Source organism: Epinephelus moara, chromosome 9 (assembly GCF_006386435.1).
Source record: "Epinephelus moara isolate mb chromosome 9, YSFRI_EMoa_1.0, whole genome shotgun sequence".
NCBI lineage: Eukaryota > Metazoa > Chordata > Actinopteri > Perciformes > Serranidae > Epinephelus > Epinephelus moara.
Genome location: NC_065514.1, coordinates 27,203,445 through 27,309,299, shown reverse-complemented (window position 1 = coordinate 27,309,299; position 105,855 = coordinate 27,203,445). Strand labels below are relative to the sequence as shown.

Here is a 105,855-nt window from a genome sequence, read left to right as displayed (position 1 = left end):
ATGGAGAAGGAGAGTGAAGTTGTAAATAGAGAAACCTGTAGTCAGCGTTTCTTAAGAACCTGAAAGCTTCTATTTTTTGTTTGTATGGAAGTATCAGATAAAAGAAGAAAATAATCAAATGAGAAGACATCTGGTGTTTTAAACCATATCTTTACAGAACAGTTACTGTATCATGATATATACTGTTATCTTGATATAAAATGATATATACTGTGATTTTTGCCATATCCCCCACCCCTAATATAGCCATTACATCAGACAAAAAGTTGTCTGTGCTTGGGTGCAATTAGCGGAATAAGTTTGCCCATGTATTTAAAGTCAAGCCTTATATACTGTAGTATAGGTTAATGATTTTTATAGGCTCCAAAACAGACCTTATTAAGTGAATTGGGATTTTTCTTTTTGTAAAAATAACTAGGCTACTTCTTTAAGGTTAGAGGACCTGTGTTGTCATGGTTACAGTAACAGACATTTGGTTCAGGTTAGGGAATACTTGTGGTCATGGACTGTCAGATGAAGACAAGAAACAAACAGCAGTCTCCCATGTTAAAGTCCTTTGACCCTTTCACCTACCCCAACCTCCTCCCTATGCAGACTCTGTTGTCCTGTAACGTCACCTGACGTCCTCCATGTGCTCCCGTCATAAATACGACAGCTGCCACAGGGCTTTGTCACGTGAACATAAACAGATGTTGCTCTGGGGCACTTGCTGAGATGACTGATGCTGTCGATCTTCTTGTGAGAAAGGTCTCAGTTGAATGGGACGGTGTATCTGCCTCCATGTTAGGGTATGGTGAAAAGTTAACCAGTTAATGACTGATGACATGATAATCCTGTAAACTGTGTAGGACCATGTAATTAAAATATGCACGTGCCTTAAAAGAATGATGGTGTATGAACATTTCCATTTATAGTTACCTTAAATAAAAAAGATGCCAGTATGTTTTACGCACTGAGGTAGTGAACTGAGTTAAGTTGGTAGGTTTGTGGCGACAACACCCAGGTATTTTTTAAGGTGACGTAAGCACGTTTCGAACGGTGGTTGTGGTGACAACTAGGTACTTTAAGCCAACACATGATCTTTTTTGTCAAAATAACTGTTTTTTTTTTTTGTGCCTCAACCTAACCCCACGTCAACCACAGTGTTAGGTAGCGTTATTGGTATTTGGAGAGAAAAGGTTGAATTGGTGCAACCCCAATTTGTCTTTTTAAATAGTTACATTCTTCAGAGGAATGACATGTGCGAGTCAGTGACTGATCTAGCCTGATCTGAGCTCTTGATACCAAGTAGGATGTGACTATGTGGGGATGTCAGTGTACAAACAGACTGGGACCTCAGTTATGATAAACAGAAGATTTTTGAGCCAAATCGCATCCATATTCCCAAAAAACATGAGGTGCACAGTCAGACCTCTTCTGGAGGGATTTGTCTTGCAAAGGCTCACTGTACCTCTATTGCTACATGTTTTTATGAAAGATGATGAAACATGAGATCAGTGAAACCCCAGAGAAACACACGACCCTTAAAGAGAAATCAGGTCATGTACAAGTAAATGGTAAGGCTGTACAAAGCACGCCTGGCAGAGACCCATGGGCACAACATGGGGAAGGGTGACTGGCATGTGTGTCTTCAAAACAAAGGAAATTTTTATGGCAGTCAAGACGTAGAAGCCTCAAGGACGTGAAATCCACAGCCGAAAATACTCCTAACAGGAGGCAGTGGTACAGCTGGGAAAACAGTACAGAGATGACAGGGACAAATAGAGACATTTTTCACCAAACTCTGAGTCACATTCAGCAGACCAAAGACAAACTTATTCAGCCGCTATTCGCCCACGGCTCAGACACACACACACCAGCGTTGGCAGGTGCTGCAGTCTACCTTTTATAAGTCAATTTACGAGATCAGTGGTATGGCAGTGACAGTATGTACTTGTTTTTGTATCAGCAGTACTCTCCATCTCTTTATGTCAGTAAACATATTTGGGTTGTCTCACTGTATCTACCTGACCACTTATACTTATGAAACCCACTCACTCTCTTCAAAGAGATAAAACATAAATTGAAAAAGGATTTAGCTTCTCTTACACACATTGTTCAGCTCTTCAGAGGTGAAATAAAAAGCAGAGCTTTCTGTTGTTCAGAGTTTACTCTCATTCATTTTTTATATGTCTCCGGGTTCATCTCAAAGCAGCAAAGCACAGCGTTGCTCCATTTTAATTTAATTGGGTAGGTTGATCTGAATATTCATTTATTACCGTAATAAACCCTAATGATAAAATTATTCACAGTTTTGTCTGGAATAAAATCATCATTTGGCACTCCCAATCTCATCTGTCAAATTTAATCCTTGAAAAAAATGAACAGCATGGATTTTATCTTGATTAACAATGTATTAATGGAATATGCCTAATTTGGTAAATGTCAGCCAGGTTATTTTCTACGTGAAGCCTCTAAATACAACAATGTCAGTGGGTCCTGTTTGAAGTTGGAATCACAATGGACTTGTTTTCAGTATGATATCCCACTCACAAACATGCAATTGTCGCATGTCCATGTGTCCTAGAAGATTTTAATGTCCTGGAGAAATTGTGGTGAAATATTAACTGTGTTTATTGAGCTAAAAAATATTTGGTAGGTTATATAAATAATGACATCATCATAGATTTATATATTTTTCATTGAGAAGTGGGCTACTTTGGATTAACATTATATCCCAAATAAATAAGTCCCTTCTATAGAATTCTATCACCTACATTAGCCTACATTCACAGGGGAAACACATAAACACAAAGAATTTCCTTCAGCTTACTAGACCTAGGTGAATGCTACGCAAGTTATCATCAGTACCAAAATCAGTTACGTTGCATTATTTTCTATTTAAATGTCCTAACTGGCTGTGAGCAAAGCAGCACTACTGTTTTGAGCTGAACTTTTGTTGGTCGCCCTGTTCCTAGTTATTCCTGTTCTTAGTTATTCCTATTGCTCAATTTGAAAGTGCCACAATGGACGAGGAACTGCTGATTAATGAAGTGGAAATGAAGTGTTATCTCTGCGATAACTCCTCATTTCACTACAAAAGCCTAAATAAGGGGGCAGCTGGCTGGAGGGAGATCGCCAGGGAGCTGAAAGTCTCTGGTAAATGACCATTGCTAATAACACTACCTGCTGTTGGCTTTATTGTTTGTCATTTCTAGTAAATATCATGTGTTATCAGTTTAAAAAGTACAAACATAGAAAGACAGCAAGTAGGCTACTCACCCATCTTTCAAATTATAACGTCTCCAGTATGATCTCGGGCACACAGCTGATAGGCACAGTTTGTTTACGTGAGGTAACTGTGGTGCATATTTAATAGATTCAGTGTGGACAGTGAGCGACGCTCCCCTCCTGTTAGGACACGGTGTTAGGCCTACATATTCTTAGAGGGAATTATTTACACCAGACATTATGACCAGAGAGATTTGAATTTGTTGGACTTAAACTGACTGTACCGGTCCAAAAACCAGTAATTAGTCGACTGGATAATGAAAACCCTGCAAGCATCATTTACTGATATCCAGCCTTATTTAGAAGTTCTTGTAGGTGTATTTTTTTTTTTTAACTTTGGACAGAGCCAGGTGAGCCCAGCTCCCAGTCTTTTTGCTAAGCCAAGATAAACCACTGCTGGCTGTAGCTTGATATTTTCTGTACAGACATGAGAGTGGTATCAGTCCTCTTATCGAGTCTTTGGCAAGAAAGCCACACAACAAAGCAACACATGAGCCACTCCTCCCTCTACCTCTGCTCTCCACTGCCCCGCGCCCACCCCACTCGCCTCGTCTGTGCAGCCGAGCACTGCAGCATCTCCGCGGACTATTACATCCAGACGGTTACGGTGTTTCTTCCGCAGGCTCCGCTTCACTCAGCTTCACTCAGCTGCCCGATATACCTGCTGCTTCTTCTCACGTTAACCTGAATAACAAACCAGGGCTTGGTGCTCCGGTTGGATCCAAACGGAGAGCCGGGACTAGCTGGGAGGCTAGGGGAGGCTAACTGGTTGTGCTGGCAGCTGAGTGAAGTGGAGCCTGACGAGGGAGCACCGGTTGGCCCCGGTTTCACTACAGGCAGATTCACTCGCCACAGGGGCGAGGAAATAATAATTCACATGAACGTACATGAACGCGCAGCCGGACCGGCTTGTAAACAAGGGGCTGGAGATCAACACAGAGAGAGGGTGTGTGAGGTCATGCTATACTCCAGATGAAATTACACCTCTAGTTCTTCACATAGCGATTTTTTAATTCCTTCAATCTAGAAATGATGAATTTCGCTTATTGCCCCTTTAAGTATTTCTGTTACATGCAACTTTATACATCTCCTCTACTATATTCCTCAGGAAAATATTGTACTGTTTACTCCACAAAATTTATTAGATAACATTAGTTACCAGTTACTTTGCAGGTTCTGATTAGTAAAAAACAAAGATCCTCACTTTTACCAACTGCAACATTATTGTGATGCTTACATATTAATGTACTATGCAGGAATTGCCACTTACTGTTTGTTAACGGCATTAACAGCGAAGTGAAAGCCAGGATTCACTCCCGTATTGGAACAAGCTTTGTCCGCTTGGCATTTTGTCTTGTTATATTTTCATTTTTCTCAGCTCTGTGTCTGCAAACTTCATAACTTCCTCCTGGATACGTACTGCTTACAGTCCGGTTGCTACCTTTTTCTTAAGTCCTGACCTCACCTGTGCACTGTGTCCAGATAGGTCTCAAACACAGCAAAATAAGAAGAAAATACAGGCAGAGGGCAGAGTCTGTCAAAATTAATACACCGCCACACACTTCTAGTGGTTCTGTGCTAGGGATGATTGAGAGGGATTATTTTTGTACGAGGAAAATCCTGCATAGTATACCTCCAATGATATTAACCATCATAATAATCAATAATTACAATTATTTAATAGGCTGTTTATCTGAAATGGGCAATTCTGTATAATGAGTACTTTTACTTTAGGTACATTTTGATAAAGCAAATTTTTCAATGCATGACTTTTACTGGTAACAGAGTGTTAAATAAGTAAAAAAAAATATGAGTGCTTCTTCTACCATAGATCTTAAAATCTCCTGGTCATAGGTGTGAAGTTTTGTACTCTACAGTCAGTCATTAATGCCTACAGTAAACAGCATAATGTTTTCTCCTGGCATACGAGCTCTACCTGCTCTTTGTTCCACAATGAAATGTTTTCTTGTACATTATTTCTCAATGTTCTGCATTCACCAACTATTCCCTCCCAAGTCTCAGTTCTTGACACCATTCAGGCTCAGAGGGGATGAGCCTTACACACAAAATAGCTAATACAGCTACCACCGGCTCAGAAAATAGAGGAGTAATACCAGAATCCCTGTCTTGTCATTTCTCACAGGCTTAGTCTCGCTTTTATCTTTGATGTATCCTGGTGTAATGCAGCATTCACATCTCTTTATCCACTGTGTACCTGGGCTGACTCAGCAATTGAACAGTTCTCAGTAAAATGATGTTGTAGTTTTGCTAAGGAGAAAAAAACCTGAAGGACATTTTTTTTTTTCTAGACACAACACATCAGTGAAACAGCCTTGCAAATAGTGATCGGCGATCTCAAGGAGAGGCAAAGCTTAGAAAGTGTGGCCTCGGGGTCAGTCACTCTATCTCCCAGGACCGTCAGAAATCAGTATATCTCCACTGTTTGTACAATGGAATATATTTTTAATCAGCCCATCACTTTTTTTGTGTATCTGCAGACACATTTTCACATATTAAAGCTCTTTGCAACTTTTATCAGGATAAAAATAATTTATATTCTCTTGACAGGAAAGCAGTTTTTTTGTGATTGTCAGACAGACTGTTGGATTTCAGACTGAAATAATCTGTTTATAATGATGAGCATTCAACACCATGTCCAAAGTGAATGAAATAGATCAAATGGATGACTTGGAGTGATGTCTCGCTTGTCTCAACTTGCTCTATTTTCTTTTTTCACCTCACCGGAACAAAAAGATGTTAACAGCATGTAATCGTGGAAACTTGATTGATTGAATGAAAAAAAGTACAAGCAAGAAGGCAAATAACAGTCATATTTACTGCAAGGTTTACACTCAGTGTAATAAAATGCTCATTTGGAATAGTTGTAAATGTCATTTTTTATAATTTATTGTAACTCCAAACAAAAATAATTTCTACAAAAAATATTCAAATAATGTCATATAATATTGATACGTGGTCGATATCTTTTCTCTCTCTTTTAGACTTCTGTTAAATTCTGTTAAATTCTGCTTCCTGAATACTGTGTGAAGATTAAATCTCGCTAAGTGTGGCAACAATCACTCATTCCTATAACAACCATAATAGTGACTAAATTTTTTATAATTGGTAACCCCCTGGATATTATATAATATGTATAATCTCAGCGACTGTTAGTGGGCACATTAGATACAATGACTGAAGATATAATTCTTTAAAAAAATGCAGCAGAAATAGAATAAATGTAAAATCAAGTCTCATCTTTTTGAGAAGAAATGAAACCTGGTTAATATACTATGTAGGCCTCAGCAGCAGGATCAAACGCGCACCTCGCCTCCCGACCCGTCCGTCGTGTCGACATGTCTTGTACTCTTACCGAGTCTGACCACACGCACGTTGGCCGTCAGTCAAACGGAGGTGAGATCCTTAACTCAACCAAGAAAAAAACAAAAAAAGAAAAGGTCCTCATGGGTAAAACAGCCATTCCCTTTGAAGTGAAACAGTGGTGATTTAAGTGTTTTTTGTTTTTTTTTATGCTTTTTGGTTTGATGCACATTGCTCCAGCTCAGGAATAAAGGGAACAGTGGTTGGTATGATTTCCCCCCCCCCTTCGTCTGCATCTTTTTTTCTCTGAGGTCGCTCCCCTTTTTTCTCTTTGTCCTTCTCACACCTGAGCACACACTCCGTATCATAACAGTCCTGTGAAGTGTGTGTCTGTGTGTGTGTGTGTATATATGTGTGTTTGAAAGGAGACTGGGACGAGTTAGTGTCGTGTGAGTGTGTGCGCTTTTGCGAGTGCTGCAGTGCGTGTTCGTCGGGTCCACAACTGGACCCTACCCGCTTGGGGTCACTCCTCGCCTCGCGTGCACACACACATATACACACACTCCTTGGTCTGAGGGTTTTTTCTTTTTCTTGGCTCAGTGGGGAGTTAACGTGGCCAGCAGGTGGGCTAGCAGAGTGCAGAGCAGCAGGGTGGCCGTGGTAAGGTGCAGAGAAGAGGCGGCGTTGCAGTCCTTGCCCGCCTCGCAGCGGGAGTGTTGGCACAGTACCCCCTTAAATTCTGGAGGACAGATGCACTTCTGGCTCTGGTAGCATGTTCCTCCGTTCTGGCACAGGAGCATCTCCTCGTCGCAAACGTTAGCTGTGAGACGAATGGCAGACAGAAAGAGCAGCAGAGAAAAAGAGGGAGAGTGATGGAATTGCGGAGGTAAGGAGAATGAGAGAGAAAGAGAAGTTGGGAATAAAGAGAGTAAGGCAAAGTGACAGAGTGACAGGCGGTGAAAGGATAGTGGGGGAGTAAAGAGCACAAAGACGAAAGAAAGATGTATGGCAAAGAGAGACAGGTGAGGGAAGATAAGGCGGGGCAAAGTTGGAAAAAGCATGATGGGAAACAGATAAAGGGGGAGGAGAAGAATTCAGGGCAGAAAGAACAAAGCAGAAAGGAAAGCAGGAGGAAGGAAAGAGGCAAGATAAATTCTCCAGTCTTTGCCTCAGGGACGACAACAGGTAACACCTGCCTTTTTTGTGTTTTTGCAGTCCTTTTCTCTTTTTTTTCTTGAGGCTGCACTTTCTCAGGGTCAAGTAAAAATCATTGTTTCAAACCTAGGACAACACACTGCATCCGTGATAATTGTTAAGTAATGGTCAGAGGAACAAATAGCATCATTAAAATGCTATAAAAGGCATTAGGAAAAGCACAGAGGTAGTTGTACTGAACAAGATACTTGACCTAAAAATGTACTGAGAGAAAACAGAGAGGATCAGGCGTCCATGACAGGAAATAATTACATGTGCTAACGTGTTTTATTACACCAAAGATAATTGGCTCTGCTGCACTGAAGTATTTGGAGTAAGATGTCAAAACATACTGCCCTACTATTTACTGCAATATGTCTTATATTGTTGTAAATAAACCCACAGTCAAATGGCATCTATGCCTGTGGAGGTTTAATGTGTGTGTGTGTGTGTGTGTGTGTGTGTGTGTGCGTGTGTGTGTGTGTGTGTACAGTAGGTGGGGAGGGTCTATGTGAGACCTCACTAGATGGTAGATGGTAGAGGAAGGCGATTTCCTGTAATGGGGTTAAGGAGTGACAGGGTCATCAATTAAAGAGCCAGCTGATGCTGCTAATGAGCTACATGATCTATTCCCCCGGGAGTAAAGAAAACATTGGGAGATGCACAAGCTACAGTAAGTGGCACAGCGCACTGGCAAAGGAACATTTGTCCATGATATTTAGACACAAACCCCCCAAAAATCAGCCTCCGTATACTCACGGTAACAGCCTTGTTTCCAGTAGTATCCCGGCAGACAGTCGTCACACTTGGCTCCCGTGGCACCGTCTTTACACTGGCAGAACCCTGTGCCGTTACACCGGTCATGAACAGAACCCATCTGATTGCAGTTACACTCTGAAAGAAGAGAGTGGTGGAGAAACCAGAAATGAGAGTCATTTAGAAATTAGAACTAGAAATGGGATTGGACCGAGAGTTGAATTAAGTTCAGCCAAAAAATGTGCACATTTGTATTCTGACCACGGACTCGTCTTTGGTATTGATGCCTTTCAGGGCTGCGGTGCTGTGCATGTAAGGGGGAGTTTCTCCAAACTACAGAGATGTCCCAAGATGCTGCAGAGATTCAGACCTGAAATTTAGGCCCTTTTCAAACAGAATTATTTTTACACAATTTATTTTCACACCATATCACGCCTTGCTAAAAATTCAGATGCAAAGGCCCTGTCTAGTAATTTTCACATAAAACTAACAGATAAAGTGATACAATGCTCTCTGGACTAATAACTACTGTGTTTTAAAGCACATTACCTTTTGCATGTTATAACTGTTATATGATCCTACAGAGCCAAACTTTCCCAAGGTCTCCAAGGGCTCATTTATGCTCAACATTAGAATCGGAGGTGGACGGAGCCTTCTGTCTGTACTCTGTGTTCATTTTGTCTGTATTTGTGCACATTTTCTGAATGCTAACGGATGTGGATGAAAGGGAGCAGTACCATCAGAGACCGTGGAAGCAGTTTAACGTTGTTCAAGCTAGATACTAGGGTTGGGTCGGTATGAGAAAAAAAAAACGGTCCGGTTTTTGTAAAAAAAACGCATCAAGTCGGTAATACCGGATTTTTGCCACTTGGGGGCGCAATTGATGCATTTAAAATAAAAAATGACCTTAGGACAACAGAGTGACAGTAACAAGTTGTTTCTTTTATTCCTTACAAATAAATTTTGCAGCTTACTCAATCAGTGCAAACAAGGGTTGCCTCCTTCATCTGGCTCAAAGCGAAAGTGTTGCCATAGTGGCGCATTCCTTGATTTCGTCGAGACTAAATTGTCCGCCATTATCGACTCCCCGTCACTATTAAACAAACTCCAGGCTACAGTAGAGGCGCATGCGCACTCGCACCTCCTAGCTCAGTCCCCGCCCCACCCCCCTCTCTCTCCTACGTGTAAAAATGTCCGTGAAAAATCCCCGCGATGTGAAAAATACATGCCGAACAGTCTTTTGTGTGACACTGGTGCGCGGAGCGAAGTCCGCGCAGTCATGCTTTGCGCGCACAGGGCTTGCGGACGTCCACTTTTACCGGGCGGACCTCCGCGGCGTCCACTCCACGTACGTTCTGCCCGAGTATGCGGTCTGGTCGGTCTCAAAAAATACAACCCGGTCCAAGACGGAGTACCAGACCGAATTGGTATTACCGAGAACCGACCCAACCCTACTAGATACCACTGTAAGAAACAATAAAGAAATTGAAAAGATGGCAGAACACACTATTCGGAAATATATGTGAAAATGGTGAAAAGAATTCTCCATCCACAGGTTGGGATGTATATAATGGCCTCACAGACATGCACCATCTACAATGTTGCCTTCGTTTAAAGATACATTATTATGAAGTCCTACATCGTCACCTTGTTTGTTGTTGTGTGTAACTTTTGACTCTGCCCTTTAGTACCATTCATTTTCTTTACCTCTGCCATCATAAAGGACGCATGGAAGTATGAGAGCAGTGATGTTTGCAATATTTGAAATGGACATATCTATTTTGTATGTAAAGGTAGTATAAATGAGCCTTTAGAGGTTAACACTTGGCATTGGTTTCCTAAAAACAACATCTATCATACAGCCTGCAATGCTGGGAAAAGACTACAGCGACTCCTCTCCCTTCTAAAAAGAAGAATGAAATGACAGATGTCAGAAAGTACTCTATATATCACATGCTGTTTGGAAACTAATTCCATCTAAACAGAACTGCGAGTTCTTTTTATCACATGATATCTGCTTTCAAAAGCAGGTAGAAGAAGTGAAGGGAACATTGTGGTGTTTTGAACAGTCGAGGAGATGCAGAAGTCTATTTGTTGTGCTGCATAATTAAACAAACTAAAGTTCCGTCTGTTGAACTTCTTAGGATTCAAACGGCCCATAAAGCACCACAAACTCCCATTTACTATACTTCCTACCAATCACAATAACTTATTTTTGTTGTCTTGATATGCTAACTACTTACTGAGATGCATATCAAATCAGTCCGAGACAGTTTACCTCTTTAACACAGGATGACATTGAATTTGATGTTTTTTCTCCCCACATAAATTACTCTTATTGCTGCAAGTAATTATCATTACAAATGCATATATTTATAGAATGTGACTGATATACAGATCAGTGGTAGCAGATCAGAGATAAAAAAAAAAACTGCAGAGCTGCATATTTGCACTGTCGGTTATGTATATTTTTTATTCTTCCATCTGATTTGATGTAAGCCAATAGTTTGTCTTTCACTTAAACCCAAGATCAAATTAACTCATTTATAATAAAATGTACTGTAAAATATTCATAAACATGAAACAAATTGTACAACCACAGCAGTGTGGTTGGTATCTGTGTCTGTGTGGGTCATGTGCATTAATATGATGATTGTATGTGAGCCACTGAGAGTGAACACGTTCTGTGGAAAATGTGTGTGCAAATGCATTAGTGTTTGGGAGGGCATAGTGTCTTGCTCTAGAGACGCGTGGTGAACTGATTTCTGTTGCCACGCTTGGTGTGCCAGTGTGCTGGCAGATGAGCTAATGGGGCCTTATTTGTGCTGACTCCAAGGCCTGGCCCTGTGTGTGCCCCAACCGCCACAAGTTTACCCTCCAACCCCCTGCAGTCCACCTACAGATGGATCCAAATCAACCCCAGATTTCTCTCCACAGCGATGCAAACACAGTGACCTCTTATTAGGAGTTAGGACATACCCTTAAAAAGACTGAATTTAAAAGGAGTAAATACTCTGTATGCATACATATAGTGTGTATCACCGTTACTTGAGATGTATTTGTCTACAGCACAGTCAGAATATATGTTTTTCATTGTTTTGGCTCTTCAGCACATTGGACTTGAAATTAGATTCAAGTGTTGACTTTCAGCTTTAGGGATGCCTGAGGGTGTATCAGTATTAGTCGATCATTGTTTGACTTACATAGAGTAGTGCCTCTTAAAGACAACACGGCAGGGTAGTCAGCCTAATAACTCAAAATGTTTTTATGTACAAATATTGGAAAGTTCTTGTTAGACTGAAGCAGGTGAATCTGGTAGAGAATCTGCCAGGAGAATACCTGCTGATGTCTGTGGGCTGTAATCAATAGCTGATAGCAAAGGATTTGCAAGTAAATATAAAATTGCATGTCTTCATTTAAATCTGCATTTATGGATTTTCTTTGTTGTTTTTGTGTGTGTGTGTGTGTGTGTGTGTGTGTGTGTGTGGTGGTGGTGGTGGATGGGGCATTCGGCAGTGCAACAAGCTGTAAACACAAAATTGAAATATTGTCACCTTATAGTAGTATAGTATGTAAGTTGCCATGGTGAACATTTTAGCAAACAGTTGCCCATTCACACATTCAACAGTTATGGAACAACATTGCAAGTGATGTTTCTTGCCACCTGGCAGTATGAAGTCTAATATTCACCCTCATTTTAGCTCTAGTTTGGTCTCCACCAGCTGGACAGGTAGTGTACAGTCAACATTTTCTCACTCCCAACTCGTCCAATATTGACGCTTGTTCAGGGGCCCTACATGTCAGACTATGAGGTTCTAGGTACACCTCCAGTGTCAGTTTTGGATGAAGGGACAGCATGTCAATTAACACTCGTCACATACATAGTGTCTTTTCAAAATGAACTTATATTTTCACAGGAAATAAACAGTTTTTGCTTGTTTAATTCATACAGTCTCTTTTTAAAATAAACTTAGAACATAGCATAGCATGTGGTTAGGTATAGAGAAAAAAAACATGATGGTTTTGTTTAAAATATGTGTTTTTGTTACTAATGTAATGTAATGTCCCTTGACATACGTCACCACGGTAGTGTGCTACACATACTAGTACACAACAGTGTTCTTAAAATAACTTGACTGACTTTCACACGGAAACAAACAGCAGTCTCCTGGGGTGAAAGTCCAGAGTTTGTTTGACCCATCCACCTCAACTCCCGCCCACCCTATGCAGACTTTCTCATTCTTTATACTATGGCAGTTGCTTGGAGCTTCAAGAAATGCCCCACCCTGTGTGTGTCACGCCGCTGTTAAAGGTTGCCTTGGTGCATTGTTTATCTGATGCAGAAAGCCACTGACCAAGTGTCGTTATTGGACGAGTTAGGAGAAAGACAGGTTGGTACAGTGGGTTGTTTTTAGAGCTTTTTCGCTGAAAACAGCTTCCCACTGTTTCTGAAAACTATGCTGATGAGGGTGGTGAGAGTGAACCAAAACGATGGAAAAAAGTTGCGGACTTTAAAATCAAAACCATGTACAATTTCATGTCAGAAAAGCAGCTGTATAATTGAAAAGAATATCTTATAATATTTGATTTTTTTCACTACTAGACTTTGATGTGTCATCTTCACTTTAAAAAATATCTGAGTAATTGCTTTAATTTTAAAAGCAGTAACAATCATATCATCTCCTTGTCAGTCACACACAGCACACTCACACCGTCCCCCTCCACACACTCCCTCTGTCCCCCTGCAGACTGACCGATGCAGACGCTCTCATCATCCAGTTCGGCAGAGGCGTTGCGGAAGTATCCCAGTCTGCAGTGTTGGCAGTTCTGGCCCCTGGTGTTGTGCTTGCAGCTGACGCATGTGACAATGTTCAGGTAGTCGATGTAGCTGCAGCGGTTGGAGTGGCCGTAGCACTCACAGTCTGAAAGAAAAGCGACATCTTTAAGTTTCTTTTACTAGAGGATTGTTAAACATGTTCATGATGTTAAAGTCAATACTCAGGATAGAGTAGTATCTTTTTAAGCATTCTCCTGGGATTCCTCTGTGACAGTGGGAAATGATAAATTACTTGCACTAACAGATACGCCTGACGGTTTTAGTTTTAGACGTCAGTGAACAAATGAATGACTCTGAGTGTGTTTTATGACTTGCCTTTCTGACTCTATATTGGTTCAATAAAGACAGACCACTCCCTCTCCATTACTACACTCACAGGTTTGCTGAGTCTGCTTCACTGGGCTGCACTGATTACTGATGGGAATTCCACTATCCTGAGTGAGTGTGTTGGTGTGTGTGCGTGCATGCTTGTTTGTGTATTTGTGTTCAGGCATGTGAATACAGGCATGTTAATTGTGTCTGGGAATTTAATTGCATTACTGGATGAGTAGATTATAAGCTACAGAATCATAACCAAGGGAGTTTGAGGTGAGTGATACAGTAGCTGTTTTCAGACTGCACCTGACACCATGAAATCGGTCTGACACCACTTAACCTGATAGAAAACCTTCCCTGCCTCTCCTCTCTTTTCACTGTTTGTTCTTCATTTCCACAGTCTTAAATTCTCTTTCAAAAAGCGCTGCACAATCAGGGCTCTTAATTAAATTTTCTCTTTGTAATTCATGAATTATCTGAGAGGATTTGATTGCAGGTTTTACTCTACAGGCTCGTACGCTTGATAAATTAAGACTTCTTCCATATTTCACACCCTAAAACCAAAGCTTAAAAAAAGATGCTGTGGAGAATGGTGTAAGACCTTTTGTATAATTTTTCCACAGAGGGAGAAATGAAAGCCTGATATCATTTATGGTAGGATCTGCATTGTGCAGAGGGGTGCAGCAAGTGTTGCTCTACATTCTCGCTACGATTATCTTGGCTGAGGCTGGTACCTAATTAAGGTTTTATTAAGCTTTAGAAGTTGGCTGCAATAGTGTGCTGCAAGGCATCACTGTCCTCTAAAGAGGCGTTTACCAGGCATGTTTATGCAAATACACATTTAAATGCACATTAAAAAGTCGGAGTTTAGCTGTTTAATCAGCCGTCACATTATTATTTTATTATTGTTTGGTTGATGATGCCAGCTGAAATATTAATGAGCTGGTTTAAAAGGAAGCCAGCGAGAGCAGTGCCATAAAGTGCCTCTCTCAGCACTGAGGAAACCATGCTAGCGGTGGGGGAAGAACTGCCTAATTAAATATAAATGGCCAATTACTCCACAGACTACAGAGGCAATGGGACATTGTTCCACAAATTAACGTTACGAGTCAAGATGCTGCTTTATTGGTGTTTATCAATTTTGAATTGTAAACGGTGAAAGATAGTTACATTGAGAAAAGGAAGCATCAAAGAGTCTCTGAGGTTGAGGGAATAACGGTATATTTTGCTAACAAGCATCCTTTCTAAAATCAATAAATGGGAATGTCAGTGTCTGCAGCTGTTTGATGGTTTAATATGAGTCCAAACACTTACCTTGATCATGCACATAAAGCAAACACAACCAAGAGGGAGTTGCATAGGGAAAGAATGAGCAAAATGAAAAACATAAAACATACAATAAAAGGAATTTTTCCACAGGTTTTCTGTTTGGAAAAACAGCATGCACACTTATGTCAGGTGACAGAAAGAGTTTCTAATCCACTGATCTGAGCCAAAGAATCCAGAGGATTCAACCAAGCTCGAGTCTCCTGTCTGTATCTTCAGACCAGCTGTAGCTCATGTTGGTCTCTTACCTCTGAAATCATCGTATATGATCCCAAACAACTGTCTGGCCTGCGGCTCTCCTGAGATCAAGAGTTTCAGAAGCCCTTGAGGGATGAAGGAATCTTTGTTTAAGATTTGCCTCCACATTATTCACCATGCTACCGTCATCTACAGCCCTATACCTTCACACAGAATAAGCAGGTATAGATGAGCATCAGTACTACAGAGAGGTAGCGTGGATTAGGTGGATGGGATTCCCGCTGGATTCTACCTTTAAAGAAGGGGTTGCTTTGTTCTATAAAGCTGACATAATCTTTACCCAGTGCAGTGTTTCTTAACTGGTTGGACAGAACCCAAAACTCATCCTCAAGATTTTAAAAGAATCTATATGCAGGGAACAATTGTAGTGCTGCCCATGACAAGTTTTCAAGTCAAATCTGATTCATGCCACAGTGAGGAAACTTTCCCATTGGTTAATAAACTTGTGACAACACTGGTGTCACCGATTACACAGATTACAAATTCTAAAGTATTTTAAGAACCTAAATCAAAAACTGCTGTGGGAAACATTGGGCATGGTTTATCTCAAAGATACTCCAAGTGGATCAGACTTTTTAAAAGTTCTCATTTGTTCAACAAAGCATATAGAGAGATTAAATTATGCAGCCCAAGGTGAATAAGGGGAATAAAATATGTCAGTTTAAAGATTCAATCGGGAAAATAATGATCAACTGTGGGCTCAAATGACCGCCTGTAATGAAGCTATAAATGCAATACTGTGTCACCTATTAACCTCATCATAATACATTTTAGGTCCTAATGTGCAACCAGTTATGAATCACTGTGCTACTATTATAACACATGTTCAGATTCTACCTTTCCTTTTCTCTCTTTCTCTCTCTTCTCTGTCTTCATCCTCTCTCCCAGAAGTGTGTTTTGGGGTCACATGACTCCGTCTTTCCCACTCAGGTTTGTGGTGCACTACAAAGGAGCAACAACTTGCAAATCAATCTGCATTGATGCAGCACAGATTATCTCAGGCTGTATTACCAAACTAGAAAGAACAAGTATGGACAAGACAACAACATTCAATGATTCGTGAGAAACCTTTGCTAATATAGATCCTTTTCACATATAATGTTATTGACTTCAGAAATAAGGTAATATGCTTATGATTATTTAGAACATTAAATTGCAGTGTTTTTTTTTTTTTTAAAGTGTCATCCAATCTTATTACTGCCTATAATCAGTTGATCAGACAAGACATCAAGAATTAAACATATTATTCAGATCGCAGAAACATTTAATTTTTTAAGAACATTTTCAATGTCAAATTCATCTTCCTATTGTAGTCTACCGATTTGTTTCCTACTTCATCCTTCTGTCTGCTTTTTATTTCTTGCCCTGCAGTGTCGGTCTTATTCTCATATGAAAAATATGGCACTTCATTTGTTACCAAATTAAGATTTTTGCTTTATAGCGTATGTTGACTGACAGGCTATCATGTTGTTGGAGATAAATTTAGATACATTTGTTGTTTCCAATTTCCATTTTTTTCCCGAATGTGAGCTGCCAAGTTAATCTGGTGGTGAAAGTTTCTACTATTACTACTACTATATTTACTGCACCACAAATATAATAATCTGTACCGTATATAGCTACTATAAATCTACAAGGACGTTGCAACCACTACAGTTATCTACAGTTTGCCTCAATCACTGCAGTACATACCGTGGCCATGAGTCTCATGTACATGTCCTCCAAAATTATGGGAGACTGAAACGGCACAATTGTTATTGATATAACAAGCAAAAATTAGGTAAATCAAATTTTTATGAGAAGATTATCACCACTGCACATAAAAGAGATACCTTCTCTTTCCTCTCCATGCCCAGATGAAGTTGATGTTTTGTGGCCATGAGCTTCATGTCCGTGTCCCTCAAAATTATGGGAGACTGTCACACCACAGTCATCATTGACATAACAAGCAAAACCATTACAAGAAAAAAATGATGTGCTCTTTTTCTATGCAATTTAAATAATTAAACATTTTCTATTTCTGTGTTTTGCTTGGTTCTCCTGTCCTTTTCTTTTCTTGCTCTTATCTTGAAAAATATGTTGCTAATGTTGGTGCGAAATTTACTCCATGGGGTAAGTTTATGTTGTTGAACAGATACATGAATCTGTTTATATTTCTGCTTTTTATAATGTATCTAGCCCATGAGGAAAGTTTATCTGCTACATTTTTACTGCACTACAGGTAAACTACAGCATCTAAAAAAAATGCTAATACTACATACAAAAGAGATACCTGCCCCGTGCCCAGATGAAGTTGCTGTTTTATGGCCATGGGCCTCATTCACGTGTCCTTCAGACTTGTGGGAGACTGAAACACCACAATAGTCATTTAAATAACATCAAAAAACATAGAAAAACATCTGATTTTTAAGGGCCAAGTTGCCAAGTTTAACTTGTGGTGAAAGTTTATTGACTGCATATTTCCATCACTAAGGGTACACTACAGAATATAAAACTACAAGAACATTGCTACCACTACATATAAAAGAGATACCTTTTCCATGCCCAGATAAAGTTGCTTTGTGGCCATGAGTCTCTTGTACATGTCCATGAGTCGCATGTGCATGACCATGAGTCTCTTGAGCGTGGCCATGAGTCTCTTGTATGTGGCCATGATGAACGTGGCCATGAGTCTCTTGAACGTGGCCATGATGAGCTTGGCCATGAGTCTCTTGAATGTGGCCATGATGATCATGGCCATGAGTCTCTTGTACGTGACCATCAGTCTTTTGTACATGGCCATGATGATCGTGGCCATGGGTCTCTTGTATATGGCCATGAGTCTCTTGAATGTGGCCATGATGATCGTGGCCATGGGTCTCTTGTACGTGACCATCAGTCTTTTGTACGTGGCCATGATGATCGTGGCCATGGGTCTCTTGTGCATGGCCATGAGTCTCTTGAATGTGGCCATGATGGTCGTGGCCATGGGTCTCTTGTACACGGCTATGGGTCTCTTGAATGTGGCCTTGAGTCTCTCGAACATGGCTATGATGATCGTGGCCATGGGTCTCTTGAATGTGGCCATGAGTCTCTTGAATGTGGTCATGATGGTTGTGGCCATGGGTCTCTTGGATGTGCCCATGAGTCTCTTGAACATGGCTATGATGATCATGGCCATGAGTCTCTTGTACGTGGCCATGAGTCTCTTGAATGTGGCCATGATGATCATTGCCATGGGTCTCTTGTACGTGGCCATGATTGTCTTGTACATGGCCATGAGTCTTTTGAACATGGCCAAGATGTATGTGGCCATGAGTCTCTTGTACATGTCCATGAGTCTCTTGAATGTGGCCATGAGTCCCTTGTGCGTGGCCATGAGTCTCTTTTGCATGACCATGAGACTCATGTATGTGCCCTTCAGCCTTGTGGGAGACTGACACACAACATTCATCATTCACATAGCAAGCAAAAAGATTGATAAATTTATGCTGTCTAATTTTCTCATGATGAAAGTTTATATACTGCATATTAAAATCTCCACAGGTTAGTGTTCTCAAAAATATTGATTTATTAATCCATATTGATTATGAATATTTGAAATGGTTTCAGTACTCATTCTAAAGTATCAATACACCAGTACCAGCTGTGTTTTCCAGCTCTCACTTGTTGTCAATGCATACTATTGTCATTCTGCTGTTTTCTGCTACTGACCAAGAAAAGAACAGTTGCTCTTGTCATGTTATAGCCTTGTTATATTTATCTTTAACAAAAATTTAATTTTATGCCTACAATGTCAGTTTTATCTGTGTTATCAAAAATTGTATCAAATACCAGTGTTTTTCGAGGTTTTGTTTCAAAGTTAGGAATTCCAGTATTGAGACAACACTGCTACAGGTTAACTCCAGTTAGCCACTGCTACCACTACAGTATAAGTATATACCTGTATGCTGCTCCCTTTTCTGCACATGCTCAGATGAGGTGGCTGTTTTGTGGCCATGAGTCTCATGCCCGTGTCCCTCAGATGTGTGGGAGACTGAAACACCACAGTTGTCATTAGAATAACAAACAAAAATCTAGATATGTTCTTTGTTGTTTCTTTTTTTCAAGGACCCATAAAGTCGCCAAGTTAACTCATGATGCACATTTGTCTCCTGCATATTTCCATGAATACACATACACGAGTATATATGAGAACATTGCTACTAGGGGTGTAACGATCCATTAATCTGGATCGATGTATCGATCAAATGATCAACAATCCATATCATCTTTAAGATACACCTTTATTTTGAAATTCCAATGGCACATTTGGGTCACTGAAAACAGTGCTAGCACCAGGCAGATAATGGCAAATACCCAAGAAAAAGACGCTAAGGATAATTACTCTCCTTTTTGGAATAAGTCAACATTGTGGAAAGATTTTGGATTTTAGATAAAGATGAGTCCACAGACAAAACACATACCATAAACAAACAATGCTGGTACAAGATAAAATACTCAGGAAACACGTCAAACCTGGCTGGGCATCTCACTCTGCCAACTTGTTGCTCTTGCTACTGCTACTTGCTAAGCTACTCTGTTTTATCAATGTTAGGCTGAAAAATCAGGCATGCAGATTGAAATTCAACTGTGCTGTTCTGTCTGGAGATGCAGTGGCATAAACCAACAGTCAGTAAGAAAAAGTATCAATAATACATGCAATTTCTGAAGCTTTGAGTAGAGGAAAAGTCAGCTACCTGCTAGGATAATTTATGCAATATAAAAAGCAAAGTTTCATTACTACAGGCAACCTATAGGAGATTTACTACTGCTACATGCAAAAATACCTGTTGTTTCAGCTTTTCTTTCTTTATGCTCCTCCCTTTTCTCTCCGTGCACAGATGAAGTGGTTGTTTTGTGGCCATGAGTCTCTTGAACATGGCCATGAGTCTTAGGTGTGTGGCCATGGGTCTCTTGTACATGGCCATGGGTCTCACGTATGTGCCCATGAGTCTCTTGTACATGGCCATGGGTCTCATGTACATGGCCATGGGTCTCTTGTATGTGGCCATGAGTCTCTTGTATGTGGCCATGAGTCTCTTGTATGTGGCCATGGGTCTCTTGTACATGGCCATGAGTCTCTTGTATGTGGCCATGTGTCTCTTGTACATGGCCATGGGTCTCTTGAACGTGGCCATGATTCTTTTGAGTGTGGCCATGAGTCTCTTGTACATGGCCATGAGTCTCTTGAACGTGGCCATGATTCTTTTGAGTGTGGCCATGAGTCTCTTGTACGTGGCCATGAGTCTCTTGTACGTGGCCATGAGTCTCTTCTTGTACGTGGCCATGAGTCTCTTGTACGTGGCCATGAGTCTCTTGAACGTGGCCATGAGTCTCTTGAGTGTGGCCATGAGTCTCTTGTACGTGGCCATGAGTCTCTTGTACATGGCCATGAGTCTCTTGAATGTGGCCATGGGTCTCTTGTACATGGCCATGAGTCTCTTGAATGTGGCCATGGGTCTCTTGTACATGGCCATGAGGTGCTTGTACATGGCCATGAGTCTCTTTTACGTGGCCATGATGAACAAGGCCATGAGTCTCTTGTATGTGGCCATGAGTCTCTTGTATGTGGCCATGAGTCTCTTGTATGTGGCCATTAGTCTCTTGTATGTGGCCATGAGTCTCTTGTGTGTGGTCATGAGTAACTTGTACATGGCCATGAGTCTCTTGAATGTGGCCATGAGTCTCTTGAATGTGGCCATGAGTCTCTTGTGCATGGCCATGAGCCTTTTGTGAGTGGCCATGAGTCTCTTGAACGTGGCCATGAGCCTCCTGTGTGTCACCATGACCCTTCTGTGAGTGAGTATCAGGTGCATTGCCGTGACTCTCTTTTACGTGGCCGTGACTCTCTTGTACATGGCCGTGACTCTCTTGTACGTGGCCATGACTTTCTTGTACATGGCCGTGACTCTCTTGTACATGGCCGTGACTCTCTTGTACGTGGCCGTGACTCTCCTGTTTGTGGCCATGACTCTCTCTTAAGTGGCCGTGACCCTCTTGTACGTGGCCGTGACTCTCTTTTACGTGGCCGCGACTCTCTTGTATGTGGCCGTGACTCTCTTGTACGTGTCCCTCAGATGTGTGGGGAACTGAAACACCATAATTGGGATTGAAATAACAAGCAAAAAGATCTAAGGTTAATTTTATTCTTTGCAACCTAAACAACCAATAAACCATTCAGTTTTTAAAACCCATCTCTCCCATCTTTTTCTTTTCTTCCAGTCACTCTATACCAAATTTAGATCCAGCTGTATAACATGATTTCACTGATGTGTACATGTTACTGAAAAGACAAATTTAGATGCCTATCTGATGTTTTTAGTATCTAGTAAAAATGTTAACCACAGTAAAGGTTTAGCAAGTTAAGTTAGTAAGTATTTTATGCTCCTTTTCTCCATGTTTAGATGAGGTTGTTTTGTGACCAAGAGTCTCAGGTGCATGCCCCTCAGGCTTGTAGGACACAAAACATTTTTCATTACATAACAAGCATAAAGTTTAATAAATTTCTGCTGTTTTTAATTTTCAGGGCCCCATTTTTGCTGTGAGTCTCTAAGTATAACTCACGGTGGTGTGCTGCATATGTTAGCTACAACTACAGTACATATAAAAGAGATCATTGCTTTTCTTTCCACTTCCTGCCTTTCCTCTCTGTGCTCAGATGAGCTTGTTGTTTTGTGGCTGTGAGTCTCATGTCCATGTTCCTCAGACATGTGGGGAGCTGACACACCAGAGCCTACCTTAACATTAACAAGCGGAAATTTTGACATATTTCTGTTGTTTCCTGTTTTCAGGGGCCCATTTTACACAGTGAGTTCCCAAGTTAAGCTTGTGAGGAAAGTTTATCTACTGCATATTTACTGCACCACAATAAACTACAGTATGTAAATCTTGGAGAACATTGTCTCCACTACATATAAAAGAGATAGCTTTTCTTTCAGCTTCTATTTCTTTATGCACCTCACGCTTGCTTTCCTCTCCGTGCCCAGGTGAGGTTGTTGTTTTGTGGCCATGAGTCTCATGTAGGTGTCCCTCAGACTTGTGGGAGACTAAAACACCACAACAGTCATAAAAATAACAAACAAAAATCTACATATATTTTCTTTCCAAATTTTTAAGGGCCCATGTTTTGCTGTGAGTTGCCAAGTTTAATTTTAGTCTGCTGCACATCTGCACAATGGGTGAACTACAGTATATAAATCTCCATATGCTGCAGTAGATTTATATAATCTCCACCTCCTTTTCTCCCCATGCCCAGATGAGAGGGTGGTTTAGTGGCCATGAGTCTCATGCATGTGTCCCTCAGACTTGTGAGAGACTGAAACACCACAACCATAAGTAACAGAAAAAGACACATTTCTAGAGATGGACAGTTTTGCTATAAGTCGCCAAGTTTAACTTGTTGTCAAAGTATTTCCACGACAACAATTAACTACTGTAGCCACAACCACTACAGTACCTCCAAAAGAATGCCGTACCTTCTCCATGCCCAGATGAGTTGGTTGTTTTGTGGCCATGAGTCTCATGTACGTGTTCCTCAGGATTGTGGGAGACTGAAACACCACAAAATAACAAGCAAAAATCTAGATGTATTTCCTGTTTACAATTATTTAGGGAGCCATGTTTTCTGTGGGTTGCAAAGTTGAACTTGTAGTGAAAGTGTATCTGCTGCACTTCTACCACTACAACTACAAGAACATTGCTACAACTACATAAGAAAAGAGATACCTTTCCTTTCAGCTTTTCTCTCCTCCCCGTGCCCAGCTGAGGTTGTTGTTTTATGGCCATGAGCCTCATGTTCCTCAGGCTCGTGGGGGACTGACACACCACAGTTGTCATTGACATAACAAGCAAAAGCATGCAGTGGCATAAATTTTCTATGCACTTTTCCCAGCAACGCACACTGAACAATAAATAAATTCTTTATCCATTTCTACTTCATCCTGTCAGTCAGATAAAAATATAACACCACTATTGGTGCCAAAATTATGATTTAGCTCTAATGTTTATATGAGTGACAGACTATCATGTCAGTGAAGAGATGAATTTAGATATGTTCCTGCTGTTTTCAGTTTTTAGGGTCCCAGTTTTCACTGTGAGCTGTCAAGTTTAACTCATAAAAAAGTTTATCTACTGCATATTTACTGCGCCCAAAAGTAAACTACAGTATATAAATCTACAAGAACATTGCCACTACTACATATGAAATAATAATACCTGTCTTTTCAGTTATTCTTTCTTTCTCCTCCGCCTTCCCTTCCTCCCCGTGCTCAGATAAGGATGTTGTTTTGTGGCCATGAGTCTCATGTACGTGCCCCTCAGACTTGTGGGAGACTGACACACCACGATTGTTATTGACAAAACAAGAACAGACATTGTATAAAGTGTTTTACATGCTCTTTCTGAAGCAGTCCAAACAATAAGAACTCTATAATTAGGCTGATACTGCACTGGGTAAAGATTACTGATATCTTCTGCCTTTCTCTCCCTTCCCTTCTTCCTCCGAGACCTTGTTTTCCTTTTCTCTCTCTTTCTCTCTCTGTCAGATAGTGGATTGCCCCATCAGGGGCCTTAGCCCTGGGCTTGGGAAAAAGCTGTGAGAATCAGAGAGGCTTGAGAAACTCCTTCATCACTACACTTTCACTCTGGGTGTGAAAGAAATGACATGCACTTCCTTTTATCTGAATGTCATGAAATCTTCTGGCTGGTTCTTGTTCTAACTCTCCGTATGTGCTTGTTTCTTTGTTCAGAGCGAACTCTGTTCTTATTTCTGTTACTGTATTTACCCTAATTTGAATATTCAGAGGATGCAATATACTGTATTGTATTACAGTAACGTCTTCTCATGGGTGTACCACCATATGTTGAGATTTAATGTTCTCTGTGGTTCACTCACACAAAATATCTCAAATCAATACTAGAGACAACCTCGCACACACATCCCATTTTTACTGCATTTTTAATTGTCTCTTGCTCAAGTTTTCCCTTTTTCTCTGTGTGTTCCACTTTCCCAGAGGGCTTTATGCCATTCCCAGGATCCTTTGCTTCAAGTTTTTAGGGCTACAAATGAAAGAAGAGATGTGAAACTAGTTTAGTTTATGGATCAAGCCTCCCCTTCCTTTTACCTTTCCATTTACTGCAACACAGGCACAATTCAATAAATCAAAACACCACAGTCCTCACAGAGGTGATTAAGACTAAAAATACAAATAACCAATCACATGAAGCGACCACACCATGCACGTCATTGAGGGACTAATGATCACTAGACCACCAGGGAATACAATGCTTCATGCATCCATCTGTGTTTCCCCTTGAGGTGTTTTTGTACAGGCAATGTACGTCTTCAGTTCTTCTTCGGAGGGGGGCATCCTGCAAGCATCCTGCTCCCCTGCGGAGCGTCCCCCTTCAGGCTGTCTCCCGCCCACTCTCTCCCCTTCATCCCTCCCCCTCCCTGGGGCTCCAGTGAGACAGGATGCCAGCAGCTGTTCTCACAGCACCCTGGACCATTTCACACAACTGGCATCATGCCATCATTACATCTCATCAAAGTAACCCCTGCCTACCTCTACTCATGTCCGACTCTGGCCCCACTGGACCTACTCTCTAACGCATCTGTCACGGCTGCACACACACGTGCAAACAGTAAAAAAAAAAAATGCTCTTGTGGGAAGCATGATTCTAAATCACAGTTGTTTCAAAAGGCTGATGTAGCACAGCAGTGAGCATAAATGCATTTAATCTCAGTAACCCATGCTGCCTTGGGGGTAGCAGTGATTCGAACAGTTCTTGGCATTAATCTCAATCAGCTCAGCCTGAACTGTCTCACATCAGACACTGGCAGCCAGAGCATTTGGGGTTCCCGCTTCCTCTACGCTGAGTGACAGAAGGGACCTCAAAGACCACGTGGTTGTTTTATTTATATCTTGACACTTCATATATTAATGCCCCCACCCCATGACATAGTATTTTGTAATCTACCGCAGTAAGCTGAGGTTAAAGTTAAGGGGAATGTTTTGGGCTTAGTCCTGATTCTGTCTCGCCTGTTACCCTTTTCACATCTTTCCGTCACTCTGATCCAGTGGCTGATGCTCCACAATCCTCTGAATGATGCAAAGACAATGTCAACTGAACTCAGACTTTTTTGCAAACCTTCCACTGGCAGTGCTCATACTGCCTCTCACTCACTCACCCATGTTAACTAGATTTCACTGCCACTACCTAAATTGAATAACAATTGACATGCGATATGATGCTGGACAACACAGGATTATAAAAGCTTGTGTATACGAGCATGTTAGTGACTTTCACCTCCAGAAAATTGCCCATTTCAGAACGGTTCCACACCATAAAAATCACACCGACTGGAAATGAAAATGATCTCCTAATTTTAAATTAGATTATTCTATTTTCTGGCAGCCTCTACTCTACTCTACTCTACTCTATATCTACTGTCATCTAGAGCTATAGGTGTGCCTTACCTCTGTTCTCACTATGCCTTGGCTCTGAGTGTTTTCCCTCAGTTTCATGTAGGCTTGTATGATGATGAAGATGAGTGAGTACAGACTCTATTGTGATTGGATGGTGTTGATGACGATGATGATCAACGACCGTATGATGTGTGGACTCCTTTGGGACTGGGTGAGACAGATGTGAATGTTCAGGGATTGTCTCTGAAGGTGTGAACTCCTCTGGTGTCAGGGAAACTCGGTGCTCCTCTGATGGAGAGGATGCTGAAGGAGGGTGAACCTGTGCTGTAACAGGAAGTGTGTCAGATTCTCCCATGGGTACCATTGGAGGCTCAGACAAAGGCCTGGTGTGTAACACATTGTCTGTTAGTGGGGTTGAGCTGTCTGTAACTCGGGATTTTGCTGCTGGAACTCTCGTGTCTGTTGCATCAGTTGCATGAGGACGGAAAATGTAAATGCAGTGAGGAATGAGCAGGCTAAGACATTAGCATAAGAGATGCAGCCTCAGATTGTTTTTCCAAAGAAAGCCTAGCTTTCCTTTTTTCCTCTTCAAATGTGCACATATACACACACACAAACATCCACGTTCACACACAGAGAAGTGAGAACACACAATGATAGTGTGATTTCACACTGCTGAGATAGGCTAAACTCAAAAGCTGTTCCACAACCCTTTTAGTGCTGGAAAATTGTGTTGTTTCTGCAAAACACAGTGACTGTTAAAGGTGTGACTATTGTTAATATGGTTGTAAAATAAAATCACACAGTGTTTGTCAAAGTGTATTACTCTGTTTTACACTTACAATGTTGTGTATGGATGTGTGCATATGTGTTTGCACACACTCAGTTTTGTCATATCCAAATCTGAGAAATGAAAAATAATGGAAGTGTTCATCTTTCACCTTCACAACAGCAATGACTTAATTACTGATCTATAAATATAGCACTGTACATTGCTGCAATATATCAACTACATAATATGAATATGTAAAAGTACTGGTATAAGTATCCCTGTTTAAACTGCTCTGATGTCCTGGCTAATCATCACACTATTTTCCACTAATGTGAATCTAAAGTAGTTTGGTGGCCACATTTTTCTTCAGAAGTTAGTTAATGACAGAAAATAGCATAATTGTGCTGCTAGATATTCAGACTTCAGGCTGCAATACCGATTTTTCATGCACTGCACAAAACAGTCTGTTGCGCCAATAATACATGTATAATGTACAGAGAATTTTGACATTTCAATTCAAAAATGCATGGATTACCAGAACCATCTGGGAAGCCATAAACACACACACTGCAGCCAACAACTATGTAAGAAGAGCAGTAAAGGAGGCAAAAATGGACTATGGGAAGAAAGCGTAACTACAGTTCCAGGAGGGCAATCCCAGAAGCTTGTCAAGTGCGTGCTGATGCGTCTACAACAAGAGAGCTAAACAACGTTTTTGCTTGCTTTGAGGCCATAGGTGGCCAACTAGCAATAACAGATAAAAAAAGGTTAATGGATGGGTGGGTGCACCTTTCATACCTATCAACCCTGAGCATGATGTCAGGAGGGCTTTCAAGCGTGCGAACCTCAGGAAAGCAGCAAAACTAGAAGGTATCAGTGGCCGGGTCATTAAACAATGTGCTGTCCAACTAGCGCTGGTGTTCACAATGATATTTAACCAGGTCAGGCTCAGTCTGTCATACCCATGTGCTTCAAGAAGTCTACCATCATTCCTGTGCCTAAGAAAACAAAATCATCCTGCCTGTGGCACCAGTGGCACTCACTTCTGTAGCGATGGTTAAGGATTGCATCTGCTCCTCACTACCCAGCACATTGGACCCACTACAGTTTGCCTACCATCCCAACCAATCAACAGAAGAAACCATAGCACACATCCTACACACCACCCTATCTCCCCTGGAAAAGAAAGGGAGCAATGTGAGATTGCTGTTCACTGACTACAGTCCAGCGTTTCACACCATAGTTCCCTCCAGGCTGGCCACAAGCTCAAGGAGCTGGGATTAAACACCTCAATATGCATGTGATCCTCGACTTCCCTGACAAGCAGACCCAAGGTGGTGAGAGTGGGTGGACACACTTTTGCCATCCTTATCCTTAACACTAGAGCACCCCAGGGCTGCGTTTTGAGTCCCCTGCTCTACTCCCTGGACACACACAACTAAGTAGCCAATTCCGACTCTAACACAGTCATCAAGTGTGCTGATGACACAACTATGGTGGGCCTGATCATGGATGACCTGCTGTTGTCAGGATGACAGCCTACTCCTGAATATCAGCGAGACCAAGGAGATGATGGTGGACACTGGGAAGAAGCAGGGAAAGAACTATACCCCCCTTGATATCAATGGCTCCTTGGTGGATAGGGTGGACAGCTTCAAGTTCTTTGGTGCCCACGTCACTGAAAGCCTGACCTGGGCACTGCATACTGACTCAATGTTGAGAAAGGCAAGGCAGAGACTGTTTTATCTGAGATGCCTGAGTAAATTCTGGGTATTCTCTCAGATATTAAGGAAAGTTCTCTTCCTGCATGATTAAGAGCATCCTGATGGAGAACAACACTTCCTGGTTTGGCAATAGGACTGAACAGGACTGCAAGTGCCCTGCAAAGACTGGTTCGTTCATTCGACTGAACATATGAGGCGCTGCTCTACTTTGCCTCAGTGATGCTTACACCAGGCATTGTTATACACACTTTTTTTCTACATGATGTTGCTCAAACTGTTCTGTTTCCTGGAGGACAGTGGTTGTCCATCTTCAAGTATATATTTTTTATTTAAACTAGGCAGCTGGAAAGCAGAGATTGAGAACACGTCAACCAGCACAGGAATGAGGGATCTGACAGGCTTTAATCTCGGGCTAGCAGGGATTTGTAAGAGCTACATCATCAATAAAAGCAGGAGTTTACATAACTTCAAACCATCATAGCTCACTATTCTAGTACAATCACACTACAATCATGACTAAATAGGATGCACAAGTCTCATACTACCTACTTTCTAAGTGCCTACCTTCACTTAGATGAGAATGATGAGAGTTTGAAGAGCTGAAATGGGAGTTTCCAACTCCAGAAATAGAGTTACTGGAGGCAATGGACTCTGTATGTAAAAGCAAAAGGTAAAAAAAAGAAAAAAAAGAAATGGGGGCAAGGTCTTAGTGTCATTTTCAGCCATGCAACAGCGCCATCACTCTCTCACGCAACGCACCAACAATCTAATCTGATATATTACGTAATCCTGTGACATGTGCCTGTCTGTCTGTACAGATGGACTCACTAACTGTCCCATGACACTCTCTCTGGCACACACACACACACACACACACACACACACACACACACACACACTTTAGCGAGTATACAGTGTGCAGTCTCTGCTCGGACACATTTTTAGGTGTCTTCTGCACAAATGCATTTGCATATAATGAGATCATTTGTCACTCGTATTAATGTAGCCTGAGAAATGATAACAATAATGTTTAATGCCACCTGTCAGTCTTAGCATTCTCATCATTTATTACGGGAGTGCTGGACATTGATTTAGCTCCACACTAATGAAGACATTGTGATTCAGGGCCAGTTAACGTTTTGCCAGAACACCTAATGGTGGCGGACGGAGTGACAGCATGGGTGTCATTAATATGTCACATGATTTTCCAGACATGATCTAATCTCTCTCAGTCTGAGGCCAAGTTCAGTCTTTATAAAAATGCAAGGATTTCAGTAGACAAGGATGGTGGACAAAGAGGATTGTGGTCGGGTGAGTGGTTGATCTAGTTGTACATCTCCATTGCGTGTGAGGTTGCATACACTTCTCCGTCTGCATGTGTCTGCTTGTACTTTATACAGGCTACTCTGTAGCTCTGGTACGATGAAGTCATGTGGAGTCATGGTGGCTGGATAGGTAGAAGTATGACTGGGTTTTAGGATTTGGTTTGTCTGACCTCCCCTCCCCCTTCTCCAAACACCCATCTGTCCAGTAGACCAATGGGCTGTGTGCTCTGTGGATCAGATTTTCTTGCCAATAGATCGCTAATCCTCATCTGAGCATGCTCAGTGACTGAACTGGGACAGGGACATGACAAAGGGTGCAACTGCTATGACATGCTGTCCAACCCATAAGTCCTGCTATACTGTGTATAAGGATGCATTTGCTTCAGCAGCACAAACCACAGTCGAAATCTTATCACTGATCTCCTGTAAAATCCCACAGTACAAAACCTAAACTGGGATGTGCATTTTCAGATTCCAGGGAAAAGTAATAATACTGAAAACATGATTTATATAACCGACTTTTATGTGGATGAAAATTTAAAAAATAAAATCCCAGGCAGCTTTTACACTTTTCGACGCAGTTCAGAGATAAAGTCAACATTTTCTGCACAAGTATTGCTGTTATTAATATTAGAAAATAACCTACAAGCTGAGAGCCAGAGAAGATAACTGAGATTACAGCTGATATTATTCACTGATGTTGTTATGCGCTCTAGTTATAAATGTCACAGGACCTTTATCCACACACGGTACAATAAAACCTGTGTGTGGGTATGTGTGTCAGAGTGTGCATGTACAAACAGTAGTGGCGGCCGCTCTGTGAGAATGGAACCTAAGACCTCAGATCCCCGGGAGGAAAAGAAGGGGATGAAGATGATTTATGGTTTTCACTGAACTGCGCCATATGCCCGCCATAACTCTACACGCAAGCGTGCGCACGCGCACACACACACACACACACACACACACACACACACACACACACACACACACACACACACACACACACACACACACACACACAGGGTTTGCTCACATCAGGGTCAGGTTCAAACCAAATACACTTCTAAACCTGGGATAAAAAAAAGGCAGGAATACACTAAGATCTTCCTTTCTGGTGTCCCAGAAGTGTAACTGAATAGTTCTGTCTGAACTGTACTGTCTGTACTTTAAGTATGATATATTATAAATAACATGAATTAGTTGTATATATTTTTGCACTCATAATTTAATAGAAAGTGATTTTAGGAATAAAATGTAGTTCATAGTTTTCAAAAAAGACACAGCTCATATCTGATTACATTTTAAATAGATGCATTGATGCTGCAATGATGATTCGATGAATCCCGAGCGACAGAAAATCAATCTGCAACATATCTGATAATCGATTGTACAACAAGTATATTCTACCAGGCAACCTGATTGATCAGCTAGACATTTAGAACATGATCAAATCAACATGACAGCACACCCTCCTCATCAATAAAATATTACTCTGCCATTTCCATGTAACTTCCAGAGCTGAATCAAAAATCAGCAGGCTACAGTATTGATACAATATGGCTCGATTTGTTGTCAAGTTTGATTGAATCAATTTTCTTTATAAATATATCACTTATGGTGCACTATAGTAGTTTTGTGACTGCAGTGAAAATGTTGTTTTTTAAAGGCTAAACACCAACATATATTGATTTAAGCAGAATATTTTCTTAGATAACTTATGTCTATTTTGGACATTTATTGACTTTTGGACTTTACAGCGCTCTGGAGTTACTTTCTTTGGTAATTTGTTGGATAACATCAGCTGTGTCAGTTTGTCGATGACACTGTGATATCTTAAAAAGTGTGGATGTGACGTTTGTGAAAGTAGTAGCTAGTAGTAACTCCATAGATTTGTTTTTTCAGTTACAACAAATTCGACTTAGCATGGCAGTTTTGTGTTTGTGTATGGTACATATTCAGTTTGGGAAATCCTATGTTCTTTACAAAGCATTAATGTCAGTATTAGTTCTGTCCAATGGTTAATTGAATATCTTTGGGCTTTGGACTGTTGGTCAGACAAAACAAAACCTTATGATGGGCATTTTTCACTGTTTCTACAAAATAAACCGTAGATTAATTGGCAGTAAAAACAGTAGTTAGTTGCTGCTCTGTTATGGAGGTTAAATAAAGCTCCAATGATCACAATATGACTGTAAACAACATGCGTTGTGTCTACATGTGATTTTCTGTGTCCTTCACAGCGGGGCTTTACAAAGCTTACAAAAGACTGTAACTCTGTTTGTTCAACGTTAAAGCTTCTGTCAGCCCCTCCTAATTCACAGCTAATCAGTGAATTCTTTGACTTCTCTACTGATGTCAGCCAAACAACAAAAGTGCTGTGCTGTTCAACAAACGCTCTTAATGGATTTCCTTCAGACAAAAAAGAAAAGTCTGACGACATCACAGCGATGCCGAAATCCCTTCACCTCCCACGTCCTAAGTGCTTTTCTGTTGGAACATGAGAGGTCTGCTGCCTACCAAGATGGCAGGTTTAAATTTAGCATGAGGGCGAGCCGGGCTTTGAGGTCCACTTTACTGTACATTCAGGCGGCTGACAGAATCTGTTCACATCCATCCTGCGCTGCTTAAAATCAGTCAGTCAGAACAAATAAAGTCTAAATGTCCATACAGTTTGATGCCCTCGCTCTCAAGACGGGACAATCCACGTCTGACATTAACGTCATCTGAGATATATACAACCAGGGAAACAGTCGATGTAAGTTGCAGGATGAATTATGGATGATATATACTCAGACACAAACACACCACTTTTCAGCGTCTATAAGCAAAGTCATAGGCACACAACTTTGCTTTGTCACAAGCGTATAAGTGTACAATATCATCGGACCAGCTGTGGCCAGCAGTGGGCCAAGTACTTAGAGACTTTACTCAAGTAATAGTAACAATACTGCACTGTAAAAATACACCAGTACAAGTAAAAATGTAGTAAAAGTAAATGAATACTGTCACCAAAATCGCAGAATGGCCCCTTTTGTAGTGTTTTGATAGTATATATTTGGATTATTATTACGCATGTATTCACTTATAAGATGGATATTAAAGTTTTCTGGTCAAGGTGTAACAATTTCATAATTTGCAAAACAATATCCTCTTAAAAAATCAATAGTCATATTTCATTTCAAGGCAACAACAATTTAGATAGATTATTTCAGATCAACTATAAATAAAAAGTTTGACATTTTGGGAAATAGCCTTATTCTTTTGGCGGAGAGGTAGCTGCTACCAGAGAGGATTGGTACCGCTTTCATATCTGTCCGTCAAATAGGAAGTTTCCATTTTTTCGTGCTAAACAGCTGCTTGCTGTAGCTTCATAGCTGACGGACAGACAGGAGAGTGGTATCGATCTTCTCATCTGACTCTCATCAGAGAAGCGAACAAGCGTATTTCCCGCCAAGTCAAACTATTCCTTGAAGAAGTGTGAGAATCCTGAAGGAAGTCGAATAATGGAAAAATGACACCTTACTCTAGAAATTTAATAAAACCAATTGAATTCTATTGAAATGTCTGCAACGGCAGATGTTTCCACTGGTTTGAAGAAAATAAAACTTTCAGGACTAAAGTGTGTGCAGTATGGATAATGCATATCTACCAAGTAACTAGTAACTACAGCTGTCAAATACTTCTAGCTACGGCTAATGTACTTTTCCGCACCTTCCCGAGGGGCTCCATGGGGCTCATGGGTAAAAGCCGGGGGCCGCTCAGCTTGCGAGATGGTTATGGCGTTCTCTGCTTTGCCCTTGGGTCCACCCTCACCTTTGGGTTCCCCCTGTGTATCACCTTCAGCTTCACCTTCAGTTTTACCCTCAGCTTCACCCTCTGTCTCATCTTCAGCTCCTGGAGCAGTAAACATCTTAGATGAAGTTGACGTTGTGGCTAGTCAGCAGCACAGGTAAAAAATGGTGATTAACATAGGGGAACTGAATCTGTGGCAACCTGAAACTGAACCACTAAACTCATTATCCGCCCATTAGCAAGCATCATTCTTCTCTTTGATAAACCATACCCATTATTTTGTATCTAATTGTGAGAGGAGCCCTTTTAAAAGCAGACTTCTGCAGTGCAGTCCAATTGCTCAGTCTATCCATGCATCAGCCTTTTACTGTCCGGCCATGTGGAGAACAGCCCAGTGCTGTCAGGGTTGATGTTGCCACTTTGCCGATCGTTTCTGTCTAACAGCTCGGAGGCTGAGAGCCTCTCCACAGAGAGAATCCCTAATCAAATTCCCTTTTATTCCTGCCTCCCCGAGCTCCTCACCCGGAATCACACTGCATTACAACACACTAACATATGCCCACATCCTTCTCTACCATTTCTCTCTCTGTCTGTCTTTTCTCTCTCAGCTCCCTTTGCTGCTCCAATCCACCGCCCATTCGCACCCAGCCCTCTCTCTCTCATCCCCCCTTTCTTCAATCCATCCACAACACTGTCTTTAGTCGAAATAAGAAAAGCAGAACTGTGGAAGAATTCCTCCTGTGCAGGTTAGTGTGATGTGCTGTGATGAAAGGACATGGCGACAGAGAGGCCTATTAATAATGAAGCACACAGGGCCCAAGCTGCAGCACTGAGAGAGGAGACGCAGGAAAAAGAGAAATGAGTGACTAGAGAGCCAGCTGAACATCACAGGGGAGAGGGAGAGTTTAGGAGACATGCAGGAAGCGAGGTATGGGGTTAAAACTTACATTTTAAAAACAATGCAACAAAAAGGTGGAGAGACGATACAGGAAGAGAGAGAGGAAAAGAGAGAGAGTGGAATACCAACTCCTCTGCTTTGCTTTGCATTATTACTTACTAGAACCGGAGGGGGAACCAGCAATTGTACCTGAAAGAGAATAAGAAAAGGGAGAGGAGATGAGAGCTTGTTTATTTATGCATTCAATTTGCCTAAAGACTTGACTCTGCCTCATTCATCAGACTCAGGTGGCAGAGAGAGCTTAAGAGCTGTTCTGCAAAATAAGGGTTTGTTGTAGACCACCTCTCAATGTCTTGGAGTCATTACTGGGTCTGCGCCGTCTCCCTCCATCCCCCTTATTTAACCTGTTAAACTTCCCCCAAATCCTCAAATGCAGAGGGCCTCATCATATATGTATGTTTTAAGAGAGTGCTACCACTCCGCTACGCTCGAATCAAAACTTTTTGCCTCTCTTGCATGTTTTCCGAGATTGTATTTATAGTTAGCTTAGCTTGGCATGCATAATGCAACTGCATAGACCAAACTGTTTCGTGAGCCATTTTGTGTAGCATTTCAGCCGAGCAAGTTGCAAACATTTTAATTTTTAAATTCCACTAATGGGATTCAGGAGTTTAAAAGGGTGGTGATGGGCTCTGAAGGTGTGTGTCAGTGCCATTAGAACTGGGTTGGAAACAAGAGTATGATGTAAAAAAAAAAAAAACACAGATGACAATAGTCATTCTCTGCAGTGAGTGCAGGTACAGGTGTATGTGAGTGTGTCTCTGCTTGTGTTTCTCTCTCTGCTCATATGAGTGTGTGAATGCTTGTTTGAAAGGAGAAAAGTAGGGAGGGGCTGCCCTAGATTATTATTTTATCATAGCTAGCTACTGTAGCTGGCTACACTCTCCAAGAGGATTTCCCCCCACGCACTCCCACGTTGTTCCACAGCTCTGATCTGCTCTCTGCACCGAGGTGACTACAACTCAGAGAGCTCAGCCTCTCCATTGTCTTCTCTCCACTTCTCCTTTCTTTTCAACTTGTTCCCTTGATCCTGCTTTTCATTCAGGACCTCAGAGTGATGACAAAACCTATACATCCATCAATAGAGATTGCTAGAGAATTTTAAATAACTGCATGTATATTCGTTTTGAAAGACTGAAATGAATTGTATTGATGCTGCGGGGAAATCTGGGATTATTGTAGTAGTAAAAATGAGAGTAGGATAAGAAAAGAGAATAAACACTTTAAGTTAAATATTAACAATTAAAGAACAACATTTTTGCTGTTGGATTAAAATGTTCCCTTTGGTGTAGAGGAATCTTTGCTAATATATTGTGACCATCACAGTTTTTCTGTAGTCAAAGGCACATTTCACCTGACTTTGCAGTTCCCATCAGCGATACAAAGTGCTTCAGCATCTTTCAGCTTTACTGTTTTGGTTCATTTTCACTGCTTTCATTGGCCTTATTTCATCTTCAGTGAAAAAACATATTTGCTTTCTTATTGTGAGTTAGATGAGAAGACTGATGATCATGTGTGTGAGGTAAATTAGCTACAGCGAGCAGGTGGTTATCTTAGCTTAGCATAGACTGACAGGGAAACAGCGAGTCTGGCTCTTCAAAACGGTAACAAAATCTGCCATCTAAAGCTCACTGATCAATACAATTCATCTCATTTTTTTAATCCACAAAAAAAGTGTAAAGAGTGTAAAGATGACAATTTGCCGTTTTATGCAGGGCTTTGTGGTTGACTATTTCATGGATCTAAGCGTCTTATTTATTTATTATTTTATGTCTATCTTCTTATCTAGTTCTTGTTAAGAAAGCGGAGTATTAGACCTCGTTTACACCTGGTATTAACATGCATGTTGGGTGATTGGAACACAAGTGGATAGCTCTAATACAGGTGTAAATGCATCCAAATGCACTGCTCAGACCATATTGTGGCCAGGTGGTCTGAGCCGCATGCAGTATGACAACATTCCTTTAACAGTGTGTATGCTAATGTGTCCTGGACCACACTGAAGGACCAACTACTCATCTGATGTCCTTGCCCTACTGGACAAGCAAACTTTCTGTTGCTGCCGTTACACAGGTTAGATGCAGCGATGAGAGACCGTCTCAGCAACCTCTTTCCTTGTGGTGAATGGTTAGTTTAAGTCTGCCCGGTTAGCAAGAGCTAACAGAGCAGCAGCAGCGGCTGTTAAACTGTACCAGTAAACTCACATTGACACCAAAACAGCTTGACTCTGTCTTTAAACCTGTTAATAACCGTTAACATTAGCTGTGTGTGTGTGTGTGTGTGTGTGTGTGTGTGTGTGTGTGTGTGTGTGCGTGTGCGTGTGTGTGTGGACTCTCACTAACTATCCCCAGCTTGGAGCTCACACTCCCACAGGAGTAGTCTCCTAATGATGGTGAACGAAATGATGTATGTGTGTATACATGTGATGCATACAGAGCAGCGAAGTGAGATCTGATCACATGTGGTCACTGGAGACACATGTGGAAAAGCATTTTTGATGTGAGCAGACCATTTGTGATTAGATCACCTGAGACATGAATACCAGTGTGAATACCAGGTGTAAACATGCTTCTAAAAGCAGAATAAATCTTCCTAATTCTGCAGCAGTGTTTAGGTTCCTTACAGGACACAATCCCTTTCTGTAGTATTGTATTGCTGCATATTTACTGTGAGTGTGGCAACTGAAATCAATTACTGGTAATAGTCGTATCCATACATAATACAGTAAAGCAAGCTGCCAGACAGCTAGAGCACATGTAAAGACTCAGCAGTATTGTATCTAACTGAGTGCCAGATTGATGAGTTGGATCAACTCAATTGGAACAGATAAATATGTTTAATGTACGTACAGGAGTTGGGGGTTCCATTGGGTGTTGGCAGGTAGGAACCAGCCTTCCAGGATTTGGCTTTGAAGCCCTTCCTGCAGCGCTGGCAGTCCTGGCCGGTGGTGTTGTGTTCACACTGGCACTGGAGGTTCCCATCCTGCAGCAGGCACTGGGAGGCATGGAGGTTACACTTACACCTTTAAAACAAAGGAGAACATACAGATGACAAAGGTGAGATGACATGACATGAGACAGAAGGTGAAAGTTGTAATGACACACTGGCTATAAGTGTTAATTATGTCAGATATTATAGGACTTTTACACCAAGGGAAAAAAAAAGTGCAAGTACTGAGTGTTAGAGACGTGCAGCAGAGACGGAACACAAATCTATTATGGGTGAATTGCATTACAGTAATTAATGTAAAACAAGATTAAACAAGATTAAGATTGTAGGATTAAGGTACGCAAGGTTTTACGTAATTTGTTGTTTACTGAGTGGACACTGGAAATCACACTGTACACTTGACAAACAGTAAAAAGTAAGAAACTCATGATCAAAAGTAACTTTCTGTGTGTGTGCATGCATTTATACTTTGTGTAGACTCGCTTAGCCAGACCTATCTCCACAGCGCTGTGTCAGCGCTAGAGAAAGGTCTGGAATCACAGAGTATCTTTCTGCTATAGGGGGAAAAACGCTTTGGGTTGTTTTTGTTTCTTTAAACCAATCAGTCGCCTTGGGGCAATTCTGAGCCCAGGATGCAGCAACATGGCTCTTGCTAAACAGTTTTTAAAGAGAACTTATTTGGCGAAACATTTGCACGTGGGAGGTCGAAATGGCCCCACAGAAGTTAAACAGTCGCATGTCACTTTATGATTTTATGATTCAACATTTACTGATAAAAAAGACAAATGTAACTTGATAATCTGTGCACTCAAGGTGAAGCTTGACTATATTTTAGCTCTGAAGGGGCGTATTGGATCTGCAGAAGATTTGCTGGCTGTATGTGGCTCTAGCAAAACATTATTATGACAGTTCACAGAAGCTTGTGTGAAGTGACGCGCATCGGTACATTAGTGAAGTCACTTTCACTGGTGCATGCCACTGCCAGAGTTAAAAGATGTGGCAAATCAACTCTGGCCGAGTCACAAAGTGGATCATGCAACATCAGGCATGAGAGTCCTGAGAGACGGAGTCCGGGCTTTTCCAAAGCACATTCACAAGTTTATTTATTTGTTGTGGATCTTTACAACAATTCACCCAAAGGACAAAGCAGGCATGCCTTTTTGCATGATCCAAATCTTTGTCAAAACCTGCCATTTTCAGTGTGTAACTTGTTAGCTCGGAGGTTTGTGGTGTTGTTTCCCATGGCAAAGGGGATTTACAAACAGTAACATGCAGATAGCGTAAGGAAGGGACTATGCCGGTTGAAATCAGCAGCCCAATGGCAGGCTTACATCGACAGTCTACATCCGCTGAGTCAGACTATACTGTTTGTGGTGGTATGAGTGTGCATACTGTACACATATGCAGTCAGAAAATGTTTCAGAAAGCATAAACGAGAGTTAAAACAGACTCAGAAATCTCAATATGCAATGCCATCAAGATTAATTGGCTAAAACAGTACATTTATATAAAGACAAATATCACAGTTACTGTGTTAAGTGTTAATGTTTTGGTCTCAAATTCAGTTTTCTCTCAGAAGCCACTGGCAGAGCTACAACATCCGTTTCTATATTGATGTTTGCTTGTGCAGTTTGTACAGTTGCCAGTTTACCTGATTCAGTTTCATTTGATTTCATCAGAAGCTTTATTCCTGTATCTTCACACTAGTAGTAGTAGTAGTAGTAAAACTAAAACTAGTAGTTTTGCAGTAGTTTTTCCATTTATTTCACTATTTTAAAGAGAAATTTCAATTTCATACAGAACATAAATGTCATGTAAGTATTGCTTGTTGCGTTTTTCTTTGTAAATAATTCTGGAGCACAGGTAAACAAACAGCAATATGTAAAGTGGAAAAATATTATACACTTTGGAAAAGTTGAATGCATTATTGTAGGTTCAAGTTGGTAATCTGTTTTCCCTCTGTCTATCCAAGACCGCCATTTAGGAGCAAATTGTTGTTTACAATTACTGCCTGTGAAATTCAAGTATCTCAAGTGTATTTGTGTACGAGTGTGCATGCATGCATAAACATAAAGTGTGCATACGCGTGTGCACAGTGCGACCTCGGCAGAGGGCAGGGCCCAGGTGGGCTGATCCAGAGGTCGAAGTTCTGCTGGGAAGGAAATGAGGATCTTAAGGATATTCGGCAGCTACGACTTTAAATTACAGCCTTTTCCAGATGAGCGACTGGACTCCAATCCAGTTTGTTCCACTGGAGTGAACAGCTATCCGTCTGCATCAAATATTCAAAGAATGGCCCCTGTATTCTGGTGAGATGACTACTTCAATCTTCCTTCCTCACACTAATCTGCGCTTTCTCATCAGTTTTTCTTTTTCCTTTTTTTTGTTTTTTTTTTGTGGTTCATTCTGTCGGCCCACCAACCTCAATCCTAGTTTCACGACAGTACTTTACATGCAGAATAACGATGACTGAAACTTAGAGACGCACAGTAAGCTTCACGGGAAAAGAAATGGAGACAGTCGATCATGGTGAGTTGTGTCTCGCATCACATTGTTGCTCGCAGTCCTATAAATTACCCACGTTTCTCTCTGATCACCTGGACGAGCTGACAGGACGTGCCAGGGAGAATCCATCCTTCGACAAGGCCTTGTTTCCTGCACGCTTTCTGAAGGACACGAGCTGTCCACTTAGCAAAGCGGGAAATTGAACATCTCTTTTTCATGGAGGAAATAGAGGGAGAGCGAGTGTGTGTGAAATGAGACAGGTGTGTGTGCATGCGGGCGTGCGTGTGTGTGTTCCTGCTTTGTGTGATTGTGATGCATTTGTCTGAGAGCGGCGATGACAGACAACTGATCAGAGAAGCAGAGGCGCGGTGACTAATGCCTGGATTGAGTGACTGACAGCGCCGAACATATCACCGCTTCTCATCTCCTGCGTCGTCGGTGATAAATCTCATCTGTCTCATCTTAAAAGTGGAAGCGCCACTGAGTGCAGGAACTAGAAGTTGTAACTTAAAATCAATACTGAAGAACAGAGTGATTTTCGAGGTATGCTCTGTGCAGTTTGTGTCTCTCAGGCCTAATGGCTGCAGCGTATTAGAGGAAATGGCTTCACTCTTGTCAATTATCTGGACAGTTGACATATAGTTGAGGTTAAAGCCTGCATGAGCAGATGAGTCTGGATCCATGAATGTCCCGTGACGAAATGTCACTGGCGTCATAATATTAAGTAAATATTAACTAATTTAATTATTAAAGGAAAAATTTGCTTGCAGGTTGAAAGTTTCACGACTTTGACACTCCATCCCCTTGACCTGCTTTTCTGACTCCTGCCACATAGCACAGCCCAGGAAGACCAGGAGTACTTCTTGCCTTGCACTCCTTCCGCATGACTGATGTGACACTCCGACTTTTTCAAGTGCCGTGTCTCTTTAGCTCTCTCTCTTTCGGATGACAGCTTGCACTGGGATTTCTCTCGATCCCCCTTCTTCGGTCCCTCCACACAGAAATAATACATGGGCACAATCATATGTTAATGTGCAAGATGTCTGCCTTCACTGCAAAGTCATCAAAGTGGGAGTAGCAGCTCTGAGCTGAAGGAAGTTAAGACGGGACAGCTGGATCCATCACAACCCTGTCTATTTACTTAGAGAGAGAGAGAGAGAGAGAGAGAGAGAGAGAGAGAGAGATGAAATTAGAGAAGGTGAGTGGAGGAAAAGACAAAGAAGGGCAAGAGAAAGCTGGGTGAGAAAGAGTCTAGGAGCAGAAGGAAATAAGTGATTCAAATGTATTCCAGTCTACATTAGAAACCACACACACAAGGTGGTGTTTTAATTAGCTGGTGTAATTATGGGTCAATACCTCTGTTTATCAGTCTGTTGGAGACTGTTCTCTGAAGAAAAATGAGAGTATCACTGGTTTCAGCAAATGGGCAGAAATGGCTTATATTTACATTTAAGCAACAAAGCCTCTAGCAGGCACGCACACTACAACTCATCTGCTGGTAGCAAAGGAGGAAGTCGGCTGATGTTATTATAGAGCCACAAAGTCTGCAGTGGAAGGAAGTTGGGGTGGATGGATGGGCCAGCAAAATATAAGACTTTACTGCTGGAGACTGCAGTTTGTTTTATTGTTCCTACTGAAAGCCTTTTAACCATGACCGCAGTCATTCCCTAACCTTCACCATCCCAAACCATGACTTTTCCCCAACACCTCCACCCCCACCACCACCATAGCAGTGTAACAGCTGCTATTTTACTTTTGAAATAGCGATGTCATCCAGTGATAGTGTTGTTAGATAAGAAATTGTATTGTTCTGGAGGAATTGGACCAACAGTGTATTTTGTAGTTTAATTTAGGGGAAATCCTGGGCTGTTGGCTATGTTGCCTTCAAATTAGAATCCTGAGGATTTCAGTCCTGGTTGTTCTGGTGACACCTGTGATTGCTGGTGGTAATAGCTAGCTAGGACATTTCCATAATATGCCCAGTCAGTGGCCCTACACATCAAACGATGACGCTCTAGCTACACCTCCAGCGTCACTTTTTGATGCTCAGGGACTTTGTGTCAAGTTACATACATTGTCTTCTCAAAATAAACTTTCATGTTCACAGGAAATGTACAGTTTCGACGTGTTAAATGAATACAGTCTTGTTGAAAAATAAACTTTCACGTGGGTATTTAACTTTCTTAGGCAACAAAAGTACATGGTTAGGTTTAGAAAAAAGATCATGATTTGGGTTAAAATAAGTACATCTCACTAACTAAATATAACGTCATGTATGTCACGTGACATACGTCACATCTGTGGCATGACATGCATCGCTACATTGCCGAAATAACTCACTGTTCAATTTTAGTTTCCCACAGGACACAAACAGTGGTCTCCTGGGTGAAAGTCCGCTGTTTGTTTAACCCATCCCTCACAACTCCCACCCACCCTACTTTGACTTTCTCACTCTATATACTAGAGCAGTTGCCCAGAGCCTCAGATAATGATGAGGCCCGCTGCATGGCATACAGACACAGAGGGTGCCTCTGTATTTTGGTAACTGATGACAAGGGCCACCGACCAAGCATCAGCATTTGACGTGTTGGGAATTAGGACGGGTTTGTCCAGATCTTAGTTCAAAAATGCTGATGTGTATCAACCACTGGGGACAGTAAACATACATTGAGTGGCTCCGTTTACAGTGCAGCCAAACAGTAACACACGGACTGAGAGAATTCACTGCATCACGCTGCTTTACTAAAGATGACTGCAGAAGGCACTCAGTAGTGTCGTCCTACACTGAATGTTGTCTTCCCCCATTATGTGAAATACAGGCGTACACTTGCTTTTGTCTTCTGTATCACTTCCAATGCGTGCATTCACTGTCTCCTGTGGATTCATTTGTGGGTAGACAATTTAAATCCCATGCGGGAAAGGCGGACTCTGTCACGGATAATGAAATGTAGTATATTTAGAGGCAGAATACAAAAAATGAAAAAAAAAAAAAAAAAAAAAAGAAGCTGGCTAGAAATAAACGTATTTGCAAAGTCGCAAAATGCTGAAAGAAGTCAAGGAGTATAAAGTAGATAAGATACTTGAGAAAAGACTGTTGAATATTAATGAGTAAGTAACTACTTTCTGACCAATTCCTCAGTAGATCATTTCTGATCAACTCTGAATCAGATTCTAAATGCCATAACATACATATTAGTCACTTTTTTGTGTCCCCCTCAAGTAAAGTGGTCCAACCCACGGATGAAAGCATTACTCATTTAATACTGTAGCTTGGCATCCCTGTTTCTTAAAAATTACAAATAAATATTTCTAATGTGCACAGCATGTGTTTCAACAGAAATATAATGCTGGATTATGATTTGTAGGAACAGAATTATTAACTGTTTAATGAATATAACTCTAAAGTTGCAAAATGTTGTTAACATAACTGCAGAATACTCATCATATGTAATTATTTTTCCTACAATATGTTTCTTTATTGATTGTTTAGGCAACTCAATGCACTTTACATTTAGATAAAGTGTGTGGTTGCAGTAAACTTTACAAAAAAGTTCAACAGTGATACAGACAGGATATGAGAGTGTTTTCTGTATTTAACCAAAGCTAACTTTCCTCATCAGAGTGTTTTTGTAACCTAAACCTAACCTTGTGCAGAATGTCAATCCTGGCGTTAAAGGCCTGGACTATGTACCCAGACCACCTCCCTGTGATGTCTGTGTGGTACAAGAAGTCACACTTTGAGGACAGATGTTTCCAGTGAACATAATCCAGCCAGCATTTACGTTTCCTCCTAAACATACAAGGCAAAACTATTTAGTAAGATACAAACAAAATTCTTTTGCGACGTGATTGGTACACGTGTAATGCATTATCTACATATCTGCATGCTCACACTAACCAATAATGATCCAGTAAGAGACAGATCCACTCGTTGTCAGCCTATGTGTGTCATGTGTTTCTGTGTCCATTCACAGTGCAGTCTGTCGCTGTGAAGTCATGTCGGCCCTGTGTATTTAATGATGCGACGACTGCCTGTTTTAGACGGCAGAGACGCAGCAATTAGGGGAATAAATAATAAGAAAGATAAACAAACATCAAGGGGGAGTCATGTGGTGGCAGAGCCTGAGAAAGCAGCTGGAAGCAGCAGTTAATGGGGCTTTATCTGTCTCTTTACTGAAGTCGACGCCTATTCCTCTATTTCCCTCCGGGGACACAGCTATCACTCCTGCTCTCTTATTTTCGGTTTTGCTCTCTCCTCCCACTGTATTCTTTACTTTTGCTCCCAAATTCCATCCACTGTGACCGTTCCAGTGCTCCAGTCTTTTCTTTTGCTCTCCCTCTTTGATCTACCATATTATCCCACATCTTTTTTGTTTGTTCATTCTTTCTTTTTTCTTTTTCCTCTCCTGTCTGTCTGACTATGTAGCCCTTACCCCTTTAGCTTTTGCTACTGCCGGTTGCACCAGTGCTCACTGAGGAGAGCATTGGGTAAATTGGGTTGTAGACATGTGTTTGAGAGGAGTGGGCGGAGGAGAAAATAGGGGGGTATAGACAGTGCGGAGGGCTGAGCAGTCGGTACAGCAGGGAGTAGGGCAGTTGTGTCAAAGCCCTGACAGTCTGCCTCCCTCCCCGACTACAGTGGTGAGACTCGGAGGAGGAGCAGGAGGAGGGTCCGCATTGACGTGCTCTAACCTGTGATGACAGACCGCATCGATGCGGCTCTGACCCAGCAGGAGATCTCCCTCCTCTTCTACTCTGTGTTCGATCAGCCGTCACTGAGAAGGCCCACTCGCTATTCACAACAGCTCTCTCCCCTGATACCACAAAATACACAACTGGCTACACAACCTGCTGGAGTAAATAGTAGAGTGAGAGCCTAATGGGCAATGAGTGTCAGTGCTTTTGTCAGAGAGAGACTTAACACCCAAACCAGGGCTGACTGATGACACGGAGGTCTTTGTACAAATGCAGGGGATGAATAAAATAGCAGGAAAATGGGCCAGAAGTGACAATATAATACAATCAAACACAATAACACTACAGTTAGCCCAACTCTTGTCAAAAGTACAATATCTGATTTTCAATAAACAAAGGACTTGATTCAACTCGTGTTCTAAGTTTTGAGGGTTGTACTTTGTATGGATACTTTTTTCTCAATTTCACTCTTATGTCCTTTTGTATCTGAAGATTAAAGTCCCTCTCCAATAAAAAATGTGTTTGTTACTTTGCTTGGATGTTCGACCTTCACTGTACAGAATGATGCAGAGTTTGACACCAGAAGGCTGTTAATACACATTGATCTGATGAAGGGGAAAACTTTCTTTATGCTCACCTGAAATCTGAGTTTAAGACGTGTTTTTACAAGCATGATTTTGTGACACCTCGTCTTGAAAGCCAATCATGGTCCAGTATGCAACAGGGCCGTAGTCAACCAAAGAAAAACATGATTTTTAAAAAATATTCTTTCTAATGGGAGTGTCATGTATTTACGCTATGCTACAAACAACAGCAGCATGACACGGCGCTGAGCGTGTATTCACTACTATAATATAATACTACTACTCTACTCAGCTGTCCAGTCACAGTGGAGGAAAGATGGGACAAATACCACAAAGACCAATCGCCACGTCATATGTAGAAATGCAGCAATTACCACTGCTGTCCACATAGACCGGTGAGCCAGAGCAAGTACTCTACCTTGTGACGATATTTGACCTCCACAAATATTTCATATCATAGCAACTAGGGCTGTCCCGAATACCTGTTTAGGAGCTTTGAAATTTCAGTGAAAATTTCCAGGGAATATTCAAAGCTTTGACAGGATGCAATGGGATCTGGAGGTGGGGGTAATAGTAATTAATCAGATTTATAAAACGCTGATCAACCACCAGCACCTGAGCTGACTTTAGTATGACTAAGCACTGCTGTGTGTGTGTGTGTGTGTGTGTTAGAGAGGGAGTGATAGAGAGAGGAAGGTGGAAGGTGGACTATTGCGATCAGTGTTTCTGTAAATTATCAATAACTGTGGGTCGGGCCTTGTCACTAGATGCAAAGCAAGTGCAAGAGAGGAAGGTGGAAGGTGGACTATTGCGATCAGTGTTTCTGTAAATTATCAATAACTGTGGGTCGGGCCTTGTCACTAGATGCAAAGCAAGTGCTTTTCTAGCGCTTGCAGCTGCGGATAACCATCCACAGTTCATCTCACCTGTTCTTTCCCTCATCAGGCTGCCAATTTAATGCTTGAAGCAGGGGCAATGACTGTGCTCAGAACACTTGTCTCATTTGTGTCTGACACCTCCCACCTCCTTTAAATTTTTTACCACCAGCCAAGTGGTGACAGAACAAAACAAAAATTGAAGTATTCAGATACTGGTTTAGACGTTAATTACCATGGCAAAGAAGCTTTGAAGCATTTGGATCAGCCCTAATGGCAACCAGATGCAACCAAAGCATCTAAGCTGAAAAAAACGCTGCTGGGCGTTTTCAAAATGGAGCACCTGGTGTTTTCAGGAGGGAAAAAAAAAACATTGTGGTGGACACAAAGGAACACCAGCAGTTGTCCAACCAGGGACAATTTGGTTGGACAAGAGCATGTCGGCCAACTAATTGACCAACCATATGAAATATGTCAAACCTACGTCATGCTTTGCCCCCCTAAGTATGACAAACTTTAAGCGTCCACTGCACATACACTTAGAATGGACTTTCTCTTTAAGTAGGAGACATGTTGTGTCCAGACTTAAAACTTTCAATGGAGGAGAAAGATTAGATGTCATTTTAAAAAGGCAAATAAACTTTTTTGTGAAAGAACATGTAAGAGATAACATGTCTGGAGGCGATATCTAAGCATGTCCACAAATTCAAATCTGATTGCTGGAGGGCAGCCCGCAGAAAAGCCGAGCCCTCGGACACAGTGTATGCCGAGCGCGGTGGGAAGCGATCAAGCGAGGAGTGGGTGTTGCGTAAAGCTGGGCTCATTGATCAGCAGCACGCCTTATTGGCTTCTGCTGAAGTCTTTATCACCACGTCCCCTCCCACTTCCTTCCTCGCCTTGCCTCGTAAATTCAGAGCAGCTAATTGGACATGACTGCGTTTATGTTCCAGCTTCATAAATTTCTTTCTCTGAAGGGAGAGGATCGATTTTCCTCGAGTGCAGCCTCCCGTAGCAGGGGAGCAGCATGAGTCTCTTCAAACCTTCCCTCTCCTCTCCACCTTTTTACTCCCCTCTCAACCATCCCTCCTTTCTCTCACGTTTGCTCTCTTCTCTCTCCCTCTAGACTAAACAGGTAATCTATAACTGACCTCCCCTGCAATCATGTGGTGAGAAGGGATTACACCATTCCGCTTTTCATAACCACAACAGTTCTTTCATACGTTTGTATCAAGCCATCTCACTCTCATTCATCAATAGCAGAACTGATGTCACTTTTAAACAAATCATTCCAACCGAGATCATTATCTGTCATTATCTAATGAAAGCTGTTGAGAGCAAAAGACCACAAATGTTTTAGATAGATTTTCTGCCTTTCATGTTGTTTCACTCTCCCTCCATCTCTTTAGTTTCTCAGTTTTCTATCTTTTTTTTATGCAAAAGAGAGAAAACACTTCCCACTGGAGCATCTAAGGCAGCCAAAGGGACTGTGTGTTTGAGGTCTCCACAACACACACATGCCTGCAATCATTATATACTGTATGTTCAATGTTGAGAGGTCACTGGATGTTTTTGGCCTGTGGGAAAAAAAGAGGAGTGAAATTGTCCAGCAAAAAGACATCTTAAATTATTCAAAGCGCAGGAATGACCTTGATTGTCTTTGCAATCCACACCCTGTGTGTGTTTGTAGTGTGTGTGTGTGTGCCTACTATGCAGTGTAGGGGGATGTGTGACCTCCCTGGTGTGTATGTGGGAGGATTCATTATATTAGCACAGTTTGCTCTGAGTTAAAAAGTGTGTCTTTTAGTTAGTGATGCACTAGATAGAGGGACAGAGAGAGAGAGAAGGAGAGGGTGATATTGTGTGTGACTAAGCGTACCAGTAAATTATTTACACAGGATACAGTAAATGACTATTGCGTGCGTACCCAGTCCTGAGAGCATCTCCCTGATTGGTTGGTTTTGGTCGTGTAAAGAGCAGCAGGCAGAGTCAGGCCCACTTTGAGCTACCTGCTCTCTGAAGTATGTACTGTATGCACAGGACCAAATAACTAAATAATGGAGCCTGGGCACATCCTGTTCTCCAGTCCAGACCTCAGAGGACCGCTCTCATGAGCACAGCAGAGACTCTGTGTGTGTGTGTGTGAGTTAGAGAGAGAGAGATACTGGAACAGTTCAGGTGTGGGTTACATGCCAGCTGTGTAAAATGTACTGTTTTTGCTGGCCTTTCAAACTGCAGGGGTAATTAATATGCAGCTTTCAAAGATTTTTGTCACCCTGGCTGTTTCCAGTGATATATTGTGTATGAGCATGAAATACAATTTGTAAATAACTTTCTCAGCCACTTCATCAGTTGGTGTAACTCTTGTTTCAAGAAGTTCCTGGTTTCCAGTCTTTATTCAAAGAGTATCAGGTACTCATACTGTAAATGTTGTTAAAATTTGGGGTACCTTTATTAATTATATCAGAAAGCAGATGGACTCAGCTGCAACTAAGTAGTGTATGTTGAAGTATGTGCGTCACTTGAGAATAGCTTAATATAATATCATAATCTAGGCTGTGTGTAGATTTATGTCATGTGGCTTTGGACAGCAGAGCATATTTAGGCATGCATGGACAATTATTTACTACTCTGGTACCTTTTTTGTTTTGGGTCAGTGTCTAATTGTCTCTTGTTTGGACCAGTTTGGATTTGGTTATTCATTTTGGGGTTTTCTTGTTTGTTTTATCTTTTTATTCAGAGAAATGAAATTTAAGAAATTACGAATTTATTTTTTTTCCCCCATACTTTGATTTACTTGTGGCAGCCCACTGCAGTACCAGCGTTACTATTTAAAGTGGGCAAAAATCTACTTCATTGAACCCCCCCCCCCTTTTGTTTTTCATGAGAGCTCCACTTCACGCTGAGGACAGTTGTTGAGTCCACCCGAACACACAGTGACAGAGCTAACTGTTAGCCTCATACAGCTAACGTTGCCTCTTGGTTATTAATGTGTCTGACGGTAAAAGTTGAGGCATTTCTGTGCCAGTTTCAGAGTGTTGGGACTGTTAAGTGGCTTGGTGTTGTATGTTAGCTGCTGCTATGTTAACCAGGCAGATGGTGAACTGACCGTTGGCCAGAAGGAGAATGGCTCCAGCACTATATCTAACCTGTGTTAACAGAAACACTGAATCTTATAAATATAAATCTCAAATCTCAAATTTGTTGGAGGTAGTAGGCTGTTTCGGCGCTTTTGTTTCACAGCTTTGTCAGGTGTTGCCTTGAATTTGGAGCCTTTTATTGTGAGCACTAATGTTCAGCCACCCCTCCCACTCCCTGGCCGAAGTTTTGAGTATTTGCTGTTGATTACTACCGATGCTCCGGAGCGGGGAAAAAAAGGTCTTGGACAGCCTTACTTGTTTGTTTTTGCAAAATCTTCTTCCAGAAAAAAAAATGGGAGTTAGGCCCTGTATACAGTAGACCAAAGACTGCATTAGAACATGTTCAGACCAACTTTAGCTCTGTAAGAAAATTGCAGCCCTCTGACTCAATGCAAAAAAAATGTCATCCAGAAAAAAAGTCGAACTTCACTCAACTTAAACACACAGGGATATCATCCAGGAAGACGCTGGCCAATCAAAGTGCACATTCCTGGTAGATTACTTTGTATTTCTACTGTCAAAACAAAAGTTAAAATGATTGATAACATCCAGAGTTGCACAATTCTGTGTCAGAGTGTTATAAGAGTGCAGTGTTTTGGTGTCTGACAAGCCTTCAATCTCCTGGATCTATTACTCAACTTGGACTACCTGGGTCGTATTTTATTGTCTCACTGGAGCCCCAATAAACACGCCCCCCCCAACTCAACCCCTTGCATGTTTTTAAAGCAGGGCTATTTTTGATCTGAACACCCACACAGTCGAATGTTATTGTCATCAGAGTCTAAGCCAGAACAAACTCAGTTACAAATCCAAAAACTAAAACATAAAGAAAAACAAAGCGTGTCTTTCTTGCACAAAATAAATAAGAATCCAGTAATAAAGTTTATATCTGTGCTTAGTATGCAGATGTAAATAAAATACTGAGTTAAAGTCTCACATCAGCAATTTCACCTATACAAGTTTCCTCTGCTTGTCTCTACGTGACACTAATAAAAAGTTATTGTCCTATGAATAACATATGCTGAATGTTAGCACCTATAAAACGATCCACTCTCAAAACTTACTGACCACTGTGGTGGGTGACCCTCATTAATTCGTCCACTCAAGACATATGTTACTGGCATTTGGCACTTGGCGGGTGGTAATTTAAGACACTGCATGCCTGCATTGTAATATTCATGCAGCATGATGCAGCATGAATGATGCAGAATGGCTGACACCATTCTTCCTGATGCAGCCATGTCACCGCATCGTAAGGCTTCTTCTTCTAAAGACAGTTTGGCCTTGCTCCATCCGGCCCCGATCGTCCTGAGATCACTGCATAACAGTGCTGGATATTAGAGTGTAACCTCCCTGCAGAGTCCTTACCGCTGCTGAATGTGTTTTAATGAACACTACAGCAAAGAGTAACACCTGGGGAGAGAGGAAATTGGGCGTGAGTTGGGGGGGGGGGGCATTATTATACATCCTCCTCTTATTTAAGATATGAACGAGGAAGAAGAAGTAAAGGGAGTTGAGAGGCGATGGGAGGAATGAAAAAGTGATGAAGAGACAGAAACTACATGGAGGTTTGGTGGGAGGTTCTTCCTGTTATGCAGTCCCCCACAGAGTCTGCAGACCCCCAGGGGCGATATGGATCTTTGTAGGATCTTTATGTTTGTTATGTGTGTATATGAAAAACTTTGGAGCGGAGAACAGAATACACTCAGCGCCTTATCTCTGAGACAATATGCCCGCCTCACGAACTTTAGAGACGCACTTTTGAACCTCTAATGTGTGAAGGCATGTTATTATAAATTGGCGCACCAACACACACAAACCCGCAGGCCTTCACCCATCTTCACCCGTGCACCTAATTTTTACTTTACTTTATCTCATTTCCTCAGTTGCATTTCCTCTAATTTAAATGTGAATTCATTTGGAGAAAGTCTCCGAAAAGTCACCAAAACTTACACACAAACACACACCTGCAGACAAAACCTAATACAAAACACACATACAACTCACATAATGTGCGTTCCTGTATAGCCATGTGTGTATTAGTTTCTAATTCCGTTGAGACCGCGCAGGGGAGGATGCCTGGGGAAGAGAAGCTGAGCTGGGATCAGCCAGAGGACAGGGGTTAATATAATTATCCTGCTAAAACCTTGAGACTGAAAGAACATCATTAGTCATAGAGAGAAGAGAGTCGCCCGAGCCGCGGGCCAGAGGAGGAGAGGAGGTGAGGACAGAGGAACAGAGGAGAAGAAGGAGGGGGGGAACGAGGGGAGAACTTCAAAACACACCAGTGCAGTTAGCAAGACAATTAGTACAAGGACTAAAACTTGGGGGTCTTTGTCAAAAGAAAAAAACAGGGAGGACAGTGTTTACCAGCGCTCGGAGCTGTCGCAAAAACTGCTGTGCTTATTCAGTAATTATGATATTTTGCTTAATAATCTCTATATAATTGAATTACTTTTGGTGAAATGGTTTAGCAATCTGATTCGTATCTGAACTGAACCCATAATGATACTCCTGTGTAGCCAAAGCTCAGCATTATTTAGTAATTAATGAAATGACCTCTGGTTTGTGCAGATTTGTTACGAAGCTGTAGTAACTGAAGGACTCAGTATTTTTTGTGAGTGTGCTTAGAGGCCAGCAAATGGACAGATAGATATTAAAGGGCAGATCTTCAAATGTGCCTTTTAGGGCCAATACACTGATCAATTACACTTCAGTTCAAATCCATAGATTTATCCACTAAGTCCACGAGATTTTTTTTTGGGGGGGGGGGGGGTTTAGTGACTTTGTATGACATAAATATGACTGACTAACACAAGGTTCCCATAGGTCCTTGAAATCCTTGAAAATGTCTGCGTTTGAGTGGAGGAAATCAACGCCTTGAAAGTTATTTGAAAGTTGATATAACTAAAGTGCTTAAATCTATATATGTAGTGCAAGAATAGAAAGTTCTTTTGATTTTCTGTTTACTTCATGTCAGTAAATAAGCTACGTTCTGCTGCTTTGTTAAAGATCAGGACATCCGTATGCCCGATGCAGAGTCTGCAGCAAATCAATAGAATTTTACGCCATGGGCGAAGCAGCTTTGGCGCATGCTGACGAGGCATCACACAGGATGGCACTCTGCAAGTTATCATTAATTAACCTTGATCTGTCTCTCAAACTATGCCATGTTGGGTTTTTGAATTTGAAGGAATTGGGCTGGAAAGTCCTTGAAAAGTCCTTGAATATCCTTTGATGTTTAAGAAGCTGAAGGTGTGGGGAACCTGCTGATAGAGATGCAGCATCAATTTGACCCCATTAAGAAAAATCAAACGAGGGCTGAAACTACAGCCGATGATTTTCATTATCTACTAATCTGGCAATTGGTTTTTTGTTTAGAAAATGCCAGAAAGAAGTAGCTAAGTCTACGATTGCATAGGCCTGGGTGATATGGACAAAATCAAATATCCCAACATTTTTTCATTGTTGACTACTGGTGCTTTCACTGAATTTTTGATAAATAATCAGTAATGTGGATATAATGACTAATTGGGTAAAACGGCTAGGACAGTCTGGAAAGTTAAGAGAATTACATCACTTTACTGTTATGCAGCCTTTAAAACCAGAAAAAGACTAAACTTATATTACAATATCTAAAATCTAAAATAGATCTAATCTCATATCATGATATTGATATAATATTGATATATTACCCAGCCCTTTACCCTATTACCCATATTACTCTCACACAAGACAATGCAAATGCTCACAATTGAGAATATGGAACAGGGGAATATTTGGCATTTCTGCTCAGTACATTTACTAAATGTTTGCTTGTCTCAACATAGAAGCTTACAAAATAATCTCACCCCAAACTCCACTTACTCACTTGTTACAGAGCTTTTGATTAAACTACATGGCCTGGCAGATGAAGCCCAACTTTTAGGACAGCGTTCACAAGAGGTTCAATGACAACTGAGCAAACCCCACCCACTGATGCAGAACTTGCGATACAATCAAAAGCTCCAGAACAAGCAAGTTATTGGACCTCGAGTTGAAATTGTTTTATCAATAATAGTATCATAGTACATTCAGTCAGTCCTCAAGCAATCAAGTGATAATTATCAACTAAATAATCCTTTGAGAGTTCTCTACTTTTAAGTTGTTAATTAATTTGTAGTTTGTTACAACCCTAGATTCTTTTTGTCTTATTCCAAACTAAACAACGTTCATCATATCACCTGCTGACTTGTTAAGCAGGACTGAAAACTTGCAGACTCTTGTCCCTCCATGGCCCATGATGGGACAACACTGTGGTAAAAGTGAAAATCTCTGACATCAAAAAAACAACTGATCACAGTATGAGCTGGGGTGTTTCTCATTGACAAGCACATGGGCTCCTTTTCTGTCTCTCCAAATTGATGAGTTGTTTATCCGTGCCCGTCTACATGCTCGTAATGACAGTGACAGTAAAGACTCCGTGTGTTTTTTGAACACACCATGCCTGTAATAATGCTATGCTAATTAATGTGGCTGACTGAGAACAAACCATCTTTCCAAGGACACCCTCCCTCTACCTCATGTTCTCCCACTTACAATTCCCAGCATGCTTTTCAGCTTTAAAGCACGCTTGCGGTATCAAGAGATTCCCCTCTCACCAGATGCTGGGTAAGGCACAGTGCAGGCGCTAGTGGGGAGAATTCTTTATTGTATTTGTGAATTTAAAAGGATATTTATGGGATGAGTAAAGAGGAGGGGTGGGAAGGTGGAGGAAGAAAAGAAAAATCTATTGAAGAGGGAGGGGATGAAAAAAGAGACGTTCATCTGTGAAACAAAAGACGGGGAATGAAAGGAAAACAGGAGAAAACGCTGACTTTAACTTTCTTCCCTTCTGAGGGGAAATAAACTGTGATTATCAAATCAGTTACAACCATTGTGTCATAAATCATCGCATATGAGGGGAACAATGACACATTCCTCATTGCGGTCCCTCAGCTTTCTGCATGCCTTTCTTTTCTGTGGAGTGCTCATGAATGATTTAAAAAGTGATCTGTTTCCGAGCCTCGGCTGCCTCGGAGGAAGAGGAGCTCAGAGGGGAGGAGTCTGAGCAGGGTGGGAGGGACCATGCATGAAGGCTTCCTGTCTCCGGCAAGAACACACTCTTCATCACACATCAAGTACGGATCGTATATTTCATTCATGAGGGAGAAGGTGGCAGTATTCAAGTGCAAAGCGCTTTCCTCATGAAACGGAATAGACGGCTAAAGTTTTCAACCAAGGGTGGAAAATACGGAGAATATGTGCAGAGACTCTGTGGTGATCGTGTGAACTGGAGAATAATATTTACAGAGCATCACACCTCACATCATTCATCACAGAATCACACACCCCAGCTAGTCCCATGAAACTAGGAGTTAATCCATCATCTGCCTCCCTCTTTTCTTTCTCTCCCTCTCCCCCTGATCCAGGCTTATACCTACCATGCTCTCACCTTCACTCGGCAAAGGACACGAAAGAAAACTTTAGTGTAATTCAAAAGTAGTGGTGACAGTCTCCAAAGTCAAAGTCACCCTACATGGATAACCAAGACACAAAAAGATGGAGGCTCCAAAAAGGGAGCAGAGGAGAAGCATCTGTTCTTCCTTGTTCTCCAGTGGAGATGATGGACAAGCCTCGAGGCCACAGAGATTCATGCTTCCAGTACAACAAAAGCCTTTGTAACAGTCAGATTTAGTCACAACTCAGAGTCTAATTAGTCCATCCTTCAGGAGGCAGCATGACTGCCAAAGTACAGATCAGGGTTCGCTAGAGATTTCTGATTTCCAAGTTTAATTGAGTATGTCGCAGTTACAATTTAAATTAGGTTTGTTGTTGTTTCTGTTGCATAAATGATCAGTAGAGTGTTTCAGCTGGTGTGGTTTGTTTTCTTCTTCTTCCCTGTTTTGTTAAAACTACTTCAGTACCTGGCTTTGCACTCCACTTCACTGTCAGTTTTTAGAAAAAGGATCCAAAGGATCATGCGGTAGAGAGTTTATCTTTTTTATTCTACACATTCTTGTCAAAACCTGGTGCCTACATTACCCACAATGCAACTCCAGGCAGGGTTTCAGTAGGGGGGAGGGCTGCATTGGTGAGGGCGTGTTTACGGCACCGGTGAGACAATGGAATAAGATCCGTGAGTTCCAGCTGGAGTAACAGATGAATGCGTTTAAAGGCTTATCAGACGCCAAAACACTGAACGGCAGTTTGTAGTACTCACTGACCGGATTTTACAGCTCTAAAAAGTTAACTTGACGATGTGTAAAAACTTTGCAAGTCCCCTTCTAAGCATCTTGTGACCTTTTAGATTTATCTTCTATCCCTTGAAGGGGTCCCGACCCACCCACTGATTGAGTTGATGTGGGTGAAACAGGTTACACAGCACCTTTCTCTTAACATTGACTTACTTTACTAAAGTTTCTATTTTATTTTCCAAATATTTGCTTAAATATAATAATTGTCTTGTAGATTTGGGTTTAGGTTTTAATCATAATAAACATGATTTAGATGTGGCTCCACGTGGGCCAAGAACAAGTAACTATTTTACCCTGTTTGCATTTGTATCTGGATATCCTATTTGGATCTGTAGAAAATCCATGTAAATGCAAAGTGTAACTGCATACAGGTTGCACTGTGATCAGACTGCACTCAGATCAGCTAGACCACATCTGAACTTGCGCAATCATATCCAGTGACAACATGTGCAGTATCAAAATAGCAGAAACATTTGCTAATACCAGGTGTAAATGCAAAGATCTGTGGATCATAATCCTGACAGTGTATCCAAAATATACATCACATGTTAATATCAGGTGTAAATGGGGCCGGATCTCGTACTTTTCTGGTCACTTTAATGTCATATCCTCAAAATCAGGTATCAGAATTTTCAGTTTTCATTTTTCAGCAGTGTGATTTAAAAAAAAAGAGCCTATCTGATCATAGATGTGCTGAGCATTTGTGGCCCACACGCACAGAATTGTTTTCACATATAACAAAATTCTTGTATGAAACATCCCTGAGAAAAACCCGGAACCTGCAAAGTGATAGATCACTTAACTCTGCTTCTTCCTGCTAGGCGGTAATTGTAGAGGCAGATAATGTATTACTCCATATCAAAGGTGAAAATAATGTCAGTTGCAAGAGGTCTTAGAAACAGTGGACCAGATGTCAGATTTCGCAAAATGCGAATCAGATGTTATCCAGGTGCTGTATCTAGACACTGTCACATGTTCATACCACAGATAAATGGGACCCAAGAACTTTGGCTGCACAGAATGATTCCTAAAACATGCTGAAGTAATTTCAAACGCTTGCATAACTTTGCTTTTTTTGTTTTTCTTTTTTTCTTAATACAGAAATAAGTCTCAAGTTTCGCCAACATTCATGACTACAGTTGCAAATTTTGTGTGTGTGTGTTTTAGTTTTCATATTTTTACAAAAGACTTCTGCTGTTCCGGCTGTCATGATATAACCACAAACAGACAAATAAAAAAACCAACAGAAAAAATCAAAGTCATCGTCCTGAAAACTGCTTCGACTGTCCTTTCTCTACTCTCTGGCACAGAAAACTTTACTGGTGTTCATTAACATGTTGCAGTCTGTTCCAGTCTGTGAGGAGATGGAGAGCTTAAACCTCTCAGCACATTAGCTCTGTCAGCAGGGGGCCAGGATGGCACTGAGAGAAACGCAGACACATGACGAATAAATGAGTCAAGCAGGCATGAAACAACATGACCATGTAAAAACACTCTGAATATCATTAGCATTTATACGGCTTGTTTTCTGGCAGGCTTGCTCTTAACTAATTTTCACTACTGGAAAATAATTAGTTGTTGATGAAAGTTAAGGCCTTCAGACAAGACCGGGCCTTTCAGATGCAATTAGTGGTTAAAGCCCACAGAACTATATTACTTCATTGTTCTGTAGCCGATCGCTAGTAGCAGAAGAAGTAGTGGTGGTATTAATGTTATTAATACTCTTTACTTATGTTTAGACAATGTCAGTTTGTTAGTTGGTCCACCATTTTGGTCCACACTGAAATGTATCAACACTTAAATGGATTGGCTTAAAATCTGGTTCAGACTATCAGACTCCCCAGGTGATTAATCTGAATGACTTTGGTGATCCCCTGACTGTCCTCTGGTGCCACCATGATGTTTGTGGTATTTGTGGTTTCGTTTGAAATGTTTAAAAAGTTATTGTACTGTATTCAGGGTGAATTGTAATAACTTCATCATCAGATCAGAATTTTAATGAGAAATGCTTTTGGTTTATGATCAGATATCTGCAAAACTAATGAAATTTCCATCAACCTCAGCTGTAGGCTACTTACTCTTTAGTGCTGATTAGCAAATATTAGCATGCTAACACACTAAACAAAGATCATGGTAAACATTGTACCTGCTAAACATCAGTTACCGTTGTCATTGTGAGCATGTTAGCATGCGGATGTTAGCATTTAGCTCACATACCCTCTGTACAGCACTGCTGTAGTTCAGTATAATTTCGAAGCATTATAGGCATTATTAATATTATAATAAGTGTATGTAATAATATATTTTTAATGGACTTAAAATTTAAAAAAAGTACACAGTTGGATACAAGAACAGCAGTTTTAACAGCTTTTGACATGTTAATCAAGGAAGTTACCTGCACTGACGTGCATATGTCTTACCATAGTTATCAAAGTATTTGTATAAATAGGTTACATACATGGCCTCATAGGGATAAGTTATGAGATCGCGGACAGATTTCACAATCAGTAGATGTATTTATTAATTTAGCTTTTGATAAAATCATCATAATCTGCTATGATAAAATCTTGTGGCTGGTTCGTCTGCTTTCATACAATAAACTGCACCACAGTCCACTTGATAGCTGACCAAGACCCCCCTTTAAAGTGGTCTCAGTTCAGTTTTTTTTGTCTCCACTAGCAACACAATCTGAACTGTTTTATGTGCAATGACTATATTTTCATTTTATTTTTTTTTACTCATTTTTATTGTGCACTTTATACTGTATTGATGCTGCTAATCCCTCTACAGGTGCCTTAGTATTATTTTAGTATTTTAGTATTTATTCCCTTTTATGGTCTGGATTTTATCTTATTTTTATGTATTTATTTTATTGTGTAACATATTTAGTGAGTGGTTCTTCGACAGTTCGACATGTCGACATGGCAATAAAGTATTGACTCTTAAATCTTGTTTGATTGATAGCTTTTGTACCAGTCTAAATGAGCTGCATTAACTGGGCAAACAGACTTGAGTTTGTTTTAACTTAACTAAACCTGTTTAGGTGTGAAAGCACCCTTCGTCTTGTTACAATTTACAATAGATATTGTACATGATAGAAATTCTATATGTTAGTTTCTTATTTCACAAGAAATATGAGGACAGTCAGCAAAATAATGTTAATGTCACTGTAAACAAATAAATTCCTTCAGGCCATACAACTTTGCTGCTATATAGCTGTATATATTGTGGCAAAACAAAGATTTTTTCTTTCTTCACTGTTTGTTTAGCAGTTTGCAGAGGCCAATTAGGACAACCTAAAATAAATAAATTATGAAATACTTACAGTGGTAATGTAAACTTTTGAAAAAGAAAATATTTAAAATTAAAACATTGATTTGCCAATAGTGGGTTCATCTTTTAATTCAGTTTGAAAGGATTAATGAATTCTGTGGGCACAATTATCAGTCAAAATGTAAATTACAATGGAAAAATGATAAACTGTGTTGACATCAACCACAACAGTGCTATACATTCACAATATGTGCTGAGTGTTTTCTTGCTCAGCCGGTAGACATCAGGGAATAAGATACTTGGACTGCATACTTGGCTTCTCTTAAATGTCATTCTTCCCCCGTCATCCAATCAAATTAAATTCAGAAGTCGGGGAGAAGAAGACCTGATGTTGCAGCGATTACCAGCCAGGAGAGAAAAACGATGCAGACTTCGCCTTCCCCCTCATTCTGCTCCATCTCCTTCTCCCCGTCCTGGCCCTAATCCACTTAGTTGGCTCTTCCTGAGCTTACAGCCTTTCCTTTATTCCATTATAAAGACCCACCGTACGACCTGCTGCTTATTTCATTAAAAAGGCCCAATCCGTGACCCCACGTCTAATCCATAATGCAGACTACAGGCTAGCCTATAGTCCACACCACAGTCCAGCGGGGCGGCTGACAGATGTGACAGAGAGAACACTGAACAGGGATGGAGAGATGGAGGTCCAATGAATGAGGGGGAATTTGAGAGCTCCGCTTATGAGTAAAGCTTCCCAGTGAATATGATTTTACTGATGTAAATGATGATAGAGTTGAGGCTTTGCTCCTCTATCTTTGATGGTTGGAGATAGCTTTCACATGGCCCATCAGTGATATGGAAATGGCCACATCTAAGGGTTGAATATAGCCTGTAAAATGAGCATGAGGCCTGAGGCTTTCAAAACCCCAAACACCTTGGCTCACAGTTTATATTGTAGTCAGTACTGTAGCTCATTACAGTTAACCTTGGGAGAACTTTGTGACACAAAGTGAGTGATGCTGAATCATATAATATTCTATCAACTCTATCCAATTTGACTTTGCCTCTGTTTGACCTTCTTCTCCCTTCAAAATCCCTGCTCCACCTCTGGCTGCCCTCTACCCTAAATGCCCTCTCACAACTTGCTCAAGATCCAGTTTGCTGAGTGTTTTCAACGCGTCCACAAATCTAAATTTACAACCCCCCTTCTATCAAAGCTAGCTTCCCTGCGTTTGCACTTAATGGCCTATCCGGTTACCTTTTTATTGATAAAGCAGCACTATTTAGCCCTGAGTACCTGGCTTCCCGCATACCTGCGCCAGCTCTTTAGAGCTTGGCCAGTCACTCTGACAATGCAGCGTCAGATAAAACACGTCCCATAGAGGTAGCATCTTACACTGGTTGATGGGAAAAGGGCTTGTTTTGCTGTCTCTGTCCGGGCTCAACCCAGGTCATTAAGAAGAGTTAACTAATAATAATTACTTTTAACTGGATTCATCCAGAGAGCCACAGATAGAGGCCTGGGGACATACAATACAGCCAGGAAGTAACTACAACCCTCTCTCCATCGATAACACCAGCATATCTCATTACTGTGGCGACCTGCGGTACACTGCCATTCGGTCTTGATCATATAAAACCCATTTCAGTGTGCCGTCCCCGCCAGAGCACCAGCAGAGTGGAATATTCATTATTCAAATTTTAAGCATTGGAAATCCCAATATGTTACTAAGGCCAGATGAGATGAGATGAAATAGCTTAGCCTTTTGTCCAGGGAACATTGACTAATCGTCTCGCTCCCCAAAATCAATTTCCCAGCCGTAAGCATCAGACACTCTTGATTGTACTGTACTGTTGAAGACCCCCCACCACTATCACCTAATACTCCTGCTGGCTGCCCAGAATAACTTATTGATTAGTGATTATGTTACGGGAGGTGTGGGTGGCCGGGGCGGAAGACGGACTGGCCTCAGTCATCTCCACAGGGCTAAATTTGGGTCCTCTGTTACCAGATCCAGCGCACACTGACACTATCTCCAGCTGCCACCAGCCATCAGCCCTGCTCTCTGGATGAGGAGAGAAATTAAGAAAGTTTTCTGGAAGTATAAATATGAAGAGAAACCTTTGAGAGCTCACAGTGCAGGGGGTTGTTTCAAGCAAAGCGGCTCAGCAGGGAATACGAGACGGATGATAAATTCTTAGATGTGGTGCACTTGCGGACTACTAAATAAAGAAATGAGCACAAATATTTCAAAACAGGCATGGTTGATTATTAAATTTGCCGGCTGTGGTGGAGGTTGTGGCGTGGTGATGGACTGTTTCACCCCCAGGGTATTGGGCTGAGCTCTCCCTCTCTCTGTGATTCTGTGCTGAGCCTGAAAAGTGGCTGTGATCAATACCTGCAGGCCCTTTCCACAGTGCCAGAGGGCTGTTTATGTGTGTGTGTGCATGCATGTGTGTGTGTGTGCTGTGTCAGCATCCACTCAGGACTTTATCAAACAAGCCCTGTACCTCGACTCCACACACACATAAACACACGACGCCCCCATCGGCCAACGCCCCTCTCAAACAGTCACTCATTTTCACTTTCCCCTTCTCACCCACAATCCCCATCTCTCACACACACACACACACACACACAGACACACACACAGATTCACACCTCCCCCTCCCATTCCAAGCCATCCCAACACGGATGTTAAATACCATTCAAATGTCAGCCTCCCGTATTGATTGGAATGATAATTCTGAAAGGTAGGAGAGATGGCTTGTTGATGCTAAGCAGGCGCGTGATGGCCCCGAGCATCCTTCACTGTCACAAAGTTGCCATGTAAGGGTTCCCGGCTCCGCTGGCAGAATGTGGATAGCGGTTTACGTTAGACCACCGAGGCCGTATGTTTCTGTCATTAATCATTGTCCTCACGGGCCAGTGACAGGCAGGCCAGGATTCATGTTGAGAGAGAGAGAGGGTCATTTTTAACGCCCTCAGATCAGAAAGGCCGTGTGAGAGTGTGTGTGTGTGCATGAGTGTGAGATCAGAGGGTTTGTTCATCACCAGATGGTTTTTCTTTACATGTCATGGTCTAGAAAAGACATTCAACGATATACAGTTTGCTTTATGATTATAATCTGCTAAACGTATCATTTGTTATTGATTAGTTTTAGCCAGTGTCATTTCAGCAGATACACATGAATGGTGCTTGGCCATTTGAACAATCTGGCAGCGTTCTGTCTTTGATATGTAAATCTGTATTATTTTAGTTTAGTTTTAGTTTAGTTTAGTTTTCGTTTTAGTTATGTTTTCCACATACACCTAGTGACACCTACTGTAGCCATGCAGATAGTAGGGCTGGACCCGCATATTTGACTATTTTGGTATTAGCTTGTTGGGTAGGAATTTGGTTTTCAATTTGGGTTTTGGATATTTGGGTTTTTGGGGTGGGGGTGGGGGGTTGCCTCACTCTCTTTCTCTTTGTTTATCATGAGAGCTCTGCTCTGCACCAGAGACAGTTGGTGAGGGTCCGCCCGCACACACACAGAGCTAGAGACGGAGCTAACTGCTAGCATCACATGGCTAACTTTACCTAACTTCAGAGTTGAGCCATTTTGGCGTCGGTGTGAGTTTGGGACCATTTAACGGCTTGGTGTCGGATGTTAGCCACTGCTGCAGTATTAGCTCATGTGAAGTGAATAATGAAGCTCCCTTTTTCTTAATTAGTAAAAACAATTTTGGTAATAGTAACAAACAGAAATCTTATTTGAGAGTATACTGCAGTTTTCCATTTGTTTCCAAGTTAATTCTGTTGTTATGTTAAAAGGAATGAACATGTGCATCCCTTATCAAGTCAGCATTGACCCTCACCTGGCAGGTACCTCGATGTTGGAGATGGCATAGAAGTACTTCAGCAGGTTGTCTCTCTGGACATAGGTGCCTCCAAGGGCAGGCCTGAGAAGCCTCATCCTAAGGTTGGTGAAGGTGAAGAAGTCCCTCAATCCCTTCATACTTTCCATGCGAGTGTACAGGCTGTCCATGTTCTGTAGCCGCAGTCCTGCAAACACAGCAAAGCGCGCCCGCACCTCCAACTTCACATTCTTGTCGTTCTTGGAGCCAACCCAGCGTGAGTACTGCTCGGTGCAGATGACCCGCGTGATGTTTGCAGGCGAGAGGTCACGCACACGTTTGGGTGGCATGTTGAAGGCATCCATGCAGTCGTCAGCGTAGAACTGGTAGGGCTGCCAGGAGCGTCCGTGGTCCATGGACTTATCCAGTACCATGATAGTAGGTCGGCCGTACTCAAAGGTGATCTGGATGTCGTCTGTGAGCTCCAGACTCTTGTTCCAGGACATGGTGATGTTGGCCAGCAGTGGCTCTGGGTGGCGTCTCCATGTGACTGTCTGCCAGTAGGTGATTAGACCGTTGCGTTCTTTGTCCTGCATCAGCTGAGGAGGGTGGGCCAAGTCTGGGTTAGAGGCATCACACTCGTCACTGCACAGGTATGGGTTCTCCTAAACGATGATGACAGAGCAGAAATACATCAGTCAGGGTTTGAGAATTACATCAGTGTATTTCTGATTGTAGTTGGGTAGAATGTATATCTATATTTATTAGAGATGCACAATGTTGAACTTTTTGCTGATATCCGATATGCCGATATATAACAACTTATTGGGCCGATAACCGATACTGTTAGATATATCCACTTTTTTCCCCACCTAATTTAATGATCATCAAGTCTCTTGTGTAGTGGAATTAACATCATATTATGCATGCATACTCTTATCGTGATGGCCCACCAGCAGATGGAGACGTGAAATAGAATGCTATTAAATGTATGTAATATACATTCATTATGCAAAATAAGAAAAGGCATGTTTGCAGATTCCAACTTTAAAGCCAATATCAGCCAATACCAATAGTTGTGAATTTGGCAGTACATCCAACCAGCCTCAAAGGTCAGTTACAATGATGAACTGCTTTTACAAATTGTGCAGAAATTCTTTGCTAATGCAAACCAGATGTTGCATCAGCTGTTTTGGTAGCTAGTCTCAGTCAGTCTTGCAGATGAGGACACTGGATGTAGAGGATCTGAGCTGGTGTGGTTACATGTGGCTTGCGGTTGTGAGGCCAGTTGGATGCACCACCAATTTCACGGACACTAGAGACATTGGAGACGGCTTATGGCAGTAAAAGAACATTCAGTTCATGGGCAACAGCTCTTGTGAACATTCCTCCAGTCAGTATGCCAACGGCCCGCTCCCTCAAAACTTGGGACATCTGCGGCCTTATGTTGTGTGATAAAACTGCACATTTTAAAGTGGCCTTTCACTGTGACCATCCCATGGCACACCTGTGTAGTAATGATGCTGTTTAATCAGCATTTTGATATGCCATGCCTGTCAGGTTGGTAGTTGGATTATCTTGGAAAAAGGAGAAGTGATTACTGACACAGATTTTATCAAATTTACAACCAAAATTTAAAAGAATTGTATCTATTGAATGCATTAAAAAGTCTTAGATCTTTAATTTAAACCTGCAAAAAAATAACAGCAAAACCACATGTATATTTAAACAAGCCACAGACTCTGGGACATTAAACTACTAAGGTGTCCTGTGGCAAGTTAAACTCAACTCCCAGCTTCCCCCTGACTGTTTGTACAGGTGTCCATTGCCTGTAAGTACCCATCAGGCACAGAGCACACTGCAGACTTAACAGGAAAGTTTCATTATATTTTGCCCAGAACCCTAAAAACCAACAAGTACTACAATGCTGGAATATAAAGTGGCCCCAGTTTGGCTTGTTGTTAATTAGTGGTAATTTTAGTAAACATCATATTCTATAAACATGAACTAATATAATAAAGGTCTTAATACCCTCGCTATTTCAATTCATTATGTCCTTTGATTGTGCATATCTCCCTACCAAAATTGCAATTAATCAAATTACTACAATGTAATTGCCTCACAGTGAACATGGGGCCTTTGGTGTCCCTGGGGCAGCTCCCTGCTTTGTCTATTTGGTAATCCAACCTCACAGAGACATTTTCATGGTGTAATTTCAGCTAAAATGTCTCACTTGATGAAAGAACAAAAGTTTTTAGCTCAGTGTTTTAAAAATGCTGTGGTTTGAGTGGATATGCAGCTCACGGAGTATTTGTGGTCTTGGTTAAGGCAAGGAATTACATTTTCTTCCCACAGTCTTCCAGATAAAGTATGAATGTTCCTCTGAATGTGATTATATATCAGTACTGATTCAAAATCATGTGTGCTTTTTCTGCTGCGTCTATGACTCTCCACAAAAACGTCCATATTGTTCCCGCAAAGCATTGCGTGTGTCTAAATGAGGAATGCCTTCAACTCCTCGCCAAGGCACTGAGGGACAGAGAGCTTAAAAGTAAACTTGCCAAACAACACAACAGGAAGTGTGAAGGTCAAGAGGATCGTGCATCATCACTGTCTTTGCATAGACAGCAGAGTGCTGCTGCACTTTTAACTCCAGAGAATTGATCTTTCTCTTCTAGTGATGCCAAGACTTTCAAGCCGCGGCCCCTCTACACAACTCAGAAGTCAACGGGATTATTCACACTCCTCACACACAGAGCCTCTTTCTACCTGCACCACAAAATGCCTTTCACTCTCCGTTAGGACATCTCATGCTGCTTGTCGTCTTTTTTCTACCGAAAAGACAAATTTATTATCAGCACATTCAGATTCCTACATTTCCATGTTCCAAAAAATGTCAGGTCCCGTACCTCCCATGACCTTTTACTGAGAGTTCTCACCAAACTTTGAAATTTAAAACCCTTCCCCTCAGATAAGTTTCCCCAGAATCCCTAATTCCACAATTGCTGGCTCGTCATATTGAGACATTTGCAGACATTTCAGTAAAATTGATGTAGCTTACTGTTGTAAGCCAGTTGTCTGACATCCACATCACCACAGAAGTTAAATATTTACACAAAGAAATCCCAGAGATCCTCACAGTCATCTCTCCTGGTGCTTAATTTGCAAAACGCAGCTCTGACGCTGTTTGGATTCTATCACATTCAGAAGGCTCATCGTGCCCCCAGGATGTACTAATTAGACTGAGAAGGGGTTATTATTTTCTCCGATATTTAGTCACAGTCATTCATTGTATCAAAGGGGTCATTATTTGTATTACTTGTCTACTTTATCACACACAGGCACTGGTTTACTTCATTATACTGCACATTTGTAGCATTTCTCGATAATTCCAACCCCTAAAACTGTCATTTCCATCTCTGCCATCATGCTGTTGTGTTATTGACTGATACATTTCATTGTCCAAAAAAAAATCCTCCACAATTTTCTGCTCTAAATACAACACATCAATTTTATTTAGGTTAAGAATTAGCTGCTGATGCCTGTTAAATTTCCATTCGACTGTGTTTCCAACCTCCTTCTTGTTTTCTGCACGAACTGATTACATTTTATAGCTGATGTTATCCTTCTTCTTTTATTTATTGGGAATCCAATAGTCTTTCTAAATTTTACTGCATTCCTAACAAGCTCTTGATGGAGTGCAGAGTATGTCTTAAAATATCCTCTTTTTTTTCTCCCATCTCCACCTCCTCCTTCCTCCCCTTTCTTCTTTGTTTTGTTCCTTTTATTATTTTTGCTGTTGGTGTTATTACTACTTCTAATTGTAGTGTTTAAGACTGCGACCAGCTCATCTTGAAATGCTGTTTTGTAAGGTAATGGAAATTATGTTAGCAACAACAACTACAGAAAAAAAGCAGATTTACTTTAATTATTTTTGGAATATTTTTAGATATTTAAATATAATATGACAGCAGAAATGACAAGCAGTAGTAAGAGGAAAAGCAGGCAAATCTAAGCTCCAGTGACATCAAATATTTGCAGCTTTAACATTTGACCTGCACGTGACAAAGGAATGAATAACAGTAGCTTGTTTACAATTCAAACTGTTTACATACCAGTTTCATCCTTTTAATGTTGGTCTAATAAAAACTTTCTACTGTGTGTTTTTAACCCTGTAGTCAGTTTGGTGTGTCACTGATTTTGTAAAGATGTTTCAGAATTACAGTCAATAATGCTTGAAACAACTTTGGAGTACAAAAGTGAATAATAAGATGCATTTATAAAGCAACTTACTCGTACTTAGAGCAAAGAGCAGTAGTCACCTTTCAGAACGACTCTCAAGTGATCATATGATTGGTAACATGTACACTCAGAGCACAAAGAGCCAAACAAAGACAAGGAATTACTTTACATCTGCCCCTTACACCCGCGTCACACTGCCTGCATGAGTGTGTGTTGCGGAACCTGAACCATTGAAACACATTGTCAATGTCGACAGACATTGAAAGACAGCGAGAGCGACGCCATCCCGACATGTAAGCAGGCCCAACTGTCTGTTTTCAGGGCATGACGGCTGCACCCTGATTTTAACAAAGCTGAACTTTTGGATACAAGGAGAACCAATCACAGCCGGTAAATATCTTGCCCTTCTCCTGTAAATATGAGTCCATGATAAATATCGAAAAGAAATTGATTGTTTTAGTGCAGCGCTATCCAGAGCTTTACACCTGTCCCACAGACAACATTTCAGGCCTAATACACATTTCAAAAACAAGATCTGCTCTGAACTAAGTATTTCTGGTTAGTAGGATATGGTGCTGGTTATGGTTGCTTCACTACTTGAGACGCAGCCTACCTCCACGCCCTTAAAAGTTAGCACAGAGTAGGAACAAGTAGCAACCAGCACTCAACGTTGCATTTTTTGGGTTGGTTAGAGACGCGGCATGTGTCCCAGCCCTAAAGCAGCCTCACTGTGTGCGCTAGCAGTGTTGATCAGGCACAGCTCAGCTGCTACATAGCTGCGGAACATAGAGAAAAATAAGTGATATGAAATGTTTAAATCAAAAGCAAATACTAGGCTGAAACTACCCAATTGTGAGTCACACATGAAGCTCACTTGATTTTAACAGCATTTTAAAACCCAAAGAAGTTTGATAAAAAGTTCTAACACTTCATAAAGTCACTTTAATCTTTCTCCTAATTCCCAAGTTTGATATTTAGCAGTTAAAGATGAACACAGGCCCTAATGATAATACACTTTATATTAATGTGCCTTTTCCTTGATGATGGCCAGAGATTTCTAAACCTTATAAAACATTAAACTTACAAAATTATTAAATTTACAGAAAGACACGTCGCAGTGGGCGAAAATCCTGGCAATATAGAGGGAAAGGTTTTATGCAGATTCAAGCTTGCTCTGATTAGAGTGATGCATAACATTAACTCGCCTACTTAGCCATTTATCATGTAGCTTTGACAAAGATCCTGAAAATATACTGAGAACACAAATTATATAATTAATGGAACACTAATATAATGTCATGGTACAACTGCTTTCAGTTCAGCCCAGCAGAATTAGATTGCATAATGTCTGTCAAGTGATATTACGTTCCAAATCTATCTTTGAAGTATTAAACACTCACTGAAGACTTTAAAGCAACATTGTGCCAGAACTACAGTTTACGGACCAGTTAGCAGCGACTGTAGCAACTCGAATTCAGCCGCTAGACCTGGACCGCCCAACTTCCCGTCGGATCAGCAAACTTTCTGTTGCTGCTGTTACTCAGGTTAGGTGTGCGTAGGCTCTTTGTATCCTGAATGCACCTCCCCAGATATTTAAATATACTTGATGCAAGTACGGTGATGCAGACTTCCTGTTTATTTTTGTAAAATAAAAACCTTTTTCTCAGCAGACAAAGCTTCTATTTTTATTGTGAAGACAATAAAGCCCCCACAAAATAACATTAAAGTCTTGTGTGTGATTTATCCTGGCTTCACATGAGTTGAAGACTAGTCCGCTAGCCACTAGGCTAATTTTTGCAATGGGAAATGTCATAGGCTTATGCTAACATTGTTAGCATGTTGTATATATGGGGAGAACATGTCTGGCACAAGACAACTGTTTCATCAGTGAAACTTGTAAATTATAATGGAGCCAAATTTTGTATTTTTGTTGAATATTGTCACTATTAAGCCATGTTTAATGTGTGTTTTAGATGTGTTAGTTGAATCAATCAAACCTTAGTGCACATCACGGAAACTCAACACAGTGGCATGGAAACACCATCGCCAACTTGTGTGATTGCAGAGAGACGCAGGCACACTGCTGCACATATACTGACAACGGCATAGGCCACTCTATAGGCTACAGCGTTTATGTAAATCAGCCTTTAACTGCACACACAGACAACACTCTTGACAGTAGATGTGGCTAAACAAGGTATAACCACGGGGACATGGAGTGAAACCAGCAGCACACCACATCATGAAAATCCCACTAATTTGGGTGACCATGAGTCTGCCTAAATATAAATGCCCAAATGTCCAGTAGGGGGCGCTTAGCTACAGCCTAAACATAATTACAGTCTGACCATGAAATAGCTGGCCTTTTTAATAGCAATACTGCATAGTATCAACGTACAGTGAAGGAACAGATCATGTGTCCCTGCTTCTTTTCAGACGCTCACTTTCTCTCGTCTATTGCCAAGAAGCAGCAGACGGTTCTGCCTTTTGAATAAAGTCATTGGACTGTACCGGGGGAAAGTGAGCAGTCAGTCAAACCCACTCTAGTGGTCTAATAACAAAAGCAAAAGTTACAATTCTGCGAGGCTGAGATTATAAATCATCTGATTTATGGTGACAACGCAGAGTGGGAAAACTCCAAACATAAGCAAACGCTGGGCCGGTGCTGAGGGAAGCTGTACGGCACAGAAGACACTATACAGGATCATAATGCATGTGAAGACACAGCAGTGCAACAACAGTATCTCTACACCAAAACCTGCAGATAATCTATCTCTCTCCTCACCGGAACGACATAGTTGCATTGTCCTCTATCTGATAACCCAATTATCTCCCTTGCACTGACTCAGATAGAGATCACTGTCGGTGCAAACGCATTTAGGATGATAATCTACAATGCTCATAAACAACTGCAACCGGAACAGGTAATGAGAATGAGATGAAGGGTAGTTTTACTTGTTGCTGTTAGAGGAAAGCGGCTCTGTACTGTAGCGGCCTTGCTGCTTTTGTTCCCTCCATTAGTGCATCCCCTGACCTTAGTCCAGACACACGTTTACACACACGGGACTGGATTAGTAGGCTGTTGTTCTGGGGATGACCCTCGACCTACAAATCCTATTGAAAATGATCGCACTGTCACACTGTCCCAGATACTCCATATAGGTTAGCTGCGGAAGTGTGTTTGTGACAGCGTGTATGTGTCTGAGAGAAAGTGTGTTTGTGTGCAGGCAGATCTGAAACATAAAGGCAAAGATCAATACAATATTATATATTTTTATACATCTTGTTCGTCTCTTTGTTGGATTTGAGCGTTGGGTCAAAAAGCTGCATGTTGCTGTTCACCAGTCTGCTTTGACCTCTCGGAGCCCATTAGGATTATCTACAGTAGAGGTGATATGTATTGTAATATAGGCTGGAAGATTTTTATCCCCCATGAGAGACTTACGCGCGAGGTTATGTTTAAGCCCTTTGTGTGCCCTGTCCTCCTTATCCCACTCTGCCTCCTGCCACTACTCTGCCCTGGCCCACTATATCTATGCCAGGATACACACACGCCCGCAAACACACTCTCCCACACGCATACATATACACACACAGATCCCGGCCAACTGCTGCGGCAGGTGGCCCGCACTGCTAAGCCCCTCCAGCAATTATCCTCGCTGGGATCCTGTCTCCACGACAACAGCCGCCATGATGCCTCTGCGATGAGTGACTTCCTTGTTTTCCCTCGCGGGATAACAATGGGATTCCAAACAGTCATTAATAACTCCTCAAGTGCGAAAGTTGGCCTCGCGCTACGGCTACGAGGACTGATTGTGAGTGAGCTCTCTGACCTCCTAAGAAATCATCTTACACAAACATCAGTTTATAAGCCAGTTATTTCAGTGTTTAAACACAACAGCGGTAATAAAACATTAGTGGTTGCCTGCAGAAATAACAAGCTGCCGTTATGCATTCACATGAAAATAAAGCATGAAAAAAAATTGTGCTCTGCCTGTCCTTTCCCGTCTCTTTCATCGCTTTTACGAGCATTCACCCAAAATATTTTCTGTCACTGCCGTGCCCTCTCTCTCCTCTTTATTTCTTCCTCCACTTATAGAAGTTTCTAAGTTATATTGCTAGCAAGGGGAATAAAGGTAGGGACACACACTCAGAGAGCACAATTTATTTTGTTTTGGAGAAATATCGAATGAAATGACCCTCCCATTAAAAAGGCCACAGAGGGGAAGAGAAAGGGATATTGCTTTTTCACTTATAACGTTAATCTTTTATTTTGTTGGAGGTTTTTCCATCATACTGGAGGTTCTTGTTACCCTGAGTGAAGATGGTGTGTGTGTGTGTGTGTGTGTGTGTGTGTGTGCATGCGTGCGTGTAGCCAATAAAATGTACATACTGAACATAAGTGCGCATAAGTGATGTATCGAATTACAGATCCTTTTTACTTTGATTACCTGAAACAGCGATTATTCGCTCGCTGTAAAAATGTCTCACAAAACAGCAGTCGGCAAGTGTAAATGTGTCTTAGGTGTGTGTTTGCGTGGGCGGGTGTTGTTTATGTCTGTGTGTGTCTGTGTGTCGGTGTGTGTGTGCGTGTGCGTGTGCGTGCGTGCAAGCAAAAGTAAATGTTTACTGTAGGCAATGTGTGACTGTGCTGGAGGAGGAGAGAAGAAGGACAGAGCAGGGACACCATGCTGCTCCAAAGCAGCAGCAGAGCTTGTCCTGCTCAGATCACCACAGTCGGACCAGGACGAGTTATATTAAGAACTTATCTTAGAATTCAGGTAATGCTTACAGCAGAGACAGAGCACTGACAGAACAAAATATCAGGAAGAGTTGTTTTTTTTCCCTGCACTGATGAGGTGAATTCAGGTAAAAGCTGTTATCTTTTATTGATGTCTGTTATTAAATCTAAACCAATCACAAAGGAGATGTAGATAAAGGGAGGCAGACGAGCTGGGAAAGGATTTTAAGCTTTGAGACGGATGATGTGAATTGTGCAACAGAGATCTTTATATTATACTTCATGTGTTTCTTAAAAAGTACTGCACTGATTTAGCATTGAACTCCCGACTCCCAGACTTACAATGGGCAGTTTTAAAAAGAGAAGAGAAAGGAAGGATCAACATCCTGCAGCAACAGAACCAGAGATATCCTCTTATTTTATTCAATGTATTCTTGTTCTCTGTCAAAACCTGGCACCTTCATAACCTACAATACAACTCAAGCACCAACAGTTCAATCAGAGATGCAGGTGTTTTATGCTAGTAGCGGCTAATGTAGCGTCGAGCCCCGAGCCTTTAAAAGCGATGGGGAGGGGCCTACAGAAGTCAGAGAGGTTCGCTCTTTTCTGCCTCCACACCAATAGATTTTTTTTTATTCTCACACTTGTAGTCTTCAGCCCTGACTGACGCTGACTCATGTGACATCACTTGAGGCAACCTATCAGACTTTGCACAGTTCCCTCTGCAGACACAACAGGTTTTGTACAACTTTTTTTTTTCACATATGCAGTCGTACTTCCCAACACCTATAAAAAGACTGTGACGTGTAACATCAGCAGATTTCCCCTTTAATTGAGGAGCTGTGTTAGAGGTGTTAAAGGGAAACTGTGGTATTTCTCAACCTCAGTGTTATCACGTTTCTTGGTTATGACAGCGTTTTCTCACCACTTCTATTGTACGGGCTTTTGTAAAATACAGACTACAGGAAGAACAATGTTAGTTGGTGCAATGAGCGCATGTGTCTGCTGTAGATTTTCAGAGGGTTTTAAATCAATAGCAATCATCTTAAACACCTTGAGTCTGACTTAAACACATAGTGTATCCCCGTAGAGACTGATGCTCCTCGCCGATAGTTCTTCTTAGAGCCCACATTTCTACTTGTACAACTTTGGGGAATGTTGACAACTTAAGGAACAATCTTGGGCCCTGTCTACATGTGTACGGATATTTTCCCCTTTCATTAAAAAAAAAACTGTCCACATGACTTTCGTTTTACAAAATATCTCCGTCCACACTGGAACACAAAAACTAGGAGGTGGAGATGATCTCTAGATCAGTCGTCTGGTTCTGGATTATCCACTGATCCAAAACTCTTGTTTCTGGCTGATTTTAAACAGTGGACAATTAGTGTGGGCAGGTTATGAGACGATGGGCCCCTGGCAAAGGCCTCGACACCTCTACTTTTGCGACAGAGGCACAGCCTTTGTGGTGGTTTTGCCTCTTTTTTTTTCTTCTTTTTTTTCTGTCTCTTTGAAGTCATTTTGTGTCTCCTTGTGGCTATTTTGTGTCTCATTGTAGTTGCTTTGTCTCCTGGAGGTCATATTGTGTATCTTTAAAGTCATTTTATGTCTCTCTGACATCAGTTTATGTTGTTTTTGGTCAATTGTGGCTGTTTTGCACCCGTGGGCTGGGTCGGGCCGTAATTTCCCGCCACTATCCTTGGGTTCGGACGGGTCAGGCTCCTCATAATAGACCTAGGCTATGGTGGCACCCCCTTGACAGCGCCACTGGCTGCACACATGTGAATTGTTGACGGTGACAACGTGTGTGGCGGCTTTGTCGAGTGTACCAAGTGCAGCATGATGCTGGTATATGACAGCAAAAAGATGGGAACCTTGACACTTAAGAGGCACATGACGAAGGCTTGCCATGGAAAGAAAGATGAGAATCAGCCTTCAGTGTCCATGTTCGTATCCTTAAAAAAAATGTCAGGTTTAAACCGGGCTCGGGCTCATAATTACAGCTAAAGGGACGGGCCGGGCTCAAACAGAACATGCACGGGCTCGGGTGGGGTTGGGCTGGATTTTTTGGGCCTGATCTAAGCTCTACTTCCTGATCAGTATGTATTAATTTAAGTGACATTTTGCAGGTGAAGGCCAGGGCATCCCCTGAAATTTTGGGCCCCAGGTCCCTGCGCCTCGTAGGCTCGTTCAGTAATCCACCCACAGCAGACGCCTCCGTTCGTCTGTGAAGTGGTGCAGCAATACTAAGTTCCATTATAAAGTAGTTGTTAGACCAAGCAGTGTTAATAAAACGGAAACAAACCAGTAGTCTGCCATCGAGGACGTTATCAGTTTTACAATATGTCTGTATCCATGTAGACAGGGCCTTAATTGTGGCAAAGACTGTGAATCTCCAGCAGCTTTCCACACATTTTAAATAACAGAAATGACCTCAAATACTTGTCTGCAGGTATTTCCAGGGGACTGCTTTCTGTCTGTATTTTTGAGACGGATTCTGTTGCATTGAAGTTTTGTTGGAAAGCTACTGTAAGATGCTCACGTTTCCTCACACCTGTCTGTATTTCCCAAGTCTTCACAGTGGAGGTGGTGAGTAGAATTTCATCATGAATAGTAGTCATGAGGGACACAGATATGATAATAACAACCAGGTACAAATTTCCCTTTGAATTATCACTCAAATGTTATTGCCAGTCCATCTCTCACACATGCACAAACACACAAACACTGGCTCTGTAGCTTCTGTCCTTGTGGTCTCTCCTCTCCAAACAGCCATCAGTCCTGAGATCCTGATGGGCGAGACAAGGCAGTTTGCTAAGTTCACCTCAGGCTGTCTAAGCCCCTGCGGCCAATCCCTCTTAGTATCACCTTAGTCAGGGATAAATCTCACTTATAACTATCCTCCCGTTCTGCCAACACATCTAAACACTCTCTGATCACTTTCAACTGTGTCCTGATGGGGAAGCAAGCCATGCCATTACATCACTACACCCTCCCCCACCTCCCTTGTTCGTACAGTCACTCTCTCTGTCGCTCTCTTTAGCTATCTGTTTCTTTCTCTCTGTTCCCTTCGTTAATTACACTCTGTACTGTCAAACCTGCTCGTGCTGCGCCCAGATCCCCCTCCGTGGGTGTATTATTAGGACACAGGCCACCTGGGCTGGCTTTTACTCCAGAGAAGGGCATCAGGGATGGCCCGTTGCTGGGTGTGAGTGGCCCTTTTGCATGGCCTCGATGGCCCACTGCTGGGCAGGGCAGGCCAGGCCGGGCCTGGCAGGTCTACACTGGGCAGGGAGTATGAAGTATGGCCATAGGCCCAGTCTGGGAAGCACTGATCCACGCTACCAGCTGCCATCTTCCTCCCCTTCCTGCATGCTCCCCTTCCGCTGCTGCGCGGCTTCTCTCTCTTCTCATGTCTATTTTTAGAGCTGGCTGATTTCTACCTTCTAAAACGGGCAAATGTGTTGTGGAACTGGAAGGTGTGTGTGTGTTTTTTTTGTCTTTCTTAGACATACTACCGTGCGCTGTCGGCCAACCCGTGCACATGTTTCACACACCCCTGCTGGTCCCGCTAACGTCACAGCACACTGTACATTCCCGTACACATGCACGCATCCCATTTGCATTCGGCTGCTCTCTGTTCTCGGTACCCAAGGGAGACGGTTGATTGAAGGTTTCGGTTCAAAACCAAAAAGCGAAATAACAAACAACAGCACAGCGAGACCTTTTTGAATGCATTTTTATATCGACACTGTGTGTACTACTGTGGAACTGTGGTCTGATTTCATCTTTCTGCTTAGCTAAGCTTGGATCTTCCTCACCTCTCCCTCATCATTAGCTATCCCCCTCTGCAACACACTGCCTCACCCCCCTCATACCTCCTTACTCCATCATCCCCAACTGCAAGCTAAGATTCTATAGTAGCTATCATACAGAGAAACTACAAAGCAACTACTGAAGCTCCTAACACGGCACTAGTTACAGTAGCATCTTTGTCAAAGTGCTGGAAGCCTGTCATGTTGAAAGAAGCCAACATGCTGGCCTTTTTGGCTGAGGAGGAAGGATGCTGCATTCCCAGGGAATGAGAGAGATAAATTGAGTGAGGAAAAAATGCGTCCCTGTGGAGATGGAGGGACCAAAAACTACTGTAAACCTATGCAAGCAGGGAAAGCTACAGTATGCCTCAAACATCAAGCTCCCCCCAAAAAAGTGAATTCTCCCATAGTTTTTAGGAACACACAGTAGCACTCATAGGGTGAAAGAAGAGGGGAAAAAAATTATTTTGCATCTTCCGCAGTATGTCTCAAGTCTTATTAAGGATGAGCAGCTCTGCGCATTGGGTGATGCAGTCTTTTTTTTTTTTTTTTCCAGTGCCCCGACTTTCCCTTGACTTGTGGGATTGCTGAATGAGTGAATGTAAATGTACACCAATTAGATAAGAAACCAGCTTTTCTGTAAAGCTGCCAAATCCGGGGGCATGAGGAGGGGGGAAAAATGCTGCTTGCCTGAAAATAAATGATCTGTATACCAATAACCCTCAAGTAATACTCTGTCGGTGGGTCCAAAAAAGACGGAAGCGGTGTAATGGCCTTGCTGAGGTGTCCTCTGTTAGGAGAAAATAATATGTAGTGTTTTTTAACCCAAAATGCTGAGATTTTCTGTTAGTTAAATACAAAAATATGGCTTGTAACATGCTGGAAAAGCAACTTTTTGCTTAATAGGATCCTAAATAGCCCAAAATTTGTCAAATAATTATCTAGTGACAGCATTAAACCCGCTCTGCTCCCTCATTATGTAGGACTTGAGTCTGACATCCCTCACTTCTTAAGTAAACTTTCATCCCACAGCTTCTTCGCTCCCTAAATCCCCAGCTGGTGCACTAGGGGGCCTGGTTCAATCCCCACAGCCACAAATGACCTGAGAGGAACCAGAACTTTCCACTATAAAGACCCCGTCCGATGCAAAAGTGCTGACTAAGACCGGCCTCCTTCCTGTCCCGCCCTCTTTCTTTCTCTCTCATCAGCCTAGCAGCGCACTCTGGATCCTTGGGATGGAGCAACGCTGGCCAACCCTTGTAAGGAAGCCCATTAAGGAGCCCATCAATATTTCATCATTGCTCACTCAGAAACATAGTTATAGAAGTTTCCAGGCTGGGGCCATTAGGGGGCAGACGTCAATACGTTATGGCAGCGAGCATCTCTCTTCGCCCCCCCCTTGCCTCCGTCCGTCTCCCGTCTCAAGAGAAAGTCATCGGAGAGGCTTTCTCAAGACGACAGTGGTTTCCGCTCCTTCTACATTAAACAAATCATTAACCATTAGGTATCCAAGGTGCACAATATCCTTTCCTGCTCCTGTCAAATGACCCAAGTACTGTTATTAGTCTCAGTGAGAGGAAGGGAGGGAGACAGGGGGGAGGTTGCTTGTTTGCAAAATCTGTCTAAAGGTAACAGATCTCCAGTCACATGGCACACAAACACCTAATTAACAACATGACATGGTTGTACAGTGTGACGTAGACGAGCTTAAACACTCTCCAGAAACACTTGTTGTGAGATCTTGACTCATGGCTGTTGAGACAGGTCTGGCACCTTCAATACTGGCCAGCTCAGTGAGTGGACAGTCATTGGCAATCATCAAGAGGACGAACTTGAAGTCTCACACACACACACACACACACACATACACACACACACACACACACACACACACACACACACACACACACACTGAGTCAAATCTTTATGAGTCAAACCTCAAATATAAAACTTTCCTCTGAAGAGGCAGGGGGAAGTTTAATTGCAGTCTTCTTAGGATTACAATGATTTTATAACCCTTATTTCAAATTATTACACTTACATTAGCCGGGATGGGAACTAGCCTGCAGGCTAAAGTGTGTTAAATATTGCTGTAGCAGACATTTTAACGAGTTTTCCTGCAGCTCACCCTTCAGTGTCCTTGGAACTAAAAAGGTCCCGCTATATGCATTTTACCAGAGGAAATGTGAGGTCCTCTAGAAGCCCAAATCAAACCGGATCCCAGGCTGCCAAGTCCATACTAATGTAAACAACACCTCCGGACCTCTGCGAGAGAGGTCGAGCCCTGCCAAGTCATTGCACTTATGTCATCCCTTTTAGCTCCCTATAGCTTTTGTAGTGTGAATCCTGCTCTGACTTTAATTAGACCTTTTCCCCCTGTCATTACTTTTCCCTGTTGTCACTATTCAGCTCAATTGCATGACCCTGTGACCTTGTTGATTTTAAAACATAATAGTTTTCAACTTTTTACACTATATTTTACTGAATACTAGCCAAGGTTTTCTGCAAGTGTAGAGCATGTTTGCATTGTGTGCACTCTTACCACTTTTAAATATTAGTATGTCTATACATTTTAAGTTTTTATTGAATGTATAAAATATGCTGTATAGGTCAGGACATGAACTCACCAGAGTGCAGAACCTCTCGGGCGGGTTTCCACAAGTGATTCCGGGCGGATCCACCTTGATCCGCATGTAGTCTTTCATGGACGCGGGTTTTGGCTGGCACGCGTACTGCTCCCACACCGAGCCCTCATCCGTGCTCACCAGGGACTTGCACAGTTCGTACTGGCCCAGAGTGGAGGCCAAGCAGTGCAGCAGCAGCAGAAACACGGCCTGGAGGAGCATGGCAGGCTGGGGGGGTATTTGGAGTGGGGTCCGGCGCAGGGTGAGGGGGCCACGGAGCTCAGAGGAGAGGTGACGCGCATGGAGCGGTGATCATAAGGAAACAGTGGACAACCCCATCACCATACTGCTGTACTGCGAATGGAGAGGTGGAGGTAAATTGACACTACTCGCCTCCAGGCTGATAAATTTCCCAGATGACAGGAGAACACTGTATCGGCAACTTTCGCTCAGTGTCTCTTCACAGATATTGACGGCCCCCAGACAGCCGAGAGAGGGACGCTTTCTTGTTTTGACGGCTGACTTCCTGAGGAAGATGGGCAGTGGGTGGAGAGGCAGATAATGTTACAGAGATTGATCTCGGCATACACTTTAACCATAGTGTTGCAGGGAGTTGGGTGGGAGATGTTAACGCGGATCCATGGCTCAGAGAGCGGTGTCCTGCTGGGAGACAGTGGAGCTGGTCGGGGAGGATGAAGGAGAAGTCGCTGCGTCTTCAGGTATATCCATTGGACGTTTCACACTGGCCGAGCTCCTCCTGATTGTCCTGGGGGCGAAATGAGGACAAATGTGAGCGAAGTAGGGAGTTAGTGTGATGAGTAATGTATCCTCATCAATTCAGCACATCCTGAGTCTTACTGTAAATGCAGGGATATAATTTTTCAGTGCTCGGCTTGAGATGAAATGTATCCTGCACGGTATTTCTCTTTCGCATGAATAAAAGTTTAATGTCGGGTCTTTGAAATACATGCAGGATGAGTGGGTTGCGTTCTTATTTTGTGGCATAATTAACTCCTTAATTATTATGTAGTAACTTGCGGTAATTAATCTTGGAAAGTGAGAGAAAAAAACATCACATTTATCTTCAGACTACAGGAGGAGAACTTTTATGCGAATGTGTGGCACAGCAAGTTGAGGAGGGCAAGTTTGGTTAAACCCGCCTCTAACATGCGGTGCAATTCGGTGATATTTAACACGAAGAGCTGCACATTTAATAGACACTAAAAAGCGCCGCATTGTGTGGATAACCTTGTGCGTAAAAACACGTGCTGCTGCCGGGTGCCGCCTGTGCTTGCCAGAGTTGTAATTGCTCCTAGAGCTCTCCTGTGCTGGAGGTGAAGAGTGGGCTACAGATGATTTCTTAATAATTGCACTGAAACAAAATATCAATATGATGGAGACATTTAACAGCCTTTATTAAACATGTTCTTAGAATATGAGAAAATGTGCCAAAAATGAGAGAGAATTTTACGCACAAACCAACTTCATTCTCTTTACTCAAGTGTAATTTCCTTGGGAGTTTATTGATAGCAGGCCTATTCACTACTCTGACTTACTTCAGCACACTGTCTTTAATTTAATAATAAACTTTAAGCTAAAAAAAAAAACTGCACTGGAAGTAGCCTTAATGCCGGATTTATTCACTTAATTTAATTGTAATTCGATTTTCAACTGAATACATGAATAGATGAATAAATATGGTTGACATTTTTTTTTTGCAGCGTGCCCTCGTTGATCATAATCCGACTGTCATCCTACACTGACAGCAGCCGGGTCCTTGCACAACCTATCCCACACAGCCCTGTGGACTCTGACTTAGTTCAGCTGACAAGTGAAGTCGCCAAAGCTATTTCCCGGCTCTGACAGTGTTGTAGGGGTGTGTCAGTTTTTCTACAGTATAGTGCACCCCACTGCGCAGCATCGCTCACATTATATGCAGGTAGTATATTTAGAAATAGATGCATTAATGCGTTTGTCTGAAACGGTGTAAATTAAGCCGAAAGTCCCCCCAGCACTCTGATTATCCCGGAGTGGTCCGGATATTGTCAGAGCACTCAGAGCAGCTTCTCGGTGCAGACTTCAAAGAGCTTTAGCTAAATGCATCGTGTTGCGAGATGTTTTTAGCAAATCAGATAAAGCACTTACTTCTAACATGCATCCGCGAGACAGGTCAGCACTTTGTGTGGCGTTGGTGCACGTCTCCCTCTTTGGGTTTCCAAAAAAAAAAAAAAGATCCCCCCGATCATCCACTGTACTCGCTCCCCGCCGCGGTCCTCACTGTACTCCCGTTATCTGCCTGCCCCGGCTCGCTGTTTGTTTTTGCCTTCTGCCGGATACTTTTTTATCACACCGTAGATGGCTGCGCCCGGTAGATCGGTGTCCTAGATCTGGAAACGGCTGGGAAAAGAGGACTGAAATCCAGCGTCAAGGAGTATCAAAAGTATAAAATATTGACTTTGAGGAAAGGCTTGTGCCCGCCCTTCTTCCCCCCTCTCCTCCTCCTCTTCCCACTTTACAAGCTCGGGTTTACCCGGGATGCTCAAGGGCAGAAAGAAAGAGAGAAAAAAAAGGCTTTATGGAAAATATCACCCTCCCTCCTTCTCCTCCTCCCTCCCTCTCCCTCCCTCTCTCTCTCTCTCTCTCTCTCTCTCTCTCTCTGTTAATGCCCAGGCTAAATCCTTTTACCATCACTTTCAATCACTATCTGAGCTTTTATCAGCCCTGCTGCCTGAACCGGGGCGGTGCAACTTCCCCTTTCTGCTGCTGCTGCTCCAAACTGTTCCCCAGCAGGTCCGGTCTGCACCCTGCTCGGCTTAAAGGACCAGTGGGAGAAGGGGGGGACCCGGTGTTACAGTACTCTTGCCCTTAATCTGTCCAGATGTGTAAAAAAAACAAAAAACAAAAAAAACACAGTACTGTACGCACTGTTTACTTGCAGGGTGAACTCACAGCTGTCCCTGCATCAGAATAGATGCTTCTCTAATGCTCCATGTGGGACTTGTAGTCTGACCTTTTCTTACTTTAGTCTATTATTTATCTCCTATAATGCTGCTGTACAACTTCCCCATAAGATCTGATAGATATTAACTTTTGCTGTGTTTTTTTCAGCCTGCATTAATATTAAGTATCGATAGGGTTATTAAACAGGATTATCAGTGGATCTGACGTTATACTTCAAATGTACACAGGTCAGGTGCAGACCTGTGTAACGGTTCCATCCTGCTGCAAAGCGGTGCACTGTCCATGGTGCTGATATGGGGCAGGGCCTTTAGCTCCACATGCAGAGGACTCACATTAAAGGAGCACTTCACCCACAACATGACAGTTGGTCCTACCGTGAAAACTTTTTCTTGCAAGCCTCCATGGAAAATGGTGAACATATTGATTTATTGATTGTAAATGGATGTTTTGATATAGTTCTAGGTTTATAGTCAACTAATAAATCAATGTATTTGCTGTTTTCCAAGAAGGTATGTGAGAAAATCAAAGTTTTCTTTACGTATTTAAGGTAACACGGCATGAGTAACTGATGTACAAAGGGTCATTTTGTGGGTGACGTATTCTTTAAATCTCCCCACATAGCTGAAACTGACAATCAGATTCAGCTGTTTGTTGTTGTTGTTTTCCATTGTTTAATAGTTCATGGAGTTAAAAACTATTTATGGTTTAGGGTAATTCAGTGTTTCCCAACTTGGGGGTGCAGCTAAGCAGGGTTATGTTTATGTTTGTTTAAAGGGACACTCCACTGATTTTTCACACATACTTCAGTTTACTCATAAGGAGTAGTACTACCCAGTCTATAAATTAGTTGTGTAATATCTAATTTAGGTCTGGAGGGACCTTTCAGACTTGAGAAAGTGACCCTGATGATGTCATCAGCCCAACAGAAACCTCTCAACGAACTGGAGTTGTGACGATCAAACAAAGTAGATATTTAGGGCTACGTTTACACTGCAAATCTTTGTGCTTAACAGTTACAGAGACATCATGCAGCACGCTGACGTACAGAAGTAAACATGGAGGCCACTGAAGTCAGTGTTTACGTTTCAGTGTTTCCCACAAAATTTGATTGTATTCGTGGTGGTAGCTGACCTGGGGGGCCGCCCCAACTCCCTGCCACATCAGCAAACGCTGTTGCTGCCGTTACACAGGTTATGCCTGGTGCACACTACATGACTTTTCTGCCCGTTTTGAAAGTCACTGTCACATTACACGATTGTGGAGTCATAAAATCATGCCGTGACTTGGCCAACAGACATGACACACTACACGATAGTCCACACCAGTTATCCCCTTGTCCTGTTTTGATTACTTTTAGTAGTATTTCAGTCACTGTGTCTGTTCATGTGCCAGCCGAAATGTTGTTGTAGTAACGTTAAGAGTGCCAGCAGAGGGCAGGAGCTACATTTGAAGTTCCGTACGCAAAAATACAAGTCACTGAATCGTCCACAACAAGTTCCTGCAAAAATTTCACAATAAAAGCCTTTTTTAAAAAATGAAGGGATTCTCTCAACTGAAGTTATATGGGGCCTTTAATGTGAAACAGATACAGGAAGTGTTGAGTTTGAACTGATGGCGTGATGCATTAATTTTTCAAGGCAACGGGAGCAAATAAAAAGTGGAAATATAAAAATACAGAGGGAATAATAAATAACCGACTGTTTATTATGTAGTCTGTTTCAAATGAAGCTGGTAGTCTCTGCAGTTGTGGTGAGTAAAAGCCACTATTTATTAAATTCCCTACTTTATGTCCTCCATTATGAAGAAATAACATTGTTTGCTAGATTGATGGTAATGGCAGTACTCAGCAGGATGCTAAAGTACTTCTGCTGTTTCACACCATCATTTTTCCCTTTTTTGCCCCTGTTGTTGATGTACAGTTGTCTACAGCAGGAGATCTCTCTGTGTTCCTATTGGTCAAAGTGACGGCTGTGATGGAAGCAGTCATAAACGACAAAAAGAAAATCAAACTTGCAAACAAGCTAGACTTTCTGTTGGAACGTCATGAGGCATCCCAGACGTGGTGTCAGGTGTCGTTAACTATGACACACTACACGAGATGAAACGATGGATTATTGTGTACGACACTCATGCCGACACCATACGTCGCTGCGTCGGGTCAGAATCGGGCTGATATCGTGTAGTGCGTACCAGGCATTTGATGCAGCACTAAAACACTGTCTCCAAAGCCACTCTCCTCCCATGCTAACATAGTAGCAGCGGCTAAATGGGCCGGCAGTCGATTCCCAACAAACTCACACAGACACAGGAACGGCTTGATTCTGTTGTTAAATTGATTCTTTTAGGAAGCATAATGTTAGCCATGTGATGCTAGCAGTTAACCCTGCCATTGAGTGTGCGGGCGGACTCTCACCAACTGTCCCCGGGTGCGAGCTCACTCTCCCACAACAGTAGTCTCTTGGCAGTGCTCATTGTTGATATTGTGGCGAGCTGCCACAAATAAATAAATGTATGTAATACACTGGGTTTCATTTATAGGTTGATCTGCAGTAGAAGCCAGCAAGTCCGTGAGCAAATAATAACAAAGAGAAAGACAGACACATTTCAAATTATGGCTTTTTGTTGAGCAATGGCTACTGCTTCTGTACGGAGGTGTGTGTGTGGATGCAAAGTCAGAGCCAGGAGTGGCAGGATGGTGATGTGAATGACATCACTGAAACGGACTTCGTCCAAATTTTCTGCTTTTAACTACATCTGTCAGCGACTCTCTAAAAGACTCTTGTGGCAAGACACTCAGTTCAGGCGACCCATCTGTGAGTGAGGTAAAAGGTGCATCAATTTCGATATGACTGTTCAAACTGAGGTCACACTGCAAAAAATTCCAACCTGTATCTGATGTAGGAGCACAAATGAAAGTGGCCCAAATCGGACTTGAAAGATCAGATATCATGTGATTTGTGCTGTTCACACTGTCAGGAGAAGAAAATCAGATTGGGGCCACTCTTACCTGCAGTCTGAATGTACCATAAGAGGCGGAGTGTCTCTTATGAAAGACACTATTGAACTGTATTATGGGAAATGTAGGTTTGAGCACAGGTGGAACGAGACACATACTAAAGACTAGATATATAATATCATGGTCTCTGCTGCTTCGATTTAGAGCAACTTACCACCCCATGAACATCTTGTTTTGTCTGGCGGTTTATCATCTTACCGTGCTGTAGTGACGTAGATGTGTACTCCAGGATGTGTCTGCACACCGTGACATCACCGTTAGGTGTGGTTACAGGTGCTACAAAGCACACTTTTACACCACTTTTACACTTTACAGCCTGGTGTTAAGTTACTCTTTAGTCTGTACTCTGTCTTTAGGGGGGGGTCGACATGCAATGGTTGCGAGCTGGAGTCGAACCCGCGACCGCTGCAGCGAGGCATCGCCTCTGCACATGGGGCGCCGGCACCACTCACCACGCCACCGACGCCCCTGAAGTACCCTTTTAATCTTGAGTTTTTACTTAATGATTCCTGGATAATCTGATGTCTAAAAATGTACGAATGAATCAAGAAAAAAAGAAATCAACCTATTGAAAAGGTGTAGCTGGTAAAGATGAGTCATTGGTAGACATTTCATTATTTTAGGGGTGGTGGTATTCACAATGGTAATTGGTGGATACCAGAGGTGGAAAGTAAAAGTATTTTTACTCAAGTACTACTCTTAAGTACAATTCGAAAGCACTTGTGCTCATCTTGAGTATTTTCATTTTCAAGAACTTTGTCCCTTTATCCCACTTCATTTCATTGGAAATATTGTACTTTTTAATCCACTACATTTATTTGAACCCTAGTACTAGTTACTTTGAAGCGGGGGTGAGCAATGTATGGAATATACTTCATGTATTGCGACTGACTATGACTTTATCTCAAACACTGAGTATAAATTGTGTCATTGTTTTTCTAATCCACCGGTATGAGACTTGCTTCAGTGTTTCGTTTGTCGCTCTCTCCAATGGCTCTCTCCCTCTCACAGATACACACACACACAAAGAAAGACTTACAAACATGATAGGTCACACACACTCCTCCGCCCATCCAAATCACTTTCTCCTGAGTGATAGTGTGTGAGTGGGTGAAGCGTGTGTCTCATCTGCAGGGCTCCAGACTGCTACTATTTAATTGTATTCTGCGACCATAGAGCACCACCGTGACTTGCAAATATTATTGCTATATGGACTGGAGAGCTGTTAGTTTGTTTTGAGCTTACAGTGAATAAATCGTCACATTTAACGTTGCCATGGTAACAGTTTAACTTTATGAGTTTAACGATAGTGTAAACAGATGAGCTGTGTGTTTTTTTACCTGCAGGACTCCAGACTGTGACTACTTAGTTACATTTTGTGACCATGGAGCACCAGTGTAACTTGCAAATACAATTCATATATGAACTTGAGAGTTATTAGTGTGCTTCGACCTCACAGTGAATAAATCCTCATGTTTAAAGGTGCAGCGGCAACAGTTTAACTTTCTGCAAACTGCTACCATCTAACTGTTGACCGAAATGTTCAAGTTCACAGCAAAAACACCAACATTTCCGTCCCGAGATGAGTCGGGTGTTTCAAAATAAAAGCACCAGAAGTTCCACTTTGATTTATTTAATTATAACAATACTTTATTAAACTTTAGTATAACAATACTTTTTTTTAAAATTTATTAGAACAGTATTTTTATTGAACTTCATCATAACAGTATTTTATTTAACTTTATTATGGCAGTAGCTACTTTATTTATCTTTATTGTAACTGTAGTTCATTTAATATTTTTTTATTTTAGTAGTTTACAATAGTTTAGAGATTTCAAAATATCAAGAGATATATTTTGTATCACAATGTACCCTAAAAAATCTAGCAATATTCTTTTTTTTTTATACAAAGCAAATAAGAAGTTAATGAAAATGATTTTAAATTTAAAGATGGACAACTGTAACTGAAAGTAATAGGAGCCAGTATAACTGGATCACCTACCATTTTAAAATGATGTAATGCTTGGAGGTCAGTGCATTGAGTATTGAATGCTCCTGAGCATTGAAATACAAGAGCAACATAATGAGTACTTTTACTTTTTACACTTAAGTCGATTAAATGTCCGATACTTTTCTACTTAAACTGAATTCTGAATGGAGGACCGCTACTTTTCCTATAGTGCTATTTTATGAGGGTATTTATTTGTGTGATTTGTGTGCAGCTCCCACCAGTAGACACTTAAACCAGTTATCTGAACCCTCTCTTTTTGGCAGTTAATATGAAATGACACAGATGTGAATTTTAACAATCCCTCATTCTGCTGGGAACCTGCCGCATCATCCTCAAGAACCCCAGAGGTCCCTGCAGCTCATTTTTGAAACCACTGAAGTAACTAATACTATTGTACTGCCAACACAGGAGCAGATGTGTATAATCAGTTCATAGCGAGCCAGGACACCGTAATTCACACTTCAGAGGTGAATGACATGCATTTGGGCTTACATAATTCACACCTCTGGTCACATTTTAGGGCAACAGAAGAGGAGAGAGGCCAAAAGACAAGGGGGACAGAGGGAGAAAGAGAGGTATGATTCAGTGGAAATTATGAACCTCTGTATGAAACACTGGCAGTACACCCAGGAGAGGATCGATAGTTTGTCCTTGCAGGGCCTTCCCTCTCCTTTCGCATCTTTGAGATGAGACTTAACCCCTTTTGTACTGCTGAGGGGTTTTTAGAGGAGAGGACACCCCCCCCCCCCCCTCACCACTGCAGTGTGAATGGGGCCAGACTGAAAGACAAATTCCCCCCACGAGGATCAATTGAGCATCACAAATATGGCATTTGCTGCGATTACAGGCTCTTGATATAGAATAACACAGGCCTTTAATCGACACTGCACCAGGGCGATGGGAGAAAAGAGGCCCGCTGAATTCGGCCTCTGAGATAAAGATGAAACGCAAACTACATGACATTTGTTCGAGGTGGAGGAAAACTACAAAAAGACCTTACATTTCACTATCAAAACTCTTCTGATTTCACAAAAATTGAGACCTTGTGCAACAAACTCTCCTGCCTATTCTTCCTCTCGCTCGCTTAGTGCGAGTGATTTAAAGCAGAGGTTCATCACTGATTCAGCGACGGTCAGAGAGCGTCAGCCGCGCTTGAAACGTGACTTAGTATGATTAAGCTCCAAACGTTTATTTCACAAATGGATAAGGATTACATGTGTAGGCAGTGATGCTGATAGCATTTTGTGCAGCCTCTATGCTTTACTCCTCTCTCTGTGCCTCTAACCAAAATCATGATCATATTTAGCCAACGACACATTTTCCACATCTATGTAAGCTTTGACACTTTAACTAAATTCACTTGAATGTGCATCAATAACCTGATAGAAATGTCAACCCTCAACATGATGAATGAGTGATATTGTATTTTGGAATTCAATTATGTCTAACTAAATAAGAGCATCAATAACAATAGAACAGGCTGTCCTGGCTAATAGACCTGTACACACTACACTATGTAGCACAACAGGGCATTGCTGCATTCATTTCCTGCAACAGAGTTAGGGAGTCGACCATGCTGTGTTCAAAGTAGGCAGTGTAAAATTAGACATCCTTTTTGGAAAACGGATTTTATTGGCTGAATTGGCTGCATGTGAGTATTATGTAATTTCTGTGATTGATTGAACAGTTTATATAGAAATCTGCTCTGTGAATCATTGGGCTCCCTGCAGTGTGTTCACCAAATCTGAAAAGTTGTGTCAAACGCTGAGTGTCAGTGAGTGGCAAAAATCAGATGACAAGATCGTCCTCTTTTTTTTTTGTCACTCTCCATCTTTCTCTATACTCTCCCTCTCTTTCACTCTCACTCTCTCCGTGTTGTGTTTTGGCAGAGGATAGAACTGTCAGAGTAGCCTGGCTGGCAGACCTTGATAAAAAATATACCCTTCATCGTGGCAGCCTGCAGAGTTTGGACAAGGTTCAGGACGAGCCTCATCCCGCCCTCCCTCTCTCTCACCCTCTGTCTCTCTCTCTCTCCTCTCTCTCTCTCGCTTTGTCGAAAGGATGACGCAAAAGTCAACTTCTGCGGGAGTCACGCTCTCACATAAATCAGTTTGGAACTTTGGGAAGGCCCCCAAACAAGTTGTGCATGATCAGAAATAATTTATCTATCCATCATGAAATGCTTTGACCAGATGGCCAGAATGTAATCACGCACACAGACACTCGCGCGCACACACACGCGCGTGCACACACACACACACACAGACACACACACACATACTCAGATACAGTACAGTATACACAGGCTAATGTCTTTAAAAAACTCCAGAAGAGTCCCATCAGCTCACAGCGCCATATATCTACGAGAAGATATATTTAAAGGGGAAATACACTGGTTTTAAACATCAGAGTGTGTTTCCAGGTCTGCATATGTGAAAAAAGTTGTACAAGTCTTTTGTGACTGCACAAAATCTGATAAACATCAATAAAGCGTCAGTTGCGGCTGTAGACCACAAGTTTGAAAGTGCAACAAAAAGAAATTGGAGGGTGTGGGGTTAGAGGTGAGGCTGGCAGATCTCTGTAGCCCACTCCCCATGCTTGAGGCTAGCAGCTTGAGGCTAACATAACAGTGTATATAGTTGTTGACGAGGAGGCAGCAGCAGTTTGTTGATTTTGAGTTGCGGGGTAGAGCACTGATCGATCAGTTTGTGGGTGTTGTTCTAAGAAATAGGGAGTTATATTTCTTTCTTTTTTTTTAATATATTTTTTGGGCATTTTTAAGCCTTTAATTGATAGGACAGACAAGTGTGAAAGGGGGAGAGAGAGAGGGAGTGACATGCAGCAAAGGGCCCCAGGCTGGATTCGAACCCGGGCCGCTGCGGCAACAGCCTTGTACATGGGGTGCCCGCTCTACCACCAAGCCACCGACGCCCCAGGGAGTTATATTTCTATATGAATTAATGAACGATTAAGCTGATGTTCTGCAGCCAGAGTTCACGCTGCACTCCGAGCGTGTGGTTCGTGAATAAGTGAATAGAATATATATTCCATCAGTGTTACGAATTACCGGTCCAGAATGCCATGTGATGGCAAATGCTGGTGTTATGGCAGGCCGCCACAAATAAATGAATGTTAAGGAAACCCTGAATAATGCACCTGAATTTTAGACCAAATTGTCTGCAGTTGAGAGCATGGTGGGTAATGTAGCTGCCAGATTTTGACAAGGAAGAAAACTGTGCTGAATAAAGGACAATATCTCTGCTTCTGCTGCTTCATCAATGTTTACTCTTGTTTTATGCCTCTGATGACCACTGTGGCCTGAGGCGTTTGAGGTGTCTGTCCATCAGTCCATTTTTCCCAGTCTCGTAAATGTCTCTATATCAAAAACGCCTTGAGGGAATTTCCTCAAATTTGAAACAAATCTCTACGATAAACTGATTAGATTTTGGTGGTCCAAGGTCAAGGGTCACTGTGACCTTACGTCTGTCTCATTCTTGTAAATGAGATATCTTGAGAAGGCCTAGAGAGAATTTTCTCAAATTTGGCACAAACAGCTTGATCTTCTCTTCTGATGGGAATTTCTCAACAATTCATAGGCAAATTGTAAAAATGAAAATCACACAAATGTCTAATGGAATAAAAATGATGAAGTGATGACATTTTACATCCAAAAGGTCAAAGGTCAGCTTCACTTTGACAACATAATGTTCTGCAGAAACACTTTGCTGGTCATAACTCAGCATCATAACTCAGGAACAGAAGGGGAGACATTTGGTCAGAAACTAAATTACTGACACTAATATTGGTGATTGTGCAGATCTTATGTGCTGAGAATGTGTGTGAAGCATCCACATTTTAGAATTTGTAGCTTCTTTGCGGCAACATCCATATTTTAAGCAGTGTCATCTGTCATGGCAGTCAGGACAGTCTACCTTTGCCTGTTGATCATGACAATAAATGTTGTAGGAGTGAAATGCTGAATTGTTGGAGTGCTCTTGTCAGACGAATCACTTTCTAGTTTGTTTATTTCAGATATTCCCCAATTTCCTGGGAGATTCAATTGAATAAATTAGATTTTTTTTTCTATCTTTAATAGTTCATCTGATGAAGAAATACTTAGATCAAGCTGCGTGTCAATATTTGCTCATCTTTCATGTTTTGTTTTTGTTTTTTGTTTTTTTTAAAGTTTTGATTGGTTTAATTACCAACATTTCATGTTTTTCCTTTTTGGTCAGTAAGCCTTATGTGGGCCTCACAGACATCAGAACACCTGTCACTATGAACATACATATGATGTTTATTATACAACCAGATGGGTCCTCCAGAAAAGGAATAGAGACAGAGAGAGACAGAGAGAGAGAGAGAGAGATACACGAGCACATTCACACGTGTACACGCACACATACACCAATCATGGTCTCCTAGCAACTCCTAATTAGTGGTCCTACCTTGGGAGTGATGCTCTTTTCACTTACATCAGGTGTTTGCCCACCAGGGAAACCAGAAATAACCTTGGAGTGACCCTGAAACACAAGCACATTTCACCTCGATTCCACAAACCACATCTAATCCTTTTACCCAGTCAAGCCCAAAAAATATTAACACCACTAGCAGTTTTTCTTCCTTTTTTCTCCTCCTTTCACTATGTTAATAGAGTTTTAGGTTCACCTCCCTGGTGGTTTTTGTCCTGAGAAGGCTTATGGGTCGGGAGTGGATGCAGCCGTTAAGCAGCCAAAAGAAGTGAGCTGTAATGAGCAGAAATAACACCTGAGGGCTCATCCTTCTACATCGCATAGCAGTCACTTTATAAGGAGGGATGACAAGCCGTCGACTCTGAGATTTAACAGCATCTGCGGAGGGCCCAGTTGGTGTCCTGTCCCACACTGGGCCAGCAGCAGAAACACTAATCTACTGTGGTGTGTGTGTTTGTGTGCAAGAGGGGTTGAGCATATAAAAGAGGCATTGTTTATACTTGTTTTGAGCGTGTGTGTGCAGCGTTGCCGGGGTGTGAAAGGTGAATCCATGTGTGAGGTACACATTTGTGTGTGTGCAGGTGCTGTACAGTATGTGTGCCGTGGCCTCTTTTCTGCTTGTCGGCCGCGGTGTGACTGAACCTCCTCAGTGTCCCCGTGTGATCCAGTGATCGATGCAAACCTCTGGAGGTGCCTTTCAGACACACACACACACATACACACGCACACACTTGTCTCTGCTCTCCAACGCTGTAAAGTGTCTGTCGCCACTGAAGGTTACGGTAACAAACCCAGCCTCTCGCTCACCCTCTTACTTATACGGATCAATCAATTAGTCATTCACTTCCTCATTTCTCCTCACTTGCTCATCTATCACGTCACCAGATGTGAAGCTGCACTCACCGTCGACATGACTGATGCAGTTGCTCAAACGGTCGCACTGCTCACTTAGTCATTCATGCGTTGAGTGAATGAGTGAGCTCATTGTTCACTGACTCACTCACTCATTCACTCTTGCTCCTACAGTAGTTAATTGCCCGTGTGATTTAAGGTCTGGTTTACATATGATGATGGTTGTACTGCTGAAATAGTATGGATACAACAAAGATGTGCTTTCACAAGCATGAAACATGCCATTCATGCACTCGCTGTACACAATCTCGTTCACCTCACTCACATATTTGCCAGTTTTTGTTAAGTTCATTTACTTACGTGACATATCTGCTTATTTTTATACTACAAAGTAATTGCATACAGTGTGTTCTTTATATTTATTGTTTTAGGTGACTGTGTTTGGCAGGTGTTGTACAAAGAAAGTTGATATTTTTAACCATTTTATTTATACTGATGGTTAATTATGTGAAACATGCACTAGTGCATTAGGCTGCAACTTACAGTAGGAATGGAACTTTAAGTTAAACTTATAATAGTTATTTTCATGCCTCTGTGCTGGCAACAGCTGTGGCTGGAGGCATTATGTTTTTGGGTTGTCAGTTCGTCCGTCCCATTCTCATGAAAGCAGTGTCTTTAGAATGCTTTGAAGGACTGTCTTCATATTTGGGACATATGTCCATCTGGACTTATACAATGAACTGATTCACATTTGGTGATCAAAGGTCAAGGCACTGTGACTGTGTGTCTGTCTCATTCTCTTGAACACGATATCTCAAGAAAGCCTTGAAGGAATTTCCTCAAATTTGGCACAAACATCCACTTGGACTCGTACAATGAACTGATTCAAGTTTGGTGGTCAAAGGTCAAGGCACTGTGACCTTGTACCTGACTCATTCTCGTGAACATGATATCTCAAGAAAGCCTTGAGGGAATTTCCTCAAATTTGGCACAAACATCGGCTTGGACTCAAGAATGAACTGATTCAAGTTTGGCAGTCAAAGGTCAAGGTCACTGTGACCCCACAAAACATATTTTTGTCCATAATTTAGGAATTAATTTGCTAATTATGACAAATATTTTACACAAGTGTCTAATAGGATAAAATGATGAAGTGATGACTTTTTATATTTAAAAGGTCAAAAGTGAGCTTCACTGTGACATCATAATGTTCTGCAAAAAGAAAGGCCATTACTTAATACCATATCTCAAGAACAGAAGGGGAGACATTTGATCAGATATTAAATTAGTGACACTAATCCTGAATTCACCTTGAAACTGTGGAGATTGTAAACATTGTTTGTGCTGCTGGGGGTTTTAGAAATTGTAGCTTCTTTGCAGCAACATCCAGATTTGAAGCACTGTTAACTGTCATGGCTACATATGAGTCTGGACAGGCATGGATGTAAACTGTTACTGCAACTGGACTGGTTCACAGAGGCAAACAACCGCAGGGTGGTAATTCTAGTTGTTTTTTGACAGGTTCCTGAAGCTGTTTCTACACCATGTACATTTTGATTTTGTTGCCAGCTGTTAGCAGCCCCTCCATTTCCTTTGTGCAGTGCATCATGGGGAAATACCACTCAGAAATCAAATGTTTTTTTGTTTTTTTTTGGTATACAGTCTGACCTTTTTGAGCATACTTTATTCTACCTCTTTTGCTGTGTGGACATACACAGCAAAACCCTGTGAAGAAACAGTATGTAGACAGACTTGCTTATTCACTAACTCACTTTCTTGATCTTTGTCTTCTACTTACTGACTTGCTCTCTTACACTTAAGTGGAAAGGTAAATCATCAAATTGAAAAGGACAGGTTAGTAAAGACAGAGCAATATCAAACCTTCATCCAAAAGACTACTCCAGAGATTTAATACTGCACTACCATAAAGTTGAGAGACTAAAAGGGGAAGGTTGAAAAGTCTTTACAGTAGTAGAGACCAAGATATCCTGACTAGAGGTTGACTGATAGTGGATTTGTAAAGGCCGATATTTGACAGTGTTGGAAATGAACAATCGATAACTGAATATCAAACAAAGTAGGTATAAATATATAAATAAATATATAAATTCTAAACTAAACATCAGACTTGAAGTAATTAAATAAATCTGTAACTGAACATCAAACTAACTGTAAAAAATCTAGGTGTGATTTTTTGTTTTCTCTCAAAGTCAACCTGAGATTCTCAATCACGATAACATTACCTTGACTTCATGTATGGAGCCTCAATGCAAAACAGTGATCAGAGTTGGGCAGTGTTTCTGATACTTGTATTACTTTTGTTTCAAATGTGTATTTCAATTATTTTAGAGTATCTTGCAACAGGTATTTAATAGGCCTGTGAAAATTCAAATGTAATTTGAAACAAGATACTTTTGAATGGAACAATTTTTATTTTCAATATACTTAAAGTACTCTCCATGATTCATAAAACATAAAAAAAAACAACTCTAGGTCAAAACCAAGTATATGGCTGGACTGTTTATGAAATGCTGGAGGGCTTTTAATTTGAAACAGGAAGTGTTGGCATTCACTCAGTCACAGCTGTTGCGGTCTGGCCAGAAACTTTATGTTAGAATGAAAAACAGTACACACACAGTCACATAGCAGGAGCGACCTGCTTCCTGATATTGTGTCTTACTTGTACATCTTTGAAGCCATGATTCAAAAAACTAGATCCTATAATTCCCATGATGCAACCACAACATAAAGGGTTTTTTTATTTTATTTTTTTTAGTTGAAAAGCCCCTCCAGAGCCACAGAAGACGATACAACTTTTTTCACAAGTTAGTATTTCCTATGAGCAGTAAGGTGACGTTGACATATAAAATCAGTGGAGTGTCCCTTTAATACAGCTATCTCAACTTAGGGGTCACCACCTGATTCTTTTGATATGCAGACTAAGTCAAGGAAGATTTTATCTACTCAGAAACTGATGTTTATTTGATATATTTTAAACTGGAAATTAATTAATTAGGTGTGGAATGCTATCATAATTTCTGTATAATTTCCTCTATCATTGCTCTTGAAGATAAAATATGAAAGTCGGAAGGACCTCAAAATGGCATTGTAGGTGAGAGAGGGCCGAGATATCCTGATTTAACACTTCCAACTTTTATTGACTCTTCCCTTTTTATGGTGGTGTTTATTGATTTATTTTAGCAGTCATTACATCAGCATGAATTAAGTGCTTTTGCTCTGGCAGTAGTTACTATTCAACACTGCATTGGGAATATTGAATCTCAAAAGTTCATGTAACCAAAGATGAACACATTATTTGCCATGTGGCTGCGTAGCCACTTATATGCCATTTCAGATTTATAACTCGGGCTTAGCAGCAAATTAAAGTCAGGTCTAGAGGAGGATAAAAGATTTACAGTCTATTCACCAGAATGGTCTGCTAACAGTCGTTCAGCCTACTCACACCATTATATCCTTCATTAAATGAGCTGTAGAGAAGAGAATGAGATTTATCCTGCTGCTCTCAGGGCAAACAGGGCACAGTCTCTTCTTCAGACTGACGCTCCGTGTTGACATTGGGGGGGATAAATCCAGCAGGATCAATACCAGCTTTTCGTCTCATTGATTTGCTCATACAACCTCGCCCTCGTCCCACCCAGAGGTTCTTCCGCCACGCTGACCCCTCTCCGTCACCTGTGAACGCCGTTCATCCGTCTATCTACATATAGTGCCTATCCATTTCACCAGCTGGAGGCAGTGACATTGGGCAGTGAGAGCATGCAGCTCTTAGAGGTCTTATTATGTCATGGTTTAATACGGGGGATGGAGGAATAAGTCAGAAGTGATTGTTGAAGTTTTATCTACTTTGTTTATCTGTATGTATGAACAGTGCAGTTGATGTTTGTAAGGGCGAAGAGCTTTTCACCAGCCCTTGTCATCAAAGAGCTAAAACTTAACTCACAAGACTCGCTGTCATTTGTCTTTGCTCTTCAGAGTGACAGATGCAGTTTGAGTATTTTCTGATCTGATACCCGATCATCAAGACACCATTGTTTCTCACCAAAACTGGGGCCGGGAAAGATCATTTGAGTTTGGCTAAAATTATTACTTCATTAAGGTTAGCGGACTTTCGTCCGTATATTTACAATCATAACCACTTTCGTAAGGTTGGGGAATGACCACGTTCGTCGTTAAAGGGAGAGTTTACCCTCAAATCCTCCTCTTACCTGCAGCACTTTGTATCAGTCTAGATTGTTTTGGCGTGAGTTGCTAAGTGTTGGAGATATCGGCTGTAAAGGTGTCTGCCTTATATCATATATAATGGAACTAGATGGCACTCGGCTTGTGGTGCTCAAAGTGCCAAAAAAATACTTTCGAAAAACTCAACAGCAATGTCTCTTTCCAGAAATCATGACCTGGTTACTCAAGATAATCCACAGACCTTGTTGTGCACAGTTTCATGTAGGAACTACTTAATTTCTGCTGAACTGCACGCACCATCCGTGTCACCACATTTAAGGAAGCGTGCATCTACTGGTAGCTCACCTAGCACTACTGAGCTAGCTAACGTAATAGCTTAGCGTAGGAGCATACCATTAATGTTTACATCTCGCGCCACCACAACCAAGAGCCTCTCATCCGTGAGCAGATGCACCCTTCCCTCTGAGCAGTGATACCGAAGGGAGACATCTCTAAGGCCAATATCTGCAACACTCTGCAGGTCACACCAAAACAATTTAGACTGACAAATAGCTCTACAGGTTAAATATATATTTGAATTGGGGTCAAACTGTACCTTTAAAAGAAACTCACACTGGCTGTGTGTAAGAAACGGGAAACGAGCAGCAGTCTCTCTCGTTAAAGTCCAACATTTCTGACCTACACCTCTTCCCTCTGTGGACTTTGTGGCTCTATAATAACTTTACACTACTTCTTCTTTTGCTCCCAATGGACAAGAGTTTCCTACAGCCACAAGAGGGTTTGTCACTCAACTTTCATTGTTTTCATGCTTTTGCTAAAATGAGTGCTGTTTTTTTTCTTGGGCCAGCAGTCTCAGAAATCCTGTTGTATATCCTGTGAATTTGAGACTTCTGAAATGTTTACTGTGTAATCTGTTACTCTCTAATGATGTAGTACAACACGTATTCTTAACCAGAACTTTTTATATTGTGTAAAATTTGAGTTTTACTGTTGACAGCAGACTGTCTGTAACATGTCAGTAATGCCAGTTTCAGACTGAAAACATTCAATGTGATATAACTGATGTGTAAATGCTGTGACATTTCTTTCATTACTGAGACAATGTCACAGATGAGCGTCACTCTGAGGTTTTTTTGTTATGATTGAAAGCCAGTGGGCACTAAACAGGAAGACGGCCACTCTGACCTTTAACTGCAGCAGTGTTTTGTTTCCATCACTCGATCAGCGGTGGTCTTTGTTTATTTCTGTCCTTCCTCGGGGGTAAATAAGACCCCGCTCTGCCAGAGAGGAGCCTGGGTAATGAGGCTTGTGTCTTTGGAAGCTCTACATCCAACAGGTCATGGGTCAACTTCAGGGGATACGGGGGAAATGGATATGAGATTGGAGGAATCTATTTATATTATATTATATTTCTGGGTGAGTGTGTATGCGTGTGTGTGTGTGTGTGTGTGTGTGTGTGTGTGTGTGTGTGTGTGTGTGTGTGTGTTTGCACTATGTACTGTAATAGTATCCATGCCCATCATTATCATAATGACTGCACCAAACGACACTCATAAAACAAAATAACAAAACGAACACAATGAAATGTTGGAATACAAACCAACAAAACTCAAAATGACAAATTAATTAACACATCAGCAAATAAATCTAAATGTAGTTTTGTGTGTAAATTTTCTGTACTATTCTTCGTTTCAGGCTAATTTTAAAAACTATAGGTGAAGTTGAATATACAGTAAGAAGTTTTATTTAATATTTTATTATTTATTTTTTCATTTATTTTTTGCTTTTCTAAATTAATTGTCACAATACATTTAAGTTAATGCCACAATTTGATAATGCAAGCCTATTAAACACATTGAGGTCCTAATTGGTGCTTCCTAATTATGGTAACACATGTATTTTAAAAATTATTCATTTAGGTTAGAACATAGTATTTGTGCTCTGAAAACAAGTATCATACATCTAAAGGCAATGCTCAGTTTGACTTTTCATTTGATTTCATACACGAATTGTTTCTGTGGTCGCTGCCAAACATCAGTCCTGACCGTGCAGTGTTTTGTGGCCTTTTGCCTTTTCTTTTTCCCCTTGCATCAAAAGCCTTTAAACATGCCTGTGAACATACATCAACGGCAGCTCATCAGGACCCAGTGCCACCAGTGACAGTCTGAGATGGAACCTCTGCTAATTACCATGAGACCCAGCACCCTACAGTAGCTGCACACTGCCGGGGTTCAATGTATGACTTCAGTGCAGACCAAAGGTTGCAAGATTTAAAAGCATTTCTTTTGCCACTCTGATATCTCCCTTATTAGACGCAGACAAAGAACATTGATCCTCGTGCAATTATTTTTTCTGCCCCACCACAACTGGATGATTTCCTTCATGCTTTTAAGTCTGTCTGCTGGGGTCGTGGCTCCTCAAAGGGTGTGTGTGTTGTTTGTTTCCTTCCTTTATACAGCATGTACACCTCCCTATACATATAGCTCTGTACTTTTCTGTGTTTTTCACTTTTTTGTGCTTTCTATATAGGTTCAGTCTGTGTATATGTACGTGTGCTTTGATCAGTCGCAGGCTTACCAGTGTTTGAGTATTTTCCCACAGCATACAGACTTAGAATGATGGGGCAGAGGTGGTGGGTGTTAGTAGGAGTACCTCCTCTGTCCATTTAGGGTGGGAATTAAGCAGGTAGTGGGTGGAGGTCTGGCCAAGAGATTAGCCCGCCTCTGTCTGAGTGATCCCAGGACTGCAGCAAAGGCAGGGCGGGCCTCTCCTCTGCAGCTCCTCACGTACCCATTAATGTAAACACGATCAATATGTTTGTTGTGAGACCTGCACAACTAAAAGCAGAGAATGAAACCGCTGAACCGTGAGGTGGGAATCACATCTCCATGTCCTTTTCCTTTTGAAGGTACTTACTGTACCATATTGTATACTCTGGGTGTCTAAATTATTCCATTTAAACACATTTAAGTGCATCGCCTGGCTCCTGAGCAGCAACCAATACAGCTGAGTTTTGAAGCAATGCAGAAGTACATGAAGTCCACTTTCTCCCAATCGATGCGCAATGCTTTTTATGCTTCCACGCTGATGATAGCCATGGCTCGAGGCATTATTTGTTTGGGTTGTCTGTCCATCCATTCCATCCTCATAAAAAAGATATCTCAATAACATCTTGAGATAATTTCTTTAAATTTGGTGCAAACATCCACTTGGACTCAGGGATGAACTGATTCAAATTTCGTGGTTAAAGGTCAAAGCACTGTGACTTTGTGTCCGTCTTATTCACGTTAACCTGATATCTCAAGAACACCTTGAAGGAATTTCCTGAAATTTGGCACAAAGGTTTACTTAGACTCAACGATGAACTGATTAGAATTTGGTGGTCAAAGGTCAAGGTCACTGTGACCTCACAAAACATGTTTTGGTCATAACTCAAGAATTCGTACACAAATTATGACAACATTTCACACAAATCTCTAATAGAATAAAATAGAAGTGATGACAATTTATATCTATAAGTTCAAAGTTCAGTTTCATTATGACATCCTAATGTTCTGCAAAAAGACTTTTCTGGCCATTAACACCAGAAGGGGAGACATTTGACTAGACTAATCTTGGGCGTCCAACTTGAAACTGTGCTGATTGTATAGATCTTCTTTGCTGCTGAGATGAAGATGTGTGAGAAGCATCCATGTTTTAGAATTTGTAGCTTGTTTGCCACAACATTCATATTTGAAGCATTGTCAGCGGTCATGGCTACATATGAGTCTGGATGGACATAAATGTAAACTGTATCTGCAACTTGACTGGTTCACTGAAGCAAACAACCACAGGGTAGGAACTCTAGTTTGAAGAACTTCAACTGTATTAAATTTGAAACAAAAACCCTCTAAATCTATGACATCAATATCAACAGGAATTTGTCCTCAAATATCTTATTTGTTTGACCTCTAATGCAGGGAATATTATATCATTCATAAGCATATGCTTGCTAGAGTTAGGATAAGCTAAGTTAGCTATAGAGAGCTGAATTCATGACCTAGTGCAGTGGTTCCCATCTGGTCCTGACATGGGGTCCAGATTTCTCCTTAGTCATTAGGTCAAGGTCCTCACAGTTTAATACATTCAGCATCACACTTGTGTTTGTCCATGTCGTCCAGCTGGTTTGCTGTCTCTGTCAAATAGCTGTCCATTAGTCACTCACTCTACAGCTGGACACAGCACTACAAAATAAAAACGCTGTGTCAGAAGTCTACTGTACTTAAAAATGAAGTGTGTTTTTTACAAACTTGACATGTTCGTGAGTCATTTGCCGTCCATTCAGGGTGGACCCGCAAGCCACTTTTGGACCACGACCCACCAATTGGGAACCACTGACTGGTATCCAGTGCAGCACTTCCTAAAAGGAATTGAAACTTTTGTGAATCCAAGTTAAACAGTTTTGTGAGCACAGAAAAAACGACACCCCCCCGAGAAGATTGATCAGTGTGGCAGCACAAGTACTTATGTCATTGTCAATGTAGTTTCACTCTCTAAAAGCGTTTTTTTCCCAACTTTTTAGGTCAGTAATCTCTGCTGTCTAAAAATGTCCACACTGTTCAGTCCGTCTCCGTCATGTCTGACATGTCTGAGCTAACAGCCACCCCTCGACAGAAAAGGACAGCTGCTGCACTCTTCTATTCCACATGTATTTCTGATCACCTCTCACCCAGAAAGATTTTTTAAATGGCATGGTTTTTGGTTGTCAAGGGAGACCATAATTCATATTTGATAAGTGTACCATTGTTGTGTCACTTCTGTGGCTCTGTGCTTAAGTTCACAGGCTTTTTACCCAGAGAAAAATCTGCTTTTGAAGGTTAGGAGCATATAATTCTCAACAAGGTTAGGTTGGTTATTATTCATCCAGTGCGCCAGTTTCTGTATGTGAGTATTAATATTCTGTCTGTTCTCAAAATAATAATAATAAAAGCTGACACATTTTCTGACAATGTTTCATCTTTTCTGTTTTTGGTGACCTCTGCGAGCTTTTGAGGACAGTTATTTTTTATTTATTTATTTTGAAAAGTACATTGGTTGGGTGCAGCTATTGCTTGCTCCACAGCAAGAACTCGCCATCTTAAATCGGGGTAGGCAGTTTCATTTTGGCATTACTGGGCAAAAATACAATTATAAACTTAACATATTGTAATTCAAGTGGTCTGTGAGAAAACTAGACCTCTGCACCCTTTTGGCTTTGCTTCCAGTCTTTAGAAAGTCTAGCCCATGATGGGAGATTTTGGCCAATCACAGATCAGTTCAGAGAGAGGGCATTGGTCTTGGCTGTTCTATACACGTAAATGCATGTGCACTCCCCTTTGACTCCCCTTTGACTCCCCTGGTTCAATGGCAGAAAGTCCTACAGAGTAAGTTGCTATTTCAGTATTGGCAACAACTGCCTACACTGCAAAGCAACCCAATAAAGGAAGACGGACTTATTAAAAAGAGAGTCTAAAAGAGAGTCTGTCAATGAACAAAATAAAACATGTCAGTATCAGCAAAGTGAGAAGTAGAAAAAATGTTGCATTTCATTTAGCCTTTGGCTGACCAGAGCCAATGGCTAACAGCTGTGGCTTCATGTTCACATGTATGTAGCTAACGTTAGCCAGAGCCATGAATCACAGTGTGTCCTCTGCCTCACTTCTTGCCGCTCTCAAGACAGGCCCCCAGTCAGCTGTTGCAGCAACCTGAATCCAGCCAGCACAAATAGGCCGTAAGGTGAATACAGTTATCGTTTCATCTCATTCCGACATCTGGGGACTACACGATCTTTACTTCATAAAAAAGATCGATACATGTTCAGTTAATCAGTGGGAGTTCGTAGCTCATAACCCCGCAAGAGTCCTGTGATCGGGGTCGTAATTCGGCACGTGTTCCGTCTGAGCGTATTGATCAGTTCCGCCTGAGCGTAATGAGATTTGGTACGCGAGTGGTGGCATGGCCGTTACGTGATCGCGCTACACCAATAAGGTACCCGCATTTCGTGTCGCCATGGTTTCATTCAGCAGAGGAAAACAGACCCAGAAGTCCTCAAAAGTGAGCAGAAATGAGCTGAAACAGCGCTATTCACATCGCCGTGTCCATGAAACACGATGAGACAAATAGACAATAAGGTGAACTAAGCAAAAATGTCTTAAAACACATTTGATTCAATACCTGGGCATAACCGACGTATTATTACATTGACAACATAGCTACGGAAGACGAGAACGGCCATGTATTTTTTATTTTTTTGTGTGCACTGTTATCTCGTGATAACGACTTATTATTTCGTTATCTCGATATAACAAAGATTGTTTTCCCATGATAATTGTCAAGTCTGATGATTGCGCACTGGTTAATGTGATCGTCTTGATTTCAGCCTACAAGAGCTGCCGTGGTCCTGCTAGATGCCTCCTACTGCTTGCTGTTATCATTAGTCACACTTCTACTGTTATTATACACATATGCTTATTGTCACATACCATAGGCTATATTTCCAAATAGTCGCCCGGTGGCATACAGCCGCGGGGCACCTAATAGCCGCTGGGGGTTTGACCCCCTTTTGCGTATTAAACGCGGGGCGATTATTTCCTCATTCATTGCCTCAAGGAGGGACAGCCCTGTAGGCAGGGAGAGAGCAGCTCGCGAGGGCTGCTGTCTCCCTGCCTACAGGGCTGAGGGACTGTTTGCGCTTTAACGCACGGGTCGGTGGTGAAGTGGCGCACATGACTCGTGCTACGGACGGACGGACAGACAACCACGTATCTAAAACAGGTAATACATCTGGCTTCATCTTTCCTACATCAAATATCCGTGATCACCTACACCCGCGTGCGTAAAAGCGCACACAATTCCGTGTCCTCTCACCGCCGATGCTGTGATTTGATGGCCCGGTACTCATTGTAGCCCACTCTTATAAGACCCAATAATAATAATAATAATAATAATAATAATAAGCTACTGTGGACCTATATGCCATGCCTTTTAATGAAATTACCAGAGTAGTTCGCTGAAATATCGTGACAGCCGTGCCACCACTCGCGTACCAGATCTCATTACGCTCAGGCGGAACTGATCAATACGCTCAGACGGAACAAGTGCCGAATTACTCTTGCGGGGTTATGAGCTACGAACTCCCGCTGATTAGCTGAACATGTATCGATCTTTTTTATGAAGTAAAGATTGTGTAGTCCCCAGATGTCGGAGCAGAAATCAGTTTCTGTGAGACTTTTTCTGATTCACCTTATGGCCTAAAACCCCAGTTCCAGGAAATCAACAGCCCCGACTCTCTGCCACATCAGCAAACTTTCTGTTGCTGCCGTTACACATGTTAGACCTGGCGCTGCTGCTGGCCACCAGCCCACTTTGACACCCACTGGGGGGTTTGTGCTGGATGAATTCGAGCTGCTACAGCTGCTGACTGAGGGTTCGTCTCCCGAGCTGCTGCCTGCTCTCCTCCCTACAAAGCAGTCCTCAGCGTCGGGGGGCGAGGCGGAGGGAATTGGCTTGCTAGCTAATTCTTGTCACATTTGTGGTCTGATAAACAGAGAAAGAGTGGAGCAACAAAGGTCTGGGTGAATGTGCTGCATGCAACTGCAACATGCGATTAAGTAAATCAAAGTGTGGAAAACACTGGGTTACTTTATAAAGCATGTACATATGCCTGTGGTTGTATGGTGGCAGGCACATAGGAAAGAGGGTTTTTTGCCTTTTAATAATGACTTTCTTAAAAGAATTAAATCCCTTCTATGTGTAATTTTGTCAAATGGTTGTCAGTACTGTGGACTGAATGTGTTTCCTATGTGTGGTTGTTAAGGCACAGCTGGTCTGTTCTCTCTGTCTTCTTTCCTGCTGTCTCTGTTTTTTTCTGCCTGCACTTTTCTGCCTGGGCCATTCCTCACCTGTCCACCAGATGCCCTCGGTGTGCTCCCCTGTCCTTCACACCTGTGACTCATCCCTAATCAGGGGTGATCTGCTGCCTGCCTTCCCAGCTGCTCCTCATCTCCAATTAGTGCTCCTGTTGCCTCCATCCTGCCTGAAATCTGCTTCCTGACATGTGCTACCTGTTGTCTTCCTGCCACTTGTCTGCATACAGTGACAAAAGCAATATCATGTAAATCGGCTGACTGCTGTGTGCACTAAATTCCTGTAGAAACAATCTCTGCTTGGCTTTGCTGCATACAGTGTGAATGTATTTTTGTGTTGTCACAGCCATAATTTTAAATTTAAAGTTTCCTGTGATGGATTCTTAAGTAAGTTGTTTTTAACAGCACACTGACAGTGTAATTAATAGCTTTATTAAAAACTAAATTTAAGGACTGTATCCCATTTAGTTTGGACAGTGTCAGTGCCCTTGTATTGTCCATGCTGGCTCATTGGCATGGCTTACTGTAACAAATAAGTCAAAATGTCTCCTTCCTGTAAATTTTAGCTCTGGACTCCGGTCAGATCTCACCCTCAGTGTGCACACAGTGTCCCAGCGTCCCACCACAACCTCTGATCATTAGTCTGAGAAAAAAGGAGACATATTTTTCTAAAGGTTGAGCTGCTTATCCACGCTCGCTCTCATGGCGTCTTGTGGGGATTGTGCTCTAACAATAGAAGCTCAGAGGAATCTGATGGAGCTGTGGCACGGTCCGATCTTTGTTATGTGACTTGTGGGCCCGGGAACATTTGTTCTCCTTCATCCCTCGATATGTGTGGGATGAACAGATCCTTCCCAGGAGAGTCCAAACTGTTTGCTTGCTTCAACTCTCTCCATTTATCTGCTTCATCCTGCTTCATCGTGCCATCCTTTTGTCTCTCTTGCCAACCATCTTAGTCTTCTGTATCTAGTAGATTTTTATAATCTTTGTCCATTTTTATTTTGTTTGATTTTGCCTTTTTTCCCTTCTTTTCTTGACTTTCCTTACATCTCATGTTATTAGGAGTGTTACAATATGTGTTATTACAAGCCTGCTTTTCAAGGTAACTTGTATGAAGCTGGAAAAGCTGAACTCTGGAATAATATTCAGCCATGCCAGCAGTCTTTAAGGATGATAATGTTGGTTGGTTGGTTGGTTGGTCCATCCGCCGCTTTGGTACAGGCTGAAATATCTTAACAGCTACTGGATGGATTGCCATGAAATTTGTTTCATACATTCATGGTCCTCAGATAATAAACCCTAATGTCTTTGCTGACTTTTACTTTAGCGCCACCTACAGGTCAAAGTTTTCTCTTATTCCTAAATAGCTTGACTTCTACTGGATTGGCGCATTTTTACAGATATTCATGTTTCCCAGACGTCATTGTACATGCTAAATGTCAACATGTCAACATTTGCTGTGTCCCAAATCAGATGTTTGCATTAAAGGGGAACTAATGTTTTTTTTCAACCTGGGCCCTATTTTCCGATCTACTTTTGTCTAAATAAGTGATAGGATGTTCAATAATTGACATTTATCCAGTACGAAGCTCAGGCTGACCTGCCTGCAGCCCGTGAGTGCACGCTATATTAAATAATAGGGCACTCAGACAACGTTATACAACGTCAAAATACGTCCACTAAAAGTGCATTTTTTTGACACAGATAGGCTCGGATTGTTAGTATAATTATCCGACAACATAACGGAAAGGAAAACTGAACGTCTGTGTTTACCTTTAGCTGGATTCGGACATGTTCCTCTGCCTGTTGCTGTTCCCTGTCTCTCCTCGTCCGCCCTTCACTTTCAATGAGCTCTGCCTCCGTGTACGTCCGTGTACTCTGTTTGTTGTGGCAAGTCAAAACACTCACTCAGAGAGTGAAAGTCTGGCTCTGAAATCTCACATCTCACAAGATTTGAGTTGTTGCAGGAAGTTAGTCCCAGTTACGCCAGGAGTTACTCTGTTTGGAGTAGTCATGGCTGAATTTTTACCCGATTTTGACCAACTGGATCTGAATGAGCCATTTGAATTTAAAAATTAAAAAGTTGCCTACATCACCAACCTGTGCTGACAGCATCACAATTTTAAATTCCAATTTGTATTTGACTTGTAATAAGCAGCACATGTCATCCGCAATTCACTGTCAACCTGAGCACCAGCAACATGAAGGAGATCAAACTTCAGTAGAGGTGAGCAGAGGATGAGTGGAGCACGTTGTGTTTGTTTACTAGAAAGTTCATGTGTTTTCAGGCTGAGGAGAAGAGGCATGGCAGAGTTAAGTAAACCAAAGGCTGATGGCTGATGAAAGAGTTGTCCTAACTGGTCCTGAGTGACATTGTGTGCCCTTTTCAGCTGAAGTTTTGTTGGATGCCTTGTTTCTATTTATTGCTGTTGCTCTCTTTAAAGGGCCAGTGTGTAATATTTGGCATGGTTTATTGTCATTCTGAATCTGAATCTGAATATTCTACCCATTAATATGTTTATATAAGTGTATAATCGCTATAAAATAAAATTCGTTTGGTTTCCGTAGCCTTATAATTATGCTTTTATATATATATATAGCAAGG

The 105,855-nt window shown here is 41.7% G+C and overlaps 2 protein-coding genes across 2 annotated transcripts; both read right to left on the bottom strand.

Moving 5' to 3' along the window:
* Positions 1-5,842: 5,842 nt before the first annotated feature.
* ntng2b (netrin g2b) lies at positions 5,843-80,402 on the bottom strand. The gene is given in 10 exon segments (XM_050053400.1): positions 5,843-7,411; positions 8,545-8,679; positions 13,296-13,463; positions 34,399-34,428; positions 37,149-37,321; positions 62,455-63,098; positions 77,859-78,089; positions 78,091-78,127; positions 78,129-78,621; positions 80,001-80,402. Coding segments are annotated over 9 exon segments (1,671 nt in total). The 5' UTR covers positions 78,158-78,621; positions 80,001-80,402; the 3' UTR covers positions 5,843-7,187.
* Positions 17,358-18,581, bottom strand: LOC126395727 (uncharacterized). Its single transcript, XM_050053403.1, has 2 exons — positions 17,811-18,581; positions 17,358-17,624 (listed from the first exon to the last, which is right to left on the bottom strand). The coding sequence occupies exons 1-2, from the start codon at positions 18,570-18,572 to the stop codon at positions 17,598-17,600; spliced, it is 789 nt and encodes a 262-aa protein (XP_049909360.1). The 5' UTR covers positions 18,573-18,581; the 3' UTR covers positions 17,358-17,597.
* Positions 80,403-105,855: the final 25,453 nt, after the last annotated feature.

Bases quoted from the DNA above. Each gene is read 5' to 3' on its own strand.
- LOC126395727 (XM_050053403.1), bottom strand. From the start codon at position 18,572: ATGGCCACATACATCTTGGCCATGTTCAAAAGACTCATGGCCATGTAC. The intron at 17,625-17,810 runs GTATCTCTTTTA...GTGGTGTTTCAG, and splicing joins TTTATCTGGGCATGGAAAAG to TCTCCCACAAGTCTGAAGGA.